The sequence below is a fragment of the Carcharodon carcharias genome, chromosome 2, assembly GCF_017639515.1.
Source record: "Carcharodon carcharias isolate sCarCar2 chromosome 2, sCarCar2.pri, whole genome shotgun sequence".
In the NCBI taxonomy this organism is placed as follows: Eukaryota; Metazoa; Chordata; class Chondrichthyes; order Lamniformes; family Lamnidae; genus Carcharodon; species Carcharodon carcharias.
Genome location: NC_054468.1, coordinates 136890773 through 137034951, shown reverse-complemented (window position 1 = coordinate 137034951; position 144179 = coordinate 136890773). Strand labels below are relative to the sequence as shown.

Sequence of the window (144179 nt, the reverse complement as noted above, 5' to 3'; positions counted from 1 at the left end):
AATAAAATTCTCACACATTTTCTGTCAAAGTTTTCCATTCTGAATTCCAATAGAAAGAACTAGTATTATAATGAAATTGACATTGTTGCAATTACAGCCACCTCCCACAATCCTCCACCACCACCCAATGGGGGCACTTACTACCACAAATGGCAGGAGGGTATGTTAGACCATGGCAAGTTTACATAGAATTTTCCATTATAAAATGAGGAGATTGGAATGTTAATGGGAAATAAGAGTAAGGATGGAATGTATGAGTTTATAATGGCAATTGAATTATGCTTTTTGCATTCTCCACTCACTAACCTTGCTTTAACTGAAGACTACACCTGCTTTGACTCCACGCTTGCAAAACCAGAGGATATCAACCAGTTTTTTTTTATTGCTTCATCATCTCTTTTTTTAACCTCTCTGTACCAGTGTTTGATATTCTGTTAGGCTGTGGCATTCAGCAGATAACCTTTGCAATGTATCTAAAGGAGCCACGGGTGCCATCCTAGTAATTTTCTATCTATTCTCCATTTTTTGGAAGCACCTGTCCCTCACTTTTCATCCACAACCTGCCCTAAAAGGCCCAAACAAAACCATATTATTGCCTCCCAAATCCATATATCCAACTTCCCCAGAACTCCATGTTTGAATCCCTCCGATCAAGTTGCCATCCCTGCCACAGCACTGACACAGCTCTTAACAAAGTTGCAAATCATATCCAATGTGACTGTGACAAAGGTAAACTATCCATAGATAAAAACAAAAAACTGCGGATGCTGGAAATCCAAAATAAAAACAGAATTACCTGGAAAAACTCGGCAGGTCTGGCAGCATCGGTGGAGAAGAAAAGAGTTGACGTTTCAATTCCTCATGACCCTTCAACAGAACTGAGTGAATATTAGGAGAGGGGTGAAATATAAGCTGGTTTAAGGTTGGGGGGGGCGGTGTTGGAGGGAGAGAAGTGGGGAGGCTGGTGTGGTTGTAGGGACAAGCAAGCAGTGATAGGAGCAGATAATCAAAAGATGTCACAGACAAAAGAACAAAGAGGTGTTGAAGGTGGTGATATTATCTAAACGAATATGCTAATTAAGAGTGGATAGCACTCAAGGTACAGCGCTAGTGGGGGTGGGGTGGAAAGACTAGCAGGGCATAAAAGATTTAAAAATAATGGAAATAGGTGGGAAAAGAAAAATCTATATAAATTATTGGAAAAAACAAAAGGAAGGGGGAAGAAACAGAAAGTGGGTGGGGATGGAGGAGGGAGTTCAAGATCTAAAGTTGTTGAATTCAATATTCAGTCCGGTAGGCTGTAAAGTGCCTAGTCGAAAGATGAGGTGCTTTTCCTCCAATTTGCGTTGGGCTTCACTGGAACGATGCAGCAAGCCAAGGACAGACATGTGGGCAAGAGAGCAGGGTGGAGTGTTAAAATGGCAAGCGACAGGGAGGTTTGGGTCTTTCTTGCCGACAGGCTGCAGGTGTTGACCAAACCTAAACTGGGCGACTGCTTTGCAGTACACCTGCGGTCTGTCCACAAGAAAGACCCAAACCTCCCTGTCGCTTGCCATTTTAACACTCCAACCTGCTCTCTTGCCCACATGTCTGTCCTTGGCTTGCTGCATCATTCCAGTGAAGCCCAACGCAAACTGGAGGAACAGCACCTCATCTTCCGACTAGGCACTTTACAGCCTTCTGGACTGAATATTGAATTCAACAACTTTTGATCTTGAACTCCCTCCTCCATCCCCACCCCTTTTCCATTTCTTCCCCCTTCCTTTTGTTTTTTCCAATAATTTATATAGATTTTTCTTTTCCCACATATTTCCATTATTTTTAAATCTTTTATGCCCTGCTAGTCTTTCCACCCCACCCCCACTAGAGCTGTACCTTGAGTGCCCTGCCATCCATTCTTAATTAGCACATTCGTTTAGATAATATCATCATCTTCAACACCTCTTTGTTCTTTTGTCTGTGACATCTTTTGATTATCTGCTCCTATCACTGCTTGCTTGTCCCTACAACCACACCATCGCCGCCCCCCCCCACTTCTCTCCCCCACCACCACCCACCCCCCCCCCACCCCCCCCCCCCCCCCCACCCCCCACCCCACACCTTAAGCCAGCTTATATTTCATCCCTCTCCTAATATTTACTCAGTTCTGTTGAAGGGTCATGAGGACTCGAAACGTCAACTCTTTTCTTCTCCACCGATGCTGCCAGACCGGCTGAGTTTTTCCAGGTAATTCTGTTTTTTTTTTGTAAACTATCCATCCTTGTCCTTCTCAACCTATCTGCATCTTTGATATGTTTGACCACACCATCCTCCTTCAATGTCTTTTCACTGTCATCCAGCTGATTGGGGATACACTCGCCTGGTTCCATTCTTATCTACTTAATCTTATCACTTGTAATGGTTCCTCTTCTTGCTCCCACAATGTTACATCTGGTATCCCTTAAAGATTTATCCTAGGGATCTCCCTGTTTCTTATCTACAAGGCTTCCCCTCAATACCATTGAAAACACAGCATCAGTTTTAACACGTATGTTGACAACACACAGTTCTACCACAACACCACCTCCCTTGACCTCCTCCATTGTAACTAAGTTGCCAGGCTGCTTGACTGGCATCCAGTATTCAATGAACAGAAATTTCCTTCAATTAAATATTGGCCATTGTATTTGGTCCCTGCTGTGAACTCACCCCAACAACCACCCCACCCCAATCACGGACTCCATCCATCTCCCTGGCAACTATCTGAGGCTGAGTCACACTGTTTACAACCTTGGTGAAATATTTGACCCTATGTGGGCTTCTGGCTACATCACAAAGACCACCTATTTCTAACTATGTAACGTTGTCTAACTTCACCCCTGCCTCAGCTCATCTGCTGCTCAAACCATTATTTGTGTCTTTGTTACCTCCAAATTTGACTATTCCAATGCACTCCCGGCTGGTCTCCCACATTCCACCTCCATTAACTTTATGTCATCCAAAATTGCTACCCAATTTTTCATTCATACCAGTACTATTCACTCAGTGCTCACTGACCTACACTAGCTATCAGCTCTCTTGTATCAAATCCCTCCGGCCCTCACCCATTACCCCCAACACATGCTCAATGCCCCATCCATGCCAACTATGCCAACCCATACCACCCAGTCCCCATGGCCCCTCACACCCCCATGCCAACCCATGCCACTCTACCCTCATGGCTCCTCATAGCCTTTATGCCAAATTAGTGCCAACTCATGCCAACCCATGCCCCATATCCACCATCCTTTGTCCTTACCTCCTCTATGCCAACTCACCAAGTATCCTTAGACATTTCCTGGACAGCTTGACAGCTCCTTGTAAGCAGGAAAGTTCCTTGTAAGCAGGAAAGTTCCTTGTGAGCAGGAAAGTTCCTTGACAGCTGGACAGTCCCTCGACAGCAGGACAGTTCCATGACAGCTGGACAGCTCCAATGAGTTTGTGCATAAATATGCAGAATCGTGCTTAATTCTAACTATCCAAAAGGGTGCCTTACCTCTCCCAAAGGGTGCCTTACCTCTCCAAAAGTGTCCTGGGGCCCTATCCAAAGTGGTATCTTACCCCTCCAAAGGGGGTACCCTGGCTATCCCAAGAATCCTTCAAGTTCAGACATCCTTTTACCTGGCTTAACCTGCACACACCAGGATTCGCACAACTAGAGTTCAAAAATTGGACTTTTAAATCACCAGCTGCCTCCAATGCCTTCCAAATTTTGAACTCTAGTTATCTGAATCTGTCACAACCTGTCTGCAGAATGACATGCAGTTTGTGCATGTGTGAACCTCGGCCTGACTCCAGTCTCACCCCCATGAAGATGGGAAATGCTGGGTTCGGGGGTGGGACTTAGAAATTTCGGCCATTTCCAGGATTTTTGCCACAATGGAGAACCTCTCAGTCATGGTGCAAATCTGAGTCTTCATGTCTAACCTGCAGCAAATTTGTTGATTTCTGCCTGGGCAATGGCAGGGGTACTGTAACTGGCCCTGAGGCTCTTCAGCCAGAGAATGGAAGATCAGGCCATTATCGAGCAACTCTTGCCCGAGCCAAGGGAAGGAGAAGGAAAATAAATGAGCAAGGCAATGAAATGCAGCTCTTCTTATGCGCACTGCAATGTCTCATTAGTAATTTCCATCAAAGCTTCTCCTAGTGTGTCAAATTATCAGATCTGATAGATAAAGCAAATACAAAAGATAAAAAAAATCTTGTTATAGTCTGAGGCTGTCCTTCACATAATCAGCAAAGAGAACAACCACTTGTGAACAGGATCTCGACTGAACAACTGGAACAGAATCACTGTTTGCAACCTTCAAAACCAAATGAGCCACAGCAGAAGAAAATAGAACATTGCTGTAAACCATTCCCATTGAGTCCATGTCGCTCCTTCAGTTTAACTCCTTCTGTCCTTGTTAAGGATGTTTATAGATCTATCTAACAGGTTCATTAATATCAATAAATCCTAACCATAGGCACTGAGACATGGATGATGCATCACTCATCTCTCTCCAATGAAGTAGTAATGGAAATTAATGTAACCTTCGGGAGTTTAGAGTCTTTAGAAAAGACAGAGTGGACAAAAAAAGAGATAGTGTAGCCTTATATGTCAAGGACACATGGGAGGTAAAAGAATTTGATCCTGTAGAATGTAGAAAGCTTCAAAGCTAGCCAATCTGTTCAGAGACCTTTAAAGCTAGCAAATCCTAAAACTAAGCAGTATCTTATACACCACCTGGTCGACATAAGAGGCAAAAAATTTGTTCCTCGAGGAAGTAGGAAAGGTAATAATAAATATGTCCATCCAATTCAGAGCAACAGTCAATAAAAATCTGTACAATGCTGGACTACATAGTGTAAACTGCAGATTATAAATTATAAGAACTCATGAGCAAACTGTACAGTGCTCTGGTCAGCCCTGGAGCAATGTGTCTAATTCTACTCCCAACAAAAAAGAAAACATTCAAGCACCAGAGGCACTGCAGTGAAGAGACATGAGGCTGATCCCCCATGGGGGAAGATTGGAGAGACTGGGGCCTTACAGAGCAGAAGGGAGCCATCTGAGAGGCGGCATTATAAAAGTATGTAAGATTGTTAAGGGTACAGAAAGGTTAACTTGTCAATAGAACAAGGGAGCACAAGTTCAAAGCAACTTACCACAACAATGGCTTGCATTTATAAAGCGCATTTAACAGGGAAAAACTTTAAGGGCGAAAAATTGGGTTGCTCCCATTTTTGGACACAGGTAATCACGGTTCGTGATCCACCAATGCTGGGTTCTGTTCATGCAGCCAGCATCAGAATTTTGTGCTACCTCCTTATTTCTGTGATTATAGCATTCAGTCAAGGGCACGCTGCTGACTAACTGAATGCTCAAATGGGGCCCAGCCGTGGGCGAGGCTGGCTCGTTTTCCAGCTAGCCTGCATACCTTAAAGGCTGCCTGCCCCTCTTAAATGTGAGCTGCACTGATTGTAAGGAAGCTGCTGCTGACCCTCTCTGCAAGAAGTGGCATCGCACCCAAATGGAAGCATCCCAGGGATGACAGAGGGCTTCCTGGATCTCGCATGTGTTGTTGGAAGTCTTAGTCCAAGAGCTCAATGGGTGGAGAGAAGCCATATTTCTGTAGGGAGCAAGTAGGCTCCCATTGAACACCCTCAGAAGGAAATATCAGCAGCTGGCCAGAATGGTCAATTCCTGGATTTCCGCCTCGAATACCGGGGAACATAACAGGCTTGTCAGCAAAGTTAAAGCTCAAAGAAATGAAAATGGCAGTGGTAGCATGGATATGAAGTTGGTTGAGATTCTGGAAACAGGGTGCTGGTGAACAGATGTTTTTTGGGCTGGAGGAAGGTATATCATGGGGTTCCCCAGGGGTCAGTCATTATTAGGACAACTGACTTTCTTGATTTATATTAATGACTGAGCCTTGGGATGTTCAGGATGCAATTTCAAAATTTGCAGATGACGCAAAGCTTGGAAGTTTTTTTCATGGGATGTGAATATCACTAGCAAGTCCAGCATTTGTTGCCCATCCCTCATTACCCTTGAGAAAGTGTTGGTGAGCCAGATTCTTGAACTGCTGCAGTCCACCTGGTACAGTGTCACCCACAGTGCTGTTAGGGAGTTTCAGGATTTTGACTCTACAGTTAAGGACCAGTGATATATTTTCAACTCGGGATGGTGAGAGGCTTGGAAAGGAAATTACAGGTGGTGATATTCCCATATGCCTGCTGCCCTTATTCAATAAGGTGATAGAGGTTGTGGGTTTGGAAGGTGCTATTGAAGGAGGCTTGGTGATTTGCTCCAGTGCATCTTGTATATGGTACGCACTGCTGGCACTGTGCATCATTGGTGGGAGGGACTGAATGTTTAAGGTGTTATAAAGGGCAACAATCAAGCGGGATACTTTGTTCTAGATAGTATCGAACTTCTTGAGTTGCTACAGCTGCACTCATCCTGGCAAGTGGAGAGTATTCCATTACACTCCTGACTTGTGCCTTGTAGACGGTGGACAGGCTTTGGGGAGTCAGGAGGGGAATTACTGTCTGCAGAATTCCCAGCCTCTGACCTGCTCTTGTAGCCACAGTATTTATGTGGTTGGTCCAGTTGTTTCTGGTCAATGGTAACCCCCAGGATGTTGACAGAGAGAGATTCACTGGTGGTAATGCCATTGTCAAGGGGAGATAGTTAGATTTTCTCTTGTTGGAGATGGTCATTGAGTGACATTTGTGTGACACAAATGTTACTTACCAATTATCAGCCCAAGCCTGAATGTTGTCCAGAACTTGCTTGCGCTGCTCCTGACATGCTCTCCAACTCTCCTCATTGAACCAAGGTTTGTCCATTGGCTTGATAGTATGGTAAAATGAGAGTTATGCTGAGGCAGGAGGTTACAAATTGTGGTGTAATACAATTCTGCTGCTGCTGATGGTCCATAGAGTCTCATGGATGCCTGGTTTTGAGCTACTAGATGTGATCTGAATCTAACCCATTTAGCACGGTTATAGTATCACACAACATGATTGACAGTGTCCTCAGTGAGAAGATGGGACTTAGTGCCAATACCACAAACAAATGAATCTGCAGCAGGTAGATTGGTGAAGAAGAGGTTAAATAGGTCTTTCCCTTTTGTTGGTTCTTTCATCACCTTTTGCAGGCCCTTCAGGATTTGGCCAGCTCGCTCAGTAGTAGATCTACCAAGCCACTCTTGATAATGGACATGAAGTCTTCCAACCAGAATACGCTCTGTGTCCTTGCCACCTGCCTGCAGTGCCTCTTACAAGTGGTGCTTAACACGGAGGAGTACAGATTCATCAGTTGAGGGAGGGCGGTAGATGGTAATCAGCAGGAGGATTCCTTGCCCATGTTTAACCTGATGCCTTAAGTTTCAAGGAATCTAGACTCAATGTTGAGGGCTCCCAGGGCCACTCCCTCATGATTTTATGCAACAGTGCTGCAATGTCTGATAGGCCTGTCCTGCTATGGGACAGGGCACATTTAGGGTTGATAATGGAGGTGTCTGGGACATTGGCTGTAAGGTATGATTCCATGAGTTTGACTATGTTAGGCTGTTGCTTGACTAGACTATGGGAACACTCTCCCAATTTTGGCACAATTCCCCAGATGTTAGTGAGGAGGGCTTTTCAGGGTCAACTGGGATTTAGCTAGACAGAAAAAGACCAAGGTTGATCTGATTCACCTTAAAGCATCCTGGTGGTCACATGATACAATAATAATGGTGTTGTTGATTAATCATTGCAATCAATCTCTATCAATTAGCCTATACAAGACTTTGGCATGAGGTGACGAAAAACCCAGGGGCAGAGAAATTTGTAAACCATAGATCCAAAGACAGCTGTTCCTCCCAAGTACTTAGCATGTATTTCAGATTACTCATATATTGTTAATCTGTGGAATAAAAATGCAGGAAAAGGTTCTGTTAGGAAAACGTCTCAATGAGGGGATGATTACCTTACACTCTCCATGCTGTGTTCTAGGGCTGGTCCCTTCGGAGCTTCAGTGTTCCCAATGGTAAAATCCTAACTTTGCAGAAGGAAGTTAGTACTTCATACATGTGTTAGCCACATTTCTGGCTAAAGTGCTATGACTGGTAATTGATCCCATGATAAGTTCCCATGTTGTCCTGAAACATAGTTCTAGCTGCTCAGAAACCAGCAAGCTGTTTGATCCAGGATTTCAGGTTAGTTTGCCATTTCTGCAAGAGTTCGAGTATTGTGGCAGTCCTGGCCTCCATATTAGAGAAAGGACATAGAGGCACTGCAAAGGTGCAAGACAGATTTACAAGGATGATAACAGAACTGAGAAGTTATAACTATCAAGAAAGACTAAACAAGCTGAGGTTCTTTTCTATAGAAAATAGAAGGGTCAGGGAGTGACGTAATAGGGTTTTTTCTAAAATTATGAACAGGTTTGATAAGGGTAATCGTAGAGAACATTTTTCCACTTGTGGGGAGTCCAAAAGTAGAGTGACAATTACAAAATCATTACTAATAAAATCCAATAGAAATTCAGGAGAAACTTCTCTACCTACTGTGTGGTTAGAACATGGAACTTGCTACCGCAGGGAGTTGCTGAAGCAAATAGAATAGATGCATTTACTGGGAAGCTGTATAAGTTAATGAGATAGAATGGAATAGAAACATATGCAGAAAGGGTGAGATGAAGTAAGTTAGGAATAGACTCATGTTGAGGATAAAGACACAAGCATAGACTTGTTGGGTTTAATTACCAGTTTTTGTGCTGTAAATTCTATGCAATTGCATTTTGACTACTGTTTAAGGACTTAATGAGCTGAACTTTACACGTTAGAGTTATTACATTGATTTTTGTTTTCCCTCTGTTGATCATGGATTTTCTGCTTGGATTTGTCCCCTGAAGGTCGAGCACAGCCTTCTGCTTTGCAAAGAAAACAAGGTGATTCTTTGAGCATTAGGAGGGACACCTTGGGGCTCTACAATGAGCAACCACCAATCCACATGGAGTGAAAGGATGAGCGAAGAGTTTGCAGGGAGCTCTCAAAGCTGTAGTGAAGACTTGCCAGGGTTATGTGAACAGATAGGCTCTGGCAGTCACCACATTTGAGGTGCAATATCACCAGCAACTTACAACTATATAGCGCCTTTGATGTAGTGAAACATCCCAAGGCATTTCACAGCATCACAACACCAAGCTACATATGACAATAAGAGGACATGTGACCACAGGCTTGAAATGGTGGGTTTTAAAAGGTGCCTTAAAAGAGGACAGCGAGGTAGAGCTGTGGAAAGATTTAGGGAGTTTATTCCAGAGGTTACAACCTAGGCAACCAAAGGCATAGCCACCAGTGGTGCAGGGATGAAACTCTGGGTTCCACAGATGCCTGAATTAGAGAAGCACAGAAATTTGAGAGTTGTAGGGCTGGGAGGAGATTATGGAGATAGGGAGGTGTGAGACCATGGAGGAATTTGAATACAAGGTTAGAGGGAATTAAAAAGTGAGAGATGGAGCTTGTGCTTTGGAGATTTCTTTATAGTTGCGGGCCCCCTTGCCTCAAGCTCCAATGTTTGACACTGACTGCACACCCTCTCGCAGGGCCTGGTTGTGGCAGCCTCATTGGAGGTAAGAGCTTGATGCAGACATAACATACAAACATAGAGATTAACCAGATGGTCTTTCAAGACTGCTCAAGTATCATGTGGAGCACTTTCCTCACAGCCATTCGATCTCCTGGGAGAGGCAGGAAAATCCCGAGGTCAATAAGAGGGAGAAAACCTCTGGAAATTTCCTCTTGAAGTGATGGAAACCAGCTCAGGAGATCCCGTGGGCCATGCGCACAATAATTGTTAATCCACTTGTCTTCTCTACGATGCAATCTGTACTCCAACCAAGAACCAGTCTAGTTCTCTTCTAAAGTCATGAAGAATGCTAGCACCCACCACACCAGCCCAGCGTGCAGTCACTCACAGGCTCACTACTCTCCGGCAAATGAAGAATTGCCTGATATCTAACCTATTCCTACTTTTTGCATAACTAATCGCACGTCCCATGTTACGCCCCAACCTGTCAAAGAGAACTCATCTACCTATAGGCACCCAACTTGGACTTTCATTATTTTTTGGGCATTTTCATTATTTCATGGAATTAATAATCCTAGCTGTTTAACAGTTAGTTCAAAATTATGTCATAAAAGCCCCACAATTCCTGCATTATGGCTCCTCTATCTCTTTTGTTGACTTACAGGATGGGTCCAATGTTCTGACTTTGTGTAGAGATATAAAATCTTTCAATATAGATCTTGCCAAGACCTTATGTTGCTCTTGTGATAGCTCCTAGCAAAATCACTGACTAGCAAGTATTGTGCCCCAATCTATAATATAATCAAACACAAGAGGATTATTTCTCTGCATCATTCCTTTCCCCCTTGCTTCAGATTTTTTTTCTGCATGTTCTCTGCGTATCTCAATTTTATGAATAACTCTACATTCAAGAGATTGGCCTGTGGCTATGACAGGCCACTTGCGGATGAATTAATGCATCAGATAAGCAATAAAAGGGAGAAATGTTGGCAATATGTGATTACAGATTAAAGTGATGCCATTCAAGGGTCAATGTTACATGAAGCACTAGGATAGAGGGCGACAAATGGAGACAAGCACAAAAGGAATCATTGTATTAAAGTTGTTCATTCAATGAACTGCAGACAATACTGTCACCTACTGGTCATCTGTGTGAAAACCTAGTTCCAGGGACGAAGTGGCAAAACATTAGACAGCATTAGATAATGGGTTTTGTGGTAGGTATAACAGTGAATCCATCGGTGGTCACCATTATTAACTAACTGGACTGCAACTTCTGGCATCTGCACATGCATATATGGAAGTCCAATGCCAATAGGTTTGGCATTAGGGCATGAAGTTGCTTATCTATCAGTTATGCAATAAATATCCCAGAGAAAAGTTAGATCATATCTAGTCAAATATAAAAGTGATGTTTTATCAGGTTTGCTAAGGTAATACTACCAAACAATCTTTCTGGTGCTGAAAATTTATTGTTACAAGTATGGGGTCTCATTCCTACATATTTAAATTACGATTGGAATTTAAAATCATTTTTAATCAATTACTATTGGTGTATTTTATCTTTTTTTATTCTTTTCATTTTGTTTCCTGTATATGGTATTACAATGAATTATACTTCCTGGTTCAGATTCTGTGTGGCTCAATAAAAATTCTTCAATCCGATTGGATAAGGAAATGCATAGTTGTTTTCCCTGTACACACAGGTCGCAGATCCCCTGTACAGGAATCACTTTGAAATGGACCTCTAATTACTGTGGATTTTCAGTCACAAAAAGTCTGTAGGCAGCTGTAAGCTGCTGAGCATTATTTGTTCACCACCGACCACAAAATCTGGGCCAATGTACTCACAATATATCCTGATATCCTCTTACTTTCACCACCACTACACTAAGAATGACCAGTAACGTCATGAAAACACTCACTGGAGTTCAGCAGCTAAAACGCAATATGAACAGAAAAATCTGGAAATACTCAGGATGTCAGGCAACGTTAGTTGGTTTCCAATTAAATACTTTTGAGCTCTAAATCTTTCACAGGTACTCACCCTCAACTCTAATGTTCATCTTCATTATAGGTGTGCTGAACATCACATCAGAAAACAATATTGACTTTTGGGAAAGGTGGGAGCCAAGAAATTCTTTCCACTACAGCCTGTGAAATTTGACTCCTTCTAAAACTCAAGCATTGAGCTTGACCTTCCACTAAGCTCAAAGCCCACATAAACCTATGTGCCTACTGGCATTAAAATACCCAGCACACTGCCACCAGATGTTAATGAAAACCCAAACCTTCAAGACAATACATAACGGGGTTTAGAAGGGAAACAAAAATGCCAGAATGCACTAGGTTGTCAAAACAATGCCTTTCTTAAGTCAGACCCCAACACCAATAGAGATTTAATTATAATTGTGCCTCACCCAAAGAGGGTAATGAGAAATTCAAACTTAAACAGAGCTTGGCTGCAGCAGTGTACGATTGATAAGTGAGTGTCTGAGTATGAATGTGTGTTTATGCTTTATTTTAAACAATCTTGTTATGAAATATTAACGTGTAGCATTTCATTCTGTGTGGTGCGGAGGTGTTATGGAGCCATGCTTTATTAAAAAAATGACTTTATGAATTTACTGGCTGGAAACCACTAATTGATTTTTTTAAAAGGCTAAAGCCACATTCCAATGGCTTGAAATCACAGACAAAGATAGCTGTTCATTTGCATTGCTGTACCTTCTACATTCCAAAGCCATTGAAATGAAGACAACCTGTCTGCAAAGCCCCACCAGGAACAATTGCTTTGAAGGAGTATGAATGGGGGGCTATATCCCCAAAGCATCCAGACAATCACCAGGGTGCTCAACTGCATGAAGACAAAGCATTAAACATAATCCCTGGACAACAGGACTCTGGCTATGAAAGGACTTTGTCCAGATGTAATCTAATCATGTAAGCCAGGCAACTGAAATCCACTAGCCATGACCATATTTGGGTCATTGGGCAGTTGGAGAGCAAGGTGTCATGTGACAAGCCAGCTAACCCTTTGTGTGCTTATGCACCTGTTTTTTCTGCACATCAGAGCACAATTAAATGAGACACTGAAGAAGCAAGACCCTGAGTGGGTTCTCTCTTTCTCTCTCTCTCTCTGTCTCTCCATCTAAATTACAAGTTTCAAACTCTGTCTGCTGACTTTGACTGTCCATGTGCTACAGACAGAATTTTTTAAAAAGAACTCAATCCAGCAGCTGCTGTCTCCAGGAGAACAAATAAATCATCCATTGGTATCTTAAAACTGCCTCGACTGCCAAGCCAGCTTTGATCCACCCAAGTTATCAGCCTATGAGAACTGTATCATTTTTAATCTTTAATGGACTTTAAAGTATCGCTTAACCTATCCTCCAACTCTGTAATCTATTGGTGTGTGTGAACTTTGAGTGTGTTTCGGTGTATGTGAAAGTCGGAGAATGTTTCTATTATATTACTTGGAGCATTTTAATTGCAATAAAAACTATCCTCTACTATTTTCAAAAACCTGAAGAAAATCTGTCTGATTGAGGTTTTATGGTCACAGCATGTAAACAGTTAAACACTCGCTGAGTTGGCAAGCATATCCTTTTAAAAACCCTGTTGCAGCTAGACAGAGTGGGAAGAGGGTAGCCATCCAACCCCTCCTCACCTGGTCATAACTATGTGTTGCCATGGCTCAGTGGTAGCACACTATCCTTTGAATCCGAAAGTTGTGGGATCAAATCCCAATGGGGTGAAACATTGGCATGGTGGTAATCCCACTGGACTAGTAATCGAGGGGCCCACACTAATGATCAGGGAGACATAGTTTCAAATCTCACCATGGCAGCTGGTGGAATTTAACTTCAATTAATAAATCTGGAATTAAAAAGCTAGTCTTGGTAATGGTGGCCATGAACCCATCATTGGTTGTCATAAAAAGCCACCTAGTTCACTAATGTCCTTTAGGGAAGGAAATCTGCCATCCTTACCCAGTCTGGCCTACATGTGACTCCAGGCCCACAGAGTAGTTAATGGCAAATAGGGGTGGACAAAAATAGAACCTTGAGCATCAAGTCCAGGCTGACACTTCAGGTTAGCACTGAGAGAGCAGTGCTGCACTATTGGAGGTACTGCCTTTCAGACCAAGCTGCAACTGGTCTCGCAGGTGGAAGTAAATGCATTCTTTGAAGTAGATGGGGTCGTGAGCTCTCTATTCTTTTCTACAAACCATATTCTTAAACTCCTCTTCCCTGCCTCCTCCACCCTCACCTCCAACAACAAGTGTGAACAGCTCATGGACTTCTTTGTCAGTAAAATTGAGAGCATTCATTCAGGTGTCCCTGATGCTTCCCCGCCCACCACCCACCCCCCCACCCCCCCCCCACCCACCAACACCCCATCCCTTAATCTACAGTGCCAATCTTGCTCAAAGGTAATACCTGCCCCAGCTCTATGCTAGAATCTTTCTCTATTTTCTTTCTTAACTCAGCTCATTCCCTCTTCAAGTTCACCCATGTGACCAACCTCCCGCTCCTCGTTGTTATTCTCACCAAACTGCTGACCACGCAGTGTCCCTTCCTGGCTCTCTGTAAGCTGATATTCTTGACATTCTCTTCCCTCTAGTTCTATTCCTCTGTCCTTTAAATCTGCTGTCACCAACCCTCTCCTAAAAAAAATACTCTTGACTTCTCTGTCCTTTCAAACTACAGCTCCATTCCAATCCTTCAGTGTCGCTGGGTCAAAATCCTGGAACTCCCTCCCTAACAGCACTGTGGGTTTCCTACGCAAGGACTGCAGTGTTCAAGAAGGCAGCTCACCACCAGCTTCTCAAGGGTAACTAGTGATGGGCAGTAAAAATGCTGACCCAGCCAGCGATGCCCACATCCCATGAGAAGAATAATTTGAATCTCTTTCTTCTGCAAAGCCCTTGAAGGCGCTTTCCATGTCCCATATCTGTGCCCATTTTTCCAAGAACTCCTATGTTTGAATCCCTCTGGTTTCTGCCCCTGCCGCAGGACAGAAACAGCTCTTATCGAAGTCACAAATGACATCCAATGTAACTGTGACAAACTATCCTTTCTCATCCTTTCTAACCTGCCTGCAGCCTCAGATATGGTTGAGCAAACCATCCTCCTCCAATGCTTCTCCTCCGTCATCCAGCCAGGTGGTACTGAACTCTTCTGTTTCTATTTTTATCTGTCCAGTCAGAGCTGGAGAATCACTTCTTGTTCCTGCGCCATCATGTCTGGAATCCCCAAAGATCTATCCTTGCCCTCTTTTATTTGCTACATGCTGCCTCATGGTGACATCATCCAAAAATAGCAGGCTCTACATGTACACTGACAACACCCAGTTTTACTTCACTGCTATCTCTCCCGACTTTCCCTTGTCTAAATTGTCAGATAGCTTGTCCAATATTCAGTACTGGAGGAGAGATAATCTCTTCCAAACATTGGGAACACTGAGCCACTGACTTCAGACTCACCACACTCACCATTCCTTAGGCAGCAATCCATCCCTATCCCTGGCCATTGCCAGATGCTGAATGAGACATTGATGTTGGATTTGATTGCAAGTTGTGTTTCTGTCCACATATCTGCTCCATCACTAAGACCTTCCACTTCCACCTCTGCAACATCGCATGACTCGCTCCACCCCAGCTCACCTGCTACCAATGCTCTCATCTATGCCTTTGTTACCTGTGGACTTAACTATTCCAAAATTCCTCTGGCTGGCCTCTGATCGTCAATCCTCCGTAAATTCCGGCTCACCCAAAACTCTGCTCTCTGTGATTTAACTTGCACCAAGTCCCATTCACCCATCACCCTGGAGCTCACGGACTTGTATTGACTCCAGGTTCAGAAATGCCTCAATTTTAGAAATCCTCATGCTGGCTTCCAAGTCCCTCCATTGCCTCACCTCTCCCTATTTCCACAACCTCCACCAGCCCTATAACCCTCCAAGCTATTTGTGCTCCTCTACTTCTGGCCTCTTGTGCACCCCAATTTTAATAGTTCCACCATCGCTGTCTGTAGCTTCAGCTGCCAAGGCCCTAAGCACCGGAATACCTTCCCTAAATATCTTCTCACCTCTCTTTCTCCCTTTAAGTGGTCTTTAAAACCTCTCTCTGCCCTCATATCACTTTATGTGGCTTTGTATCAAATTTTGTTTGGTGCTGCTCCTATGAAGCTTCCACGGATGTTTTGCTACATTAAAGGTGCTATATAAATGCAAACTGTTGTTGTTATTTCCATTACTCAGATGAGCGTCCTAGCCTTTTTAAAGAAATTAATTAGCAGAGCTGTAATTTCTGTTGAAAGATTCAGTTGCTAAGACTGAGAATTAATTTGCTTTTGTTCAAAAAGTAAATCTAACCGGAGGCTCACCGTATCTGATAAATAGTCTCCAGTACCTTATACAAATAGTGTTCCATTATGTTATTTATTTTCAGGATCTCTTATCCATTCTGCTGCCATGTACAGGTGAAAGCACACATAAATCTCATTCACCTTGAGATTTCTGTACTCTAATTGATGAACAGTCATTATTGAAATGGATGGAAGCTCAGCGGACTCTGCAGAAATTTAATTAAATTAATTAAACTGATGGTCTCTGCATTTGGCTTCCAGTTTGTTCAACAGAGGGGGAAATTAAAGGGATTTTATTTTGTGTGTACTTTAAGAATGCAGTGACTGTCAAAAAGCACAGAGCACAAGCCACATCATGGATCAGCTGGGCCGCTTTGTCATTACTGAGTTCATAGGTTTGGAGTCCCCACTTGTTGAAGGGTGGCTGAGTTGTACTATTAATGATAAGAGTTGATCAGCAGGCACATCTTAGGTAGAAACTTAAAGTTTACTTACAATATGCTCAGCAGCAATTACACGTGCCCCTTCAACTCTAACTCTACCTTTACACTGACTGCTGAGGTAGCCCGCGCTAAGCTCCTATTGGTTACTACATATCATGTGATCTTGCCTAACAGGTATTATTTTTACAGGTACATTACATTAAATAAAACAATAATTACTACATTCCTCCCCCTTTAACTTGGCTATATATATTATATTTACAAGTACATATTTTTCAAGACAACATAATATTTAGACTGGGTAAGGAATTTACAATTTCAGTCTTTCAGGTGGTTTCCCGGTGTGTGTGTGGAACATTGCAGATCCACAGCTTCAGATTCTTTGTCAGGAAATTCCTTTTCCGGAGATGCCTGAACAGCAGTTGCTTCGGTGGGCACTTGCAGTTCTGTATCCTCAACTCTTACAGGAACATCAGACATGTCAGTCCTGGGCTGAGTATTCTCAACAGGAAACGCAGACCTGGTCATGATCACTGGTGGAACCATATCTTGAGGATTTGTCTCTCTCTTCCTTAAATGGTCCACATGTTTATGGATGATCTGGACTTCCACCTCCATGTGGTGAGATAGAGAGCCAGTCACCATACTTATGTCACCCGGTAACCACTTTGGTCCTTCCCTGAAGTTCTTCACATGTACTGGCTCTCCCATGGTAAATTTCCTCTAGCAACAATGCCAGTCATGTCTAGTTTTCTGGCTTCCCAGACTCCTTTCTACCTTCCCCTCTAAATTTGCCATTATTAAGCTTAATCTCGTCCTGAGACGGCGTTTCAACAATAAGTCTGCAGGTGTGGCACCTGTTGTTGTGTGAAGGGTAGTCCTGTAATGAAAAAGAAAGCATGCTAGCTTGGTTGCCAATGAATCGCCAGTTAGCTCTTTCATGCCTGCCTTGAATGTTTGAAACACCCTTTTGGCCAGACCATTTAAGGAAGGGTGGTACAGTACAGTTTTCACATGAGTGATATCTTTGAGGCTGATAAACTGTTGAAACTCAGCACTCGTAAATGCCATGCCGTTATCGGAAACGACTACTTCTGGTAGTCTGTGAATGGCAAAATTCTGACGTAGTTTCTCAATTGTACTGCCCAACGTTGGTGACTTCACCTCATGTATATCCAATCAATTTGAATGAGCAGAAACATTATTCTTAGGAAAGGTCCAAAGTAGTCAATATGTAACCACACCCAGAGTCTACCTGGCCACTCCATGGGTGTAACGGAGCTGTCACTGGCAACTTTAGCAGTTGCTGATATTGCACACAGAGCTATACTAAACTCTCTATTTCGCCATCCATCCCAGGTGGCCATAGATAGCTGTGTGCTATGGTCTTCATGCGGGAAATTCCTGGATGGGTATTGTGTAGCTCAATTAAAAGTAGTTCCCATCCCTTTGGAGGAACTATCACTCATGCTCCCCACAATAAGTTGCCATCCTGGTTGGTTATTTCATGTCTTCTGCTGAAGTATGGTTTCATTTAATCAGATACAGGCTTCTGTGACCAACCATGTATCACCTGTTCTCGTACCTGAGATAGGACTGGGTCCCGACTTGTCCAGCCTCTGATCTGTCAAGCACATACCAGCGAGGATTCTAAGAAATCTAACTGTAAAACAAGTTCCTGTGGAACTGGGATGTGCTCATCACTTTCTTGTAAAGGCAAATGACTAAGGGCATCAGCGTTTTCAATTTGACTGCCAGGCCTATGTATTAAAGCGTGTTCATAAACTGCCGGAATTAAAGCCCATTGTTGTATTCTTGCTGAGGCTATGGGTGGCCTTGTCCTCACTAAACAATCCTAGCAATTGGTTATGGTCTGAAATTATTGTAAAATGGCAGCTGTGTACGTACTGGTGAAATTTCTTGACACCAAAAGGACAGACCTTTTCCTATCTGAGAATATCCCTTTTCCGCTGTGGTGAGCATTCTTGATGCATATCCATGCCGTCGTCCATTTGATGAGAAAGCACAGCTCCCACTCCGTAGGGAGATGCGTCACATGTGAGCACCAATTCTTTCATCTGGTCATAATGCGCTAATAGACTGGACGAGTGCAACAATTATTTCACCTTTATGAAAGCTTCTTTCTGGGGCACCTCCCAAGACCAATGTTGGTTCTTTTTGAGTAGACAATGCAGGGGAACCAGCACTGTGGACAAATTGGGTAAGAACCGCCCATTATAGTTGATCATTCCTAGGAATGATTTGAGCTCAGAGGTGTTCTTTGACGCAGGTGCCTTTCTTATGGTTCTCACTTTCTCCTCAACCAGGTGGAGGCCCTGTGAATCTACTCGGTGACCCAAATACTCCCTCACTTGGAATGTGCACTTGACTTTTTTCTAGCGCAGACTTTAATCATGGACTTCTTTCTGACTTCACCAATGCAAGCTCAAGCTGTCTGAGCTCAGTGGCTGAGTATCCCAAAATTTCATTATGTGCCTGCTTCTTGGAAAATTCTGCGACTCATTTAGTTGATTCTTCAGCTCTTCTGTCTCTTTTTTGTATTTGTTTGCTGCCTCCTGGAAATTTGAACATTGTTCTGTCTTCTCTGCCAACTCATTCTTCAGTTTGTTCAGAGAAGTGCTGAATTCTTTCGATTTCTCTTCATACTTTTCCAGAGGTACAAACTTTGACCTGAGGGATCTTGTAGTGTATGAAGATCTTTCAACAGGTTTTCTTTTTCCCTTCGAATGTTGCTCATCTTGTCTCGAATTCTGTCATGAAGCAGAGTCTCTTTGAGTTTCTTCTGCTGTCCTTCCAGGTTTTGGCATAAGACAGCCTGCATTTCTTCAGGTTGTTGAATCTTTAAACACTCCTTTTTCAGAACAGGGATGCTTCTAGCTTCCTTTTGAAATTTCAGTGGTCAATCAAGTTGATTTCCCTTAGCCAATTTCAGCCTAGAAGGCTTGGTCGTCTGCCTCTCAAGACCAAAACTGGTAATTTTTTTTTTATTATTCATTCACGGGATGTGGGCTTCGTTGGCTGGGCCAACATTTATTGCCCATCCCTAGTTGCTCTTGAGAAGATGATGTTGAGCTGCCATCTTGAACTGCTGCAGTCCGTGTGGTGTAGATACACCTACAGTGCTGTTAGCAAGGGAGTTCCAGGATTTTGACCCAGCAACAGTGGAGAAACGGCAATATATTTGCAAGTCAGGATGGTGAGTGACATGGAGGGGAAATTCCAGATGGTGGTGTTCCCATCTATCTGCCCTTGTCCTTCTAGATGGTAGTGGTTGTGGGTTTGGAAGGTGCTGTCTAAGGAGCCTTGGTGAATTCCTGCAGCACATCTTGTAGATGGTACACACTGCTGCTGCTGTGTGTCGGTGGTGGAGGGAGTGAATGTTTGTGGACGTGGTGCCAATAAAGCGGGCTGCTCTGTCGGGGATGGGATCAAGCTTCTTGAGTGTTGTGGAAGCTGCACTTATCCAGGCAAGGTGGAGTATTCCATCACACTCCTGACGTGTGCCTTGTAGATAGTGGACAGGCTCTGGGGAGTCAAGAGGTGAGTTACTCGTCGCACGGTTCCTAGCCTCTGATCTGCTCTTGTAGCCACAGTATTTATATGGCTAGTCTGCTTCAGTTTCTGGTCAATGGTAACCCCCAGGTGTTGATAGTGGGGGATTCAGTGATAGTAATGCCATTGAACATCAAGGGGCGATGGTTGGATTCTCTCTTGTTGGAGATGGTCATCGCTTGGCACTTGTGTGGCGTGAATGTTACTTGACACTTGTCAACCCAAGCCTGGATATTGTCCAGGTCTTGCTGCATTTGGACATGGACTGCTTCATTATCTGAAGAGCCGCGAATGGTGCTGAACATTGTGCAATGATCAGCGAACATCCCCACTTCTGACCTTATGATGGAAGGAAGGTCATTGATGGAGATGGTTGGGCCAAGGACACTACCCTGAGGAACTTGTGCAATGATGCCCTGGGGCTGAGATGACTGACCTCCAACAACCACAACCATCTTCCTTTGTGCTAGGTATGACTCTAACCAGCAGAGAATTTTCTCCCTGATTCCCACTGACTCCAGTTTTGCTATGGCTCCTTGATGCCACACTCAGTCAAATGATGCCTTCATGTCAAGGGCAGTCACTGTCACCTCACCTTGGGAGTTCAGCTCTTTTGTCCACGCTTGAACCAAGGCAATAATGAGGTTAGGAGCTGAGTGGCCCTGGCAGGACCCAAACTGGGCATCAGTGAGCAGGTTATTGCTAAGCAAGAGCCACTTGATAGCACTGATGATGACCCCTAATGTGATGTAACCCCCATTACATTACTGATGATAGACAGTGGACTGATGGGGCCGGAATGGGATGAATTGGATCTGTCCTGTTTTTTATGTACAGGACATATCTGGGCGATTTTCCACATAGCCGGGTTGATGCCAGTGTTGTAGCTGTACTGGAACAACTTGGCTAGGGGCGGAGAAAGTTCTGGAGCACAAGTCTTCAGTACTATTGCTGGAATGTAGTCAGGGCCCATAGCCTTTGCAGTATCCAGTGCCTTCAGCTGTTTCTTGATATCACGTGGAGTGAATCGAATTGGCTGAAGACTGGCATCTGTGAGGCTGAAGATCTCCAGAGGAGGCCGAGATGGATCATCCACTCGGCACTTCCAGCTGAAGATTGTGGCAAATGCTTCACTTCAGCCTTATCTTTTGCACTTATGTGCTGAGCTCCTCCATCATTGAGGATGGGGATATTTGTGGAGACTGCTGCCCCATTAATTGTCCACCACCATTCATCACTGGCTGTGGCAGGATTGCAGAGCTTAGGTCTGATCCATTGGTTGTGGGATCACTTGCTGCTTATGCTGTTTAGCCTCACCAGGTTGACAACTCATTTTTTAGGTATGCCTGGTGTTCCTGGCTTAATGGTAACGTTAGAGTGGGGGATATGCCGGGCCATGAGGTTACAGATTGTGTTCAAGTGCAATTCTACTGCTGCTGATGGCCCACAATGCTTCATGGATGCCCAGTCTTGAGTTGCTAGATTTGTTCGAAATCTATCCCATTTAGCATGGCGGTAGTGTCACACAACACGATGGAGGGTATCCTCAATGTGAAGGCGGGACTTTATCTCCACAACAACTGTGCGGTGGTCACTCCTACTAGTACAGTCATGGACACATGCATCTGTGCAGGCAGGTTGGTGAGAATGAGGTCAAGTATGTTTCTCCCTCTTGTTGGTTCTCTCACCATGTGCCGCAGACCCAGTCTAGAAGCTATGTCATTTAAGGCTTGGTCAGCTCGATCAGTAGTGGTGCTACCGAGCCACCCTTCGTGATGGATATTGAAGTCCCCCATCCCCCATCCAGACTACATTCTGAGGCCATGCCACCCTCAGTGCTTCCTCCAAGTGATGTTCAACATGGAGGAGCATTGATTCATCAGCTGAGGGAGGACGGTATGTGGTAATCAGCTGGAGGTTCCTTTGCCCGTGTTTGACCTGATGCCATGAGACCTCATGGGGTCCTGAGTCGATGTTGAGGGCTCCCAGGGCAACTCCCTTCCGACTGTATACCACAGTGCCCGACACCTCTGCTGGATCTGTCCTGGTGATGGGACAGGATATACCCGGGGGTGGTGGTGTGGTGTCTGGGACATGATCTGTAAGGTATGATTCCATGAGGATGACTATCTCAGGCTGTTGCTTGACTAGTCTGTGAGATAGCTCTCCCAATTTTAGCACTAGTCTCCAGATGTTAGTAAGGAGGACTTTGCAGGATCGACAGGGCTGAGTTTGCCATTGTCATTTCTGGTGCCTAGGTCGATGCCAAGTGGTCCAGTTTCATTCCTTTTTTGTGACTTTGTAACGGTTTATTACAACTGAGAGTCTTGCTAGGCCATTTCAGAGGGCATTTAAGAGTCAACCACGTTGCTGTGGGTCTGGAGTCACATGTAGGGCAGACCAGGTAAGGGTGACAGATTTCCTTCCCTAAAGGACATTAGTGAACCAGGTGGGTTTTTACAACAATCGATAATGGTTTCATGGTCATCATTAGACTTTTAAGAACAGATTTTTACCGTGGCGGAATTCGAACCCGGGTCCCCAGAGCATCTCTGGGTTACTAGGCCGATTGGCTTCCAAAATGGACAGTTACTCTGCTTATGCCTTTTACTTGAATATCTTCACCCGTATATGTTTTTACCTTGGCATCTGTTCGTTGCAAACTTAATTGATGTTCACCATTATTCAAAAATCTGAAAGTATGTTCCCCAATTACTGTAGTGGAAGCACCCGTGTCCACTTCCATTTTAACATGTCTGCCATTTACTTTCACTGTGACCAATATTGGTTCTGTCTTTCCAACTTTCAGATTAAACAATAAGTAAGTGTCTGAATTTGTCGTTTCAGCATCTTCTACCTTGTAAATTTCATTGGGCTTCCTCCTTTGTTTACAAGCCTGCTTGAATCTTTCCTTGCACTGTCTCATCATATGTCCATTTCTGTGACAATAATAGCATTCAATTTTTTTAAACTGCCAATTGCTTAAAGACTGATTGTTTACACCTCTTTTAAAATAATTCTTCGATTTCATTGCTAAGTTATTTTTCATTATTCTTCAGCTAGCAGGGGCTGTTTCCTGCTTCTCAGTGGAGTCTCGCTTTTTTGCACCTCTTTCAGCTGAGGTTTCCTACCCAATGTGGAGGATGACACCATCAAACTTCCAATCAGCCTGTAGGTTTTGCTCCCACAAGTACTCAAGAGGATTGCTCATCTCTTCTCTTCCCCCGTAATCTTGTTCACTTGAAAAAAAGAATGTGAGGCATTCTGTGAATTGAGACCAATCATCTGTGGCTGCTTCAAAGGATCAATTCTCCCAAATTGTTGGCATTTTGAGAGGGGATAACTTCTTCAATTCTAATGGAACTTGCTACATACAATCACTGGGTGAGGTACAGTGCTGATTTCTTTTTAACTTGATTTCTTCTGTTCAATCCTGTTTTATCCTTATCGCCAGTTTGTTGTAGGGTGGCTGAGTTGTACTATTAATGATAAAGTTGATCAGCAGACACTTCTTGGGCGGAAACTTAAAATTTACTTACTACAATATACTCAGCAGCAACTACACGTGTGCTTTCAACTCCAACTCTATCTCTACACTGACTGCCAAGGTAGCCCACACTACTCTCCTATTAGTTACTAAAGATCATGTGATCTTATATAACAAGTATTATTCTTAAAGGTACATTACACGCTAAATTTAACCAAAATTACTACACCACTCCAGAGGCTTGAACTCAAACTTCTACTACAGCACTGTGGGAGGTGCTGCCTTTCAGGTCAAATGTTAAACTGAGCCACAGGAGGACATAAAAGATCCTGTCTCATGGTTGTGAAGAAGAGTAGGGTAATCTGGTCAATATCTATTCCTCAACCAACATCACTAAAACAGATGATCTGGCCATTGTCACATTGCAGTTTGTGGGACTGCATTTCTTCCTACATTGCAACAGTGACTATGCTTCAAATGTACTTCAGTGGCTACAAAGCACTTTGGGGTTATGAAGGGTGCTATATAAATACAAGTCTATCTTTATGTAAATAAAGCCCATCAATTTTGTCAGGTCTACACAAACTTCAAGTCGCAACAATGAAAAATAAAAGTCCATCTTCATTGTACTAAACGAATCGCCACAACAATCCTTCAATAGCTTTTAACTAAACATATCCTTTCACTCGTTAATCGTTCCCCCCTTCTGCTGAGGAACACCTTAAAGATATGAAGTGACAGCAGTTGTCACTGAGTGACACAAGTGTCTTGTCCTAGTTGCTGAGCACCAGTGAGCTTGAATTAAATCTGTCAGCTCTTGACGTTTAAAATGTTAATTGTTACAATTAGTCAGAGGCCACAGCTAAAAGTCTGTCAAACCATTGTGGTCTTTTAAATGTTGCACTCACATCTTGCAAAAAGTCATCCATTTTGAACTCTGTTTTAAATATCTCTGAATATCAAGTTCAAGTTCCATATGTAATCATTTGAAAAAGTCAAAAACGCCACAATTTTGTACTTAAAACCTACGCTTTTGTAAATAAGTAACATGCTTTCAGCTTATCAGGCAGCAGCCTGCAATAATGCCATGTTCTCTGGCAGGGAACCAAAGGTGTGAGAGCTCTTTCCAAAATTCTCCTGGGCCTAAATTTTCAGCTCAGCGGATGGGTGCAATCGGCGGGCCCAGGAGCAGCCAAGAAACAGATCACTCACCGCGATCAGCCCCTGATTCCAAATTCACGCTGGCTGGCCAATTAACGTCCAGCCAGCTTGAAGGGCATGCTGAAAAGCTCAGTGCTGCCGGGGAGAGGTGGGAGGAGGGCGAGTGATGACATCAACACGGGCACAGGTGAGCACTGATAGGAAGCTGCCTGAAGGCAGAGAGCTACCTCAGGGAGCTGAAGATCCAAAAACCAGGAAATAAAGGTTTTAAAATCAGGAAAAAAAATATCCAAGCATCACAATCAGGCACCTGAACATATAGGCTATAAAAATGCTGTCCACAGGTTTCTATTTTTATTTTATTTAATAACGAAGCCTTATCCCACACTGAGATAAGGTTTGATGAAAAATGTAAAGGCCATCGGGCTGATTCGCCTGTCCGCCAACCATAAGGTTGGGTGGGCTACGTAAAATGACAATTGCGCTGTTAATGGGCTTAATTGCTCTCTTAATTGTCGGCAGACACGCTTCCAACTTTTGCACGCACCCGCAGGCTAAAATATTGACGCTCACCCGACGTCATCTTGCGCGACTTCACACCCGTTCAGGTCGAGCGCATGCCCACCCAATAGCATAAAACTCAGCCCCTGGTCTTCCAGGATTGGTCCATGAAAAGTGTACTCACCAGTAATATCTGGGGATATTCTCTTGATCTCCTGATTGTAACTCTACAGGAATTTGACCCATTGTTATTAGAATAAAGAATCTAAAGCAAATCTCTGGATTACTCTCCTACAGATGTTACCGAGAGTAACAAACTAGGTACTAGCCCATAATATGGTAGTACGACCTGGTTAGGGACCAGTAACATTTTGTTTAAAATAGACAAAGTTTGAAATCCCAGTTACCCATTAGGAGAATAAAGACACAAGATTCTACTGTTTCAAACAAAATAAACTTTACCATACAAAGTCAGAAAAGTAAAACAATATACAATATCTATCTTATACTTTAACATTCAGAATTAAACAAGGTAAATATGAATTAATAGGAAAACTGTGGTCAAACACACTACTCTGCACATCAAATGACAGATGCAACCAAGACCGATCCAATGGATTTCTCAGCAACCCACCGAGATGTCAGTGACCACTGAGTCACTAAATCCGACCTGAAATGTTAGGCTGAACCTTACGGCTCCCAGGGGATGGGGACTGGTTCCCAGGCAATGGAGGCTGCTAAAGCGAGCCCTGTGCCATGGGCACCTTTCCTGGCGCCTACCTGCCCGTCCCGGACAACACCGCAATTACTAGGTGGGGAGTTGTCAGGAGGCTTGCCCACCAGTGGGCAATTAAAACCCTTAAGTAGTCAATTAATGGCCACATAAGGACCTCCACCTGCCACCACTCAGATTTTACCTTTGGCAGGGGGGAGACCATTACTAAGTCCAGCCCAGTAATTTTGACTGTTTATTGGCCAGGCTGGGGGCTTGGCTCCCTCTGCCTATCAGAATCCCTTCCCCACCAAGATCCCCCCACCTCTGAATTTCCCCTCTCTCCCCATACCCTGTCCACCCTGGCTCCCATCCCCTTGCTGGGGCCTACCACCCTGTCCCAATGAGACCCCGAGCTTACCTTAAAGCCTGGATCCATCACAGCTCAGTTCCCTCCAGTACTGCTGTAGCCCCAACAATTCATAAGCCAAGATTTAATTTTTTGATTTAATTTTTGGATGTTGCTGAGAGTGATGCCTTTGATTTCCCATCCCTAGTTATCTTGCAAATATGGTGGTTCTTGAACCACTGCACTGGGGGTGGTGAAGTCAGGTAGGGAGTTCCAGCGTATTGACACCGGCGATGATGAAGGAATGATGATATAAATCTGCCGCGATGGTGTGTGACTCAGGGGGGAACTGTGAGCTGATGGTTTTCCCTTCCCAATCAAAAGTAAACTTCTCCCCGACCTCACTCTTCTGACTCTGATCTGTAGTATCTCCCCGTTCCATCCACTTCTGTGGTCGAGCCTTTGCCATCTCACTCATATCGTTCCACTTTGCAGATGCTTTTCCCCATCTTCAAGAGCATCCTTAAGGCCTACCACTGCCTTTGGTCACTTCCCCAAACTCACATTTACTCAGGTTTGATCCCGACCCTAAATTTGTGGAGAGAGATGGGATCTCTTCACTACACTAAAAGAGTACTCACTCCAAGCATTGTTATTGATGAACTGGTGCTATTTGTAGAATTGGAATCCTTAACAGAAAGACTTAAAGTTGTGGCACACAAGGAGGCCATTCAGCTCACCGTGTCCATGCCAGATGAGAAAGAGCTCTCCAAAATCCCACCTTGGTCCATAGCCTGTAAGTTGCAGTACCTCAAGGACATATCCACATGTTTTTTTTTAAATGCGGTCAAGGTTACTGCCTCTTATCACCCTTTCAAGCAATGAGCTTCAGGCCCCACCACCCTCTGGGTGAAAGGGATCACTCAGCTCCCCTTTAATCCTTCTACCAAATATTTTAAATCTATGCCATTGGTTATTGATGTCTCTGCTAATAGAAATAGGTCCTTCCCATCCGCTCCATCTAGACCCCTCATAATTGTATACACCTCAGTTAAACACCCCTCAGCCTCTTCTGTTCCAAAGGAAACAACCCTGGCCTATTCTTTCTTTCCTCATAGCTAAAAGTCTCCAGTCCAAGCAACATCCTGGTAAATCTCCTCTATGTCCTCTCTAGTATGATCATATGCTTCCTGTAATGCGGTGGCCAGAACTCTAGTACTCTAGCCGCGGTCTAACTAGTGTTACGGGTTCTACCATAACCTCCCTGCTCTTATTCTCTAGGCCTCAGTCAATAAAGCTAAGTATTCAAGGAAGGTATATGCCATCTTGACCACCTTATCTACCTGTCATGTTACCTTCAGCAAAGTGGACACACACTCCAAAACCACTCTGTTCCTCTACATTGCTCAGAATCCTCCCATTTATTGTGTATTGCCTTGCCTTGTTCGCCCACTTAATCAGTCAATTAGTGTCTTCCTGCAGTTTACAGCTTTCTCCATCACTAACAACCACACAGCCAATTTTTGTATCATCTGCAAACTGTTAAGATCCCCGCAGAGACCGATAGCTTTTTTAAGAAGAAAGGAATTCGCACAATGCAAGCAGAAAGAAAACCAATGGACAAGATTTCACTTTTTAAAACTTTTACTGTAACCAACTAAAATCAGCTACTCATTAATTAAACATTAATTAAAAGGTGAAGGATATTTTAAATAAAAAAGTCAATTTTGCTTTAAATGGCCGGTACAACATAGATATGCCTCGTGTTGCAAGCACTCGCATTGCTTCCCACACAGATGTGGGACCATGTGCAACCTCATAGTCTTTCCAACTCAGCCTCCATTTTGTAGGATTCGTCACTTCTCAGCTAATCACTTGGCTCTTGAGTTGCATTTACTAGTAGCTGTATTCCATGCAGACACAGTGACCACCTCTAAGGCACACGTCTACAAACTCCCTCTTACTTGACTCACGACAGTCTTGATGGCACAGAGTCCCCAGAGACCTCCGTCTGCAACCCCTTTAAATGGACTGGTGGGCTCTGGCATCACCTCAACAGCAGCAATGGAATTGTCCAATCCACAATCCCTCGCTCCTCCTATCTTTAATCTTCTGTCCTTTCCAAATATATAGCACACATAGCAACACAGGCCAGGTTTTTCCGTGCACACTGGCGTGGATGTGCACGGTGGCATGAGCAGACTATATGGTGAGAAGGCCAAAAATCCATTTCATGACGTCGTGAAACCAGTTTGTGATCATCCACTCAGCCTGATGGCGGGCCATGTTCCTCACCATCAGACATTGGGAACCTCATTGTAATACATCTGCATAGCATTATAAGGCCAACCTGCCAGATTCATTCCCCCCTGCTAGATCGTCTGCCCACGTTGGCATGAAAACACTCTGGTGCAGAACAAGGGCAGAGAAAGAAGTAAGTGTAGAGGAAGGGATAATGTTGGGGAAGAAGTTGGGGTGAAGGATTAAGAGTGGTGGAAGAAGTAAGGCTGGCGGAAGAAGTAAGTGGGGGACAATCGGGGGCCTGGGAGGACTAGGTCGGGGGGGAAGGTGTCTGGGATTGGGGGAGGAATGTCCAGGTGAACACGCAAGAGGTGGGTCTAATGAGTCAATGATGGTCTCCTGGGGAGTGAACTGAGGGTGGGTGTGGTAGGAGGGATTGGTGAGAATGACCGAGAAAAGAGTGAGGCAGTAGGGTGGGAGGGTGGCGGTTCAGCGGTAGTGGTAGAAGGGACAGCGAGGGCGATTGGTGGGGACTCGGAGGCAGACACAGACCCTGGGAATGGGAAGGAGGAGGTCAGGGAGGTGAATGTGGATGGGGGGGGGATTTTTGGGAAGGAAGGGAAAGGGTAACGGAAAGGAAGTGGAAGGTGATGCTGGGAGGGGTCAACTGTGATGGGGGAAAGGAAATGGTTGACTGGGGGAGGGGAAAAGACAGGGGAAGCGCATGAAAAACCGAATTCAGACTATGCTGTCCAAATCAAAAGTGAAACGACATTCATGGTGGGCGGGATGAGGTGCTGCATGGGAGTGTGTTCAGTGGGTGGGGGATTTGCAGCTCAGCTCAGATGGACAAGTGAAAACAAACCCCAGCGGGCAGCATTGAAAATGTTCAGGACATTGAGGTGATCTACAGCAGCTGCAGCAGCAGCACCAGCAACATCAGCAACAACAGCAGCAGCAGCATCCTGTTCCACAACAACTGCAAATCTTTGGACATGATCCAGGCCTCAAAATCCCAGAAGGATCCATGTGTGTGGCAGAGTGCTTGCACGAGGCTCTGAAAGGCCGTGCCACACACGCACACACAATTTTTCCTCCAGAATCACTCATTGGCCAGCTGCTCCCTCTGCGATCACAGAGGATGAGGTTGAGGGGGTCACAGGCAAAGGGGACTCAGAGGGAGAGGAAAGACTCTGAGATTCCTGAGTGGATGACCCAGGGGTGTCCAGCTGCTGCTCCTCCTCCTTTCGGGTGCCTGAGGGCCTGGCCTCAATCTTTGAGGGCTAGGAACATCTGGAGGGACGTCGAGGTGCCTCATTTCCCTCTCGCGTTGCCACTGCAGGAACTCACCCATGGCTCCTGTGATGGAGTGCTGATCTGCGTGCATCTCTGCATTCTGCTGGGCCAGGGTTTCCATTGCGTCTGCCATCCTCCTCATGGAGACCTCCATGTGCACACATGTGGGCACCACTTCATCAGAGAGCAGGTGGACGCACTCCTCCGACTCACATGCCACTCTGCTGAGGGCTTCCAACAGCTCTGCGTGATGTTCCCATGCCTTTTGCTGACTCTCCAGGATGAGTTAGAAGTTCAAATGCCATCTTGTCATCTGACTCAGATGTCACAGATGCCTGCTCCCCAGCAGTTCTTCAAGTGCCAGGGAGCTTGCACAAACCTGCCTCCTTCTGCTGCGGACATGTGTCTATGTGGTGATCACAAGGTTGTGAATCCAAACTTGCTCTAGATCTAGGTTCCACCAAGGTCTGTGTCTCTGCACTGGTGCAGGATGTGGGTAAACGCTGTGACGGGTCTTCCAGGCTGCTTATTTCCAGCTCTTCAATGGAGGAGATGTTTTCTTGGCTGGAAGTGAGGACGGGAAAGAGCTGTGGGACTGGCTGGCTGGGGTCTGGCTGGCTGAGGGTGTCGGTCGTTTGGCAGACCTCATTGTGAAACAAAGTAGAGATGAGCAGTGCTTGGCAGCAGAATCCAAAGCAGGAGAGAGAGCACTCACATTTGCGTTGAGAGGGGGATGATGTGGTGCAGGTTCCTCACGTGGGTGTTCACTGCCAACCTCACCATCACCGCAGGTACGGTCCACGTCCTCACCAGTCAGTGAGATGGCACACTCCTCAAAGTGATCGAGGGGCCTAACCTCTGAGCTGGGACCTCCCTGCTGATGTGAGCAGACTCCTCCTGCATGAAAACAGGTGGAGAGATTATGAGCAGGACACAGGGCTCTGCTCACTACACAAACATTCCACGCAGTGCCATGGGCAGGATGAGGACATGAGCTCGAGAGGGTATAAACCAGATGGGAATGAGAGGGTGTGTGTGAGAGTAAGTGGTCTTGGCCCTTGAGTAGTGAAATCCCTGTGGATGTGTGATGGGTTTGAGCGTGTGTGAGGTGAGAGTGATGAGAAGAGTGAATTACCCTGGTGGAACAGATGGGACCATTCATCCTTTCTCAGCACTGGGTGGTTGTCCTCTTTTTCAGAGCATTGGTGCTGACCACTACCTCCCAGGCCAAATTACTGAGGTCACTGCCTATCCTGCTACCAGAGTGGGATAGAGGACATCATGGCGAGCCTCCACTGCATCTAAAAGGCACTGGAGGGATGTATCAATGAACTTGGGGACTGCAGTCTTTTTGCCTTTCGGGGAAATCCTGTCTTCTTTGCAGCAGTCATGGGTTGGAAGCACTGAGTTGTGTGCGCATGCCTGGACTTTAAATATGGCACCCAGTTTGATGAAGCGGTAGGTGATGGCATGGCAAGCAAGTGAGAGCCTGCCAACCATGGAAATGGCATGTTTCCTGGGAATGCATAATTAATGTGGCAGGTTTGGGATGATACGATGTTAAAAGCTGCCATTGTGGCTGGAGGGTAAAACGTAGTTTTGCCCGCCCGCTACTGCACTTAGTGCAAACCTGAGACGATTCCACCCACAGTCTCTGCTCTATTCTCTGCTTCTATATCAGGATCTGTTTGAAGACTGCTAAACAGAAAACTGTTCCATTTGAAGAAAAACTTGCTTGTTTTCTCCTTGCACAAATTCTGTGTACCAAACTGCTAAATGGAGAGAAAAGAAAAACCGGTGGACTCCATCCAGCTGCAATTAGCTTTCTATTTACCCTTTTCTTCTTAGCCGTTCATCTACATGGCAACCCCAAGTCACATGGCCATTTTTTGAAACTTAACGATGTCATAATCAGGAAACCAATTAACCCTCTTTTAAAATACTCCCCAGACTATTTTGTTCTTAAAAGGGACATCAAACAAAAGAAAATACAAGCTTTTCCCAGTTCATGTGTCATCACAAAACCTCTTAGGCATGCCTCCTACATTTAACTCTAAATCATTGATAAATATTGTACCATGAATATCAAGGGAACCAGTAATGAGTTCTATGGAGTCCCACTGGAAACAGCCTTCCAATCACAAGAACATCCGTCGACCATAATTCTTTGCTTCCTGCCACTGAGCCAATTTTGGATTTAATTTGCCACTTTCCCTTGGATCCCATAACTTTTAATTTTCTGACCAATTTGCCTTGCGGGGTTCTCTCAAAAGCCTTACTCAAATCCATGCAGACTGCATCAAATGCTCTACCCACATGAACCCACCTTTGCTACCTCCTCAAAAAAAATCAGTCAATTTAGTCAAACATGACCATCCCTTAACAAATCCATGCTGACTGTCCTCGATTGATCCATACCTTTCTAAATGACAAATTATGCTGTCTTTCAGAATTTTTTTCAATAGTTTGTCCATCATTTATGTTACACTGACTGGTTAGCTGTCCTTCAAAATCTCCAGCATCACGCCTAGCCGGAAAGGATTGGAAAATTATTGGCAGAACTTCTGTTATTTCTTCCCTTGCTTCCCTTGGAAGCTTAGGATATATTTCATGTGGACCTCTTGATTTATCTACTTTCATAGAAGCTAAATACCTTCATATTATTTCCCTCATTATGTTTATCCCATCCAATATTTCACACTTCTCCTCCTTAACAACAATGACCTCATTATTCCCCTCTTTTGTGAAAATAGATGCAAAGTATTCATTAAGAGCCATGCCCATGTCTTCTGCCTCCCCCATACATTACCTTTTTGGTCTCTGATTAGACCTATATTATGACATGGCAGATGATGTGCGCTAGGTAGACCAAATCCACAAGGGAAACTTGGTCACGTTATCACAACAGTTTTTCAATTTGTATTTATTATGAGACGATGTGTGCACTGAATTCAGAAGCAATAAGTCCACAAAGACCTTAAGATACTTTAAAAATTAAATTAAAATATTTATTAACAAAATAAAAGATTTTAAGCACATACATAAGACTACAATTACCTACTACTATAATAACTCCTAATTAACCTGACCCTCAGTTACACCCCCTTTAAGGCAACAGTCCAAAATAGATTTTAGATTTAAAACAGAACCAGCAAGTTAACACAATATCCACTTGACAGTGGAATTCCAAATGGCTTTTCCCCCAACTTCAGTTTAGTTATATGGCAGACATATGCACAAATGGCTGGAGGCTTCATTAAGGCTATTTCATACACTCCTATTAGCACTTACGTGGCCTTCTATCCTTTTTAATATGCAAATTCTATTGTTCTATATGTCTTTGAAACTGTATCTTCCTCATAATATAAAAACTTTCATGTTGCCAATATTGTCAGTAACCTTTAGGGAAAATAAACACACTCCTTAGCCTTGCTTATCTGGCTAGTTGTAAACAGACTAAGATCCCTTTGAAATCTAAATCTCTTCATTTATCTAAAAATGCAAATTCCCTTCACACCTTGCATGCTAAGTCAGCATTCATGTTTACTCATTAGCATGTCAGGCACATAGCTTCTTTTGATGATTTCAAACTAGAAGTCTACTTGACTCCAAATGTAATTACATCACTCAGACAGGCCAAACTATACTTATGCCCATAAACCTACTTCACAATAAACCAAAGATATTATGAAAAGTATTGTACTTTCATCACAACCTATTCTTTCCTTAGTTATCCTCTTGCTCTTTATACATTTATAAATGATTCCCTCATTACAGCCTAACCTTGCACTTGCCTGGATGAGTGCAACTCCAACAACAATCAAGAAGCTTGACAAAGCAGGACAAAGCAGCCAGCTTAATTGGCACCACATTCACAAAATTCACTCCCTCCACCACCGACGCACAGTGGCAGCAGAGTGTAGCATCTACAAGATGCAATGCAGGAACACACCAGGGCTCCGTAGACAGTACCTTCCAAACCCACAACCACTACCATGTAGAAGGACAAGGGCAGCAGACACATGGGAACACCACTGCCTGGAAGTTCCCATCCAAGCCACTCACTATCCTGACTTGGAAATATATCGCCATTCCTTCACTGTCGCTGGATCAAAATCCTGGCCCCCGGAACTCCCTCCCAACAGCACTGTGGGTGTACCTACAGCATATGGACTGCAACGGTTCAAGAAGGCAGCTCACCACCACCATCTCAAGGGCAATGAGGGATAGGCAATAAATACTGGCCTAGCCAGCAACACTCACATCCCAGGAATGAATTTTAAAAATTATTTTGGTGTTTCCCCTGATTTTACTTGCCAATATTTTTTTTCATGCCTTCTCTTTGTTTTCTTAATTTCATATTTAATTTTACTCTTGGGCTTTCTATTCTCCTCCAGGGCTTCTGCAGGATTGAACTTTTGGCATCTCACATAAGTTTTTTATTTTGCCTTACCCTGCTCTCCATGTCATTTGACATCGAAGGGAGTCCAGATTTGGGAGTCCCACCCTTTTTCTTTGTTGGTACATATTTGTTCTGAATTCTTGTTATTTCCTCATTGAATGCCTCCCACAGCTCTGACACTGATACTTCAAGTAACTGTTTTCAGTCCACTTTTTCTAAATCACATCTCAGCTTAGTAAAATTGGCCTTTCTCTGATAAAACTTTTCCTCTTGGTCACTTCTTATCCTTTTCCATAACTCCTCTAAATCTAACTGAACTACGATCACTACCACTAAAATGTTCTCCCATACCCCTTCCATATGCCCAGATTAATTTCTTAAAATTAAATCCATTATTTCTAAAGAAGCAAAAGATACCAGCATATAATGCTGACAATGCTTCTACAATTGAAGGCCCATTAGCGTACAAATCTTGTATTTAACCACCTCAATCTAATTTAGCATGACTCGAGGCATCAGTTCAATGTAAAATCTGTTGCAAGTTATAACTTGGGATACATGAAAAGGTGCCCTGTATAAAATAGAATTTAGATACAAATGTAAAATGACAATATTATAATGAAAGTTCAGTCCTATCATGTGTTCCAAATATCCCAGTTAATAGCAAATTAATTTTATAATTGAGAATGACATTGTTAAGGCAAATAGTTGAATGTGGCAATATTGAGGGGAGATCAGATAAGAAGGAAAAAAATCAATATTTTAATTTTTAAGCATCAATTGTCCTGTGCCAGTTACTATAAACCATAGGCTCCTGTTTTGCTCTAATACTGTTAAAGTATCTACTTAGGAGGTACATTTAAGCCACTTGTCCCAAATGTCCTTGGCAATAATGGCTCTTACACTGATTAAGTGCTGAGGCTGCACGTTGAGGCATTTAATCAAAGTGTCGGAAGTATTTATTGCCAAGGACATGCTGGACTAATGCAGTTATCATTATTAATCCATACACCACAAAGCAAGAAGGGAAACAAAAGCTGAGACAAGTAACATTCATTAACATTCCGCTTCTTTGCAGCATGAAGGAGTAGAACTTTCCAATGTGTTCTTCCTCCCGTCAGTGAATGTGTCATTACGAGTGCTTGAAAATAACATTGCAAATTAAATTCTTGTCAGATATTTTTCTTCATTTTGTTATTAAGCAAGTTTGCATTCAATTTATTGTCAGAGAGGATGTAAAAACAATTTTTATGTTAGCATAACAAACATAAAATGAGAGGAATCTAGTTGGTTGAGACCAATCTTTCTACAGAATATTAATATGAACTCAAACTAATATGACACCTTGGCACCTTAGAAGCTCAAATATCTCACAACCACCAAAGCATTTTGAAATGCAGATACTTACTATAGACTGGCATTTATATAACCCTCAGAATGTCCCAAAGCACTTCACGGAAAATTAAGTAATTTTGAAATGTAGTGACTTAGAAATTAGTAATGTAGTAATGTAGAAAACATGGAAATGAATTTGCACAGAGCAAGGTTCCCATAAACAGCAATCTGATAATGACTAGATTGGCTAAATCTTTCTAGAAGAATAACAAGTTAACAATGCACCTTGTTATAGATGCACAAATTGTCCAGAAATTCACAGGATTAGGAAATATGCCGTAAGTTGTGAGTTTTGAGAATTTAGTGGTCAATTTATGCAACTCTCACCCTTGGCCTCCCTGTTATTTTTAAAAACTTTCTGATTTACACATTAATTGCCCATTAAACTTGCCTGAAATTTAGGACTCATCATTAATAATGTAAATTCCTTTTTAAACAACATGATAATTGTGATTTTATTGCTGATTACCACCTACCGCCCTCCCTCAGCTGACAAATCAGTACTCGTCCATGTTGAATACCTCTTGGAAGATTAAGCACAGAGGATGGCAAGGGCACAGAATGTACTCTGGGTGGGGGACCTCAATCCACATCACCAAGTGTGGCTCAGTACCATATCTACTGACTGAGCTGGCTGAGTCCTGATGCACATGTTTGCCAGACTGAGCCTGCAGCAGGTGGTGAGAGAACCAACAAGTGGGAAAAAAACACACTTGATGTCACCCTCTCCAATCTACCTGTCACAGATAGGTCCTTCCATGAGAGTATTGGTTGGACTGACCACTGTACTGTCCTTGTGGAGATGAAGACCAGTCTTCACATTGAGGATACCCTCCATCATGCTGCGCGTCACCAACACTGTGCTAATTGAAAAAGACTCAGAACAGATCTAGCAGCTCAAAATTGAGCATTTATGTGGTGCTGGGGGCTATCAGCGGCAGCAGAATTATATTCAATCACAATCTATAACCTCATGGCATGACATATACCCACTCTACCATTATCATCAAGCCTGCGGATCAATTTTGGTACAATGAGACAGCCTGGAGTGCATGCCAGGAGCAGCACCAGGCATGCATTAAAATAAGATGCAAAGAAGATACAACATAGGACTACTTGTATGCCAAACAGCAGAAGCATTACGCGATAGACAGAGCTAAGCAATTTTCTTGCCAACCAATCTAGATCTAGGCTGCCACATCTCCTCGAATTCCACAAAATAACCCTATTCTCAATTATGGGAAGCCCGAAATCAGTGCAAAAGACAAAGGTGAAGCATTTTCAACAACCTTCAGCCAAAAGTGCCAAGTGGATGATCCATCTTGGCCCCCTCCTGAAGGCCACAGCATCATAGATGCTAGTCGTCGTCAATTCGATTCACTCCATGTGATATCAAGGAACAGCTGAAGGCACTTGATATAACAAAGTCATTGGGCCCTGACAACATACCAGCTGTAGTACTGATGACCTGTGCTCCAGAACTAGCCGTGCCCTAGCTAAGCTGTTTCAATAAAGCTACAACACTACCTGACAATGTGGAAAATTGCCCAGGTATGTCCTGTCCTCAAAAAGCAGGACAAATCAAACAGCCAATTTCCACCCCATCAGTTTACTGGTGATCATTAGCAAAGTAATGGAAGCGTCGACAGTGCTATCAAGCGGCACTTACACAGCAATAACCTGCTCACTGATGCAGTTCCGCTAGGGCCACTCAGCTCCTGACCTCATGCAACCTTGACCAAATATGGACAAAAGAGCTGAAGTCAAGAGGTGAGGCGAGTGATTGCCCATGCTGTCAAGGCAGCTTTTGATTGAGTGTGGTTTGAAGGAGCCCTAGCAAAATTGCAGCCAATGGGACTCAGGGGGAAAACGTCCACTGGTTGGAGTCATACTTAGCACAAAGAAAGATGGTTGTGGTTCTTAAAGGCTAATCATCTCAGTCCCAGGACATCGCTGCAGGAGTTCCTCAGGGTAGTGTCCTAGGCCCAACCATTTTTAGCTGCTTCATCAATGGCCTTCTCTCCATCATAAGATCAGAAGTGGAGATGTTTGCTGATGGTTGCAGTGTTCACTACCATTTGTGACTCCTCAGATACTGAAGCAGTCTGTGTTCATATGTAGCATATGCCCGACAGACTCCAAGTCAAAGCAGCCCACTTGATAAGCACCCCATCCACCAATCCAAGACTGGATAACATTCAGGCTTGGGCTGATAAGTTGCAATAAGTACAAGCACTACACCAGTGCCAGGCAATGACCATCTCCAACAAGAGAGAATCTAACCTTCTCCCATTGAGATTCGATGGCTTTACCATCGCTGAATCCCCCACCATCAACATCCTGCGGGGTTACCATTGACTATAAACTTAAGTAGACCAGCCATATTAAAACTGTGGCTACAATAGCTAGTCAGAGGCTGGGAATTCTGCAGAGAGTAACTCATCTCCTGACTCCACAAAAACTGTCCACCGTCTACAAGGCACAAGTCAGGAGTGTGATGAAATACTTTCTGCTTGCCTGGATCAGTGTAGCTCCAACAACATCCAAGAAGTTCAACAGATTCCAAGACAAAGCAGCCCACTTGATTGACACCCCATCCACCACCTTAAATATTCATTTCCTCCACGCACAGTGGCAGCAGTGTATACCATATACAAGATAAACTGCAGCAACTCACCAAGGCTCCTTTGACAGCACCTTCCAAGCCTGTGACCTCTACCATTTAGAAGGTCAAGGGCAGCAGATGCCTGCAAATACCACCACCTGCAAGTTCTCCTCTAAGCCACTCAATATCCTGACTTGGAGAGATGGCACCGTTCCTTCACTATTGCTGGGTCAAAATCCTGAAACACCTTCCCTAACAGCATTGTGGGTGTACCTACATCAGATGGTCTTCAGTGATGCTCACAGCCCATGAAAGAACATAAAATAAAGAAAAAGTGTAGGAACAATTTAAACTTTGAGCCTTATTCCTTCATGTAATAAATTTCTGTTAGAGATTTTTAAAAATAATTTAATTTCCTTTCTTACTTTTTCTTTCTATCTCTTTTCTCTCCCTCTCTTAATCCAATGTAACATGTTGTTTAAACACATAGGCTGTACAAAGATGAAAAAACAAGGTTCCTTTATTCCACCAGCATCAAAATTGTATAAACTGTCAAGGGAAAGCATAACTCCAAGAAACAACTATTTACATAGAATATTCATTGCTGATGTGCCAGCTGTGTCCTAGCCAGCGCCTTGGCTCCTAAGTGCAGCACTCACCAGATGTGTCCTTCTGCCCAGCTTCTGGCTGCAGTCCTGATCCCTTCTCTCTGCATGAAGCCTCTCAGACTCAGGGGTGCTGCCAGTCAGGCTGGCTAGCTCTCAATTCTCCTTCCTGCCATTTCAGGTACCCCCAGAGGCTTCTAGCTCCTGCCAAACTTTCATTCACAAGTCCTGGCTTTGTACTGGCTGCTTTCTCCCTCGGTTCACGGCCTCTGGCTCCACCCCTCAGTTTGTCTAAGGCACTGCTCCCTGCAGGAAGGGACTCATAGCGGTCAACCAGTTCCCCTGCTCGGTACTCTTCCCCACCATCGCCACGTGCTGCCAAAGGTCCCACTCCACCAATCTTTCATGTCCTCTTCAGTACTTAATTTGACTACAATTCACCCTCCCTCTCATTGATCTTGCATTTCTTTCTCAATCTTTAATTCTTATTAGTTGAGGAGATACACAGTTAGTCCTGTCGTTCATTGAGGTCCCAGATGTTCTTCGCCTTCGCCGCCCCGTTATCAGCTCACACTTGCAGCAAGTTATGGTGTTGCTGAAATTCAAGCTGAAGATTTCAGGAAAATGTTTAACTAACAGTGCATACCACAAGCTGTCCCACTCCAGTATGATTTTGTCCATTCAGCTTAGATAATAAATATTAGCCAAGACACTGGGAGAACTCCCCAACTTCCCTTTGAAGTAATGTTATGGCATATTTTACCTTTACCTGAGGAATCAAGCAGGACCTCACCCTAAAGACAGCAACTTTGATAGTGCAATACTCCTTTTCTACTACACAGGAGTGTCAGCCTGGACTATGTTTTTAAGGTCCTGGAGTGGAACTTGAACCCATGATCTTGTAATTCAGAGGCAAGGCAGCCCTTGCACGAAATGCACTTCCAGGCTTAAATCTAGCCAAATCTGTATGGATTACAGCAAACAGAACTCATGACTGATATTACACCAAAGGGCAGAACTTTTCGTCAGTTGGCGCAGTGGGCGGGCCCAATCGCAAGTGCGAAACTGACCACCTCCCGCGATCGGGCTCTGACCGCGATTTCACGCTGGCTGGGAGCCCTAGCGCTGCCGGGGTGGGGGACGGGAGGAGCGGGAGTGCTGAGGTGTGCGCATGCGTGGGGGAGGTGCGCAATGACAGTTCCCTGAAGCACAGAGATGCCTCAGGGAGCTGATGAATTTTGAATACAAAAATAAACTTTTAACATGTGATAAACATGTCCCCACATGTGACTCATTCACACCAAAAGGGACACGTAAAAAAGGATGTTAAAATTTTGTTTTAGTAAGCGCTGGAAACCTCATCCCGCCCGTGGTTGAGGTTTTGTTAAAAACACAAAGGTCGCCTGGCCCATTCGCCCTCCTGCCAACCGAACGGTTAAGCAAAATGCAGCTTAATTAATTACTTAAGGGTCGTAATAGGCTCCTTAATCGTCAGCTGGTGCACTGCCGCCTCTCGCACGCGCCTGCTGACCAAAAGATCACACAAGAGTGGACGATGACGTCGGGACACTCGCCAGACGTCATTGCGCACTATTTCACTCCCGTTCAGATGCGCACCTTCCTGCGGGATGAAAAATCCTGCCCAAAGTCTCCCAATAAAAGCAGGATTATTTCTCTGGCAAAATGTAGTAAGTGGAGAATAGTTACATAATAGAAATTGTAAAATCAATCCCAGTCACTTACAGCAGTAAATGACAGGGCAAATACCCATCATCTCCATCCTGGCTGGGACTTGTGGAGTCACTGTATACAGCCCCGGAAAGATTGATAGAGCTGGTTGAACTTGAGCCCAGACAGTATCCAGGAGTAAAAATAGACAGCCGCATGTAGTGAAGGCACAAGCCTGGCCAGAAGATACTGTCTGGAGTCAAAGGGCTTAAATTTCATTTCCGGGGCTCCACAGAAGCCTGTTGGGGGATTGTACTATCAGCCACTTCTGGCGTGACCTGCACAGCCCTCTTTTTTTAATTCATTCACATGGGCTTCGCTGGCTGGGCCAGCATTTATTACCCATCCCCAGTTGCCCTTGAGAAGCTGGTGGTGAGCTGCCTTCTTGAACCGCTGCAGTCCATGCGGTGTAGGTACACCCACAGTGCTGTTAGGGAGGGAGCTCCAGGATTTTGGCCCAGCAACAGTGAAGGGACGGTGATGTATTTCCAAGTCAGAATGGTGAGTGACTTGGAGGGGAACTTCCAGGTGGCGGTGTTCCCATCTATCTACTGCTCTTGACATGAGTTTGGAAGGCCCTAGTTGGGGCATGACTCCAGTTGTACGGCTCCTCCACATGTGTGACTTTGGATGTCTGATCAGTGTCATTAGCCACCGTTTGAGAGGATGGACTATGTCTCCCTATAGCCAGCCAGCCATCCAAGAGTGCAGAGGCTATGAACAGCCTTGGCACCTGGGTGTAACGTAAAATATACAAATCATGGCAGCTTCCATGATACCTGGCACAAACCTGCAGGATCTCGAGCTGGTGATCACATCTTATCTGAACAGAGAGTGGAATCCTTTTCGATTCACAAAGGCCTCCTTCTCTTCTACTAGTGCTTTGATGGGCACATGTGTGCAGTCAATGGCACCCTGAATCCTTGGAAATCCTGCTAAAGCTGCAAACCTCTGGCTCTCTCTGCTTGGCTGTCCTCACCTGTCTTGTAGTGAATAAAAATGTTTACCCTTTGGAACAGTGCACCTGTCACATATGATGCAGCTGTGCATTGCGGATTGTGATACTCGGCAAAGATCTCCCACAGACTCTGGGACAAACCCGAGGCATAAAAACTAAGGGCAACTGTGACCTTCAGTGCCACTAACATTGGGTGGCCACTGACACAGTTTGAGGCTACCTCAGGTCCTACCGTGTCACATATTGAGGTGACTGACTCCTTTAAGAGGCAGAGCTTTCTTCGGCACTGGACCTCAGTCATGTCAAGGTAGCTGAACTCAGCCTGTAGACTCTTCCGGGAGGGTATTGGTGCCTTCTCCTGCCCCTTTTACCTGCACCGCCTGCTGGCCTTCAACCTGTCGCTCTTGGCCTTGAGGGCAGACACTATTACGCTGTATGTGGCCAATTGGCCTCCTCTGCCTTCTTGCCCTCTCCTCCTCATCTGAGGAAGTCCTTGCAGCAGAGTAAACAATGCCCATCTCAAACCTGAATTATGTAGGGGCCTATCTGCAGACAGCCTCTGCAATGATTTAAGACTCCTAAAGTAATGTAAATGAACAAGATGCTTCACTAAATAGTCTGTAATGCACAGACTCACACCTCAATTTGAAACTTCTACCTCTTCACCTCTCTATTCCTCTGGCCCTTATATCCTGCCCTGGATCCAGAAAGTTGTAAAAGTGCCTCTCAAAATTGAACCTTTAATGGCCTTAATAGGCCCCTTCATTGATGCCAGGTGTCCTTCCAACCTTCACACACGCCCACCAAGCATAATCTCAGGTGGCCTGAGTCATGACTGCCAGGCGCCCACACGGGTCACGAAAATTTCTGGTCATCATTACTGAAGCTAGCTCCAGATTTTTATTAATTGAATTTAAATTCCAGCAGCTGCCATGGTGGCATTTGAACCCATGTCCAGTGGCTTTGGCCTCCCAATTGCTCATCCAGTGACATTACCACTATGCCACTGTCTCCCCTAGATTTGCCAGACAGTGTTGTTAAATCCTCAACCCGGTGGGGGGGGGGGGGGGGGTGCTGAGGATTAGGTGATCTGTTCACTCAAAGACTGGGATCTTATGGGGCGGTGGTGGTCCCATCCACCAGTCAGAATGTCGGGAACAATCCCACTTCCATCAGCCATAGAAGCCACAAGTGGGTTTTACGTTGCCTACAGCTAATCGCCTGTAGTGGTGGCCCCTCTGAGTCTGCATGTCCTGCCTCCAAGAGCTACAGGCAGAGGGCCAGGGGCTCTTCAGTTCCAATAATCAAGTGTGGTGACCGCTGCTTGGACTGCAGCAGGCCCCAGAGCAATGACCAGTGTAGGCAAGGAGTGCATGTAACTTGGGTCATGGGTCACTGGGGCCAATTAGGCAGGCCACAGCAAGGATGGGGGCAGAGTGGCAGGGATCAATCATGAGAACAGGGCAGTCTTCCAGCAGGTTGGCACTTGCCGCTGGGACCCGCGGGGAGGCCTCCAGGTTTTATTTGGCAGCCTCCCCACATAACGAGTTGCCCATCCATTGCTGGTACGATACCATTGGTGGTAGGAAGAGGTCCTTAAACGGTCAATAATTGCAGCCAAAGTCCTCCAAGTCCCTTGAGAGTTGACGTGTGGATGAGGCATGTGGGAATCTCACTGTGTATCAGGGTGGTGCCAAGTGATTAGGTGGCCAGCTGATCATTGTGCAAAGAATCACTTTCCTTCTGTCTGCAGGAGAAAAGGGTGCACAATGCAAGAGAGAGGGTGAAGACTGATGTAGATGTGCTGGACAACTGAGCCCTGACACCTACAGAGAAGGCAGTTCTTGACCTGGGCAGAGAGCAGGGCAGCCAGGATATATCAAATGATGGGATCGGAGTGCAGTGCGAAGAGAGTGAGGCGGCCTTCAGCCCAGTATCCACCACTGGGCAGAAAGGAAGTGTACATCAAGCATGGATGGGAGGAGGGAAAGAGAAGACCTTTGCCCTATTTTTTGTGTTCTTTCAAGCAGGTTTCTATACTCCGTAAGGACGGTTGCTGCCTTGACAGAGATTCTGCTGTTCACCTCTGAGAAGGGCGACAATGGTTTCTCAGAGACTTCGGCATCACATCATTCCCATGTTGGTGGGTATGTGCTCCTGACTCAATGCAGGGTCGCAAGCTGGAGAACACCTCACAAATGCTCATGAGCAGCTGATGGATGTTGTGACAGCCAAGGCTGATGGCAGTTGGAGAACTGTTGAGGTTGAGGGTAAGGCCCATGCTGAGCCTCAGGCTGATGCCAGGCACTTGGGGGTGTCGAAGCACATAGGCATCATGAGTTCTTCTGCGGAACCTGGCACGCATCTTCAGTGGTCGCATACCACATGCACATTGATTGAGTAGAACCCTGTCTATTTATGAAGGCCACAGGCTTGTCCAAGGGAGCTTTGATTGCCATGTGAGTGCAATTCATTACACTCTGCACCTGTGGAAAGCATGCAATGACCCTGAGTCCAATAGATCTCTCTGTCTGATTATCAGGATTACACTGGTAATGGAACTATCGAGTCATCTTGAACAAAGAATTGGTGATTTCCTGGAATATCCCAGTGGATCTCTGGAAGGAGCTGTTGGAGATTAATCACACCAAGGCATCATTTCATAAGTGGAAACCCCATTTATTACTTGTGCACATGGGAGACAATACAATGAGAGCTACTGTACTGTTTCGTAGCAGAATACACGCAGACTTGTTAAAAGCATTTTTACAACCAATCAGTAAATTTTTCACGAACTTATCCGCTTATTTGCATAAGTTAACTGACCAATCCATGTTCTAGTAAATTTCCATTCCCCTCACAACAGACGTTGTGCTTACGCACATGCTTTTCTCAACCCTGATTACATTCGGCCTGGGAGAGAACAAAATGGAATGTCTCAGGGCTCATCCTACAACTGTGGTCAGACAAGATGGTATAGTTCTCAAGGCTGCAGTATTTTTCTCTTGGGCCTAGGCATATAATTCAACTTCTCCATTAATCCTTTTAACACTAAATAGGTTCCCTGTAGTTGCCTAGGCCACCACACTTCCCCCCTTTTGTCCTACAAGGACAATCCACCACCCTTAGCCAAGTTCTATGTATCCTAGCCACCGGGCTTCATCCTCAGTGGGGTCCTGATTCCTTAGGAGAGGGAGGGAATAGATAGCTGGCTTGCCACCAGGACTCTGGAGGCTCTGTAGTCGGCAGACAGAGCGGATGCAACAGAGGACGAGCTGGATAACAACATACAAAACAATGACTAGAGCAAGACCAATGACAAGGTATTTGAGGACAGTTTTAAAAAGGTCCCCAAACCACCCACCAATATTAGAGCACCACCCCCATCAGTCAAAGGATTTTTCCTGGGCAACTGCATGGAGGAGGCACACTTGGTCCTGAATGAAATGTACATCAGTCTCAATCCTCTGGTCCTTGTTAACGTAGAAGCAACATGTTTCATTACTAGCTGCACAGACTACCCCCTGCACTGCTAACAAGAAATTCAGGGCCACACTGGAGGACTATCCAGTTCTGGAGGACTACTTTGGAAAGGGATTTCGCTTCCAACTGCAGACTTTGAATGGCATCAACAGTCTTATTATCAATAAGTTCCATTGTAGCGGAAATATTAATAATGGTCTTTTCCAGCTCTGAGACCCCTAGACTTGGGATGAGGGCCCGGACAAATTTGTGGAATCCAGTGTTACGGGTAACAAGCGGGTTCCAGGTTGATCGTTTATGACGCCTCACAGGCCCTAGATGGTTGTGGAGAGAGTAGACGGTAAGGCTCTTGACCCCAAAGGCCTCAGGGACAATATAGCCAACGGTACAGGTGCCCGCCCAATCAACAGAGAGGGTGTTGTACGCCCTGTTTCTACAAAGCCAGAATGAGCCATTGCGGACAAGGGTAGGGTATCAAAAAGAGGAATTTTGGCAAAAGTTAAGCCGCTTGCAGACAAAAGAAGAATTCGTCTGGGCATACCAGTGAATGTGGCAGGTCTGACTGAGCCGCAACGCTCACAGGGGCAGCAAGTGGGGGCAACCGGACTGATTTTTGTAATTGCAAGGCCCAGATTCTTCAGTGTAGTAACCATAAGAGGTCCAAGTGGAGGTGGAATTATTTGAGGTAAGATTGTATGATCATTGACAATCACACCCACCCACATTAAAGTATGTGAGACTATCCTCAGACCTCAGGACCTGCGAAAGACATACCATCTCATTGGCCTTGCACTCCCAAAAGGTGGTGAAGAGTTCTCAAAATTCCCACATTTTCCATATTATCAACAAGGATATGACTTTTGGACTTTTATGGCAGAGGACCCAACTGCTGAGTTAAGTGTAGAACCCTGCAGACAGGAGGTATCCCATGAGGCATGGGACTGGACATGCCCAGGCTTGTTGAGTGCAGTGTGGATTGTTGCCTGTAACCAGACAACGAGAGGAGACGGAATACACATTCTTCCCTTTAAAACAATCAACACAGAGAAAGACTTCATATTACACGAAACTAAAGTCCATCAAAATCTTGCATAAATAATCGCTACTAACTACTAAGGCAGGAAGACAGCAAACAATGCAATTATGTGAACCCATCAATACTCCACATATACAATGGCTTTCAGTTTAAGACTAGCTACGGAGACAGGAAGACAACGATAAACATCATGTGAGCCCATTAAAAACAACGAGACAACAATCACCTGGGGAAGCCCACCAAAATCAGACAAAGAACTAACCTTGATTTGGATTGAGATAAATTCCAAAAAAAAAAACAGTATAACTGGGCCACCAGACACAGAAGGGTGAGCAGTTTTTGGAGGGTGAGCAGTTTTGGGGGCAGTTGAAGCAGAGTTTAAACAGGGAGAGATATCTGAGCCAAGCGGAGGGAGGAGATCTCACGGTGAGGGGCATGGGGTGGCAGGCTCAACCAAAGCCAACAAGGCTGCAACCGCAGCCCTCCACGAAGATCGACCACCCACAACCGCGCCCTACACCCAACTGAAGAACCTTCGCAGATTCCACAGACCAGGACCACGTGGGGACAGCAGGCCCCAGAGGACACAAAAAGCGTACCCCAAAACTGCAACTGGCATACCTGGCTGGATTTCGAACTGTCAAGGAACCCTGGTTGGTGAGCATGATCCCTGACCTCTCCTAGTTCAATCTGGTTAGGTTTTGGGGGGTGGGACAAGGGTAAGGGGATTAGTAGCATGATTTTCCCTCATTATGCCATGTGTTTCCCATTCTTAACTAAGTGTACTTTGTAGGTCTGTATAATCTCAGTGTAATCCTAATGTTAAAAGTTCATTTGTGACTTCAATAAACCCAGTTTTGTTTCTTGCACCAAAACCAGTTGTCTTCTGCACTTTGTCACAACCCCCAAATAAGTCCAAGGTCTAGAACCCAGGAAGCGGGAGCGATTTGGACCGCTCAGAAGTCGGAGGTGAAGCTGACACACCACCACCCCCTACAGTGGTCATAGGACCAGACTGGTTGTGGAACCGAAATCGGCCCTTCTGGTAGTTATAATCAGCAAGGTAGGCACAGGAACCCAATGGCAACTCACCCACCTGAGTACTACCATAGGTATAATTTCTCCTGATGCATAGCCAAGCCGGCCCCTTAACAACCACAAAGGTGGGCTCCCGTCTCCAAATGGGCCTTCGATGAATGAAGGCCCCTGTATTACCTAGAGACCATGTGGAATCTGAGGGGAAAGCCAGAAAATGCATTGCTGAGGAGGAGGGGTTAACAGGAAAATGAGTACAAATCCAACATTTAGTTCGATTAACTTGCGAGGCTACGGCCTACATTTGTTGAACCGCAGAATTGGTAGTCCATGCCCCCGCAGGGACCACACGGGACAGGATCCAAATCAGAGTCAACATTCTGACGGCTCAGTTAAAGTTCCTGTACAAGCATTTCCGTCCGAGGTCAGCGTCCGCTTGACGTGCAAGGCATGGGTCCACAAGGGTCATCCTTCAACCTTCACGGCTGTATGGGTGGTGAGCAGGACTTGGAAAGGCCCCTCCCATCGAGGTTCTAAACAGTTCTTTCTCCTGAAGGCCTTTACCAGGACTAGGTTCCCAGGCTGATATTGATGGCAGTCTAAAATGGTGGGCTTTTACTGAGCTTCTACTACCTGTGTATGCAAGTTTTTGAGAGAATTAGTAAGTGCTATACAGTATATAATCATCCCCTCATCCATAGCATGGATGTCCATTTCCCTAGCAGACAAAGGTGAGGCCACTGGGAAGCACATAGGACGTCCCATTACAACTTCATAAGGAGAGAGGGAGGTTGTACGGTTCGGGTGAGAGCGCATAGTCATAAGCACCAAGAGTAGAGCTTCAGGCCATTTCAAACCAGTTTCTTCACATAATTTAGCTAGTTTGTTTTTCAGAATACCGTTTTGTCTTTCCACTGCCCCAGTAGACTGGGGGTGGAATGGGCAGGAAAGGTGATGTTTGCATTGTAAGACCTTCAGCAGTTCCTTTATCACTTTAGCGATAAAATGAGGCCCATTATCACTTGATAAAATCTCTGGTATCCCAAACCTGGGTATGTATTCACGTAACAACAATTTTGCAACAATAATAGCATCATTCCGTCGGGTGGGATACACCTCCACCCATCGCGAGAACAAACATACTATAACTAAAACATAATTATATCCCATACATTTAGGCATTTGTATAAAGTCCATTTGTAGGTGTACAAACAGGCTCCATGGCTGGGGTCCCGTAGCAGCAGTCACCATGGGCATCTTGCCTGGGTTATGTCATTGACAAAGCTGACGTGAAGCTGTTTTAGCTGCCATGGCAAAAAACCCAGGCGCAAACCACATCTGCTGTGCCATTCTGCTCATCCCCCCCTTTGCCCGCATGGGTAAATGAATGTAACATGCAGGCAATCCAGGGCAGGAGTGAAACAGGGACAACTGCATGGCCATCAAAAGAAATCCAGAGGCCACCAGAGCGTTGTGTGCACGATGCTTGAGTCCAACTGTGTTGTTCATGGGGAGATGCCTGTGACTGCAAGTGAATAAGATCAGTTGGACTAGCTACAGGAGAGGGGGTTGCAGCCTGATAACAAAGGTGAACCACAGACCCAGTGAGATCAGCCGCGGCTGTACGGGTGGCACGATCAGCCCTATCATTACCTTGAGAAACAAAATCATTGCCCTGTGTATGGGCAGAGCATTTAATAACAGCAAGGGAGGAGGGGAGCTGGATAGCCGTTAAAAGATTAGCGATGAGCTGCCCATGGCGGATGAGGGTTCCTGCTGATGTGAGGAATCTCTGGAGTTTCCAAAATTGCCCAAAGTCATGTGTCACGCCGAAAGCGTATTGAGAGTCGGTATAGATATTGACCAATTCTTTGGCAGCAAATATGCAGGCTCTGTAAGGGCGAAAAGTTCAGAGGCCTGGGCAGAGCAGGACGGATGGAGATGAGCTGCTTCAATAACAGAGTAAGAGTCACAAATAGCATAACCGGTAAGTAAATCGCCACTTGGTGATCGAGTAGAGGAGCCATCGACAAAAAGAATGAGGTCGGGATTTAACAGGGAGTGATCCTGCAGATCTGGGTAAGGTAGAGTGGAGTGCTGGACAATAGTGGAGCAATCATGAGGCTCGCCGTCTTCCTCCTTGGGTAACAGGGTAGCGGGGTTGAGAGTGGTGCATCGTACAATAGTCAATGAGGGATCCCCTAAAAGGGCTGTTTCATATCGGGTGACACGGGCAGCGGTAAGGTGTTGGGTAGCCTAATGATTAAGGAGAGCTGCAACTGCATGGGGAACATGTAGAACAACAGGGCACCCTAGGGTAAGGGACTGGGCAGCAATGACAGCAAGGTAGGCTGCCGCAAGGGAGTGAATACAGGAGGGATAACCGCGTGCAACAGGATCTAAGCGAGTACTGTAACAAGCAACTGGTCGTTGGGCAACCCCATGGGACTGGGTAAGCACTCCCTGTGAAAAGCCGCAACTAAGGTTTAGTATAATCTGGAAGGCCCAGGGCGGGGGCAGAAATAAGAGCTGCCTTGAGAGCCGCAAAAGCGGCTTGGGAGTCTGACTCCCAAGCAAGGTCCTCAGGGGCAGAAGGGAGGGCAAGATCCTGCAAGGGCCTAGTGAGCTCCGCATAATTAAGGATCCACTGTCGACAATACCCCGTTATACCAAGAAAATGAGTCAGACCCTTTTTAGCGCAGGGGAGGGGAAGGGAGATAATGCTGTCGACACGGCGTTTGGATAGGAGTCAAGCGGGGCCATCAAGAACATGGCCCAAATACTCAACATGGGATCAACAAAACTGTAACTTTTCATGGGGGCCTTCTGGCCCTTATGGGCTAAGGCTTTCAAAAGAGTGAGGGAGTCGTCGAGACAAGTCTGCTCAGATGGAGATCAAAGGAGCAAATCATTGACGTACTGGAGGAGAGTAGAACCTTGGGGGAAGGAGACATCGGTGAGATCAGCCTGCAGGGCACAGGAGAAAATGGTCGGGCTCTCCGTATACCCTGGGGCAACCGGGTCCATGTATACTGAGTACTGTAAAAGGTGAAAGCGAAGAGAAACTGAGAGTCAGGGTGTACGGGTATGGAGAAAAAGGCTCCACAGAGGTCAACAACCGTATAACAAGTGGAATTAGGGGGAACACAGGTAAGTATGGTAGCCGGGTTAGTCACTACTGGATAGGCCGGGATCACACAAGCATTTACCGCCCGCAAGTCCTGGAAAAACACCAGGTATTCTTGCCTGGCTTCCGCACGGGGAGTATAGGAATGTTGCAGGGGCTAACAGTGGGAACAACAACACTGGAGTTTAAAAGGTCTTGGAGGACAGGCTTTATGCCTTCCATCGCTTCAGGATTAAGAGGGTATTGAGCTTTCCGAGGGAGGGGTTTAGTGGGATCCAAACGCACCCAAAACAGTTCTGCTGATAATACTCGACCAACATCATTAGGACCTTGTGCCCACAAGGTTTCAGGGATAAATATCAAGGCATCAGGGGAACCTGTGGTTACGCTGCCTGGAGCACGGTGCTGAAAATAGGCAGGATATTCAAGGGGCACAGAGGGAAAAAATTGGATGGCCTGATCATAGATATTCAGGTAGCCGTCCATCAATTCCACAGATGATTGGGGATCTGTGCACTGAAGGCGGTACACCATAGGACCAAGGTCCCTGGCCTGATACCCAGCGGAGACGCAGAGGGTAACATGAGGCGCAACATCCCGGGCATGAAAAAGTGATTGGGCAGCTGGAGGAAGGGACACAGAGCTAGCAACTCCTTCAGGTCCGACACAAAGGGAAGATATAGAAAGAACATAACACTCACCCAGATGGCCTGTTATCTCACGGGCATACTGATGATCTGAGCAGGCAGAGTAGTGCGCTGTACAGTGAAGATCCCGAAGCCAGTATTGCAGGGGCAGGTGGATGGTTATCACGGCAGAAACACGGTCAGAAGCTGGAGTAGCACAGTTTTGAGTTTATCGGATAAATCACAATGTCCGAAATTCCACCACCAAATGTGAGGATGACGCGAAATATCTTCCTGTAGAAGGCCGATGACTGTGGAGTAAGTAGACTCGGGAACTTGAAGAGTGACAGAATTATTAGAGCAGTCTAAGGTACAACCGAGTTTGTAGAGGAGATCACGACCCAAAAGATTAACTGGGACGTCGACCCCAAGGAGGAATCGATGGGATCCTTTTCTTCCGTTCAGGTCAATGGTCACTTCTTCAGAAATTGGCAGTGAAAGCAGTTGTCCCGAGACCTCGACGACAGAAATGGAATCCCTAGAGGGGATGACATCAGGAGCCTCGACAGGCTGAAGGGTAGAATAAGTCGTCCAGTAGCGATAAGAAAATTCAAGAGACGGCCATTAACAGACAAAGGGATAGTGGGTTCCTCAACAGTATTGAGAGGTAAAAGGATGTGGCAACTCCATTGTGTCGTACCACCAAATGGATTAGCTACCGAGTAGGGATTCGGTTGAGGGGCAGGGTAGGGGCTCGGTTGAGGGGCAGGGTAGGGGTTCGGTTGAGGGGCAGTGTAGGGGTTCGGTTGAGGGGCAGGGTAGGGGATCAGTTGAGGGGCAAGGTAGGGGTTTGGTTGAGGGTCAGGTGCCAGCGCCTGCTGAGGTGCCGCCAGTGCCGGAGCTGCAGGCGGCCGAAGGCAGGTACGAGCCCAATGACCCTCCTGGCCGCAGTTGAAACAATTTAAGTGGCCACTCCCTTTTGGTCCCACCCAACGGCCTCTTCCCCTCCCTCACCATCGATTCCCCTGGGCACCCTGTTGCCAATTAGGCTGCTACATATTCTGAGGCCACATAACAGGTTGGGGCTGCCAATTATAAAAGTTGGGCAGCTGAGAGGCTAATTGAGGGGTAGTGTAAAATATGGGGGTCGGGGCAAGCACAGGTGCTGCGAGTGGAGCTGCAAGCGGAGGCACGATGGTCGGCGCCGCCACTGGAGGCGTTGCTACTGGTGCTGCTGGATCATCTAGCACTGGTGCCATTATTCCTTTCTTTGGGGGTTTCTGGCATTGGTTCAATTGGCGCTCACAATGTTGGAGGGTGCTAATGACTTCTTGAAGATTTTCCTTACCTTCCCACCCAATACAAGTAAGGGTAAAGGCTATCTTAAGACCAGGCTGCAACCCCTGTACATTAACAAGCATTAACAAGAGCCGGAACGGAATCCTGAGGATTAACACCAGAACATTTTACAAAAATAGTATGAAATCGTTCAACATAATCACAAACATCCTCATCAGGTTTTTGCACTGTGCTGTGGATTTTGTGCCAATCAACTATGTCAGGGAAAGCCTTCCGCATGGCCGCACAAATGCGCTGCCAGAGTTGTGTCTCCTGATCCACAATAAGAGGGTCAGGGCCAGGTGGTGGCCACTCACAGTTTTCCTGAATTGGTCGCCAACACTGGGTACCCAGACAAATTTCAAGAAGCATATCTATATCTTTACAATTGGGGTTATGACATTTGCGGAGAATTTCGAGTTTCTGTATAAACTTCTCAACTCCATCTTTAGGGGCGGGGGTGGATTCAACAATTGCTCGTAATTTGGAAGGCGTCCATGGACGGTAGACTTGCATCTGACCTCCTGCAGGGTTAGGGTATGTTCTCATTGGCATCTGCGTCGTGGCGCCGGAGGATGAAGGGTTGGTTAGGAGGGCTGAATCCGAGTTCCGTCTCCGTTGAGAGCAGGATCGGGTTTGTACACCGGTAGTACTATCAGGTTCTAACATGCCCCTAGAAGGCGGCAGAGCCAGCGGGGCAGCCGCAGCTGAGGGTTGAACCTGTTCATGATCATCATAAGGAGGAAGGGACCGGTAGACAAGCCAGTCCCATTCACTGAGCTCATCATCGGATGACAGAGGCGCTGGGGGCTGCGCGGTTCGCTGTGCGACCAGGATCCTGGATTTCCCTGTGTTATTGACTTGCTTTCGCTTTTTCTCACATTCTTGACTCCTTTTCCTCGACTCATCTGCCCGCTTCTGTGTTTCATCCTTTCACTGGACATACGCAGGCCAACCTACCTTCTTCTTACCCAACTTTTCTACCTCCCTTAAAACATATGCTAAGCGTACAATTCTGTCCCGATTAAAAGTTCCATATGGTGGGAAGCTCTCTCCTTTACCTTGGGTCCACTTAGCCCATTCAGAAACATGTTGGACACTTTCAGGTCCATAATGGATATACATATAAGCATTTGGGGTTCCCTTTGAAGGGGGAACCTGGGGTTTCTTTGATGCCATATTAAGCATTTTCAATCTAATAACTAAAAAAAACCAAAAGGCCAGCCTTTGGCAGGTCCTCGACCCTCAATCTACTACTAAGGTACTTTCACCAATCAGTCCACTCACGCTCAAGGGGTCCCGGACCCCAAGCCGCAATCACGCACACACACACTCAGTACCAACTCCTGGGGCTACCGACCCCAAGTATATTCTAAACCTAAACTCCAGAGGCTACCAACCTCGAGTATATTCTGGCCAGAGCATTCCCGGACCGTGACAACTAATCTCCTAAATACTTAAATAATGACTTACCCTAAGAGTCAGCCACAGGCAGGCGAAGGCAGATCACGGGTCAACGAACCCCAGAAGCCCAAATCGGGCTGCCGCAGACTGAGGAGTCCTTGAACAATGAAGTCCTAACGCTGGTGCTCCGTGACCCAACCCTAGGGCTTAGTCATCTCGGTGGAACCTCCAAGAAACTGTCAGAGATTAATCACACCAAGGCATCATTTTGTATGTAGAAACCCCATTTATTACTTGTGCACAAGGGAGACAATACAATGAGAGCCACTGTACCGTCTCATAGCAGAATACATGCAGACCTGTTAAAAGCATTTTTACAGCCAATCAGTAAATTTTGCACAAACCTATCCGCTTATTTGCATAAGTTAACTGACCAATCCATGTTCCAGTAAATTTCCATTCCCCTCACAACAGATGTTGTGCTTATGCACATGCTTTTCTCAACCCTGATTACATTCGGCCTGGGAGAGAACAAGATGGAATATCTCGGGGCTCATCCTACAACTGTGGTCAGACAAGATGGTATTGTTCTCAAGGCTGCAGTATTTTTCTCTTGGGCCTAGGCATATAATTCAACTTTTCCATTAGCCCTTTTAGCACTAAATGGGTTCCCTGTAGTTGCCTAGGCCGCCACAGAGACAGCTGCATAGAAATTCAATGCAGGCTTGACATTTAGCACTGATGGCATTGGTTACCTACTGTCCCTTGGGCCACAGGTCATCCTGCAGGACAGGTTGGTAACTGCCTCCCTTGGCAGCCTTAGTCCTCATTTGCACTGGTGCTCCGACATCATGCAAGTCTGGAAAATTCTGGGATGCAGTGTGCCTCACCTTGGAATTTGTTCCTGCTGTCGCTCTCCTTGGCGCCTTTCTGGGACCTGTCCAGCCGCTATTGGCCATCTTGCTGCTGCGGCAGCATTGGTGCCTCTGGTGCCTGGTCCACTCTCCCTCTGTGTCACTCCTCCTCCGTTTGTGGGTCCAGGAGGAATGGGTGGATGAGTCCCATGTCAGCTTCAATCCCTCTTCACTGGTTGCAGCCCTTACATAAGATGTCCTCCAGTGGATCTCAGGCCTTCCTGATCCACCTGGCATCTGTGGCATTGTGCTTCTGCTTGCCATGCTGAGAAGTGCCTACCCCTAACAAGTACCTCTCAGCATCTCTGAGCTGCCCCTCAGCTTGGTGATTGCAATGGCCTCCTTCTTCCTTTTGGCAAAAATTTCCACTCCAATGGAAGGCAGTTCCACAGAAGCTGACCTTCCCCTCAGAGCCTATTTTTTATTCATTCACAGGATGTTGCTGGCTAGGCCAGCATTTATTGCCCATCCCTAATTGCCCATGAGAAGGTGGTGGTAAGCCACCCTCTTAAACTGTTGCAGTCCATGTGGTGTAGGTACACCCACAGTGCTGTTTGGAAGGGAGTTCCAGGATTTTGACCCAGTAACAGTGAAGGAACAGCACCATAGTTCCAAGTCAGGTTGGTCAGTGGCTTGGAGGGGAATTTGCAGTTGACAGTGTTCCCATGCATCTGCTGCCCTTGATGCAGGTTTGGAAGGTGTTGTCATAGGAGCGTTAATGAGTTGCTGCAGTGCATCTTGTAGATGGTACACACTGCTGCCACTGTGCGTCGGTGATGGAGGGAGTGAATGTTTGTGGATGTGGTGCCAATCAAGTGGGCTGCTTTGTCCTGAAGCCTCGCCTGGCAGCCCGATTCCCACACACCTGTATGTTTAACTCGCAAGATATCATTAAATTCATTCACTTACATGCAACTAACTCATAACTACTGCTTTGACTAGCTCAATTGGCTTCCCGCCGCTTCCCTGTGAAATCATTGCCTCCATGACACCAGCATAATGTGGCCCAGAATTTCCAGCATCAGATTTCCAAGACAGTGCCTCCCATGTGATTCTACAGCCTCCGCCTCACTTCCCACTCCCCACACTATCAGCCTCAATTAAATCTGCCCAAGGTGTATCTGCTGCCCATCTCCAATGGAACCACCACAGGCAGGTTGTGGATTGCAACTTTCAGGCCCAGGTATCAGAGTAAACCAAATTCTACTTGCTCGATTAATTCCTTTAATATAGATTGTTATGGTTTATATTGTAACAACATTTGTTGTCAAGACCAATATAGGAACAGGGGTAGGTCATGTGGCAACATAGGAACAAGGGTAGGCCATTCAGCCCATTGATCCTTTTACATCATGCAACATAGTAACTAACAATGAATTTTGGTTTGAAAAATTTCACCGTTCAGGGGGACTGACTTGGGAGCTGATCAGTGAGTTTATCTGGGTATAGTCCAAGAATCCTTTGATGTAACAAACTAAACCGTACAGTAAATCTATTCAGTTGCTGTGCACAGATCATTAAATACTGGATTATGTGGGATTTTTGTTTCAAATAAGTATGCAAAATCCAATTTTGAATCCACTAGATGGAGCACTTGCTTTGTTGCTTTATCCAGCTTTAATTCACAAATAGTTGTCTTGTTTAAAAAAAAAGTTACAAGAATTTTGAAGGATTTTGATAGAGTAAATAAGGAGAAACTGTTTCCACTAGTAGGAGGGTTGGCAACCAGAGGACACAGATTTAAGATAATTGACAAAAGAATTAGGGAGAAAATAAGATGATTTTTATTTAAACAGTGAATTGTGCTGTCTGGATGCAGTGTCAGAAGGGTGGACGCAGAATCAATTGCAACATTCGAAGGAATTGGATAAATGGTTGAAAGGGAAAAAATTTGCAGGGCTATCCGAAAAAAGCAGGGAAAGTGGTTTTATATTTTTGAAAGTGTGTTGCATGATTCTATGAATAGCAAATAAAAAGTATATTCACCTTTCACTATACATTATCCCTCTCTCCATCATATTTAAATCTTGTCATGTAAACCTAATATATATTCCGAAATGTTGAAAGTCAGCAGATATTTTCAAAAATACAATTTGCTTATACATTTAGGATAGCTCTGATTTATCATTCAGTGGGCTACATGAGCTATGTAACATAGTGCTATAAAGAAGCATAGGCTAGAATTTTACTCCCCCCACTCACCCCTCCCGGGGGCAAGATGGTCGGCAGAGAGGACCGTAAAATCGGGTGACATGGCCTGCCATCTACCCTCACACCGGTACATTTTTAACCAGCTGGGGAGATGCGGGCAGCCCACTCACCCGTAGGCCAATTGAGCCTTTAAGTGCCTCCTCATGTTGCCACTTGGATTTTACTCATGTTTGGGGAGGCTGATGTGAAGTGTTCAGCCCACCAGGTGAAACCTGGTGTACTGGTGGCCGGGCAAGGAACAGATGCCTCCTTTTCATGTCCCCTGTTCCCACTGAAGGCCATACCTGCCTCCCCACCACCACCACCCCACAACAGTAATTCTCCCCCCACCAAGTTTTCCCCTCCCCTCCTGCCCTGACAGTCCCAGACCCCTACTCTCTTCACTGAGGCCTGCCTGCCAACCAGGCACTGACGAGATCCCAGACTTACCTTTAAGCCCATCTGCATCAATGCACATCTCCTTCTGGGACTGCCTGCAGTCCCAGCAGCGGCCATCACTCTGAAGCACTGCTCTGACAAGAAAGCTGCCAGTCACTTGATTGACCGGCAGCTCTCAGAGGCAGGATTTACTCCCTAACGAGGGGCAGAAGGCCTCACCAATTATGACTGCGAGCTGATCTAGCCGAGCAGGGATTGGCTCAATGGGGACCCCACCCCCAGCATAAAATGCAGCCTATAGGAACAGGAATAGGCTATTCAGTCCCTCGAGCCCATTCAGTTAGAGCATGGCTGACCTGTACTTCAACTCCAATAAACCGCCTTAGCTCCATATCCCTTGAATGCCCTGACCTAACAAAAATCTGCACATTTCAGTCTTGAAAGTTTTAATTGTCCCAGCATGCATGACCATCCAAATATTCACTACTCTTTGTGTGAAAAAAACGTGGTTTTACAAGGAGGCCATTTGGCCCCTTGTATCTGTGCTGGCTCTCTGCAAGAGGAATTCAGCACCCAGTGTTAGGAATAAGTACTGTACACATCAATGTTACTATATTTCAGGATCATTACAGCTCCAGTATATGAGGAAATGCAATCACTCTATCATACCCCAATTTTTAATGCTGTGTTTTAGTTTGTTCAAATGGTATATATACTCCAGAAATCACATTGTAGACATTTTGGTACTCAGTTATGCTGAGCATAGCATGACCCACTCAAGGTGAATTTATTTAGAAGGGTCGTACGGACTCGAAATGTTAACTTTGCTTTTCTCTCTCCACAGATGCTGTCAGACCTGCTGAGTTTTTCCAGCATTTTCTGTTTTTGCTTCAGATTTCCAGCATCCACTGTATTTTGCCTTTATCAAGGTGAATTTATTTCAACTCCAATGCAACATCCAAAGTCAACAATGCCCAGAGCCTTTGCATCCCATGACACTGCAATTTGTGTTTACCTAGGGTTTCCAACCCCCCCCCCAGTATTGTCCCAGAGTCTCCAGGAAATAAAGGTTAATCTCCTGGACATTGCTTGAGCAACTTGGGAGGAAAGTTGTAGGAGCATTAAAATAATTGTTTTTCTCACTTCCTTTGTTTATTAGCTACAAAAAATATTGGAGATGGGAGTACGATGGGAGATGGGATGAAACTTTAAAGATTATGTCCAACTAAAACTGGCAATCATATGCTTATCTAAATGTTGAAATCCAAACACAAAATGCACCATGGGAATATACAATAGAGTGAAATTTCCACTGTGGGTTCTCCTGGTCATTCATTATTGTATTGCTGGGAGATACATAAAAAAGTCATAGAAATAATGTAAATGGCTCTCTGTGGATCCTCTGGCATGGGGAGATATGCTGTGGTGAATCAGAGAACTGCCAACAAAGTTAATAGCAAACTCTATCCTCTGCAGCATTGGTCCAGACCTCTGGATTGTTTGTCTAGCAACGTAACCAATGCATTTCCACACCCTCTGAGCATCTTTGTGCCATGTGTCAATGTGTTTTTAGAAACGCTCATTTCCACACAGCTGTTAACCGATGTGTGCGTGAATAAGCTAGCAACTAAGACTGGTACACAGTACAAAATATCTTTCGAAGTTGATGTCAACACCAAAGAATGATTACAAAATAGGAGGAGGCCATTTGGCCCCTTGTATTTGTGCTGGCTCTCTGCAAGAGGAACTCAGCTGGTCTCACTTCCCCTGCCCCTCCCAGTAGCCTTGCAAATTTTTCCTTTCTGATGTTTATCCAATTTCCTTTTGAAAGCCATGATTGAATCTGCCACCACCCACATTCTTATGCAGTGCAATCCAGCTCCTAAACACTCGCTATTTAAAAAAATCCTCCTGCTGTGATGACCCTTTGACCTGAAGCAGTACTGTAAGAAATATTTGTAATTTCTTTAAAATGTCTATGGAATCTGCAATTGTTTTTAAGAATGTTTGAAAAGGACTTTCAAGAGTTTGCAATTGCAAATTGTAGTTTTCTTTGATAAGGAGAAATACTGGTCCATGTGACCTGGTGATCCTTGACCAGAAAGCAGTACCAACAGGGCAGCAGTTAAGAAAGAGGTCATTTGGCTGGCAGACAGAAAGGAGAACTACAAGCAAAAAAAGCTGGAGGGTGAAGGTGACCAGCAACAGAGGTAGACATGAAGAGAAAATAGAGACAGAGGAACACAAAGAATTCTTGTGAGAAGCAGAAGCAAATCACTCTCAGGAAGAGTGTTTTTCTGTTTGGCAGAAAATGAGTCAGGAGTTCTTAGAGACACTAGAGGCAGGCTAAAAATGACTAACACCCAGGAAGCTGTGTGAATAGCTCAGAGATGCTAAAGAGTTGGGTGTTTCCCAGGAGTGGCTAAACCATGAATCAAGGTGTTATTGATTGGTTGGTTGAAAAGGATTTCTGGAAAGCTTCACCATCAGGACTGTCGTTCCCCGAGGGAGAAAGGGTTCATAGAAGTGTGTCTTGCTGATAATTGTACCCATGAAACTCAAAGGTGAAAGCTATTGTTGAACAAGACTCCTGACCTAGAATAAGAACAGCATATTGTAGAATTGTGCAGCTACGTAGTGCCACATTTGTGCAGGGAGTGATGTAAATGCTTGTGATTGTGTAAGGCTATCTTTGTTTTATTGACTTTTCAAAGTGAAATTTACCTTTTTTATTTGAAGTGTTACTTGCCTGTTAATTCATGTGTAATTTGCATTGGTTCTGACTTATGTTAAAGTAAAAGCTACAATAAGTAGAATCTTGTTACTAATTTCTTCATTTGAGAGATACTCAGTAAATTTGGTTATTTTGGTTTATGGTTTCCCCACAGGCCAATAACTCAATGGTTCATTCGCCAATCAGTGACCTTTGGCCCTCAATCTTTCTGCCAATGGGAACAGTTTCTTTCTATCTACTACTCTGTCTCAATTTTGAACACTTATCAAACCTCCTCTCAATCCTCTCTACTTTTAAAGAGAACAATCCCAACTTCTCCAATCTATTCACGTAACTGAAGTTATCCTCATCCCTGGAATCATTCTCATAAATCTATTCACCGCTGTCTCTAAAGCCTTCATAGCATTGTACATAAAGTACATAATGCTCCAGTTGAGGCAGTACCAGTGTTTTACAATGGGTCATCAAAATATCCTCACATTTGTTATCTATGCCTCTATTTATAAAACCCAGGAACCTCTATGCCTTTAAATCATTTTTTCAATGTCCTCTGACATCTTCAACAATTTGTATACAAATAACCCCAGGTCTCTCTGTTCCAGTACCTCCTTTAGAAGTGTACTCTTTATATTGCTTCTCCTCGCTCTTCCTACCAAAATGTATCATTTCACACTCCTCTGCATTAAATTTAATTTGCCAGTGCCTGCCTAATCCATCAGCCTGTCAATGTCCTTTCGAAATCCATCGCTATCCTCCTTACTGTTCACAATACTTCTAAGTTTTGTGTCATCTGCAAATTTTTAAATTGCGTCCTGCACACCCAAGTCTGCATGATTAATATAGATCTTGAAAAGCAGTGGTCCCAGTACCAAATCCTGGGGGACACCATTGTATGCTTCCTCCAGTCTGGAAAACAATTGTTTACCATTAGTCTCACACAGCCAGCTTTGTATCTGTCCCTGTCCTTTTTATTCCATGATCTTCAACTTTGCTGGCTTGCCTATTATGTGGCACTTTATCCAATGCTTTTTGTAAGTCTATGTACACCACATTAACTGTTTTAGCCTCATCAAACCTCTCTGTTACCTCATCACAAAACTCAAAGTTGGTTAAACACAATTGGCCTTTAACAAATTGGTACTGGCTTTCCTTAATTAATCCACATTTGTTCGAATGACTATTCATTTAATCCTGGATTATTGTTTCTGAAGACTTTCTCACCACCATGGTTAAACTGACTGGCCTATAGTTTCTGGGTTTACCATTATACCCTTTTTGAACAGGAGTGTAACATTTGCAATGCTCCAGTCCACTGGCATCACCCCTGTATGTAAGGTTAGGAAGATTATGGCCAGTATCTCCATACTTGCCTCAGCATCCTTGGATGCATCCATCCAGTCTTGGTGACTTATCAGCTTTAAGTACAGCCAGCTTTTCTCACACTTTCTCAATCAGTTTTTAGCCCATCCAGTATCTCAACCACCTCTTTCAATATGACTTTGCAGTACCTATGGTTGTGAAAGGTGCTAAAGAAATGCAAGTGCTTCTTCCTAGCATCTTGCACATTCCAGATTTCCATCATTGCATCATTAGTAGTTCTGCCTTCAGTTATCTAGGCTCTAAGCTCTGGAACTTCCAAGTTAAACCTCTCCGTCTCTCTATCACCTCTGTCTCCTCCTTTAAGACACTCCTTAAAATCTACCTCTTTGACTAAGCTTTTGATCACCTGTCCTAATATGTCATTATGTGGTTTGATATCAAATTTTATTTGAAGATGCTTCTGTGAAGTGCCGCAGGGCATTTGACTACATTAAAAGGTGCTATATAAATGGAGGTAATAGTTGTTATAATTAGGAAAGAACTCAGAATTATACAGTACAGGAGGTCTCATTTTGAAATTCACTGAGTAATAATAAGTACAGATGATAACTACATTCTCACTCAAATTTTAACAAATTTCTGCCAAAATACATTTTCTTTAATGTTAGGGCTTTCATTGCACACACATTTAAATCAATAGAGTTCTGTGAAAATTCCATTATGGAATGAACTTTACTTGGGGGTCCATTCACAGACCCATTCCACAGAGCTCGGGGCATTTTCATTCTCCTCAGCTGTATCCACAATGTGTTTAATCATATGCCAAAAGTTCCTGAAAGAGAGTGTGATACTTCCATCAGAAAAATATTTAGAACGAATATAAACTCCTACTCTATCAAATTTTCAGCTTATTTTTATTAACACGAATATAGTTTTAGTGTTCTCTACGTATCTGAGGCCTCCTAGGTTATGAGAAGTTATTTACTTATTAGGCAACAGTTCTGTATTATTTTATACCTGTGATATGGGTTTCACCAACTGAAGAAGCATAGATTTCAGAGGGTGATGGACACTTTCCTCATCCTACTTCTTTACGGAAGAACTGATTAGTTGGACTAAAATGGAAATATTTTTAAAATAGTCGCCCAGAAATTCAAGCATGTTCATTTTTATGCATGCAGGCAGCTGGAGGGAGAGATCCTGCGCCTGAATGGAGAAGCCCGATGCGCTCCTCATACTGGGCCTCGGGCCTCAACATCAGCCTGTCAGTGAAGAGGAATGAAACAGATTTGTTAAGGTTAATAGTTTCCTTTCTGGTTGAAAACTGACCATTTTGAATTGGCTGGTTGCTTTGTAGTGGGCAGTTTAGAATTGGAGTAGAAATTCCATTTACAGTGATCAAGCACCTTAGTTCACATTCATAACTATTAGCATAACAGGATATAATTATGGGATCACACTAATGTACTTATTGCACAAGGCCTACTGAAACAGAAAAGTTTTATCATATACAGTTAAAGCTAGTTCAATGACCTGACTACCAAATTCACTGATGGCAAAAATACTGAGTTTATTCCACTGTACAAGCATAAGGAAAATATATAATGAGAGATAGATACTCACTTTCTACCATCTTTGTTCACTTTAAGTTTAATAAGGGTTCTTTCTGTATAATTTTTCAGTGCCTAAAATCAGAAAGTTGGAAAATGCTTTTTATTTTTTACTCATGAATAAAACACTTTAAATAAAAGTGAATTATAAACCATATTATAGAAAAGAACTTGCATTTGGAAAGAGCCTTTCATGAATTCTGGATATCCCAAAGTGCTTTACAGCCAATGAACAGTCACTGTTATAATGTAGAAAGTGTGGCAACCAATTTGCACACAGCAAGCTCCCACAACAGCAATGTGGTAGTGACCAGATCATTTGTTTTGGGCATGTTAGTTGGGGGATAAAAATTGGCCAAGGGACAGGGAAAAACTCCCCTGCTCTTCTTCCACAATCACTGCTATGAAATCTTTTATGTCCACCTGAGAGAGCAAATGTGTCTCAGTTTAATATTTTATCCAAAAGATGACAGTACAGGGCTCCCTCAGTACTGCATTGAAATATCAGCCTGGTTTTAGATTTTTGTAATGGCACAGTTTTTGCTGGTTTAAAATTTCCGTGTGATTTTTTTAGTGCTCAACAAAAGGAGGCAATGGGGAATTGCCCATTCCAGTCACCCAGCATGAGCATCAAGCAAGTCAAATAAGCACAGGTCTTAAAGCTCCCTCTGCTCTGGTCAGGAAGCATGTTGCAACACCAATCTCAGAACAATCTCTGGTTGCACCAATATGAGGTTTTCCCATTCCTATGTCATCCAATTCTAAGGTGTGAATACAATGTGCAAGTACAGAATCACAGAATCATATGGTGTAGAAGAGGGCCATTCAACCCATCATGTCTGCACCGGCTCTACGGAACATTTTAACTTAGTGCCAATCTCCTGCCTTTTCCCTGTAACCCTGCACATTGTTTCTATTTAAATAATCATCCAATGCCCTTTTGAATGCCTCAATTGAACCTACCTCCCCCACACTTCCAGGCAGTGCATCCAAACCCTAACTACTCGCTGTGTGAAAAAGTTTTTAACTCACCTTGTATTTGCTTCTTTTGCACAACACTTTAAAACTGTGCCCTCTGGTTCTCGATCCGTTTATAAGCGGGAACAGTTTCTCCCTATCTATTCTGTCCAGGCCTCTCATGATTTTGAAAACTTGTATCAAGTCTCCTCTTAGCCTTCTCCTCTCCAAGGAAAACAGTCCCAACTTCTCCAATCTTTCCTCATAACTGAAGTGTCTCATCCCTGGAACTATTCTTGTAAACCTCTTCTGCAATCTCTCCAATGTGTTCACATCCTTTCTGTAGTGTGGTGCCCGGAACTGTACACAATACTCCAGCTGAGGTCTAACCAGTGTCTTACATAAAAGTTCATTATACCTACCTGCTCTTGTACTCTATGCCCCTATTAATGAAGCCTAGAATACTGTATGCTTTAGAAACAACTCTCTACCTGTCCTGCCACCTTTAATGACTTATGTACGTATACACCCAGGTCTCCCTGCTCCTGCACATCTTTAGAATAGTAACATGTTATACTGTCTCCCCATGTTCTTTGTACCAAAGTCTACCACCTCACACTTCTCCACATCGAACTACATCTGCCACCTATCTGCCCACTCCACCAATGTCCTTTTGAAGTTCTACACTGTCCTCCTCACAGTTTACAATTCTCCCAAGTTTTGTGTCATCCGCAAACTTTGAAACTGCACACCAAGATCTAGATCATATATATATCAGGAAAAGCAAGGGTACCAATACTGACGCCTGGGGAACTTCACTACAAACCTTCTTCCAGCCTGAAAAATACCCATTAACCATTACTCTTTGTTCCCTATCCCTCAGCCAATTTTGTATCCATTATGCTACTGCCCCTTTTGTTCCATGACCTGTAACTTTCCTCAAAAGTCTGTTGTGTGGCACTGTGTCGAAAGCCTTTTGGAAGTCCATATTCACTACATCAACAGCCTTGCCTCATCAACCATCTCTTTTACCATTTCAAAAAACTCCAAGTTAGTTAGACATGTTATTCCTTTAACAAATACATGATGACTCTTCCAATTCAATCCACATTTTTCCATGTGACTATTAATTCTATCCCAAATAATTGTTTCTAGAACTTTCCTCACCACTGAAGTTAAACTGACTGGTCTGTAATTGCAGGGCAGACCTTTACAAACGTTTTTGAACAAGGGCGTAATGTTTGCAATTCTCCAGTCCTCCGACACCTCCCCGGTGCCTCTCCTGTAATGATTTTTGGTCCACCTACAAGTCTCTGTCATCAGCCCCCTTCTTTTCTTTGGTGGCATAAATTCATAGGCATGATGTTACTTTCTATATGTATGTTGATGAGACATGGTTTTCCCATTCTGCACCACTCCTGGCTTGTCACCCACTAATGTGTTGTCTAATGGCTTAGTTGATATCAAGTGAATGAGAGCGTTGGGGCATTTTTCTAATTGATAATATGAACATATGAGGTAGGAGCATGAGTAGATGACTCGGCCCCTCGAGCCTGTTTTGCCATTCAATAAGATCATGGCTGATCTGATTGTAAGCTCAACTCCACATTCCCGCTTACCCCCGATAACCCTTCACCCCCTTGTTTATCAAGAATCTATTTACCTCTGCCTTAAAAATACTCAGAGTCTGCTTCCACCGCCTTTTGAGGATGAGAGTTCTAAAGACTCATGACCCTCAGAAAAAAATTCTCTCCTAACCTGTCTTAAATGGATGACCCCTTATTTTTAAACAGTGGCTCCTATTTCTAGATTCTCTCACAAGAGGAAATATCCTTTCCACATCCACCCTGTCAACACCCCTCAGGATCTTATATGTTTCAATCAAGTCACCTCTTACTCTTCTAAACTCCAGTGGATACAAATCTAGCCTGTCCAACCTTTTCTCATAAGACAACCGTCCCATTCCAGGTCTCGTAAACTTTCTCTGAACTGCTTCCACTATCCTTCCTTAAATAAGGAGACCAATACTGTACGCAGTACTCCAGATGAGGTCTCACCAATGCCCTGTATAATTGAAGCATAACCTCTCTATTTTTGTAAAACAAAAATAAAAATACCTGGAAAAACTCAGCAGGTCCGGCAGTATCTGCGGAGAGGAACACAATTGATGTTTTGAGTCCGTATGCCTGTCCGTTCTGTTGAAAAGTCATATGGACTCTTCAACAGAACGGACAGTCATACGGACTCGAAACATTAACTGTGTTCCTCTCTGCAGATGCTGCCAGATCTGCTGAGTTTTTCCAGGTATTTTTAGTTTAGATTTCCAACATCCACAGTTTTTTGCTTTTATCTCTCTATTTTTGTGTTCAATTCGCCTTGTAATAAATTATAACATTCTATTTGTTTTCCTAATTACTTGCTGTTCCTGTATACTAACCTTTTGCAATTCATACACTAGGACACCCACATCCCTCTGCATCTCAGAGCTCTGAAATCTCTCACCATTTAAATAATATGCTTATTTTTTATTCTTCCTGCCAAAATGGACAATTTCACATTTTCCCACATTATACACCATTTGCCAGATCGTTGTCCACTCACCTAACCTATCTATATCCCTTTGTAGCCTCATGTCCTCTTCACAACTTAACTTCCTACCTATCTTTGTACCATCAGTAAATTTAGCAACCATATCTTTAGTCCCTTCATCCAGGTCATTTATATAAATTGTAAAAGGTTGAGGCCCTAGCACTGATCCCTGTGGCACACCACTTATTACATCTTGCCAACCAGAAAATGACCCATTTATGCCAATTCTGTTTCCTGTTAGCTAACCAATCTTCTAGCCATGCCATTGTATTATCCCCTACACCGTGAGCTTTAATTTTCCTCAATAACTTTTAATGTGGCACCTTTTGAAATGCCTTCTGGAAACCCATGAACAGTACATCCACTAGTTCCCCTTTATCGCAGCATTTTACTTGCTCAAAGAACTCCAATAAATTGGCCAGATATGATTTTCCTCTCACAAAACCACGTTGACTCTGCCTGATTACCTTGAATTCATCTAAGTGCTCTGCTATAACATCTTTAGTAATAGCTTCTAACATCTTCCCTATGACAGATGCTAAGCTAACTGACCTGAAGTTTCCTACTTTTTGTCTGTCTCTCTTTTTGAATAAAGCAGTTACATTCACTATTTTCCAATCTAATGGAACCTCCCCCGAATCTAGGGAATTTTGGAAAATTAAAACCAATGCATCAACTATCTCACTGGCCACTTCTTTTAAGATTCTAGGATGAAGTCCATCAGGACCCAGGGATTGTCAGCCCGCAGCTCCAATGATCTTGCTCAGTACCACTTCCCTGGTGATTGTGATTTTCTTGAGTTTCTCCCTCCCTTCCATTTCCTTATTTATAGCTATTTCTGGGGAATTACTTGTATCTTCTGTAATGAAGAACAATGCAAAATACCTATTCAATTAATCTGCTATCTCTGTATTTTACATTATTAATTCCACAGAATCACTTTCTATAGGACCAACGCTCACTTTGCTAACTCTTTTCTTTTAAAGATATCTATAGGAACTCTTACTATCTGTTTTTATGTTTCTAACAAGTTTTCTCTCATACTCTAATTTTCCCTTCCTTATTAATCTTTTAGTCATTCTTTGCTGTTTTGTTTACACTCTGTCCAATTTTCTGACCTGCCACCCATCCTTGTGCAATTAAATGTGTTTTCGTTAAGTTTGATACTATCCTTAACTTTTTTGGTTAACCAAGGACGGTGGGTCATCCCCTTGGAGATTTTTCTCTTTCGTTGGAATGTGTATCTATTCTGTGTTTTCTGAGATATCCCTTTAAATATCTGCCACTGCATCTTTATTGACTATCCTTAACCTCTTTGCCAGTTCACTTTAGCTAGCTCTGCTTTATTTAAGTTTTTAAAATGCTACTCTTGGACCCACTCTTCTCTCCCTCAAACTGAATGTAAAATTCAATCATATTATGACCGCTGCTACCTAGGGGCACCTTCACTTACAGGTCATTAATTAATCCTATTAATTAATTAAATGCAAGCTGTTGTTGCTGGAAGGTCAAAAATTGCCTTCAATTCAACATTGACAAGATTAAATTATCAGCTTGCACCAAAAATTCTGCACTTTACTACTTCTCCCTGTCCCTGCATCTGACAACTTCCTCATGTGGAGCGTCACGGTGTGCAGTCTTGGTAGCCTTTTGACTGAGTAAAGCCTCTAACCTGACCACCACCAAAACTACCTAGTTGCACTTCTGCAACATCACCCACCTCACTACACAGATAATTATCAATTTCCTAGGGACCACACCTTAATATAGTGGGAAAGTTTGAGAATTCCTATAACCATGAGAGCTATGCAGCTGGGAGTAAAAACTCCTGGTAGGGCTATCTAATGCAGACAGGCCGAATGATAGAAGCCAGATTAAAGGCAGTATACTGACCCCATTGGTAGAGGGCTGCGAGCCAGTCTAAAAACCTATGTGCATAAACATGCCTTTCATTACAGAAGCAATCCAGAGACAAGGCCAGTCTGTTAGAAACTTGTAAATATGATCAACAACAACTTATATTTATATAGCGCCTTAACATAATGAAAATTCCAAGGTGCTTCACAGAGGCATTATAAAACAAATCATGACACCAAACCGCAACAAGAGATATTAGGTCAAATGACCAAAAGCTTGATCAAAGAGGTAAGTTTTAATAACTGGCTTAAAGGAAAAAGCAAGGTAGAGAGGCAGAGAGATGTAGGGATGCCTAGGCAACTGAAGACATGGCCACCAATGGTGGAGCAATTATGAATGGAATGCATAACAGGCTAGAATTAGAACACAGATATCTTGAGGGTTGTGGGGCTGGGGAGAGGGGCAAGGCCATGAAGGGATTTTAAAACAAGGATGAGAATTTTAAAATCAGTTGTGGAAAACTGCAATATGCTGGCTATGAGGTGACATTATACCCCAATCTGAGCCATATATCTTGCTCTGGACAGACAGCTAAGGAATGGGTTGTCTCATAAGAGGCTCCAACTAACTAACAAGATGCTTTTTCTCACCTTCAGCATTTCTAAACTCAATTAATCCAATGCTGTCCTTGCAAGTCACCCCTGTTCTTCACAAATTACAACTCGTCCATAACTCCTTTGCCTGAATCCTCTCCTGCCACAAGTCCTGTTCCCCATCACTTTGGTCGCCAACCTTCACTGGTTTCTTTTTTACCTTGTAATCAATTTTAAAATCCTTGTCTTCACCTATAAAAGTCTTGATGGGCCTGAACCCTCTCTACCTCAACAACCTCATTTAGTCCTGTACCCCATTACACGCCCTCCACTTTTCTGATTCAACCTCTTCTCATTCCAATTCTTTCAGCTACAGGGCTGAGTGTTCTTCCAGATGCACAGTCTGGAACATTCCACATAGGCTGTTCCTCCTCACTACTGCCCTCTCCTCTCACTGAAGTTCCTCAAAGGCTACTTCCGCAATCTTGTCTTCAGTGACCTCTCTTCATCCTTCTTCCTCCACTGATTTGTCTCCAATAATTTTCTAACCTTTTGTTAAGTGAAGTACTTTGGGACTTTTTAAATTACACTTAGAGGTATCTTGAAAGTGTGGATGCTTAGTGTTGTTGGAGTGCGATTAATAATTTCATGGCAATTAGTTCTGGCCTAGGACTACGTCAACAATGTTCCCACTAGGAACTGGGCTGAGATCATCCAAAATCTTTACAAGGGAGCCTTGCGGCCAACAGCATGAACAGACACTTGGCTGAAATCAAGCACAAGACCTATAAGTAGAACAATGCCTAATTCACTGCATCTACTTGTCCTCAGGGAGTTTTTGACAAGAAAGTTAAACTGAGCTCAGAGAACATTCAGGGAATCAGGAAATCACACTGAGAAATACGGCAGAGACTTAACCAAAACTGATAATAAAAATACTCACTTTTATTTTGCTGCGAAGAAACTCATTGGACTTCTTCAGATGTGAAATTTCACCCTGTTAGTAGATTAGAACATTAGCTATAACTCTTCTCAACAAACTCCCCAAGCTAGTTATTTAATTCTTAATACATACTGCTAGTTTGGTATACAGACTGTTGTAAATTAACAAGAGGCATCAGAATTGGACTTCGATGAATCTGAAACAGAGATTCCTCCTATAACTTGTTATTTTTATAAACCCATACTTCATATTCTAGTAATTGAAATGCAGTTCATATGGCTAGTTGTATTTCCTCAGAAGTACACAATTAGATGTGAGGCAGGAAAGCTGGGAGAAGAGTGCTAAGTCTAATCACCCATCATGCAAACACATAAAACTGCAACAGAAGCAAAGATGAAAATTTGTCCTACGCTCACACACCATATTTCCAGTATGCGTGTTTGGGTGGGGTGGGGTGCACAGGGATGGTGGTGTCATTAGATATGTATAACATATGCCTTCAAAGTAAATCAAAGTCTGGAATTTACCAAAGCCTGTGCTGGATTGATTCATCACTTCTAGTTAGATGGTTGAGGCACAAATATTAGCTTCAGTGCCCATGAGTTAATAAAAATCCATTCAGGTTTCTGCACTTAATCTTTACTTGATGGCTCTTTTGGAAGGGGAGACTTAGTGGACCACCAGACAGGGCTCGGCTGCGATGCCTCAGTGACCAAACGAGAGTCACTGCTCGAGCACACACAGGAATAATAGAGGGTACACCACAGATCTAATCTTACACAAAGGCTGGAATTTTTCATAGAGGCAATGGCCCTGACCCCCAGCAGTAAAGTCTGGATCGAGCCCGCCCTTGCAGGGCTGGGAAGCCATGACCTGATTAAACAACCAGCTGGCTGTTAAATGGCTCAGATAGTGGGGTGTCCCATCTCCTAGAGGTGCCTAACAATCAGAAGGCTGGCAGCTCTCCAGTTTCTGCAGTACCATTGGGTGCGGTGGCCACTGCTGGGACTGTAAAAGTCCAACATGAGGAGCAGCCATGCAGGCTGGATTCAATGGCGAGTGGGGGCAACTTCACTAGGGTCTGTTAGGCAGGCCCTGGTGAGAGGGGTGGGAGGGTGGTCACAGGATACCCAAATAGAAGAGAACTCCTTCACCATGAACCTGTAGACAGTCTGATGGCTTCGTCATGTGGTGTGGGCACCCTGCATCCTTGGTAAAATATCAGAGGCAGGAGGAGACCCTTAAATGGACATTAATTGCACAAGTTGAGGCCCTTAAGTGGCCAGGCGGGCAGGCTGTGTGACACCTACTCCAAGTTCCAGTAGAGGTGAGTTGGCAGCAGGCATGGCACCCTCTACTGTGCCTCTTGATTCCTCACCCAGCCCACACGCCTCACCTGCCAGCTTACTCCTGGTGGGGAGCAGGGGAGCAGGGGGGGTTGAATTAGTAAAACTCTAGCCCATGAGTCACAGCTCAGTAGGGAAGACATGGTAATGGGGCGACGGTGAGGGAAAAGATACAAGAATTGCATTTATATAGTGTGTTTCAGGATCACCAGACATCCTAAAGCCAATTAAGTTCTTTGAGATGTTGTGCCATAGGAAATGCAGTTGCTAAAATTGAGCATGGAACGTTCCCAAAAACTGCAATATGATAATAGCCAGATAATGATAGCGATTTTGATTGAGGGATAAATATTAGCCAGGACACTGGGGATAACTTCCCTGCTCTTCTTCAAAATAATGCCATGGGATTTTTACATCCACCTGAGGGGGCAGATGGGGCCTTAGTTTAACATCTCATTCACAAGGCAGCACCTTCAACATTACAGTGCTCCCTGAGTACTGCACTGAAGCAGAACTTGAACCCACAACCTTTTGACTCAGAGACACAAGTACTACCAACTGAGCAATGTCTGACACACAGAAAGAAAATTGGGGGAAAGATATTGTGAAGCTTAAATTCTAAAAAGAGATTTTGTGAAAATTAATTGTATTTTTCAATTGCTACATTGAAAGAATATGGTTAAAATCATTCAGAATTGCTGCAAGTAATAAAATGACACTTAGTTCATCCATTGAAAAAACCTATGATGGTATATTTTCTTCCTTGGACATTTATGAGTTATAAAAGTATTGGAGATAGAAAAAAAGGCTTTTTTGACCGGAAGTTGGAGTCTGGTAGTTGTGCGATTACATAGAACTACTTTGGTTTTTTTCTTTACACCATGGAAACAGGCCATTTGCCCCAACAGGTCTATACTCCACATGAGCTTCCTCCCACCTTACTTAACTCAACACAACCCTTTCTCCCTCATGTATTTATCTATTTTCCTCAAATGAAAATCACATTAGCCTCTCCATGTGGTGGAGCCTTCTATGTTCCCATCACTCTCAGAGTAAAGAAGGTTTTCCTAAATTCCTAATTGGATTCATTAGTGAATGTCTTATATTTCTGGCTCCTGGCTTTGGACCTTCCTAAAAGTGGAAGTTCCCTATCAAACCCATTCATAATTTTAAAGATATTCCATCAGCTTATCCCTCAGTCTTCTCTTTGCCAGAGAAAAGAATCATAAGCTGTTCAGTCTTTCCTGATAGTTATACCATCTCAGTTCTGGTGATGAATCCTCGAGAAATACAGCCAACCACAATCCTATGACATGTAGAAAGGTTACAAGCAACCATAAGTACCCAAGTGTCTCTAATAGAGCTCTGCATAGCATCAGTGATTATAGAGGGCACCATGGAGTACTTCAGCTCACTCTCCAGTTCTTGAATTTTCACCGTCATTTTATAAATACAGTCTCTCAGTGATAACACCTGTTCCACACCAGACAACGGTTGCTTTATGGTTTTCAAGTGCTTCAAATTAGACTGTGCTTCTGCAATTTAAAAGAAATAAAGAGAGACTTACATTTGTATAGCACCTTTCACAACCCTCGCACTTTACAGGCGAATAAGTGTAGTCGATTTTTTAATACAGGAAACATGGCAGCCAATTAGCACCCAGCAAAGTCCTGCAAACAGCAATGGGATAATGACCAGATATCATTACTTGCTGGTTGATGGGTAAATATTGGCCAGGACGCCAGGGAGAAATCTGCTTTTCTTCACGGAATCAGCAATTGCCACCCAGTATGCCTTCCTTTCTCATTCGATAGAGAGCATAACATTATTACACTGGTCACAATTCTCCTTAGGATAGCTTTTCAGATAAACTACCAGGAAATAAGTAAAAACCAAGCAATTACCTTGTGTTAAATTAATATCTATTATTTTAAATAGACAGTGATGTATATACAGAGGAGCTACTTCCTCTTAGAAGGGAATCCAGAACAAAAGTGCACAATTTTAAAATTAGAGCCAGATCAATTCTCGAAATCAAGAAGCATTTTTTCTACACAAAGGTTAATAGATATCTGGAACAAACACCTGCAAAAAGCTGTGGAAGCTGGGTCAATTTATATTTTCAAGAATGAGTTTGATTGATAGGCATTTGTTAGAGAAGGGAAGTGAAGCAAAGGTGGGTAAATGGAATTTAGGCACAGATGAGTTCTGCTCTAATAGAACAAGCTCAAGAGTCTGAATTATCGCCTCCTATTTCTATGAGCTGCAGCTGAGCAGTGATTATGCAAGTATTTCCTATTGTATTAGCTAAAATCTACACAGAATTATATACCAAGCCATAATATTGCTTCTACTTGATTTTCTTTCAGTAAGTAAACCATTTTATTGTGAGTCACCAGATACGAGTGGGCTGCAGCTAGGCCAGTATCCAGTTGCTGCTGCTCTCAGTTTCCACTGTAGCACAGGAGGGGGCTACCAAACCTCTGGGTACTGCAATAGAAGCTTTGATGTAGGATGAGGTCTATGCTTGCTGTCATACAAGCTGACTGCTATCAGCCTGGCTGCAGATCTCAGTACTCAAAGGGGCATGCAGGCTCTCACAACAATCCAGCAATCTGTCCTTTAATAAGTTACTAGCTTTGGCTCCATGGAGCATACGACTGCTGTCCTCTCTCAGGGTGACATCAGTTATGCTCTCACCATTGCCACTCTGCCAGTGCCCATGATATTGCCTCTCATCGAGCCAACCCAGACTGCTTCCAGCATGCCGAATTGTGTTAAAGTTGCAGTGGTGGGTATGAGTATGGGTAATACTCACTAGACCGCTATTTGTCATCCATCCTGAATTGAGCAACTCTTTTGAGTACAAACCTGTTTCCATCTGTTTCAGATGAAGTTACATTGTTTCATAGTTTGCCATTGTGAGATTTGAACTCTTGATAATCTTTTAAATGAAAACCAAATCAACAAAATTGGGATAAATCAGGCACAGCCCCTAATTCAGGTCAGCTGTAAAACCAAGAGCAAAGTTTAAAGGAAACTTACAAACTTTAAATCAAAATGTGATTAAAGGGGTCAACAAAACACCCCAGTCCCCGCGGTGCCCACCGAGCACGGAAGGCCTCGAGAGTGCCAGCAGACACCGCGTGCTCCTTCTCCAGGGACATCTGGCAGCGAACGTAGCCACGGAAGAGGGACAAACAATCGGGCGGGACTCCCCCGTCGATCGCCCGCTGCCTGGACCTGTTAATTGCCAACTTGGCCAGGCCCAGGAGCAGGTTCACGAGGAGGTCCTCCTCCTTCCCGACCCCCTTCCGCACCGGGTGCCCATAGATCAGGAGCGTGGGGCTGAAGTGCAAACAAAACACCAATAAAAGGTTTTTCAAATAACTAAAAAGGGAGTGCAGCCTACAACACCCTATGTATACATGGTCCACGGACTCCACAAGACTGCAAAAAGGGCATGTGTCCTGAGAGTCCGTGAACCTATGCATCCTCTTATTATAAGGGACTGCTGCATGCAACACCCTCCAACCCAGGTCCCCGATAGAAAGGGGGAGGACACCTCCGTAGAGGGCCTCCCATCGGGGGCCTCCGCCGCCAGACGGCAACAAGGCACGCCAGGGCGTGTCCGGGCGACGGACAAGGGCGAGAAAATGGAAGGTGTGCAGCAGCAGTCCATACAAAAAGCCCCTCTTTGCCGTGCCAAAAGGCACAGAGGGCATGTCCCCGAGGCGGCTCATATTGTGGGGCACCAGCACCCGAGGGAGGGTTCGGGGCTTGGGGCCAATGTGGAATTCCGTCCGAACAGGGGAACGTTCAGACGGAAGACCACCGCGTACCTGGGCCACCTCAAGACCCAAAATAACGTCGGGTCCGAGCACGACCGTTCTCAGGTCTTGGATGGCATCGGCTGCGACCTGGACACTCACAGACGCGCGTCGCGCCAACTCCTGCGGGAGCATCCAGCCCAGTCCTCCGCCACCCAGCACGTCCCCGATCCTGGTCACCCCTGCGGCCACAGCCCTCCTCTCCGCCAACCACTGAAAAGGACGGAGGGGCGGATTCCTGAGCAGCGGCTCTCTGACGATAGCCGCTACTCCTGACGGGGGAGAGCTGCGTCGCGAGGCGACCACTTTCCAGACTTTGATCAGGTCCTGGTAAAAGACAGGCAACGCCTGCAAGGAGCCACCGAGGCCCAGAAATGTGTCATTGAGGAACCAGGATGTAAAGCAGCATGTGACCAGCAGTCTGTAACTCTTTTGAGTACAAACCTGTTTTCATCTGTTTCAGATGTTGTTTCATAGTTTGCCATTGTGAGATTTGAACTCTTGATCTTGGGGTTACAAACCCAGTACCATAAACACTTGGCCATTTAGGCCAAGCCTGAATTGAGCAAGGAAGAATTAACCATGTTGCTGTTCAACAGGAGTCACATGCCACTTGGATTAGGACTATGCTCATCAGAATATTGTTCAGCTGTCAGGTTTCTAGTGAGTGAAAGCTGAAGGGCCACTTGCTCAATGAAACAAAAAAAAAAGTCCACTATTTATTACCTTCTCTGTTCCTGTTCTCTCTGGATGACTCTAAATGATGTATTTAAATTGTGGGACTGCTTTGCATTGTCTATTATGTTGTCCAACAGGATTTTGATGCTCATCAAACTTGTGGCAGTCAGGTCATCATGATACAAAATATATGCGTTAAAACATCAGCAATCAAGACCAATATAATCAATGCCATAGCCAAGAGGACAGTTTCAAATGGGTTCTGCAGTCCAACTGGATTCCACAAAGCAAGCCAACTGTATACACTCTCAAAGGGTGGTGACAATTTGCTAACTGAAGAATACTGTTTATGACAGTGTGCTTCAGTTTATTTAAACTAAAACAAATTCTTCAGGAGTAAACCATCTCTATCTTATCAAGATTGATATATTATGAGACTCGGGGAGGGAAGAGAATCGACAAATCTCTACGTATTGGCTTCTGCGCTCTAACTCTTGCCTTGCTCACTCTGACACCCACCATTTCCAAACACAGCATCCAGACACTTAATAGACCTTTGGCCCATGGCCAATCTTCTGTAATCTTTCCTTTTGCACAAAAGTGCCCTATTCCTTTCAATCAGTTGTTTCAACAGATCTATTAAGAAGACTGAACACATTTGGATGTTGTTACACCACCCCAGCTTAACAAAATTGCATATTTCAACCCTCATTGGCAGCCATGCAGCACTATCCATCACTCACTTACCTCAACTATTTGTGAACACCACCAGCTATCAGCTCCACAAAACTAATTCTCCAGCTAGCATCTTGTGTCATTAGATTCCCTAAGAAAGCTGTGAAAACAATCGTACCACCTTTCTTCTAAGGCAAGCCCTACTTTCACAGTGCTTCAGAGTAGTCCCACAGATCTAAAGGCATCGAGAGAAAAAGAGAACAGGAACATAGAAGATAACAAATGGTGAACTATTTTTCCTGTTTCATTCAGCAAGTGGCCCTAAAGCTTCCACTCACAAGAAACCTGACAAATGAACTAGATTCTGATAAACATAGTCCCAATCTGACCGATATGTGAGCCCTGTTGACCAGCAACATGGCTAATTTTTCCTTGCTCAATTGGTCTAGTGAGTGACACCCATACCCATACCCGCCACTCCAACTTTAACATAACTCAGTATTGTGTGGCTATAAAAATGAACAGCATCAATTTGACACATGTCTGTAACTGATTCACCACGTGTGGGAAATGTATTTGACAACGCTGGTCTAGGACATGCATTCACTGGGCATGTGTGGTTCTAACTGACAGAACATGCTTCAAATCTTCCCGAGAGGTTGCTTGGTGTCACGATCTTCAAAGCTACCAGCAACACAAATGGCATGTCTGTGCAAGTGCTCTTTATAGGATGACGTGTCACGTGGGCCATGCCAGATGCAGTGCATTTGCAATTCTTGGCGACTCCAGTTTCGTAACATAGGTTCCAGTGGTGCTATGAAGCCAAATTATTTGACTTGTATCTTAACTTTAACTTTAAAGAGCATTTCACCACCCCCACAGCCCTAAGTATGAAAACTGCACCTCCCACCACCCATCCTTTGCTTTTCCAGAGTGAGGTTGCCAAGTTTACACAAGTGTCTTCCAAGCTGTTTTGTGCTGTTGTAGTTTTGACTATTAACAGTGTTGTTATATTTATAATAATAAAGAAATGATCATGGTTGAAATGGTGAGTGAAAACTTGCATATGAGTAGTTCCTTTCCGCACCAAAAGATTTCCAAAGAACTTCACACAATGGAAGTCATTTTGACTTTGGCCAATAACGTACAAAGGGTGATATCGGATCTCTCAAGTTTCGTTCTGACTTCAAAAGAGATTAAAATCAGTAGAGTGCATAACAGGCGGCTAAGCATGTATCAACTGTTTTACACTATTAGCCAAAGTCAAAATTATCCCCATTGAGTTAGTATAGCGGCAATCAAAATTGCTGAGTATCTATTAAGTTAATGAAAAATACAGAATAATGTTCTTTTTTTTAATAATTCAACGAAAGCCATTCCCAAAATTATTGAATATAATTTTGGAATTTCAAATACAGGTCCATAAAGTGAAAAAAAATTATTTATATATGTAACTGGATCCTTTTATATTTCCAGGATATTGGCTCCAGGTCAATCGGGAAGAGTTGGCAATCCTACTTAAACTGCTAACACTGAAGCAAAGCTTGACTTACCTTGCTGCTTAGATGGGGGCTCAGCATTTGAAAGTTCTGTCTCAAGTTCATTCCTTAGCCTAAACAAGAAACATGTTTACCAGATATGTTAAAAACAGGCATCAGGACTACATCGAGCTAGAGAAACAACACGAGATGTGGTTTTACCTTTCACAAACCCACAATGCTCCCACCATTTTCTGTCCCATCCATCTCCACATCAAGGGACCCCTGAACTATCCATTGATCTGAATGACTTAGCTGTTAAGTGATGGCTAAGTGCTAACTAGTTATTAACCAATAGCAGATATACCATTAGCTGCTGTGAATCAGAGTGATGCCATTTGGCACCAAGCTTTCAATCCAATAGATAGCAGCTCATGAAACTCAACATATCTATAATAATAGAGTTTTTGTTTGCCTGAACTGCTTTGACCGGACAGTTTAAGGGGCGCATCTGTTGGTGGGCAGTGCCTGACTCACACTGAGGTGTGTGGAGGAATCGAGCATGTGACGCACAACGTGACTGACAATGTTTGGTGGGGGCAGTGGCAGCCAGGCAGCAGTGTTAGTGGAGAACAATAGCAGTGAAAGGTAAGGGGAGCCCACAAAGTTACCCTGGCTGGAGAGATTGTTCCTGTGAGGGATTTGTTGGGATTGATGGGAGGGACAAAGATGGTGTTGGAGAGGTGGATGAGATGACAATTATTTAATACAACTAATTTTTTGAAAACTGTTCTTTGTGCTGAAAATAAAGATTCACTAGATTTGAATAAAAAAGTTTTAGAAATGCTGTCAGATAAATTAATATAATATATTGGTATTGATTCTGTAGATGCAGAAGATGATAACAGTCCAAACCTCCAGGGTTTCTACACAGTCCAACTCCACTGGGCACACCACTGCACAAGCTTAGACATAGGAAGCAGCAATTATAATGTAGCAATAAAGCTTGAAGCCTAAACTAGGACTTGGCCATGGAATAAGATTGGTGTTTAGGAATTTGTTTTCTTCAATATTACATGCTGAAATTATAACACAGATTTCAACGAAATGGAGGCCCAAATCTTCCTCTGGGTTCGAGAAAACACAAACTATGCACTTGCACAGCTCGCAATCTGAACACTGACCCATGTGCGATTTCACATGCTATTTTTATCTTTTCACATAGGAATCGGGTTCACAGTGCAGTCTGTGATCAGCACCGAGTGCATGAGAAGTATGGGTGTAGAGGCGGGTCAGTTAAAAGGTCAGTCTCAATTCTCCAGCACAATGTCTTAGTTAAGTCCCAGTTGTATTAAAGACCATTAGGCACACTAGCTCTCACTCCTCAGACAGCCCTAACCACTCCCCATGTGACCCCCATGTCAACTCATGCTCCTCCCATTCAGTTCTACTGAAAGAGTTCTTACACCTGTCCTTATTATGTATGCTTGGCTAGGAGCCCAGATTCTTAAAAAGATTTTCTCAGCAGCTGGGCAGAACTGTTGACATTACTTGATTAACATTTTTAAGTGGTTATAATAAATTGTTCTTTTTGGGATCTCATTTGTCAATTTCTCAATGTTCATTTGTCTAAGTTTAAGAAGTGTGAAGTGTTTGAAGCCTCTGCTCTTGATACATTAATGGTTTGTCTGATTGATACTTTTATATATCTGTAGGACCAACAGGTTTTTTCAAAAGAAGATTTGTGAATGGGTGTTTTTTCTTTCTGCGCAATTCCATCTATATGCCATTGTTACTATATGGTTCATTGTTTCTGAACATAGGGTAAATTGGGTGAATAGGCATGAAAGGGCCCTGAGTTGGCAAGGAGGATGTGAGGCGCTATGGGGACAGGGTAATGGGCATGAGTTGACATGGAGATATGAGGGGCTATGGGGATGCATGGAAGTCATGAGTTGGCATGGAGGGGCCATGGGTAAGACCTTTTGAACTTACCTTTCATAAAGTTTCTGAATATAAACTGTGGTTTATAACTCCAAGGTGCTGTGAACTAGGAGTCATGAAAAAGCTGGCCTGATTTCACAAAAATTGCGGGTGGTCGAAGATGCCTACCCCCACAATAGAGCCAGCAAGGTTGGGAGCTGGGTCCCATTCATGAAAATTGGGGCACCAGGAATCGGGGGTGCGAATCTCAGAATTGGGTCTCACCTGCCATTTTAAATGGCTCCAGAGTTGTTCTGACTCCGCAAAAATCTGGGCTTAATTGTGGCCATTTGAGCAAAGAAACATGCCTCTGCACCCAGATGAAAATAATATTGAATCCCATCAGATATAAACTTACCTTTTCAACTCAGGAGTAAAACATTACCAATTAAACTTTCATTTCTATGACTACAAACAAATCGCAAGGTCAAACTCTTGACAAAATTTGTATTCACATTCCTAGGCCTATTTTTACAAACGGACAGCTTTATATACTGTAGCTTTTCCTAGAGTGAGAAGTTTTGATTCTGTTAGTTTTTAGTAAAATAATAAGAGATCCTGCATTTAAAGAAGTACTGCTGCAGTAAAGATATTAATTTGGCTGCAAATGTTTTTAGGTCTCTCCTAGTTTTAACATATTGCATACTTACCTACCGATCTAGACTCAGCCTCAAATGATTATGGGACTGAGATTAATGGGTTAAATAATCTCAATTAATTTTAACTGCAGGTAACATGTGCAAACTGTAAAATACAAGGGGATTAGGGACTGCAAATTAATTAGAAGGTTAGTGTCTCTTTACAGAATCAGGACACCAGGTATTGGCTCCAATGGGAAAATTGTGTGGAGGAAGGAAATTCCGTTAGCCACACTATGTCCTAGGGCAATTTATGCAGTTGTGGAAACATGATCTAAATTTGGGGCAAAGTTTATTCCAATCTAACAGGAGAGACACACCCCTTACTGCATCAGTATGGTCACCATTTTCTACAACTATTATCCATACAATGAGCAAGACTGCAAATTGGTACTGGGTTTAGACCACAAACTAATTCCTCATATAACCCTTCCAAAAGGTGACAGAAGCCTTCAGTAGTTAAATTCAATTTTAATTCAGGTATGAAAAGATCAAGGTTGTTTAATCGACTGCACATCTCTTTTGATAATTCTATTTAAATCCTCTCGAGAGATATGGGCAAATAAAATTAAGAAACAATATATTATGTTCTAGGAAAGCAGTAACCTTTGTTATCAGATTATACAGGATATTCTTCAAAATGCATTAAATAAAACACCATACATGCAAATTTTATATGGTCACTTTAGTTTTCTTCAACAGTACATTAATTAAAGTTCTCCCAATGGCTTACTAGATAAGTTCACTACCCATAGTGGTCATTAAGTGACACATACGAGGACAGTCCCACATTTGATCTCTGCCCTGTGCCAAGTTAGCTGATCTCAACCAGGATGGCATTAAAATTAATTACCCTGAGCATACCAGACTTCTAGAAAGGGGCATTAGCAAGAAAATCTAGCTCTGATCTTTATGCAACAGATAAATGAGTGTCAATATTGGGTTAGTACAGGATCAGGACCAGGACTTAAACCTCCAGGATCCAATTACCTGCAGGCATTCAATGTTAAGACTCACATATCACTCCACAGTTATAATATTGGACAAGGACAAACAAGAGGAGTCCTTAATGCTCAACTAAAGCAGGCACTAGTCCATCTGAAACAAAAGCAAAATACTGTGGATGCTGGAGTTCTAAAATAAAAACAAAGTGCTCGAAAAACTTAGTAAGTCTGGCAGCATCTGTGGATGCTACTACCTCATGGGTTCAGGCGTTTACAGCACAGGAGGCCGCCATTTGGCCCATCATCTCCACGTCGGTCAACAAAGATCCGACTACACTAATCCCATTTTCCAGCTCTTGGCCCATAGTCCTGGAGGCTATAGCAACACAAGTGAATGTCTAAATACTTCTTAAATGTTATGAGAGTTTCTGACTCAACCACCCTTTCAGGCAGTGAGTTCCATACTCCCACCACCCTCTGGATGAAAAAATTTCCCTTAAACTCCCCTCTTAGCCTTCTACCTCTTACCTTAAATCTATGCCCCCTAGTTATTGATCCCTCTACTAATGGAAGAAGAATGCCTTCCTTTCCACCCTATCTATCCCCCTCATAATCTTATACACCTCTATCAAGTCCCCTCTCAACCTTCGCTGCTCCAAGGAAAACAACTCCAGCCTATCCAATCTTTCCTCATAGCTCAGACCCTCCAGCCCAGTCAGCATCCTGGTAAATCTCCTCTGCACCCTCTCCAGTGCAATCAAATCCTTCCTATAATGTGGTGGCCTAACCAGCGTTTTACACAGTTCCAGCATAACCCCCCTGCTTTTGTATTCTATGCCTCGGCTAATAAAGACAAGTATCCCATATGCCTTAACTACATTGTCTACTTGCCCTGCTACCCTCAGTGATCTGCAGATATGCACACCAAGGTCCCTCTGATCTTCAGTACTTCCAGGGTCCTACCATTCATAGTGTAATCCCTTGCCTTGTTAGCCCTCCCCAAGTGCATTAGCTCACACTTTTCCAGGTTGAATTCCATTTGCTGCTGCTCTTCCAACCTGACCAATCCATTGATATCCACCTGCAGTTTATGGCTATCCTCCTCACTATTTACCACCCTACCAATTTTCATGTCATCCACGAACTTATTGATCATACCCCCTACATTTAAGTCCAAATCATTATGTACACCACAAACAGCAAGGGCCCCAGCACCGAGCCCTGAGGAACCCCACTCGAAACAGATTTCCAGTCACAGAAACATCCCTCTACCATTACCCTCTGCTTCCTGCCTCTCAGCCAATTTTGGATGTAACTTTGCCTTGGATCCTATGGGCTCTTACTTTCTTGACCAATCTGCCATAAGGGATCTTATCAAAAGCCTTGCTAAAGACCATGCAGGCCACATCAAATGCAATTCTATCAACACTCCTGGTTACCTCCTCAAAAAATTCGATCAAATTTGTCAAATACCACCTTCCTTAACAAGTCCATGCTGACTATCCCTGATTAATCCGTGCCTCTCCAAGTGCAGATATAGTCTGTCCCTCAGAATTCTTTCTAGTAACTTCCCCACCACCGAGGCTGACTGGCCTGTAATTTCCTGGTCTTATCATTACCTCCCTTTTTAAATAATGGGACAACGTTAGCAGTCCTCCAGTCCTCTGGCACCTCACCTGTGGCCAGAGAGGATTCAAAAATTACTGCCAGGCCCTGATATCTCTTGACGTTTTGAGTCCGTGTGACTCTTCATCAGAACAGGTGAAGAGTCATATGGACTCGAAACGTCAACTGTATTCCTCTTCGCAGATGCTGTCAGACCTGAGTTTTGCCAGGTATTTTTGTTTTTGTTTCAGATTTCCAGCATCCGCAGTATTTTGCTTTTACCCTGATATCTCTTCCCTTGCCTCTCTCAACAGCCTGGTATACATCTCATTCATCTAGACCTGCGGACTTATCCACTCTTAAGGCCACTAAAACCTCCTCTCTCTATGTTAATTTCCTCCAATATTTCACAGTCCCCCACTCTGATGTCTATACCTGCGTTGTCCTTTTCCATTGTGAAGACCGCGCAAAGTATTCATTGAGTACTGTACCCACATCTTCCGAGTCCACACACAGGTCTGTTTATCAGTCCTGAAGAGTTGTCGTTATGGACTCAAAACATTAACTTTGTTTCTCTCTCCACAGATGCTGCCCGACCTGCTGAGTTTTTCTAGTACTTTGTTTTTATACTAGTCCATCTACATATACCAGTAAGGGGCCTAATGCCTGCTTCAGGTTCTTGCTGCAACACTGGTTTGCCCCACAGCAGCCAGCACAGAAAGTGGGAACTCCTAATTTAACTCCCTTGTTCTATAGATTTAAATGTTTGGTTTGGGAGTTCTTTGGGTTTATGATGACTAGATGAATCAATAATACTGCAATTTTACTGTTAACCCAAACCATAGTAATAATGGCTCACTGCCTGGCTTCTGGAATGAAGCAAAACAATGGACTAATAAATTTATCACTCTCCAAATTCTCAATATTTACTGCAACATTTACTGCATAGGTTGAAATACATGGTCATCTCTAGTGGGATTCATGGCCTTACTGTATGCCTCATGCATTGTGGGCTACCCAAGGGGGCATTACATAACAAAATTAAAATTAAACTATTCATTCCAAATCAATCACTAAAATTTTCCAAGCTCCTTGGAGTGGGGTTTGGAGGCAATTTTGGGGGGGGGGATGAGCAGTGGTTGTTGGACAATAGCAGAAAAATGTGTTGGGCTGGCTTCCTGTTGTCTTTGCGCCTCTGTGCACTTATACCAGAGGCAGCATCGAAGCGCTGACAGCTAACCGACCAGCAGCAGCGAGAAGCCAATTAAGGTAGTTGAGTAAGGAAGTCCTAAACAAATGTACCTAGGAAAGTATAGAATGATTAGAACAAGTCAATATGGCTTTATTAAGGGGAATTCCTGTTTGAAAAATTTATTAGAGTTTGAGGAGGTAACTAGTAGGGTAGATAAAGGGGAACCAGTAGATGTAGTATACCTGGGTTTTTAAAAAGCATTTGATAAGGTGCCACACAAAAGGTTAATAGGCAAGATTAGAGCTCATGGAGTTAGGGCTAATATAGTAACATGGTTACAGGATTGGTTACAGAACAGTAAGCAAAGGGTAGGCATAAACAGGGCATTTTCAAGATGGTTGGCCATTATTGCAGTCTAAGCAAATGCTCTTTTCCTACAAGCATCACTCCACTGTAAGATTAGATTTATAAAAATTTGCCCAACCAAACTTACAAATCTTCAATGTTTCCTCCCAAAATGATTATGAGGACTCGTGGCACACAAGCATTCCCTGTCCCATAATTTACAACTGAGCTATTTTATCATGACATTAACTATCAGTACTGAGTGTGCTACAAAGACTGCCTGTGTAAAGGAGTTGGTTCCAAAATCAAGGAAAATCTGAAATCCAGCAGAGTCTCGGCCCCAAGGGTGCCGGATTTGGGAGACTGTATCTGTACTTGCGAAGGAGACCACACAGCATAGGTTGACTAGATTGGTTCCTGGGATGAGAGGGTTGCCCTATGATGAGAGGCTGAGTAAATAGGGTCTGTATTCTCTGGAGATTAGGAGAATGAAAGGTGATCTCCTTGAAACATACAGGATAAAAAAAAAGAATTAAAAGTCTAATGATGACCATGAAAGCATTGTTGATTGTCATAAAAATCCACCTGGTTCACTCGTGTTCTTTAGGGAAGGAAATCTGCTGTCCTTACCTCGTCTGGCCTACATGTGACTCCAGACCCACAACAATGTAGTTGATTCTCAAATGCCCTCTGAAATGGCCCAGCAAGCCACTCAGTTGTATTAAACAACTAAAAAGTCTAAAAGGAATGCAACTGGTCAGAACACCTGGGATCAACCTAGGTACCTAGGAAATGAAAATGGCAAACAAAGCCCTGCAAAGTCATCCTTAGTAACATCTGGGGGCTAGTGCTAAAATTGGGAGAGCTGTCTCACAGACTAATCAAGCAACAGCTTGACAGTTATATTTTACAGATAATGTCCCAGACACCACCATCACCATCCCTGAGTATGTCCTGACCCACCGGCAGGACAGACCCAGCAGAGGTGGCAACACAGTGGTATACAGTCGGGAGGGTATTGCCCTGAGAGTCCTCAACATTGACTCTGGCCCCCATGAAGCCTCATGGCATTAGGTCTATGATGGGCAAGGAAACTTCCTGCTGATTACCATGTACCAAACCCGCCCCCCCCGCCACCACCCACCCCATTCCCCCAGCCCCCCAAAGCTGGTGAATCAGTGCTCCTCCATGCTGAACACCACTTGAAGGAGGCACTGAGGCTGGCAAGGGCACAGAATATACTCTGGGTGGGGGACCTCAATGTCCATCACCAAGAGTGGCTCGGTAGCACCATTACAGACCGAGCTGACCAAGACCTGAAGGACACAGCTACTAGACTGGGTCTGCTGCAGGTGGTGAGGGAACCAACAAAAGGAAAAAACATACTGGACCTCATCCTCACCAACTAGCCTGCTGCAGATGCATCTACCTATGAAAGCATTGGCAGGAGTGACCATTGCATTGTTCTTGTGGAGACAAAGTCCTGTCTTCACATTGAGGATAACCTCCGTCGTGTCGTGTGGCACTAGCACCATGCTAAGTGGGATAGATTTCGAACAGATCCAGCAACTCAAGATTTGCAACCATGAAGCACTTTGGGCCATCATCAGCAAAACTGTACTCAAACAGAATCTGTAACCTCATGCCCTGTCATATCCCCCATTCTACCATTACCACCAAGACAGGGGATCAATGAAGCCTGGTTCAATGAAGAGTACAAGAGGACATGCCAGAAGCAGTACCAGGCATGCCTAAAAATAAGGTGTCAACCTGGTGAAGCAACACACAGGACTACTTCCATGCCAAACAGCATAAGCAGCAAGTGATAGATGGAGCTAAACGATCCTACAACTAATGGATTAGATCTAAGCTTTGCCATTATGCCACATCCAGTTCTAAATGATGGTAGACAATTAAACAATCTTCAGCCAAAAGTACCTAGTGCAGGATCCATCTCGGCCTCCTCCGGAGGTCCCCATCATCATAGATGCTAATCTTCAGCTAATTCTATTCACTCCATGTGATATAAAAAAACAGCTGAGGGCACTGGATACTGCAAAGGCTTTGGGCCCTGACAATATTCCAGCAATAGTACTGAAGACTTGTGCTTCAGAACTTGCCGCGCCCTTCGCCAGTCTGTTCCAGTCCAACTACAACATTGGCATCTACCCGATAATGTGAAAAATTGTCAAGAGACGTCTTGTACACAAAAAAAAGGACAAATCCAACCCTGCCAATTACCGCCCAATCAGTCTACTCTCCATCATCAGTAAAGTGATGGAAGAGGTCATCAACAGTGCTATCAAGCTTAGCAATAACCGGCTCATTGACACTTAGTTTGGCTTCTGCCAGGGCCACTCAGTTCCTGATCTAATTACAGCCTTGATTCAAACATGGACAAAACAGCTTAACTCCTAAGATGAGGTGAGGTGAGAGTGACAGCCCTTGACATGAAGGCAGCATTTGACTAAGTGTAACAACAAGGAGCCCTAGCAAAACTGGAGTCAATGGGATTCAGGGGGAAAACTCTCCGCTGTTTGGAGTCATGCCCAGCACAAAGGAAGATGGTTTTGGTTGTTGGAGGTCAATAATCTCAGTTCCAGGACATCACTGTAGGAGTTCCTCAGGATAGTGTCCTCGGCCCAACCATCTTCAGCTGCTTCATCAATGGCCTTCTTTCCATTTAAGGTCAGGAGTGGGAATATTCGCTGATGATTGCACAATGTTCAGCACCATTCGTGACTCCTCAGATTTTGAAGCAGTCCATGCCCAAATGCAGGAAGATTTGGACAATACCCAGACTTGAGCTGACAAGTGGCAAGTAAAATCGCACTACACAGTTTCCAGACAATGACCATCTTCAACAAGAGAGAATCTAAATATTGCCCCTTGACATTCAATGGCATTAACATTACGATCGCTGAATCCCCCACTATCAACATCCTGGGGGGTTACCAATGACCAGAAACTGAACCGGATTAGCCATATAAATACAAGAGGTCAGAGGCTAGGAATCCTGCAGTGGGTAACTCACCTCCTGATTCCCCAAAGCTTGTCCACCAGCTACAAGGCACAAGTCAGGAATGTGATGGAATACTCCCCACTTGCTTAGGTGAGTGCAGCTCCCACAACACTCAAGAAGCTTGACACTATCCAAGACAAAGTAGCCTGTTTGATTGGCACCCCTTCCACAAACATTCACTCCCTCCACCACTGACGCACAGTGGCAGCAGTGTGTACCAACTACAAGATACACTGCAAGAACTCACTAAGCTTCCTTAGACAGCACCTTCCAAACCCACCACCACTACCATCTAGAAGGACAAGGGCAGCAGATACATGGGAACACCACCACCTGGAAGTTCCCCTCCAAGTCACACACCATCCTAACCGTTCCTTCACTGTTGCTGGGTCAAAATCCTGGAACTCCCTCCCTAACAGCACTGTGGATGTACCTACACCAAATGGACTGCAGCAATTCAAGAAGGCAGCTCACCACCACCACCTGCTCAAGGGCAATTAGGGATGGGCAATAATTGCTGGTCTAGCCAGCGACTTCACATGAATGAATTAAATTCTGCAGGGGCTTGATAGCGTAGATGTTGAGAGATTGTTTTCGCTTGTTGGGGAATCTAAAACATAGGGGTACAGTCTTAGGATAACACGCTGATCATTTAGGATAAATTACTTCAATCAAAGAGTTGTGAATCTTTGGAAGTCTCTATCCCAGAGGATTGTGGATGCTCCATTGCTAAATGCATTTGAGGCTGTGATTGACAGATTTTTGGCCTCTCTCAACAGGTATGGGGATTGGGTGGAAAGTGGAGTTGAAGCCTGAGATCAGCCACAAATGTATTGAATGGCAAGGCAGGCTTATTGGGCCATATGGTCTACTCCTGCTCCTATTTCTTATGTTCTTATGTTCTTCAGTAGGTAGGTAATCTGGATTTTCCTGTGACATTCCAATTTTCCCAGAGACAACTGGGACCCAAGTAGTGTGCATGACTCGCTAGCTCACAGGAGGCAAGTGCACAGCAGGAGGTCCCACCTATTTGGTCTTTATATGAGATCTGCAATTAATCTCACTAAAAGGGAAGCCTGCGATCAAGGGCCCACCATTGCAGCAGACTCTCATGCAGCCTGCTGTGAATAACTGCTGAAGAACACAAGCTTAACAGAATCATTCCAGCCCCTTCTTCCTCACCTCTCTCTGATGCCCCAGTCACTGTCGCTGCACTCTACTGAAGCCACAGTGAAGGCTGCTGCCCTTCCTCACTTGCCGCTCTGTTTGGGCCTCCCGCCTCATCAGCCAGCCTCACCTCCCTAAGGGACAACAGAAATGGTGGTGGCCTTTACAGGTCTCTTCCAGTAAGATTTCACTGGAAGGTGGAAGGGTTGGGGCCCAAAAATTATACCATGTATGAATTTTTTTTTTAAGTGGGGAAAACTCTGGCCAATGACTTTACAGAATAAAGCACCAAGTTAAAGCAATATTCTCATAGGCACGCTATAAACATACTCATCATTCCTCTGCAAAGCAAGTCTGGCTTCCTGCTCCAGATTTAAAACTTTCTGTTGAGCCTCCTCTACATGGTGAGTTTTCAGAGTCCTGCGGTTCATACCTCGTAGCTGTGACTGCAAGGTCTGTTGGAGTTAGAAGAAGAAAATACATTTTGAAACCATTAAGCTTCTTGGAAACTCCTACATGTAAATATTTATCAGCAACAGTAATTGACAAAGTAGGGTAGCTGCCCTGTCATATCAGAGGTCATTGCATCTTTGTCCCATTATGATAGGGCACAAAAGTTCTTCATTGTCTTTAAAGGAAGGAAAAAGACAAGTGAAAAATAAATATGATATGCAGTTTACATAAAACTAGACAATTCAACTACTGTAAGCAAGCACCAGTTTTTAAAAATTCATTCATGGTATGTGGGTGCTGCTGGCTGGGGCATCATTTATTACCCATCCCTAATTGCCCTTGAGAAGGTGGTGGTGAGCTGCCTTCTTGCACAGCTGCAGTCCATGTGCTGTAGGTACATCCACAGTGCTGTTAGGGAGGGAGCTCCAGGATCTTGACCCAGTGACGGTGAAGAAACGGCGATATATTTCCAAGTCAGAATGGTGAGTAACTTGGAGAAGAACTTCCAGGTGGTGGTGTTCCCATGTGACCGCTACCTTTGTCCTTCTAGATGGTTATGATCATGAGTTTGGAAGGTTCTGTCCAAGAAGACTTGATGAGTTCCTGTAGTGCATCTTGTAGATGGTACACACTGTGAGTCAGTGGTGGAGGGAGTGAATGTTTGAAGGTGGGGTGCTGATCAAGCGGGCTGCTTTGTCCTGCATGGTGTCAAGCTTCTTGAGTATAGTTGGAGCTTCACTCATCCAGGCAAGTGGAGAGTATTCCATCACACTCCTGATTTGTGCCTTGTAGATGGTGGCAAAGCTTTGGGGAGTCAGGAGGTGAGTTACTTGCCACAGGATTCCTAGCCTCTGACCTGCTGTTGTAGCCATATGGCTAATCCAGTTCAGTTTCTGGATGTTGATAGTGGGGGATTCAGCGATGGTAATGCCATTTAATGTCATGGGGCGATGGTTGGATTCTCTCTTGTTGGGCCTTGGGATCTTTTAATTCCAGCTGAGGGGACAGACTGGAGCTTCTGAAACACAGCACCTCTGAAAGTAAAGCATTCCCTTAGTATTGCACCCCAGATCTTGTGCTCATGTGCCTTGAGCCCACAACAATCCGACTCAGAGGTGAGAATGCTACCAACCGAGCCAAGACTGACAACACAAGAGGAACACTTCACTTCTTCAAATGCAGTAGGGAAATTCTGAGCACAGTTCTGATCAACAGGTTTTCAAAACTAAAGCACTCTGTTGACATTTAACCAAAATACATAGGATCAGGATTCTTTTGATATTGCCCAAATTCAGTAGCATTGAAACTCTGCCGAACCATATTCAGAATAATTTTTCTCATGATGGCCCACAAATTATAAGATTTGTTAAATTCAATGATCAGAGAGCATGAATGTGAGGATAAAGATCTTGAAGTTGACTTGCTGGAGCAGAGGGAGCCAAAAGAACCTGGCATCTGACAAGAACATAAGGAGCAACGTTTTGAAAAGCTCAGCAAATTTAATTCCTTTTGCCCACAGAGGCTAACATTTGTTAACAGTATGGTATGTCATTTACATGAGTGTTTAAATACTGAATCACACACAGACATGTGTAATACTTTTAAATATGATGTTTTGTTAAGTAGAAATGGGTAGTAAATCAAACAAAGAAGTGAAAAAAAACATGCTTGGAAAGAGAAGTGAATTTGTAAAGGAGAGATTGGATACTCTGGACGGGAAAACAAGGGTAGAAACAACTTTAATAAATAAATGCATTGATGTAACCTTTCACTTCATTTTTCTGTTGGTGATTATTTAGTAGAATAGATTTTGTGCCCTTTGATTGCTTAGTTATCATTTATTGCAATTTCATAGTTATAGGTTTTGGTCTTTTAGATGAGGTATTAAACCGAGGCCCCACTATCCTCTCAGGTTGCATAAAGACAACATGGCACTATTCAAAGAGGAGCAACTGGAATTTTTCCAGTGTCCTGACCAATAATTATCCATCAACCAACATCACTAAAACTGATTAACTGGTCAATACCACATTGATGTCTGAGGGTCCCCTTTTATGTGCAAATTGACTGCCACGTTCCCTGCATTTACAACACTATTATAAACTACTTCATTTGACGTAAAGCACTTTGGGACATCCTGAGGTCACAAAAGGTGCTATATGAATACAAGTTTGTTTTCTCTTTTTTATGGTGATGTACAATATACAGAACTTTTGGGTGATATTATGTTGCATCTGTAACATCAAAGGAGCCTGTGAAAAAGCAGTACCGCATAAGTTTATCACACTGCTCTACTGAATACAACCATTTCCTAAAATATTGTGACATACAGTTTCAACTTTGATTCCCTGACAGAAGTTTCCCAACATGTAGATTCATTCGAAGAGTTGCAATTTTTAAACACATTACCTTGTGTTGATCCTTTGGCTGGGATTCCAGGAGTGACGTAAGATACAGATCATATTCAGACTGAGGGAAGAGGGGCAAACAAGAAAAAGTGAAAGAAACAACGTTCAACATTTTATGGGGGTTAAACTATAGTAACAGTACAGTCTCTAAACCAACAATTTGGGAAGGGACAGATGGGAGGGGGGGAATGTGCGAGGGTTGGAATAGTGCAAGAGAAAAGGTGGAGAGTGTGCTGAAAAGAGAAGGGAGAAGAATAAACAGAGGGAAGAGAAGAAAGAATTAATTCACTCTCTGAGAGGGCCTCTCACCCTCAATCTGTTTCCCTCGTCTCCTTTCATCCTGTCTGTCTCCCTCAAAGGTACTTTGATTGCATTCAAAATTCTACTTCTTGTTAAAAAAAAGAATGAGAATTAGACTGTAGAAAGAAATTTAATCTGTTTCTCGCTATCTTTACCTGTATCTATCTGTCTGCCACTTTCTCTCAGTTTTTTGTGTATCCACATTACATTGATCCTTTCAAACTGTCAAAATTACATGTGACAATTCATCAGCTTCCAAAGAGAGCTAGTTTTTTTTTAACTATTGAAACAACTTTAAATAAAGAATCACAAACACACTTTCTTTTTCTACCCCTCCCCAGTGATGGTCTTTTTTTTGGAAATTGAAGCAACATTAAATGAAGCTAGGCATTTTTTTTCAGCTGAATACATTTTCTAAAATTGCTACACCATGAAAGCCACAGCATAAATGAATTAAGAAAGCTATCATTTTTCGTTCAAACACACACTGCCTCAGTTTTAACAGAAATCACTATATTGATTTTACATTAAAAAAGCTTTTGAAATTGCCTTGTATTTTTTTTCAACATTATTAGAAGGAAAGCTGCTGGACAGAAAGATAGAGGAAAAATATTCTATCAGTATAGCTGAGTGAATGGTGCTGATAAATCCTGGGAAGTTAGTTCGGCTGCATAATACAAATTCAGTTCACAGAATTGTAACTTCAGGCAAAAGGGTCAATTCCAAGACATTTTAAGTTTTAGTTACTAAGGAATGAAATGGCAATTAAAAAAGTCAGAAAATATTTTTAGGTGTTAAGTGAACCAGATACCAAAATTGCACAATCAATGTTAGGATTTTTACATAGAAAATAAACATTATAAATGTGGACACAGGAAATGATAAATAGGGAAAAGTGAATGGAAAAAGATGGATAAATGTAACAACAGAAAGTGGTTACACAGACAGAAAATTTTGAATCAGATTTATATATTCTCTTTAAAGTAAGTTATGGAGATCGATAATTAGTTATGGAGGATGGGGTCCTCTCTTCCTGGTGTTGCAGGTCCACCAGGTCCACTTCACATGGACAGGGGAAAGCACTTCTGTCACATGTCTAGAGATTTGGAAACATGAAGGAGAACTGTTTGGACATGTCTAAAAACCCACAAGCTGTAAACAACTAAGTCTTAATCTGGAATAATCAATCATTTCAAGCAGTTTCCAATATTAACAGAGAACAAAGAGCATGGAATGATAACACGGATGAGAAGCATTTTGGTGCATACAGTTTCTTGCGTTCTTAATAGGTGTCACTCAGCTTTGGGACAAAGCATACACTCTTACAAAAAAAAACTTTCCACAGTAAGCACAGCATTAAAAGCAACATATTGTCACTTAATATCGATCATTTTAAAACTTTAAAGAATGTGCACTATATGTCCTTGCAGTTAGCTGCTTTTTTAAAATTCATGCATGGGATGTGGCCATTGCTGGCTAGGCCAGCGTTAATTGCCCATTGCTAAATGCCCTTGAGAAGGTGGTGGTGAGCTGCAATCCATGTGGTGTCGGTACACCCACAGTGCTGTTGAGGTGGGAGAGGTGGGGGGGGGTGAAATTCCAGGACTTTGACCCAGCGATGGTGATATATTTCCAAGTCAGGATGGTGAATGGCTTGAAGGGGAACTTCCAGGTGGTGGTGTTCCCATGTACCTGCTGCCCTTGTCCTTCTAGATGGCAGCAGTCATGGGTTTGAGAGGTGCTGTCTAAGGAAGCTTGGTCAGTTCCTGCAGTGCATCTTGTAGATGGTACACACTGCTACCACTGTGTGTCAGTGGTGGAGGGAGTGAATATTTGTGGAAGGGGTGCCAATCAAGAGGGCTGCTTTGTGCTGGATGGTGTCATGCTTCTTGGCTGTTGTTGGAGCTACACTCATCCAGGCAAGTGAAAAGCATTCCATCACACTCCTGACTTGTGCCTTGTAGATGGTGGACAGACTTTGGGGAGTCAGGAGGTGAGTTACTCACCGCAGGATTCCTAGCCTTGGTCCTGCTCTTGTAGCCACAGTATTTATGTGGCTAGTCCAGTTTCTGGTCAATGGTAACCCTCAGGATGTTGATGGTGTGGAACTCAGCGATTGAATATCAAGGGGTGATAGTTAGATTCTCTTTTTTTGGATACTGTCATTTGCCTGTCACTTGCATGGCACGAATCTAACTTGTCACTTCTTAGCCCAAGCCTGGATATTGTCCAGGTCTTGCTGCACTTAGACATAGACTGCCTCAGTATCTGAGGAGTATTGCTGAAAAAGAGATTTTTTTTGTCAAAGGGTTTCATCTTGCACTCATCAGGAAAATTTTCAAGAAAATACCAATGTCAGTGAAATAAAACATATTTATATTGTTTGAGAAGACAGTGATGATTGGTTGACAAGTGGACTCTGATTGGTAGAGGAGTTGCCATGCAGAATGCACTAGTTGGTTGGTGACTGACAATTAACTGCCAAGCATTGTTTGCAATTTAAACTAGACAGCTTGACTAATTAGTCAAGACATTGCTCTGGGGAATAAATCAGTGAATGGCTCAGTTATTTTGTTTAACTGAAACAGGTGAAATGTGTGTATATGGTCTTTCTGTCTGCAAAGAAAAAGGTCCTGTGCATTAATATACGTAGCTTCCAGTACATGCAAATGCGCCACATTGCGAGCCCAACTGACATTCTTAAATTGGTTGTCAGCGTAATTCTTAGCACGCTGTGGATTATTTAGCAAATGGTGCCCAATTGTGAAATCACATCTAATGTTCGACACTGTGTTTTGAGTTTTGCAAGCATGGGTTGGTTGGGTACAGTCAGTACCTTACCTATTGCAAACAGCGGAAGGGACATGCTGTTTGATATGATCCACCAGTCTTTGGGATGCATGACCTACATACCTAGAATCACACTGGCACTGAAATTCATACACCATTTCTATGATAGGCAGAACATCTTTTTGGCTTGATGGCAGCATCTTGTTAGTGGCGAATGCCACTTGTGTTGCTACTGCATAGCAGCAGCATGAACCAGCTAGCTTCACCTGTTGGTCAAATTTTGAGATACCTTGACCTTCCATGGTAATCTGAGGTAGACTGGGCACTTTTCACGGCTGAAAGTGATGGCCTTAGGCCTGTTCATGATGTTGTGGGTATACAGCATGAAATCTGATCAGGGTAGGCATTATCCCACATAATGTCTTTGATGCACCTATGTAGGCCATACATCCCAAAGACTGGTAGGCCTAGGACACTACCCTGAGGGGCTCTTGCAGTGAAGTACTGGAATTAAGATGACTGACCTCCAACAACCACAACCATCCTCCTTGCACTAGGTATGACTCCTATCAGCTGAGAGCCTTCCCCTGATTCCCATTGACTCCAGTTTTGCTCAGGCTCCTTGATGCCACACTCGGTCAAATGCTGCCTTGATATCAAGGCCAGTCAGTTTCACCTCACCTCTGGAGTTCAGCTCTTTTGTTCATGTTCGAACCAAGTCTTTATGAGGTCAGGAGCTGAGTGGCCCTGGTGGAACCCAATCTGAGCATTAGTAGCAGGTTATTACTAAGCAAGTGCCGCTTGATAGCACTGTTGATAACCCATTCCATCACTTTTCTGATGATCTATAGTAGACTGATGGGGCAGTAATTGGGGCCGGGTTGGATTTCTCCTGCTTTTTGTGGACAGGAAATACCTGAGCAATTTTCCACATTGCTGGGTAGATGCCAGTGTTGTAACTGTACCGGAACAGCTTGGCTAGGGGTGCAGCTACTTCTGGAGCACAAGTTTTCAGTACTATTGCCGGAATATTGTCAGGGCCCACAGCCTTTGCAGTATCGAGTGCCCTCAGCCATTTCTTGCTATCATGTAGAGTGAATAGAATTGGCTGAAGACTGGCATCTGTTATGCTGGGGGCCTCCGGAGGAGGGCGAGATGAATCATCCAATTGGCACTTCTGGTTGAAGACCAAAAGTCACACGTGCTTCAGCCTTCTCTTTTGTACTGATGTGCTGAGCTCCCTCATCATTGAGGGTGGGGATGTTTGTGGAGCCTGCTCCTCAAGTGAGTTGTTTAATTGTCCACCACCATTCACAGCTGGAAATGGCAGGACTGCAGAGCTTGGATCTGATCCATTGGTTGCAGAATCGCTTAGCTGTCTATTGCTTGCTGCTTATTCCGCTTGGCACGCAAGTAGTCCTATGCTGTAGCTTCACCAGGTTGACACCTCATGCCCTCCTGCACTCTTCATTGAGCCAGGCTTGATCCCATGGCTTGGTGGTAATGGTACAGTGGAGGATATGGCGGGCCATGAGGTTACAGATTGTGGTTGAATACAATTCTGCTTCTGCTGATGGCCCATGGCACCTCATGGTTGGTCAGTCTTGAATTGCTAGATCTGTTTGAAATCTGTCCCAATTGGCATGATGGCAGTACCACACAACATGATGGAGGGTATTCTCAATGTGAAGGCTCCTACCAATACTGTCATGGACAGATGCATCTGTAGTAGGTAGGTTGGTGAGGATGAGGGCAAGTACGTTTTCCCCTCTTGTTGGTTCCCTTACCACCTGCCAGACTCAGTCTAGCAGCAATGTCCTTTAGGACTCAGCCAGCTCGGTCTGTAGTGGTGCTACCAAGCCACACTTGGTGATGGACATTGAAGTCCCTCACCCAGAGTATATTCTGCACCTTTGCCACCCTCAATGCTTCCTCAAAGTGGGTTCAATATGGAGGAGCACTGATTCATCAGCTGATGGGGGTGCAGGATGTGGTAATCAGCAGGAGGTTTCCTTGCCCATGTTTGACCTGATGCAATGAGACTTCATGGAAAGGTATTCCTTCATACAACTATTAAAATTGCAGTGTGAGGGAATCTATATTTTTAAATTCAATTTGTATGTTTTTGAGGCAGGCCTTACTTTTAAACAGAAGCTGAACTGAAAGGAAAGCAGAAAAAAACCTGTCTCTAGTCTCTAAGGAATCAGGAGCAAGCTGAGGGTGGGAAATTAAAACTAAACATTGTTGAAAAATATAAAAGGACAGATCTGTGCAAGCTATGCAGCAGTTGTTGAGTCCACTGATGCAGAACAGACAAGAAGGCTCAAGAAGAGACTAGATCCACAAGCTGAGAATAACAGAGACTAAGTTGCTGCAGCTGTTTCTGTTACTTGAAAGTAACATGGATGAATCTAACTGCCCAGACGAAGACCCAGGCTTTCGTTCCTGGATTGGGTTTGCCAAGGCAGGAGATTTCCCAGCTTGTTGAACCCGACCTTTAAAAATGTCCATTTACAGGTGGGATTATCAGTCAGGAGTGCAAGGAGCTGGGGGTGGGGGGGGGGGGGGGGGGGGGGGGAAAGAGAGTTACGGGCAGCAAACAAGTCAGGGATGGCGACCCCAGAGTGAATGCGTGGGCTGCCGGGTGTGGAGGCCGGTTGGGCGCAAGTACTGTCTCTGTGCTCCGCACTGTGTTTAAATAAAAGAAAAATAACAATAAACCAAAAAACATCCCACCAGCCCTCATCCCCACCGCTCTCACACACTCTATGCCACATCCATGCCAACCCATGCCCCCTACCAACCACATGACCCCATAACCTTTATGCCAATCCATGTCCCCTATCCACCCCTCCTCGGTCCCAATAACCCCTATGCCAACTTCCTCGACAGCCAGGCTGTTCCAATTAGTTTGCATGTAAAAAAATGCATACCAAGTTTTTAGGAAATATAAATAAAGTAAGTTATATTTGTATTTATGGGTGTTAGGAATGAGTTTTAGCTTTAAAGTTTAAGTTTGATTTGTATTTCCATGTGTGTGTTAAAAAAGGTCAAGTTGAGTTTTGGTTTCACTTTAAAAGGGGGAACCTGGGGTTTAGTTTTATCTGAGGGAGACAGTAGGTCTAAAACTGTTTGTATATCTGTGTTTCTAATGAGTTTTATGACTCTTGGGGAGAAATTAAAGGAAACACAAGGGTAGAAAAAACCTGTGCTGTTGCCTAGCAACAAGGGTCCAGAGAGGAAGACCCACCCACACAGAGAGAGAGAAAAAAAACAGCAGCTTGAATGCAGTTGGAAGAAGGTGCCAGGACAGGCAGGACATGAAAAGGGACAGATAGCAGGTTCCAAGCCAAAAAAGAAATGTCCACAAAATCCAGGGGAGTGGAACAGGAGAAAGTCCCTAGAAGACCTTCTAGTCAAGGAAAGGACAGGAACCTGGAAAAGGGCTTGTTAAGTGAAGTTAAGAGTGAGGAGCAGATGAAGGCTCCAAGCTTCAGCCTAAAGGAAGAAATGCTTCAGGAAGCAGGTTTAAAGCAAAAACAGCTTGCAAGAAGTTGGAAGGTCCAAAGAGACAGCTGAAGGTCTGTAACTCTTTACTATGGGCATATGAAGCAGTGGTGTACTGTTGGCACGACTGAGCATTTAAGAGAGTGCATGGAAGGAAGTTTGAATGCACATGGCGATCCAAGGGAGTGGAACATCGGAAGGAGTGTTCAAAACTCTGGAGGTGAACCCTTGTGGAAGGTGCCTGAGAGAAAGCATCGGTTTGGGAGAAGATTCCAAAGCAAGTGCTTGGAGAGCGGAAATTGGAAACTCTCCTGTGAAAGACAGAATTCAAAGAGACTGGTTGGCTGACGGTGTTACAAGTGTCTGGGTGGAGCTGAGGAGAGATCCATAGCATTTGTGTGGGGTGGCATCTGTCACTTAGTTTCAGAGTGTGGTGTGTCTGACTACAGGTCACCTATTAGTCTACATGGACTGTGTACTTACTGTGAACTTTAGAGTATAAGATAACTTTTGTAACTTGGGCTATCCTTACAAATCTGTATATATTTGTAAAGGTGTGGTTGTGGGTGAAGGAGTATTGTAATACTCGAACACCAGCCTGACTCCAGACCCCCCCCCCCCCCCCCCGCACGAAGATGGCAACTGCCAGGTTCGGGAGCAGGGCTTGGCATTTTCGGCATTTCCAGGATTTTCACCATGACGGAGAGCCTCTCTGTCATGGCGAAAATCCAGCCCCGATTTGTATAGGTTCTTGCAGACGTGTGCCATTTGCAGTGAAGACCGTGCCTATGGAACTCGGGTTGGTTATGCATTGCTGTTGGCTGGGAATCAGACTAGCTCTAGGAGGATCGGAGCTGAAAGTCCTTGTGAGGAAGACAGAGTTTGAAGACTCACTGTAATCATGAAAATCTGAGTGGACTGCTGAGCCAATTAGTAAGATCTCTCATAGTTGTATCTTTTCTTAAATGTTTTATTCTTTTGTTAAAAGTTCATCAGCTGACTCATGTGACTCTGTTCAGTAGCTACTCTCCATGTATCTAAACAAAAAGAAAAGTTAGAATCTATCGGGCCAGGTTCCATCCTGGGATCAAGCTTGTCCAGTAGTAACATCAGCGGGAATCATAACAATGTTCACTTTTAACAAACCCAAAGGGTGCCTTACCTCTCCAAAAGGTATCCTCGCACTCTATCCAAAGATGTACCTTACCTCTCCAAAGGGGTACCCCCTGGCTATCCATAAGAATCCACCAAGTTCAAACCTCCTCTCACCTATTCTAATCTGCACAGCCTGGATTCCACGCTCCTGTTCTTCCAAAATCCCAATCCAGTGGAGGCAGTTGGTGATTTAAACGGCCAGCTCCCTCTGTGAATCGTGCATACACGAACACCAGCCTGACTCCAGACCCGACCCCCCTCCCCCACGAAGATGGCACTGCCAGGTGCATTTTCGGCATTTCCAGGATTTTCACCATGACGGAGAGCCTCTCTGTCATGGCAAAAATCCAGCCCCGATTTGTATAGGTTCTTGCAGACGTGTGCCATTTGCGGTGAAGACCGTGCCTATGGAACTCGGGTTGGTTATGCGTTGCTGTTGGCTGGGAATCAGACTAGCTCTAGGAGGATCGGAGCCGAAAGTCCTTGTGAGGAAGACAGAGTTTGAAGGCTCACTGTAATCATGAAAATTTGAGTGGACTGCTGAGCCAATTAGTAAGATCTCTCATAGTTGTATCGGCCCTTTAACGTGCAATTTATAGTTTATATTCAACCACAATTTGCCTAATAATCCATGTTTATTCTGGATGTTAGCGTATAGGATAGATAGTATTTAGTATTGATAGGACAGGTAGTATTTAACGTTTACTTTGCTGACTCTGGTAAAGTAAAAATTCTTCTGTTTTCAACTATGGAACTTTGTGGCTTCATTCCCTTAGTAAGTCACTGAGATTTCAAATTCTGTCTACTTTAAAAAAGTGTTACTTGTCTCTACCGAGATTGTAACAACAGGCACTTTGTAGTTAGCAGTGTCCTGATTAGGATAAATTAGACCCTTTCAGAACAGACTAGATTCCGGGACTGCATGCAGGTTTAATTTTCATGAATGGGGCTATTATGAGCTGCTTTCAGTAAAATCGCTAAAGTTCATTTATTTGCATGATTGTATGCATTCTTTGAAAAGCAAGTGAATCCATGTCAATAAAAAAGGGATTACCATCTCTCAAATGGCAGCTTCACATTTTATACGTTCATCTTTTTCACAAACCCTTTAAGGATGATGCAACAACTGAAAAGTTATTGATGGAGACATTATAAAGGAATTTCAACAAAGTTTCAAAGATTGATAACTAATAGCTTTTGTACTTATGATCAAGAATGTATGGAAGAAAGAACAGTCATTCAGCTCATCTAACTCACTCCTTCCAACAGACAGTGTGCACTTTACCATAATGGACTTGCACAACTTATTTAATCACCTAACAGAGGTAAACATATATAGATCAAGTAAATGTAATGGTGCAGGCATTTGAAACAGAGGCAACCTATATAATGGGAAATACTTGGTCCAGCAGTGCGACTTAAAAGTTAAAAAAGAACTATAAAATGGCCTTGAGAAAACATTTTTGTGATATTTACTCATGGATACATTTTACTGCCATGATATATTCACACACATGGTATATTTATCAGCAGGGTGATGAATGTCAATAGTATTTCGCATGGTATTGAAAACAAAGGGAGGAAAGGTTAATAATAGAAAAGAACTTTACATCCAATCATGTAAGATTGGCTTTCAAATGGAATTTGTGAAGAAGTACAAAATGAGACATTTATGAGAAACAAAATATATGCACTGTGGTAACATTTTAAAAAGAGCAGCACAGCTGAGAGTGTTAGGGGTTCAGATAAGGAATTTTTTTTTTAAAAAGGTGGAGGTTTTCCCTCCCAAGTCTATGCTCATCTTTCCTGCAACTCCATATTTCAATCCCTCCAATCAAATTCCTGCCCTGCCACCTCATCAAAGTGCCTTTTATCAAAGTCACAAATGACATCTCATGTCACAATGAGATAGGTCACATATCCATCCTCATCATCCTTGACCTATATGCAGCTTTTGACACATGATCCTCCTCTGATGCCTTTTCACCGTCATCCAACTGGAAGGGACCATGCTCACTTGGTTCCATTCTATATGTCCAGAATTGCTAGAAAATCAAATCCAATGGGTTTCTCTCCCCGCTCCTGCACCATTAACCCTGGTATACCCAAAGGATCTATACTTGGCTCCCTCCTTTTTCTCATCTACATTCTGTCCACTAGCAACATATCCAAAAACACAGTGCAAGTTTCCACAAGTATGCTGCTGAAATCCAGCTCCACCTCACCACTACCTCTCTCAAAAGCTTCTTTGTCTCTAGGTCGTCAGACTGCTTGTCTGACATCCAGTACTGGATAAACAGAAATTTCCTCCAGCTAAATATTGTGAAGACTGAAGTCATTGCCTTCAATCTTTGCCACTAACTCCAATCCCCAGCAACCGAGTCCAACCTTCCCCCTTTTACAGGTAACTGTCTGAAGCTGAACCAGACAGTTTGCAACTTTGGTGTCATATTTGACCCAGAGGTAAGATTCAGGCCACGCATCCACACCATTACTAAGACCGTTTATTTCAAAACCTTAACACCTTCAGACTCTGCCCCTGCCTCAACTCATCTGCTGCCGAAACATTCATCCTTTGTATTCTCAAGACTGCACTCCTGGCTGGCCTCCCATATTCTACCCTCCATAAACTTATGTTCATCCTTTGCTGCCCATACCCTGACTTGAACCAAGTTCTGATGACCTATCACACCTCATCTACATTGGTTCCCACATAAGAAATGCTTCAATTTACAAAATTCTCATCCTTATTTTCAAAGGCCCTTCCCTAATCCTGGCCTTTTGAGCACCTTGAATTTTTATCACACCACATTGGTGGCTGTGGGGGGTAGGTGGCTGTGGGGGGTAGCCAAGGACCTAAGATCTGAAATTCTCCCCCTAAACCTCTCTACTTCTCCTTCCTCCTTTGAAACACCCATTGAAAGCTATCTCTTCGATCAAGCTTTTAGTCATTCCCCCTCGTCACTCTCCCCAATATTTCCTTATGTGGCTCAGAGTCAAATTTTGTTTGATAGTGCTCCTGTAAAGCACCTTGGGATGTTTCACTATATTAACGGTGCTACATAAATATAAGCTGTTGTTGTTTGATCATGGAGAGTTTAGAGAAGCTGATTGTCTGTTCACTTTAAGCTAAGAAGGTTACATGAAGATCTGATAGAGAGATTCAAAATTATAAAAGATTGTGTTGAAATAAATAGAAAAAACTACTTCCACTGGTTAGTAACTACTTCTTAGTTCCCTTCCCACACCTAGTGACATATGAGGCTAACAAAGCACATGCTTACATCTGTTTCCAAAGTTAATAGTTCCTGGAACAGGTCACTAGCCTGTTGCTTGAGGGGCACCACTCTACATCAAACATGGCTGATCAGGAGACCCCCACTTTCATGTCCCTGTCATAGGTGTATTGGAAGGATTTACAGATTAGTAATCAACCCATCTGGCGACATTATAAATGCATGGTTAGTAACTACAGGGCATCATTTTAGGATCATTGCCAGAGGGGCAAGGTCAAGTTTGGAGAACATTAATATTCAAATGTAGAGGTTGTTACAACTTGATATGGCCTACCAGAAACAGTGGTGGAAGAAAAAATCATCTTAATATTTAAAAGGGAGCAAGCAAATTTTTAAAAAGAGCATTTATAACAATACAGGCAAAGGGAACTAAGACGACAGCTCCTTCAGATAGAGAAAATAGGGCATTTGGCCCCATCATTGCAGTAAAATTATAAGATTCTCTGTAATCATTTCTAACTTTCACATAGTACTAACAACAAATACTGCCCAATGTGTTTTTTTTTTGCGCATTACTTAAAATTACCTTGATTTCTCTCAAGATTTCACAAAATATTGTTGAGTCTTGACAGACGTCCTCAAACACATCACTGAAAACCTGAAGACGTCTCAAGTTTGGTCCAGGGAGATGATCTATCTTCAGCAGCTCCTAATTTTGTAATTTAAGAAAGAAATCACTGATAAAAGCTGAGCTCAGTTGTAAGAGAAACAAGGTCATTTGTTTCACAAGGACACAATGACAAAAATAGGTTGATGTAGGTATAGGGGTTTGAACACTTAAGTTGCTGAAATAAACTTTGAGCAACTGGAAGGGACAGCATAGACAAAACTAAATCAAAGCTTATTTTCCAATGAAAGCAAAGTTGCTAAGAGGCAGAAATGTAGAAATTTACATTATCATTTATTCTACCTGCTTATATACCTATATGGGATATCAAACTCTTTGCTTTGACCTTAGAAATGTATTTCGTGTGGCCAGATCCTTTCCATTATGTCCGCTACCCGCTTTGTTCTTAATCTACCCCCATCATTAACTGGTCTTGGTCATCTCCCACACCAGAAGCTGAAATAGACATTTACTGGTTCATTGATAAAAACAAAAAAACTGCGGATGCTGGAAATCCACAACAAAAACAGAATTACCTGGAAAAACTCAGCAGGTCTGGCAGCATCGGCAGAGAAGAAAAGAGTTGACGTTTCGAGTCCTCATGACCCTTCGACAGAACTGTCGAAGGGTCATGAGGACTCGAAACGTCAACTCTTTTCTTCTCCACCGATGCTGCCAGACCTGCTGAGTTTTTCCAGGTAATTCTGTTTTGTTGTTATTTACTGGTTCATTGTTTTGCATTCAAAACAGTTCAAGTCCTCCATTCTCCTAACACACATCAAAAGGAGCTTCGAGATTTTCAAAAATGTTTATTTATAATTTAATTGTCAAAGTTTTTCATCAATTCCCCGTAATCTAACTTGAATTAGAGGCTCTTCCAGCTCAATCAAGTTGCACCAACTGCAAGAATGCTAAAAATACTCAGTAGATCAAATCCATGCAGAAAGAAACAGAGTTAATGTTTCAGGCTAATGACCTTTCATCAAAACCTAGAGCAGCACAAAGGAAAATCATGATATTACGTTGCACAGTTACGATATTACAAATTTTTAGAAAAACTGTTAAGGTCGCATTTAAAAAAAACCTTGGACAGAGTTTAAAGACTGTTTCAAAATGGCTCCAAGCTGCAAACAGAATTGTGGATTTCAGACTGCATTTCCTCTTCTGAGAGGCTTAACAACATTCCTTAATTTAATTATGATTCATTATGGTCTCATCCAGGAGATAGCAAAGTTATGTTGATGCCTCATTGCAAGAATGTAAATTGTGACTTGTCCAGGAGAAAAATTAAAAGCTACAAGAACCAGACGTGGGAGAAGTGTTGATGCCTTATTTGGGAGATGACTTGGCATTTTGTACAGATCACATGATAACAGCAGCCATCTTAGCTCCTGCAAAAAGCCTTGAAAAGGGCAGGAAGCTGAGAGAACCATCTTGCAATGTCTTCAGAGAAGCAAACAAGAGCGTGAACATGGAGAGAAGGACCAACAAGCACGGCCATTGAACGGCTGTAATCATTAGTCTAAAAAAGGGCCATACCACAGGTCCTTGAAAGAGAACTAAACACAGTGCTCACTGGCAACTTTGGGGATTTTTTAAAGTGTCTGTGACAATTGGGGGTTCAGGTCTGGCATTGAATCCATTTGCAAGCCAGCCAAAAAATTGCCACTTAAAAGAAATTGGAAGTAGGAGGTGAAAATAACAGAGTAAAAATTGTTTGAAATCATATGAGAATCTACAGCAGCGAGCTTTTTGAAAACTAACAGCAGAAGTTAAGATGGCTAATTTTGATGCACAGATGTTTATAGAACAGGAGGTCTTAACGTGCAAAAAGTTAGCGTCCTTAAACATAGATCAGCTAAATGCCATAGCTAAACAGATAGGGCTTAAAATACCCAATAAGGCACAGAGTTTCTCAAGGTGTTGCCCAAATATTTGGGACTCAGTTCAGAGTCGGAACAGGTAGAAGTGAAAGATCTGGAACCAGACCAGGTTACTATAGCAAAAATACAGCTGGATAAGCTGAGAATACAGCTGGAGTTTCAGAAAAGAGAAAAAGAGAGGGAAGCCCAAGAGGAAGAAAGGATTTCCCATTCCAACAATTGGAGATGGGGTTGCAGGCACAGAAAAAGAGACAGCTCAGACAGCTCGAGTCTGCTCAGGAAAAATCTCACTCTGTCTAGTAACAATCTAAAGCACTGTAACCCAGAAACAGGTTTTGAGGCTTTAAAATTTTCCAAATTTGTTCCCAAGTTTGAAGAAGGAAATGCAAAATCCTTTTTTATCACTTTCAAGCAAGTAGTTCATAAGCTACATTAGACACAAGAATTGGGAACACTCATGAAACAGGGTCAGCTATCAGGCAAGACCCAGGAAATCTATTCCAAACTGTCCCCTGAAGTAACAATTAATTACAAAGATACCCAAAGCCGCAATTCTTAGTGCTTACGAGTTGGCCTCAGAGGCCTAACATCAGCAATTCCAAAATTCCCCAAGAAACCTACACAGACTTATTTGAAATTCGAAATGATTAAACATATCATGTTCAACTGGAGGTTCCACACTTTTAAAATAGAATGTACCTACAATAAGGGAATGGGTACTATTAGAGGAGTTTAAAACTTGCCTCCCCTAAAATATAAAAATGCACCTCAAGGAACAAAGGGTTACTTTAGCAAGGGCAGCCATAGTTCTGGCTGATAACTACGCACTGACTCTCAAGCCATTGAAGCACAACAGAGCTGGATCAAGTAGTTCATATCAGCAATGAAAGGATAAAAGGGAGATGGAAAGGACAGAGGTAGATCCCAAGGAAAAAGACAGCGGGGGAAACTGGGCAAACTATCCCCCAACTTTTAACAGTTTAAATGAATATTGAATGTATGTGTATCTTTTATCTTTTGTTTCTTAAGAAGACATGTAAAGAATGAAGATGGAATTTCATTTTTTTTCCCAAAGGGAGGACAAATGTTACAGTGCATAGTTATGACATTACAAATTTTAGAAAATCTGTTCTGAAAGAAACTTTGGACTGAGTTTTAAGACTGTTTCAAAATGATCCAAGCTACCAGACAGAATTGCGAATTCCAGACCGCATCACCTCCTTCGAAAGGATAAAAGACAATCCTTAATTTAATCATGGTTCACTTTGGTCTCATCCAGAAGATAACAAAATTTCGCTGACGTGTCATTGGAGGAAGGTAAATTGTGCCTTGGCTGGGACAAAAGCTAAGAACCACAGGTGGGGGAAGGGCTGTTTGAAGTGTCAATGCCTTATTCGGGAGATGACTTGGCATCTTGTACAGATCACATGATAACAGTGCCCATCTTAGCTCTTGCAAAAAACCTTGAAAAGGGCAGGAAGGTGAGAGAACCATCTTCTAATATCTTCAGAGAAGCAAACAAGAATTCAACAGAGAGAGAGAGGGACCAACAAGCACAGCCATCGAACCGCTGTATTCAAACAGCCTAAAAAAAGGGCCACACCGCAGTTCCTTGAAAGAGAACTAAGGAAACTCCGCTCTCCCCACTACCTGACTCTATTTACTAAGCAGCTGTTAACGCAACCTCTGGCAATTTGACAGTGGAAGCCATTGCAGCTTCAAGATCTTCATTTCAGACGACGCAACATCTCGACTTTAAATATATCAGGCCTGCACTAAAAAGGAGAGAGACTGAACCAATCCAATTTTTATAAATATTGTTTTTATTTTCTTCTGTAACTAATTGTGTGTGTGCATGTGTTAGTGTTCTTCTTAGGTAACTTCCAGAGCAATACTGTGAAATAAAGTAACCCTTTCCTTTTTTTTTTAGTAAAAAGGCTTTGCTGCTGGGTTATTTTTAAACTGAATTACTCACTCCAAGGGTAAAATACACACACAGTCACAGGTGACTTTGGAGAAACATCTTTTAAAGCATCCGTGACAATAAGAACACTTGAAATGCAAAATATTGAAGGGGAAAGTATGCCCAAATTTTTTTACTCCTTTGGATGATGGCAATATCCTCAGTCTATGTGATTGCTAAATCTTTTTCAAAGTCAGAACAATTCCTATCAGAGGTAGATAATGTAACATTTTAAAAGGTGCATCTAAAAAATTGAGCTGTATCCTCAAGGAGAGAATAGGAAAGTAACATGCATTAATAAAATAGAATCTGTCTGCATTTCCACCAAAGTACAAAGAAAACACCCTACACTGGTGTAAATTCACTTTCAACAAAACAAACATAATGTTTAATTACAAATAAGTACCTTCGTTGAGAGGTATGGTATTGCCACAGCCCTCAACACAAATTTTTTCTTGCCTGCAACCACCACCCCCACACACCCCAGCCCCAATTTTGACCTTCAGTTATGATTGTAGACATCACAGTACACCTCACAAAATGTTACCGTCCCTTACATGGCTTAGCTTCCACTCATATTTTGCTACTGCTTTGTAACCAGACATTGCCTCCCTCTCAAGAAGGTCTTCCGTCATCAGGAATTTTTTCTCGAATTCAAGTAGCTTAGTGAATTGGTCCTGCCTCGTCAGCCCAGCCAAGTAAGACTCAACGAACTGGCTCTGGTCATGGGCAGTGTGAGATCTTGCACACTTCCGTGGCTTAGGCTTCATGAGCATGAGGTAAAATAGCTCCAATTCCTCTTTGACAAAGTGATCTGGTAGCATTTGTGCCTCAGTGTGTGGGGATCCTGAGCATGCCTTGGTTTGTGGTATTGTTGAGTCATCTGAGATATCCTGAGAAGCTTTGGCACTACTTTGGTCAAGATCATTGAGGCCAGGGCTATAAATTGTAGGTAGTGTTGGAACCATGCTAGTCATCAGGCTGAAGTCTACAAGTGCATCGGTCATTTTCTTTACTTTGGCATCACTTGACCTCTGAACAGACCTGCAATGTTTTTCTTTCTTAAAGGGAGAGGGCTTCTTTGCACTCTTCCAAGTCACTGAGGCATCCTGATGTGTTGATATTTTATTCAAGTTCCTATGATTTAAATGTCCAAAGCTGTAGGAAAAAATGTCAGCCTTCTGAGATTTTTCTAACTCATGGAGGAGCTGTCGGAGTGTTTTTTTCTGTGGATCAGAATATTCACTAGATTTATTCTTCATGGATTTCATTGTTTCAGTGAAGCAAAGCCTGAAAAATTTAGAAAAAATAAATTAACAACCTGATGTGGAAACTGTATATTTTTCAAGTGTCCAGCCTGCAGATTATCTAATAAGAGGTTTCTCATCAATTCACAGCAATTTTCCTAGCGCATTTTTCATTATGAGAGAATTTGACTTTTGTTCCTCTATCCATGCTTACACTTATTTATAACAGTGTCAGTCAATAGCAAGTAGTTCCAAAAAACACATTCCCTCTAATTCATTTGTTTCTAACAGGCTATTTTAAGCAGTCACAACCAATAAAAAGTTAACAATTTCTGGTAGCTAAATAAATCAGAGTTTAATATCTAACTACACTCCTTGAAGGTTATATTTTCTCATTTCTGAGTTAGATCCCAGAACCAATGAATAATCAGCCTCAATTACTGCTTCTGAATTATTGGTCTATTTCTGATGCAGTCGTTCAGAGAATTAAACACAGACTTGATCCATTTGGTAAAAAAGATTGGTAGTTGCAGGCATAGATTGCCACATGGAAATATGATATTGTGCCTCAAAGACAGGCAGGACTAGGTATCAAATATTTATGGATACAAGACATTCAGGGAAGATAGGAAAGGAAGAAAAGGGGAAGGGGTGGCAGTATTAAGGAGAGCATTGCAGTGTTGGAGAAACAGGATGTCCTAGAGGGATAAAAGACAGAATCTATTTGGATAGAGCTCAGAAACAAAAAAGGTGTAATTACATTGCTCGGTTTGGTCTACAGGCCACCAACTAGTGGGAACAATGTAGAGAAACAAAGTTGCAAGAAATTATAGAGAGGTGAAAAAATTATAGAGTACTTATAATGGGGGACTTTGATTATCCAAATACTGGAATAGCAGTAGTAAGAAGGGCAGAGAGGGGCAAGATTTCCTAGAGTGTGTTCAGGAAATTTTCTTCAGCAGTATGTTTCCAGTCCAGTGAGGAAGGGGGCACTGCCAGACTTGGCCTTGGAAATGAGGTAGGCCAAGTAGATCAAGTGTCAGTAGGAGAACATTTAGGGGACAGTAATCATCGTACCATATGTTTTAGGCCAACTATGGAAAAAGACAAAGCACAGTCCAGAGTAAAATTAACTGTAGAAAAGCCAACTTCAATGGGGTAAGAACAGGTCTGGGCAGAATAAATTGAAGTCCAAGGTTGGACTTCAGGAAAAATGGCGGCTGATCAATGGGCTACCTTTGAAGAAGAGATGATTCAGGCACAGCCAAAGCACATTCCCTTGAAAGGGTAAAGTAAGGCAAACAAATCCAGAGTTCCCTGGATGACAAAGGAGATAGAAATTAAAAGATAAGAACAAGTATGCTTACAACAGATGCCAGGTAGAAAATACAATTGAAAACCAAGCTGAGTATAAAAGATTCAGAGAAGAGGTGAAGAAACAAATAAGAGAAGCAAAGAGGGTGTATGAAAAGAGACTGACAGCTAGCATAAAAAGGAATCTCAAAATATTCTATAGGCATATAAATAGTAAAAGGGTGGTAAAAAAGGAGTAGGGCCGATTAGGGGCCTAAAAGGAGATTTGCACATGGGTGCAGAGGGCATAATTGAGGTACTAAATGAATACTTTGCATCTGTCTTTACGAAGGAAGAAGATGCAACCCAGACCATGGTAATTCAGACCCTAGATGGGTTAAAAATTGAAAAGTAGGTGGTATTGGATAGGTTATCTGTACTTAAAGTTGATGAGGCACCAGGACCAGATACTGAGGGAAGAGACAGTGGAAATTGCAGAGGCACTGACCGTAATTTTTCAGTGTTCCTTAGACTCAGGGCTAGTCCTGGAGGACCGGAGAATTGCAAACATTAGACAACCCCAGCAACTACAGGCCAGTCAGTTTAACTTATGTGATGGGGAAACGTCTAGAAATAATAATTTGGGACTAAATTGACAGTCACACAGACAAATGTGGGTTAATTAAGGAACACCAGCATGAATTTCTTAAGGGAAAATCATGTTTAACTAACTTGCTGCAGCGTTTTGAAGAGGTAACAGAGAGGGTTGATGAGGTGTACATGGACTCCCAAAAGACATTTGATGCAGTGTTGCAAAATAGACTTGTGTGCAAAGTTAAAGTTCACGGAATAAAAGGGGTGTAGCAACATGGATACAGAATCGACTAAGTGATAGCAAACAGAGGGTAATAGTTAATAGATGTTTTTCAGACTGGAGGAAGGTTTGCAGTAGAGTTCCCCAGGGGGTCAGTATTGGGACCCTTGTTTTTCCAGATGTATATTAATGACCAAGACCTTGGGGTATAGGGCACAATGTCAAAGTTTGAGGATGATACAAAACTTGGACGCATTATGTGGAGGATAGTGCAGAACTTCAAAGGGACATAGAAAAGTTGGTGCATTGGACAGACATGTGGCAGATAAAGTTCAATGCAGTGAAGTGATTCATTTTGGCAGGAAGAACATAGAGAGACAATATAAAATAAAGGGTAAAACTCTCAAGTGGGTGCAGGAGCAGAAGAGCCTGGGTGTATGTGTGCATAATCATTGAATGTGGCAGGACAAGTTGAGAGAGCAGTTAAAAAAGCTTATAGTATCCTGGGCTTTATTAAAGGGGCATAGAGTACCAGAGCAAGGAAGTTATGTTGAACTTGTATAAGTCACTATAGGTTAAGTATCCTTTATTCAAAGCCCTTGGGACTGATTGCGCTTCGGCATTCAGATATTTTCAGTTTTTGGATGTGATATAGCCACCATATATACAGTAGGCCTAGGCCTACTTATATTACAAAAGCCTAAGCTTAGGATAACTATAGTCTACAAATACTAGCTTCTTTCTCCATTTTCCAACTCTCTCACGCCTTACTTACTTGTTAACACTTAATACACCTGTAATATAATATTACATTGCTTTATTAACATACAAATTAATTGCATAGCTGTTCAAAAATACGTTCAGTTTTTGGATGTGTTCAGTTTTCAAATGTATGGATAAAGGATATTCGACTGTAGTTTGGCCTCAGCTAGAGTATTGCATCCAGTTCTGAGCATCGCATTTTAGGAAGGATGTGAAGGCATTAGAGAGGGTGCAGATAAGATTCACGAGAATGGTTCCAGGGATGAGGAATTTCAGTTAAGATGATAGATTGGACAAGCTAGGACTGTTTCCCTTGGAGAAAAGAAGGTTGAGAGGAGATTTGATAGAGGTATTCAAAATGACGAGGGTCAAAGTAGATAGGGAGAAACTTCCCACTTGTGAAAGTATTGAGAACGAAAGGGCACAGATTTAAAGTAATTAGTATAAGGAGCAAAAGTGATATCAGGAGAAACTTCTTGCGCGAGTGGTAAGGTTCAGAATTTTTAAATCTATTTGTTCATGGGATGCATGAATCACTGGCTAGGCCAACATTTATTGCCCAATTCACTGCTTGAGAGTGTGGTGGAGGCAGGTTCAATTGAAGTATTCAAAAGGAAATTTGACTATTATCTGAAAAGGAAGAATGTGCAGGGGAGAAGGTGGGAGAATGGTACTAAGTAAATTGATCATCTGGAGAGCCGGTGCAGGCACAATGGGCCAAACGCCCTCCTTCTGTGCTGTAACAATTCTGTGAATCTGTGAATTCTGTTCATTTGAAGGAAAAAATGCTACTTGTTGAACAGTCTTTACGTAACTTTAGGGTTACATAACCTATATCCAACAGCCAAATCCAAACCATCTGAATTCCAAGATATTGGTAGGTAACAGAAGCTTTTACCAATGATTTCACAACTTGGAAGTCTTCCTGTGCTCTATTGTTCAAATAACAAGGGGCAGAGCAAGACCCAGAATTTAAAGCAGGGTGGGCAGAAAGGAAGGGAGGAGTATTAAAGGGAAGTTGTTTTCAAGGGCGATTTCCATTTCAACTAAAACAAAAGCAGCAAGTGCTTGGAGCACTTAGCAGGTTGCCAACTCTGATTGGAACTCAATCTCTGTTTTCCTGGAAATCTTAGCCCATGACCTCCTGCCTCCAACTGCCCAGCCCCCACACTGCCACCATTGCGTCAGTGGAACAGAGGCTCTGGCCATAGATTAGCTCTGCATTGTGACAGTCTCTACTCCACTGGATGCAAAATTTTAACTTTTTGTGCCTTGGCACCCAATCTGAAACAGTTGCTACAAAACTTAAGTCTTTCACCTCATCAAAAACAGTTTCATATTTCCACTGTCTCAGTTCATATGTATTCAGAACACAAAGAACAGGACAAGCAATTCAACCCCTCAAGTCTGTTCTCCCATTCAGTTAGAATTGATCCGTACCCCAACTCCATTCACCTACCTTTGTTCCACATCACTTGATATCCCAACCTAACAAAAATCTATGCCTGTTAGTCTTGAAAGCTCCAATTGTCCCAGCACCCACAGCCTTTTGGGTGAGAGTTCCAGATTTAACTAACCTTTGCATGAAAAGAAGCTGCTTTTATTTCACTTCTCAAGGGTCTAGCTTTAATTTTAAGGTTGATATCCCCATCAGAGAAAACAGTCTCGCTGACTTAACCCTATCAAATCCTTTTAACATTTTAAATGCCATGACCAAATCACCCCTCATTCTCCTATATCAAGGAAATCCAAGCCACGTTTATACAGTCTCTTTAATCCTCTAAGCCTCTATCATTCTGGTAAATCTGTGTTTCACCACCTCCAAGGCTGATTCAGCCTTCTTGAGGAATGTTGCCCAAAATTGAATACTGCATAGCAAAAATAGATTAATGGCTAATTAAGGGAGGAAGTAAATTCACTACCCAAGACAGAGCCAACCATATTTACAATCTAGCAAATTGAGACATGCATCCAGCCAAAGAAAATCTTAGCTTCCTTGTTGCAGTTTTAACTGCTCAGTTGTACTACTATAACTCTTTACATAGCTTACAAACTATTTTATAACCAATGTTTTCCAATAAGGTTGAACAGCTTTATCCCTAAGAATTCATCTGAAAAAGATAGCGTTGTTTGACACTGGAAAAAAATTGCCATAAAAAAATATTCTTCTTATCTAGGACATCATCTCAACATTTTTCTGGATGGCAAGCTGTTACTAGTGGGATGCCACGGTCCTTGGGCCCCAACTATTTACAATCTATATTAATGACTTGGATTCAGGGATAGAGTACTATAGCTAAATTTGCAGATGACACCAAAATAGGTGGGAAAGTAAGTTGCATTGAAGAAATAAGAAATTTACAAATTGATATGGACAGGTTAGGTGAATGGGTCAAAATTTGGCAGATGGAGTTCAATGTGGATAAGTGTAAGGTTATCCATTTTGGTCAGAAGAATAAAAAGGCAACTTATTATTTAAATAGAGAGAAACTTCAGAATGCTTCAGTGCAGAGGGATTTGGGTGTCCTCGTGCATGAACCACTAAAAGCTAATATGCAGGTACAGCAGCTAATAAGGAAGGCAAATGGAATTTTGGCATTTTATGCTAAAGGAATAGAATATAAAAATAGGGAAGTGTTGTTTCAACTGTACAAAGCATTGGTGAGACCGCACCCGGAGTACTGTGCACAGTTTTGGCCCCCTTACATGAGGAAGGATGTAGTTGCATTGGAGGCAGTTCAGAGGAGGTTCACTAGATTGGTTCTAGAGATGCGGGGCTTGTGGGTTTAGGCCTATACTCGCTATTGTTTAGAAGGATGAGAGGTGATCTATTTGAGGTATATAAGATGGTAAAGGAGATAGACAAAGTAGACATGGAGCGGATGTTTCCCCTTATAGGGCATTCTAGAACGAGAGGCCATAGTTTTAGGCTAAGGGGTAGTAGATTTAAATCAGAGATGAGGAGGAATTACTTTTCTCAAAGGGTCATGAATCTGTGGAATTCACTACCTCAGAGTGCAGTGGATGCCAGGATGCTGAATAAATTTGAGGAGATAGACAGGTTGAAAGATTATGGGGAGAGGGCGGGAAATTGGAGTTGAGACTGAAATGAGCTCAGCCATGATCGTATTGAATGGCGGGGCAGGCTCGAGGGGCTGAACTGGCTACTCCTGCTCCTAGTTCTTATGTTCTTCAAAATGCTAGGTGCGGAAATGTGATATTTCACTAGATAACCTTGGTCTAGTCACTTCCTCGTGCACCTTTCAATAGCAGGACAAAGAAAGGACTTGCATTGAAATAGTACCTTTCGCTACCATCATCCCAAGGCAGTTTACAGCATCCAATTAAGTACTACTGTTGTAACGTAAGAAATGCGACAGCCAATTTGTGCAGGGCAAGCACCCACAAACAACAATCTGATAACCATAGGATCATAAAATGATGCTGCACATAAAGAAGCATCATTTGGCCCATTGCTGGCTGTGCTGGCTATTTGAAAGCACTACCCAATTAGTTACATTTCCTATCCTTTTACCAAAGTCCTACAAATTATGCCCTCACAAGTTTTATTCAATTACCTCTTGAAAGTTTTTATTGAATCTTGCCGCTCTTTCAGGCAGTGCATTCCAGATCATAAATACTCAGTGTGTGAAAACATTTCTCCTCATTTTGCCTCTTCCTCTTTTACCTTAAATTTGTGTCCTCTGGTTACTGGCCCTTCTACCACTAGAAACAGTTTTTCCTTACTTACTCCCTCAAAACCCTTCACGGTTTTGAATACTTCGATTAAATTACCCCAAGTGGCTTCCTTCTGTGCTGTAGGATTATGCTTCAGGTAAACGGTGGCGTAGTGGTAATGTCGTTAGACTAGTAATCCAGTGGCCTAGACTAATGCTCTGGGGAAATGAGTTCAAATCCCACTAAGGCAGGTGGTGGAATTTAAGTTCAATAAATAAATTCTGGAATTGAAAGCTAGTCCATTATCAATTGTCCTAAAATCCCATCTGGTTCACTGATATCTTTGAGGGAAGGAAATCTGCTGTCCTTACCTGGTCTGGCTTACATGTGACTCTAGATCCACAGCAAGGTAACCATCCTCTGAAATGGCCTAGCAAGCTATTCCGTTCAAGAGCAAGTAGGGATAGGCAACAAATGCTGGCCTTGCCAGTGACACCCACACCCCATCAAAGAATAAAGAGGAAAAAAAACAATATTTAAATATATTTTTGGATGAGGCAAAGTAATTTGACATTTAGAGTTTGGCTGAGGGTGTTAATGATAGGATTAGAAACGTTTTATTTATTAATTTGTTTTATTAATTGATAAAAACTAGAAAAACTCTGAAATTGGTCTTCCTCAATTAGGTTAAAAACACATTCATAAAACACCAGGCCATCTTTGCTACTTTTAAGGGCCATTTAAGTGTTGCTTTTTTCTTCACAAGCTGGTGCAAAAGCACGAGTGGGTAGGAGGGCAGGGGGTAGGGGGAGGAGGAGAGGAGAGGGGAGGGGAGGGGAGGAGGGGGTGTGAGGAGAGGGGTGAGGAGAGGAGAGGGGAGGGGAGGAGAGGGGAGGGGAGCCGTCTTTGGGGTACTGCCCCGGAGCTGGGAAGTTAGGGCCCATCATTCCTGTACAGAAGCGGTAAGTTTGTGTCCCCTCCCCAGCCCCTTCGGCAAATTAGGACTGGAATCACTGCCAATCTGTGCATCAAACCAGACAGCGGCAACTCACTCAATACCACATTGTTAAACTTTATTTGTATAAACGTTACTTTTAAAGAAAATGCTTACTATACTGTATGTTTTTAAAGTAAATTAAAACCCAGCCCTCCCCGAGGGCCGTGGTCAACGAAGAATGTGTAAATAAATAAATCACATCCTCAGCCTAACCCTCATCGCGAACTCTAACCCCTGCCCTCTGACCTGTCCCTTCGGTAGGCCCCCTCCGGGTTTCGGCTGCCACTTCGCTCAAGCGGATTCACCGTGACTGATAAGTGAACCTTAGACCCCTAAACGAACCGTGCAGCCCATCCTTTCGCTCACTCTCCTGGGACATTCCCGGCCCCTCTTAAGGCCACACTTCTCGGTTACCAAGCAACCTCTACATCCGATGCTGCACTTCCGCTGACATCACGTGATGTGGACACTGCTTCAGAAGCTTACGATCAATGTTTTTGATCTGATAATAAGTTAATTGTCAGACACACTATAGTCTCCAGCTTCTCGGATTCGTTTTAGAAAGGATAACGATTGATTTCAGCAAGTAAAATCATTGCTACTCACAGCTAGCAATCACAACCTAATCCTGAAGATATAAAAATAAAAAACTGCGGATGCTGGAAATTCAAAACAAAAACAGAATTACCTGGAAAAACTCAGCAGGTCTGGCAGCATCGGCGGAGAAGAAAAGAGTTGGCGTTTCGAGTCCTCATGACCCTTCAGTAGAACTGAATCCTGAAGTCTCAGTTCCCTAACAAGTAAACGCCGAGCATTCTTCACATCAAAAGTTCTAGGTACTTATATAACTATTTACAAAAGACATAATTTGGTTCGGCCACCGTGCATACCCCTTACCTCTGGTAAAGGCATCCAGAGCAAAGGGGCATAGTCTTAAAGTTAGAACTAGCTATGGAGGAGTGAAATCAGGAAGCACTTCTTCATTTGAAGGGTAGTGGAAATTTGGACTTCAGTAGCGATAATAACTTGCGCTATTAATGTGCCAAGGACACTTTACAGGAGCTTTACCAAAAGCTTGATGAAATGCAGGTTTTTAAGGGACATCTTATAAGAAGGAAAAAGGAGAGAGGTTTAAGGAACAACTTCCAGCGCTTAGGGCTTTGATAGATGAAGATACAGACACCAGTGGTGGTGGATTAAAATTGGGGGTGCACAAGAGGTCAGAATAGAGTGCAGATATCTCAGAGGTTTGTAGGGCTGGCAGAGGTTACAGAGATGGAGAGGGGCAAGGGTATGTTGAAGGGATTTTAATACATGAATGACAATTTTAAAATCAAAATGTTGCATAACAGGAGCAAATTTAGGTCAGTGGATGGGTGATGAATGAACAAGACTTGGGTTGGTATGATTCCTGAATTGAGTTGCATCTCAAATATGATACTTAAAATTATAGGTTATGACAATTGTTTAAAGTTTTCCTCTGGGCTTTTTAAAAATAACTCAGCTTTACCAACTGCTCTGTCATAACACTGCAGCACTCCATTAGTTTTAGTTTGGCAACCTGAAAATGACCCATTTATCCTTATTCTCAGTTTTCTGTCAGCCAGTCCTCTAACCATGCTAATATATCATTCCCAACATCATTAGCTCTTATTATGTGCAGTAACCTTTTATGTGACACCTTATCAAATGCCTTTTGGAAATCCAAATACACTACCTCTATTAGTTCCTTTTAATCCACCTGCTTGTTACATCTTCAAAGACTCTTATAAACTTGTCAAACATGATTTCCTTTCACAAAATCATGTTGATTCTACCTGATTGCATTATGATTTTCTAAATGTCCTGCTACTACCTCCTTAATAATGAATTCTAACATTTTCCAAATGACAAATGTTGGCCTATAGTTTGCAGCTTGCTATCTCCCTCCTTTCTTGAATAGTGGTGTTACATTTATGGTTTTCTAATCTACTGGGGCTTTTCCAGAATCTAGGGAATTTTGGAAGATTACAACCAATACATCCATTATCTCTGCAGCCACTTCCTTAAATGCTTCAGGATGAAGGCTATCAGGTCCAGGGCACTTGTCAGCCTTTAATCCCATTAGTTTTCCTCATACATTTTCTCTATTGATCATGATTGTTTTAAGTTCTTCCATTCCTTTTGCCTTTTGATTTTCTACATTTCTTGGGAAGCTTTCTGTCTTCTACTGTGAAGACAGATACAAAATATTTGTTTAACATCTCTGCCATCACCTTGTTTTCCAAATTTAATTCCCCAGTCCCACCCTCTAAGAGACCAAAACTTACTTTAGCTACTTTCTTCCTTTTTATATACTTGTAGAAGCTTTTACACAATGTATGTCTTTTAAACATCCATGTCTTTTATGCATCCCTGTTGTTCAGTGCCTTATTTCATGTCTCTTTTAGTATTATAATTCTTCATCATATTCATTTCTAAGGTAGAGTAAGTCAGAGTAAATTTAGGAGACACTTCATTTATTTATTTATTCTGATGAAAGTTCATATGCTGTGTGTTTCCAGCATTTTGTTCTTATAGTTTGGATTTCTAGCATCCACAGTATTTTGCTTTTGTTATGTTGCTTATAACGTTTAATAAATTAATAAAGCACTGAAGAAAAAATAGGATGTCTCAGTTTTGTGTCTTTCCTAAAAAGTTGACACAGCAAATTAATATTTTGAATAGCACATCTTCATCACCTATATCAGCAGGTTTCACATGTTAAACTTAAAAAAAAATGATATTTCACCGAAACAAAGACACAACTTTAAATGGCTGCAAGTTTGCCCATGAAGCCAACATGCCACTTCATGGAGACAGCGGATCCATGAAGATCTCAAACAGACAATGGTATCTGTGCAGATGTGAACACTCCTTCCTATCTCACCAAGATGGAGGATGGATCATTCAGAGGTTAATGGCTGGATCATTTATAAATAATTGCTTTGGCTAAAAGAGACAATGGCTAGAGATGAGCCCCAGTCATGGGAAAACAGTTTATTTCTGGAATTCACAATTGGTTTCTATTCCAGAAGGGAATCTACAATCCACTACTGCAGAGCAACTGCTTCAATGAAGAACTAAGTCTGGCCAATCAGTGAATTTTTATTAACTTTGCTTCTTTTACTTGGCCAAGTTTAAACATCTGATACTCTGTAAAGTTTTATTTTGGTTTTGCATGCTTGGGAGTTTGTTTTATTTGCATTATTGGGAAGTGGGACATATTTATAAATTTTTAACATTCTTAATATTTTTATCTGAGTGGGCTTTAGTAATGAAACAAATCCTTACCTGTTTTACTCAAGAATACCTGTCTGGCTTATTTCTAACAAAACTGCCTATAGTCAAGTACACACTGAGTTGGCAATATTACATCCTTTTAAAATTCCAACTCTATCACAACAACCCGCGAATGGGAAAAGAGAGGAGTCAGTTCACCCCTCCTCACCTGCTGCTAACAAGATAATCAGAATAGCTGAGTGTGACCATCTCTGCAAAGAGCGTAGAGTGCACAAGAGATTGACTATTCCATTGAACACTTTAATCTTGCAGGTAAAAAAACGTAGAATGTACAATGAGTAATTTAGTCCAAATTCTACACTTTGACTGAAGGTGCATATTGGCGGTGTGGAGGCTAAACACCAGTTCAAATGTGGTTAGACTGAATAGCCTGTTCCTGTGTTGCCACTCTGATGTAGATCTCTGCATTCCTCCAATTCTGGCCTCTTCTGCATCCCTGATTTTCTTCACCCTTCCAGTGGTGGCTGCGTTTTCAGCTGCCTAGACCCTTAAGCCCCACAATTCCTTTCCTAAGCCTTTCCCCTCCTCTCCTCCAAGGCATTCCTTAAAACATGCATCATAGTCTAAGCTTTTGGTCTCCTAATGTCTCTTCATTGAACTCAATGTCAAATTTTGTCCGATAACGTTCATATGAAGTACCTCGAGACTTTTTACTATGGTAAAGGCATTATAAAAATGGAAGTTGTTATATCTGTGAAAGAAAGAAAAGAGCTGAATACTTGGCATAATCAGCCTCAAAAGCCTAGGGGCAGAATTTTTCATATGGCAGGTGGGCTGGGTGTGGAGCCGATCACTGCACTTGATCGGCTCCACGCCGCCATTTTAGGCCTGCCCAGTGTAATACGCGACCGGTGGCATTCAGTGCTACCTGTGCAGAGGGTGGGGGGGGTCAGGGGTGGAGGAGGGAGAGTCAGGGCCAGTGCTGTTTTGCGCATGCGCATGAAAGAGCGCTTCAATCTCCCTGAGGCACAGAGCTGCCTCAGGGAGATTGAATGGATATTAAAATAATTAAATAAACGATTAAAAATTTTATTTAAACATATCCCCTCATGACATTTTTATTTTTATAAGGTTTCCTAAAAAATGTGAATGCCACTTGGGCTTTTCACCTGCCGCCAACCTTAAGGTTGGACAGGCAGCATTTCTAATTACATGAATTATGTTCTTAATGGCCTTAGTAGGCCATTTACATATTGGCGGGTGCGCAGCCGACTCCGGCGTGTGCCTGCCGAACGAAATATTGTGGGACTGCACGATGACGTTGAGATGCCCACATGATGTCATCGGCGTCATTTTACGCATCGGCGTGTTGGGTCCGCCCCCGTACGCCGACTGAAAAATTCTGCCCTGGATAATTATTTTTGAACAGTAAACGTTTTATTAGGTTTTCACAATGATTTTCTACATATAAAATCTGAATCAAGAAATGTTCAAATACAAAATAAATTAAATGTTATTTAGAAAAAAAAAAAAATCAGCTTTTGTTTTCATGGTCCTACATTCAAAACCCTTCCATTTCAATTCTTGGGTATCTTCATGTTTTTCAGTTCTGTTAAATATCTGTTTGAGAAGAAGCTAGGTCAGCAAGAGGGAGAAAGTAATCGAGGGGTTCACTGAAGAGGGTTGGAATGAGTCCCATGTGGATCACAAACACCAGCATAGACCACTTGGGCCGAATGACCTGTTTCTGTGCTGTAGTGTGATGAAATCCTCCCAGGCACACTGCCTGTAGTTTTAAATGGTGAACCACTCAAATCCTAAAGTCCTTCTTTGTTAACTTTGTTAAAATTCTAGCCACTCTGTCATGTAGAAGCAAGTCGCTGGAGAGATTTCCCCACCTTCATGGCAATCGTCAAATACCTGCAAAACACCACAATAAAAGGAATTGAACTCCCATTTCAGAACAGTATGGAACACATCAATATACAGTGGCAGCAAAAACCTACAAATCAGCTGAGTGGGGGACAGCATCAAGCATGAACCTGATACTGAAGGCAAAGTCCTTCTGCTTAATAGGCTATATGCTGTGTTTAGAATCTTTAAGTGTAATTAACTCTTGTGGCACTGAACAATAGGGAATATTTTAAAAAATACACTTGCATTTATATTGGGGAAATTTGCAGGGCCATGAGACTAATTGGATAGCTCTTTCTATATAAAAAGAGGAGACACAAATAAAAACTTGAACTCACAAACCAATCCTAACAGAGATACAGCAAAGGGGAAAATGTTAATTCCCTGAAATGAATGAACCACAGAAAGCCTTACAGTAAACGCACTTACAAAACTCAGGCCTGTAGAACTGCTGTGGCTTCCTGATCTGACTCAATGGCTAAATGTAAAGGTACTAGGATATTTGGAATAATCTACATTGATGAAGTAATAGACGTTCTCTTCAACTCCAATAATTTCTCTCTCCCCACTGCCTACCAGGTGGGGTGGAGTATCTGGGATGTTTAAAGAATTAAATTTAATAGGTCACACTCAACTAACCCAGAAGACATCACACTTACTGGGCACATTCCACAAGGTGTCCTCATCAGGCCAGTGGGCTGGATGATGGGATTAACTGCTCGATACAGCTTCATTTGCCCATCCACGCTCCCGACAGTACCTTCCTTTGCAGCTATGATAGTCATCTCCACCTTCCCATCATATATCAATGTGTTCAGAATAGTTTCTATGTCTTCCATAGAGAGTTCCACCTGAGATTGCAGAAGCATCTCAGTTATTCAGTCACCATGCAATAGGAAAGATATTCGGACACAACAGAAATCTCAACTGGTCAAAAATATCAAGATGTTTGCTGGAGTAATTTTGGTCTAACCCATCAGCCATTTCAATAACCAGCAATGACGTCTTTAGTACTGATCCAACCTATTAACCATTAGTAATAGTTCCTTTAAAGCAGGGTCAATACTACAGTTCTCTCCATTATAGCAACAGCACCAGCAAGCTATGAAATTAGAGGATATTGCAGCTTAATGCCAAATTACACAAGGTCATAATTTCAAGCCCCATTGATAAGAACAGGATTAGGCCATTTAGTCCCTGGAACCTGTTTTGCTATTCAATGAAATCATAGCTGATCTGTGCCTGAACTCCATATACGTGCCTTTGCCTATACCCTTTGCATGTAGAAGTATTTCCTAGTTTCACTCCTGAGCGTCAGGGTCTAGTTTTTAAAGACCATGACCCCCAGTCCTGTACTTCAGCTAAAATAATTTCTATCTACCCTTTGCTCCTCTTAATATCTTAAGATTTTAACTTACTGAGAATACAACCCTAGTTTGTGTAATCTCTCCTTGTAATTGGGCCATTGGAGTCAAGGTATCATTGTAATATATCTACGCTGCAGTCCTTCCAAGGTCAATATATCCTTCCTGAAGTGTGATGCACAGAACTGCTTTTCACAGTACTTCAGGTTTGTATAGTTGAAGCATGACTTCTATCCCCTAGTATTCTTGTCCTCTAGATATAAAGGCCAGCATTCCATTAGCTTTTTTAAATCAAATGTCATATCGCTACAGAAAATAATGAATTGTGTACTTGTACCCAAAAGTCTCTTTGGACCTTCACTGCTTCTAGCTTTTTCTGCCCCATTTCAAAAGTACCCTGTTCTATCCATTTTAAATTCAATTAGCCACAGTTTTGTCATTAATCTATAATATCTCTTCGTAATTTTACACTTCCATATATGCTGCTTACAATGCCATCTATCTTGGTGTCATTGGCAAACTTGGATATGTGGCTTGTTGTGAATTATATGATGGATAGTTAAGGCCCTTACCCAGATCCGTGCAGGACACCACTAGTTACATCCTGCCAATTACAATACCTACTCATTATTTCTACTCCCCTTCTCCTTCCACTCAGCCAATTTCCTAATCAGGTCAATAATTTGCTTTCAATTCCATGAGCTTCAACTTTAGTTAACAGTCTCTCGAGGGACTTGTATCAAATGCTTTCTGGAAGTACATATAAATAACACCCATAGACATTCCCCTGTGCACTATTTTAGCACCTCTTCAAAAAAATTTAATCAGATTTGGTAGATATGCTAGCTCTCTCTGATAAGCTGAAATTTAAGGTGTTCCAATGCAAATTTTCCATTTTAAAAGGATTCCAGAACCTTGCACACACAATCTAGACTGACACTCTAGTGCAGTACTAAGGGAATGATGAAGGTGTCTTCTTTTAGATGACATATTAACCCAAGGTCATGTCTGTCCTCACAAGTATTCGTAAAATGGTACTTTTGTGAAGATGAGCAGGGGAGTTTTCTCCTGTTCCTGGCCAATATTTATTCCTTAACAATCATCGATAAGGCACGTAGGCTGTGATTTTGCGGTCAGTGGCAAAGCAATGGTGCTCTTCAATGACCTTAAAGCTGCACACAAAGATCTAGCAAAATGTGTGGCATGGTTGTCCTTTTTCACAATGGCCATTTAAATTTAAGGAATAGTCAAGGGGATGATTTGGTGTGCAACAGCAGCAATGTCAGTTAAGCAGCCAATCATATTGAAATATTCAGACACTGCAACCCAGGTAGTTATACACAACAATCTCACTTTTAATTTCAATTTTCAGATAGTAAAATAGAGATGATTTGATAAAGGTAGAAGCTGGAGCAACGATAGACAAACTTAAATTTTTTTTAAAAAAAGATGTGGAACTTATTTAACATTTCACAAATATAAAATTAGCTTTTTCAGGGCTAGGGAGAGAATTTAGCAGTAATTATGAAGTTATCACATCATTTAAAGCTCTCATTTGACAAGGTGTAACTTTACCAAAGCTTTTGACATTAAGACCAACAGCGCAAGAGTGGAACATAGGAAATAGGAGCTGGAATAGGCTTTGAGCCTGCTCCACCATTCAATTAGATCATGGCTGATCATCTACCTCAACACCATTTTCCTGCACTATCCCCATATCCCTTGATGTCTTTACTATGTAGAAAATCGACTGATCTCTGTCTTGAATATACTCAATGACTGAGCCCCCATAGCCCTCTGTGGTAGAGAATTTCAAAGATTTACTTCGAGTGAAGAAATTTCTCCTCATCTCAGTTCTAAATGGCCTACCTCTTATTCTGAGACTGTCCCCTCTGGTTCCAGACCCCAAGGAAGTTCTCGTCAATTCAACTGATTTCCCATCAATTGCAATCTAGGGGGTGCTACAATAGTGCACTCTCTGGGGAAGAACAGAATCATTCTCAGGAACTACAGGATTTCTGCTGTCAGTTCCAGTGAAGTAATGGTGAATGCTGACAGTTTCATTGTCATTACCACCACAAAATCTGGTGATTACCTCAAGGTTGTTTGTGGGAGTTTGCCGAGACTAGCATAAGCAGTCAAGAAATCATCCTTGTGACCTCCTGAAGGATTCCTTGCAATATACAATTGGTACCTATCACTCATACACTGCTAGTAAAGAGTTGTATTTCATCTCATTGACTTGATTTAACAAAGAACATTAACCTGTTTTCAATGCTTCCTAGTCCTCAAACATATATTAGAGATAAAAGCTGACAATATCCTATAATACCTCAACATAAGAGCAATATAGTTATGATAATATCCTATCTAAACTCAACATGGAGATCAGACATTTCCCCCACAGAAAACCAACATCAACACCACATGATTAGCCAGGATCGTAGGAGCCGGAAACCTCGATGCCCAGTTATTTTCTAACTGAGCAGGGTGCAAAGATATTTACCGTGACCCTCAAAGACACAACTCGAATATGCAACTATACAGAGTATTCTTGTACCTTGCTGATACCCAATTCACAGATGTATTTCCAGACTTCATGAGATGAAGCAAACGAACTGTTCCTTTGAACCATAGGACTTTGTTTACTCTCACGTGCCACTTCTGCCTGTAGAGAACATATGGTTGCCTTCTTTAATCAGTGATCACGTCTGTTGAATAATCTTCAAAGCAATTATTCAAATTTCCCACTTACTACAGAATAGCACAGAGCATTTCCTACAGAAATTCATCGCTACCAAAGTATAAATAAGTTTATAATAAAGACTGAACACTTGTGACATTGTGCAGCACGCCATGAAGTTATTAGTGTATATAATATTGTTGGAAATTATTTTTTTTTAAATAGAGGTTTAGTCTGTGTGTGTGTCTTAATTGGATTAAAGCCAGCTAGTCTGGGTGCTTTGATGTATAGTAGTTTGAGATGTGAACAGTAGAGTGCATTTGCATTTTGTTGAATAGAGCATTCGAGAAGGGGAGTATTCAAGAAGGGGAGTGAAATCTGGAACCTAGTTAGCAGAAACCAAGCAATGTTTATATTATTAATAAAATTGGTACTATGAAAGGAGTTTTATTGTTAGAAGAGGTGGAGTTCAAATGGGCTGGTGATACAGTGAGAATTTATATTCAAAGATATGTGCCGGGTATAATAAACAGCAGTATGTGCTTGCAGAGCAGAGGCATGTAACATCAAAGCCTGTAAACCTAACACTGTGTCCGCAAAGGAACCAAAGCGAAAAGAACCTCATTTTGAATCTGTAAGGCGAAAATGTTTTGCCGGGTGTCTGTTTAAAGTCTATGGGTTGCTGTTGCCTTAGTGGAGATTAGTTTGGGAATTTGTTAAAAGTTATGATAGTAGTAATTTGTAGCCATGTGTATATGTTTAAGTTGTGTAGATTAATAAATGTCTCATGTAATCTAATATAAAAATCTTGCAAGAACTGGTGGTTTTATGCCTGAATTCAGAGTTGCATCTCAAACATACCAAATTAAAATATAAGTTATGACAGTTGTTTAAAGTTTCCCTCAAGGATTTTTAAATAACTCAGCTTTACCAACTGCATGGGTCATAACACAGGACAACATCAGGGGAGCTAGGCTGGAAAACTCAGCTATGAGCAGTTAGATGTCAGGCGGCGGTTCTTTTCTCAAAGAACAGTGGAACCTCTAGAAAAGCCGCCGACTCGTGCAATGGACGCCAGTTCACTTCACTGAATTCCTCGAAGTGAGAGCTGGGCCTGTATTTGGTGGTGAGGAGATTACCTCAAAAAAACAGGTAAGCTCTGCATAGAGTTACCAGAGTGAAGTGATCTCGTGTACTAGTTGTGATCACATTAGAATTTCCCATATTCCTCCACCTCTCCCCCTTTAATTTGGCCTGGGTCTATAAAGTGTTTTATTGTTTCTCTCAGATCACATGACTTTCAGGTAGGGTGAGCAGAGTATGGATTATGACGCACCAGACATCAGAATTGTGTGGGACAGGCTGGATGGACCAGGAGGTACTGAGCGACAAATACCTGTCATTGCTCTGATGACAAATTTACTCATTCAGGATTCAGATTGCACTATGAACTGACCATGATTTGTGGATATCAGAGTTTGAAAAAAAAATTGGGAGGAATTTGCATGTACATAAAGAAATGGAGTTGAGAAGCAATAAGAAAATGCAGCTACAGTGGAGATGAAATGAGGTTCTGTACTTCCTGATAACATGCACTGATAAAGCTTTTGTATTTAGAGATACTTCGTTGCTGACGAAAGCCTCAAGGAAGGCAAGGGGAAATTATTCATGTTTGTGTCCTTGGTGTGTAACACAACAGACACTCCTGTACAATTTACAATATCATTAGAATAGCAATTCCCCACGCCTTACCTTATTTTGTAAGAATTTGAAACACTGCTGATTCAGCACTTCTACAAACTCAGACTCAAAATCTTGGTCACTATACCAAGCTCCACCAGTCACAGATCGATCCGGCTGCAGGTTATATAACATATATACCTTTTTCTTTGAAGCCTGGAAGAGAGGAGGAAAAATGACAGTCATACTTGTTTCTGGGATTGTGGACAATACTGCAGAGGCAACCCTTGTTGTCCAGAGGGCATTAAGAGCCAACCATGCAGAGTGAGACTGGAGTCACATGAAAGCCAGACCACAGACCAGGTGGGCGCATAGGGCAGGTCCACGTTCCTGAAGGACATTATATATCAGGTGGGATTTTAAATAATCTGACTGGTTTCATGGTAATTTATCTAGTGCCAGCCCACAACTTACGTCTTTCCCAACCTCTCCCCCTCCCAAGCTCAATCTCACAACTTCCCAACATGGGGTTTCAACTCATGACCTCACTATTGCTAGACCAACACCAAAACAGTAGTTCTGGCAGCATCGGCGGAGAAGAAAAGAGTTGACGTTTCGAGTCCTCATGACCCTTAACAGAACTGAGTGAATCTAAGGAGAGGGGTGAAATATAAGCTGGTTTAAGATGGGGGGGGTTGGGTGTGGTTGTAGGGACAAGCAAGCAGTGATAGGAGCAGATAGTCAAAAGATGTCACAGACAAAAGAACACAGAGGCGTTGAAGGTGGTGATATTATCTAAATGAATGTGCTAATTAAGAATGGATGGTAGGGCACTCAAGGTACAGCGCTAGTGGGGGTGGGGTGGAAAGGCTAGCAGGGCATAAAAGATTTAAAAGTAATGGAAAAAGGTGGGAAAAGAGAAATCTATATAAATTATTGGAAAAAACAAAAGGAAGGGGGAAGAAACAGAAAGGGGTGGGGATGGGGGAGGGAGTTCAAGATCTAAAGTTGTTGAATTCAATATTCAGTCCGGAAGGCTGTAAAGTGCCTAGTCGGAAGATGAGGTGCTGTTCCTCTAGTTTGCGTTGGGCTTCAATGGAACAATGCAGCAAGCCAAGGACAGACATGTGGGCAAGAGAGCAGGGTGGAGTGTTAAAATGGCAAGCGACAGGGAGGTTTGGGTCATTCTTGCGGACAGACCGCAGGTGTTCTGCAAAGCGGTCGTCCAGTTTACGTTTGGTCTCTCCAGTGTAGAGGAGACCGTATTGGGAGCAACGAATGCAGTAGCAGAACACCTGCGGTCAGTCCGCAAGAATGACCCAAACCTCCCTGTCGCTTGCCATTTTAACACTCCCCCTGCTCTCTTGCCCACGTCTGTCCTTGGCTTGCTGCATTGTTCCAGTGAAGCCCAACGCAAACTGGAGGAACAGCACCTCATCTTCCGACTAGGCACTTTCCAGCCTTCCGGACTGAATATTGAATTCAACAACTTTAGATCTTGAACTCCCTCCTCCATCCCCACTCCCTTTCTGTTCCTTCACCCTTCCTTTTGGTTTTTCCAATAATTTATATAGATTTCTTTTCCCACCTATTTCCATTATTTTTAAATCTTTTATGCCCTGCTAGCCTTTCCACCCCACCCCCACTAGAGCTGTACCTTGAGCGCCCTACCATCCATTCTTAATTAGCACATTCGTTTAGATAATATCACCACCTTCAACGCCTCTGTGTTCTTTTGTCTGTGACATCTTTTGATTATCTGCTCCTATCACTGCTTGCTTGTCCCTACAACCACACCACCCCCCTCCACTTCTCTCCCACCCCCCCACCTTAAACCAGCTCATATTTCACCCCTCTCCTTATTTCTCACAGTTCTGCTGAATGGTCATGAGGACTCGAAATGTCAACTCTTTTCTTCTCCGCCGATGCTGCCAGACCTGCTGAGTTTTTCCAGGTAATTCTGTTTTTGTTTTGGACTTCCAACATCCGCAGTTTTTTGTTTTTACCAAAACAGTAGTGTTTACCTTTTCTGTTCTCACTAATTGAGAGGTATTTTGGTGCAAAATTCAATATCAGCCTAGTACACAGATTGTAACGAACTTAGTTTTTGATGTTCCCTTGTTGAGATTGGGACACCTCAGGCTGCGTATCTCACTGTTTAAGCATCCAGCTTACACCGCCTTCCCAGTGGGTAAGAGACCCATATTGTAACGTCTCTGTGCAGCAAAAGACACAAGACAAGGCTTGTCCTGGAAATTTTATCATCAATGCTGGAAATCTGAAATTTAAAAAACAGAAAAGTACCAGGGAAAGGCAAATCAGCCAGAAATTAAAATGTAAGGAAATGACAGGCAGGAAAAGTCCAGCTAATCCATCAAGCCTCCCTAGACTCATGACAATTGACCAAATGCTCATGTAATGTTCCGGGAGAGACAATTAAAAAAAGATCCAGTGTTAATAATGGGGGAAATAAATCTCTGTAAAGTTTTTCTTCAAGACCCCCACCCCCATCCCTCAAGTGACCAAAAATCAGTCTAGTAGATCTCATAACTAGGTGTTAAGAAGTATTTGGTGTTTCTGGGGTGACTTTTCATGTAACGAGAATAGAAAAACCCTTCTCTCATCTCAATGAATCGACTGCACTTTAAGTTGTCAAAGAATTCACCTCCAGAAGTACTTTTAAAAATGTTGAAATTACTTTCCCCTCAGCTTTTTTCTTTCATCCTCAACAGTCAGAACAACACTTTCAAGCAACTTTCAAAAGGGAAACTGGAAAATACTTGAACAGAACAAAGTTTCAGGTTTATGGGGAATAAACAGGAGAGTGGGTTGTGTAATTAGAAAGCCCTTTCAAAGAAATGGCGCAGGGAGGATGGATCTCCTTCTGTGCTGTAAGAACAGTTTTGATTCTCCTCCAAAATGCTGCTGGAAGCTTCATTGTGTGTCTCAGCTCCTCCATTAATTAAAGCTAAACATTTCATTTTAAATATACAAACAATGAAACCCACCACACATTCTGAACTAGGACAAAACAAACAGAAGCTGAAAAGCTACATCGGCCTTAGTTCAGTGGGTAGCTCCAACCTCTAAGCCAGAAGATTGTAGGTTCAAGTCTCACACTTGAGACTTGAGCCTATAATCTAAACTGATGCTCCAATGCAGTACTGAGAGAGTGTTGCACTGTCGGGAGGTGCTGTCTTTCAGACAAGATATTAAACCAAGGCTCTATATATCCTCTTGGGTGGATATAAAAAATGCCAGGGCATTATCCTGAAGAGCAAGAGATTTCTACCCAGAGTCCAGGCCATCATTTGTTCCTCAAACAACTAAAACAGATGATCTGGTCATGTATCACACTGCTATTCGTGGGAGCTTGCTGAGCACAATTTTTACTGCCACATTTCCTGCATTACAACAGTGACCACATTTCAAAAGTACTTAATTGGTGGTGAAGTACTTTGAGATATTGAGGTTGTGAAAGCTGCTATATCAACATCCCAGGGATTACCATCGAACAGAAACTGAACTGGACTAGCCATATGAATACTGTGGCTACAAGAGCAGGTCAGAGGCTAGGAATCCTGCAGTGAATAAATCACCTCCTGATTCCCCAAAGCCTGTCCACCATCTACAAGGCACGTCAAGAGCGTAATGGAATGCTCTCCACTTGCCTGGATGAGTGCAGCAACAACATTCAAAAAGCTTGACACCATCCAGGACAAAGCAGCCACTTGACTGGCACCCCTTTCACAAACATTCACTCCCTCCACCACCAACGCTCAGTGGCAGCAGTGTGTACCATTTACATGATGCACTGCAGAAACTCACCAAGGCTTCTTAGGCAGCACCTTCCAAACCCACAACCGCTACCATCTAGAAGGACAAGGGCAGCAGACACATGGGAACACCACCTGAAGTTCCCCTCCAAGCCACTCACCATCCTGACTTGGAAATATTTCACCATTCCTTCATTATTGTTGGGTCAAAATCCTGGAACTCCCTCCCTTACAGCACTGTGGGTGCGCCTACACAACATGGACTGCAGCAGGTCAAGAAGGCAGCTCAGCACCACCTTCTCATGGGCAATCAGGGATGGGCAATAAATGCTGGCTTAGACAGTGATGCCCACGTCCCACAAATGAATAAAAAAAAGTCTCAAGGCTTTGCATTTTGGTGCAGCCTGATAAGGTGGAAAAGTTTGGCAGTTTCCTTGGTGTGTGGGTTTGGAAATGTTAATGTACTCACAGCCACAGACTTGACAGCTTTAATTAGTTTTTTGCTCTCCATGTTCTTGAGGATTTTGTTGATCTCTGTTAGTGGGAGGTTGCTCTTGTATCGAATATCTCTGCTCCATATACCTACAAAAAATCAATTCAAATCACTGGAACTCAACGATGAATTTAAGTTGCACTGGTTTAGTCAAAATAAGAACCAAGGTACACATTTTCCAGTTATTACAATTTTAAGAGATGTACAGAGATCAGCTTGTAATTTTATTGGGTAACAAGTTTTACAGAATCTCGGTATCAGTGGGGAAATATTTTGCAGATAGTGATCATAACTCCTTTAGATTCAAGGTTGTTATGGAAAAGGACAAGAATGGGCCAGAAATCAGTGTTCTAAAGTTGGGGGTAGGCCGATTTTAATAAGATCAGATATGATTTAGCCAGAGTGGACTGGGAGCAGCTACTTTTAGGTAAATCTGCGTCAAAGCAGTGGGACTCATTCAAGAAGGAAATAGGGAGAGTACAGGGCCAACATATTCCAGTAAAGATAAAGGGTGGGACCAACAAATCCAGAGAACCTTGGATGATGAGGGATATACAGGATTGGATAAAGAGAAAAGAGGGAGGTTTATGGCAGAAACCGAGGGCTCAAAACAGTAGAAGCCCTAGAGCAGTATAGAATGTGTAGGAGGGAACCTAAAAAGGAAATTAGGAGACCAAAAAGGGGCATGAAAAAACATTGGATTTTCCTTTATTTTAACTGCCAAAGTTATTTTACAAGTACATTAAGAATAAGAGGATAACTAGGGAAATAGTAGGGCCCATTAAGGACCATGGTGGTAATTTGTGTGTGGAGCTGGAAGACGTAGGTAGGGTTCAGAATGAATACTTTGTGTTGGTGTTCACAAGTGAGAGGGACGACGTGGGCAAGGAAATCAGGCAGAAGGACTGTGATATAATTAAAGAAATTAGCATAGAAAGGGGGTAGCTTCTAAGTGGCCTGGCAGGCTCTAAAGTCGATAAATCTCCAGGCCTGGATGAAATGTATCCCAGGCTGTTGAGTGACGCAAGGAAGGAAATAGCAGGGGCACTGGCAATAATTTTCAATACCTCTCTGGCCACAGGAGAGGTGCCAGAGGACTGGAGGACAGCCAATGTGGTACCGTTATTCAAGAAGGGACGAAGGAATAAACCAGGGAATTACAGGCCAGTCAGTCTAACCTCAGTGGTGGGGAAACTATTGGAAGCAATTCTGAGGGACAGAATTAATCTACACTTGGAGAGGCAGGGATTAATCAAGAAGTCAGCATGGTTTTATTAAGGGAAGGTCATCTCTGACCAATTTGATTGAATTTTTCGAAGAGGTGACCAGGTGTGTAGATGAGGGCAATGCATTTGACATAATCTACTTGGACTTCAGCAAGGCTTTTGATAAGGTCCCGCATGGGAGACTGATAACGAAGGTAAGAGCCCATGGGACCCAAGGCAATTTGGCAAATTGGAACAAGAATTGGCTGAAAGGCAGGAAGCAGAGGGTGATGGTCGAGGGGTGTTTTTGTGACTGGATGCCTGTGTCCAGTGAGGTTCAACAGGGATTGGCGTTGGATCCCTTGCCATTTGTGGTATATATAAACGATTAAGACTTGAATGTAGGAGGGTTGATCAGTAAGTTCGCGGATGACACGAAAATTGGTGGGGTGGTAAATAGTGAGGAGGATAGCCTTAGACTACAGGAGGATATAGACAGGCTGGTCAAATGGGCTGATCAGTGGCAAATGGGATTTAATCCGGATAAGTGTGAGGTGATGCACTTGGGCAGGGCAAACAAGGCACGGGAATACAAGATAAATGATAGGACCCTGGGAAGTACCGAGGATCAGAGGGACCTTGGTGAGCATGTCCACCGGTCCCTTAAGGTAGCAGGACAGATAGGTAAGGTGTTTAAGATGGCATATGGGATACTTGCCTTTATTAGCCGAGGCACAGAATATAAGAGCACGGAGGTTATGCTGGAACTGTATAAAACACTGGTTAAGCCAAAGCTGGAGTATTGCGTGCGGTTCTGGAATCCGCATTATAGGAAGGATGTGATTGCACTAGACAGAGTGCAGAGAAGATTTACCAGGATGTTGTCTGGGCTGGAAAGTTTTAGTTATGAGGAGAGATTGGATAGACTGGGGTTATTTTCCCTGGAGCAGAGGAGATTGAGGGGGAACATGATTGAGGTGTATAAAATTATGAAGGGCATAGATAGGGTAGACAGGAAGGAACTTTTCCCCTTGGTGGAGGGATCAATAACCATAGGGGGCAGAGATTTAAGGTAAGGGGCAGGAGGTTTAGAGGGGTTGTGTGGAAGACTTTTTTCACCCAGAGGATGGTGGGAATCTGGAACTCACTGTCTGAAAAGGTGGTAGAGGCAGAAACCCTCAAAACATTTAAGAATTATTTGGATGTGCACTTGTGATGCCAAGGCATACAAGGCTATGGGCCTAGTGCTGGAAATGGGATTAGAATAGTTAGGTACTTATTTGACCAGCGCAGACTTGATGGGCCAAAGGGCCTTTTTCTGTGCTGTAGACCTCTATGACTCATCAGTGTCAGCTGGGACTCAGTGGGTAGCACTCCTGCCTCCAAGTTACAAGATTATGGGCTCAGTGACTTGAGTACAGAATTTAGGCTGATATACCATGTAGTCAAGGAAACGCTGTACTGTCACAGGTGCTGTCTTTCAGATGAGACCTTAAAACCCAGGCCAATCTGCCCCCTTGATTGGACCAAAAAGATCCCACTGCACCATTTTGAAGACGAACAAGGGAGTCTTCCTATATATATCCCTCAGCCAACATCACTGTAAAACAGATTGTGTGGGACCTTGGCTGTGTGCAAACTGGTTGCCTTGCTTACTATGTTAGAACAGTGCTTTCACTTCAAAAAGCACTCAGTTGGCTGCAATGCGGTATCATGAGGTTGTGAGAGGTGCTGTATGAATGCAAACCTTTCTCTTCATATGAAAGACTCAACTAGAATTTTTAAAATTTACATCTGTAGTAGCACAATGTTCTTCTGTATAGAAGAAAGGATAATAAGATAAATGAAGTTTGGGGCTGGGGGAGGGGGGTGATGGATAAGTCCTCAATCCACCCCCGTGCAATACCTCCTTTCAAAACCACTGTACAAAAGGATGGGAGAAAGCAGGTGGCTTAGTGGAAATGAACTATTTTTAAAGTGCCTCTGAAAAACATGACATTCTCTATGATGTGCTTCCATCATTGTAACCAAGCGGCAAATGCTCTTAGGTACATTTGAGATTCAAAGGTAGAACATAAAGAATGGAAATGTACTTTCACATCCAGACATAAACCGCTCAGATCTGTGCTCATCCAGTCTGGATCACAGGGACCTGCTGGCATTCTGCTGGGTCATCCATGAGTTGGGATCAATGTGTGCAACACTCAATGCAAGAGGAAGTCCCAGCTGGAGGGATGGGAGGTGGGTCTGGTGGTGGGGGGAGGGGGGAGCGTTATTGTGGTAGCATATGGAGTAAAAGGAACAATGAAGAAATTAGGAAAACAATTCTATGAGAGGATTTGAACTGTTTGTCAATTAATTTGAAGGATTTTAGTTACTGTACCTTTATTTCCAGCATCTTCTATGATTTGATAAACCAGTTTTTCCTGATTGTCAGATCCCTTCATTTTGCTGTTTTTAAAGAAAAACAAATTCACACATTTAATTAAGAGTGCACTAAAGACAGCAATAACTCTAAACTTGGGGTTAAAAGTTCTCACAAAAGGAGCAGTAATGCGGGGCATTAGGGAATTAACACTCTGGACTGTTGCTTTTTTCGATTTGATATAAAAATAATCGGCAACACAGATCAAACCTTGTGTCTATCCCCACTTCATGGCACAGAATGTAGAACACCAGGATTAAAAAGAGCAAGATAGAAGTTGATATGTGAAGAAGTTGTGGTTACTTGATGTCAAGTCTGGGTGTAAAAGTTCAAGGATGATGATGGCGGAAGGATTGAAAACAGCAAGAGGTTTTGAGATCCTCAGAAAGAAAGAGTCAAAGTGTAAGATTGTGAGACAACTCACAATGCAGTGAATGCAGCGGAGAAGGGAGGAATCAGGGAGAGGGTGACTGATGACATGTAAAAGGAATCAAGAGCAGAATGTTGAGAGAAGCCCTATTGAAAGTGGCAATGGTGAAGCAGAGAGGCAAGAAATGATAGGAGAGAAATTAGAGCCTAGACGTGAGTTAGACAGATTGCCTTAGGCAAACATGTTTTTGTATTCACTCTAAGAGTGCAAGTTAAGTGGTGGAAGAGCTACTCTGCATAAAGGAGCCATATTCAAGTTTTTGAGAGATTTGGACTGGAGTTTTAATAGGGGGAAAAATGTTTGGCACAAAAAAGGAACAAAACTTCGTGGAATGTCAAATAGGGGTAGAGCCTGCAGTGACTCCCAGCAGTTGAAAGGGAACGTTAGAGAACACATAAGAACAGAAGTACGCCATTCAGCCCCTCATTCAATTTGATCATGGTCAAATTGAATCTCAACAGAATTTATCCACCACAGTCCCTTTTAATGTATGAGGCATTTCACATATCCCATGACAGTTTCAAGGGCTAACAACTGGTTCTGTGTCCACCCTTTCTGCTGCCAAATGGCAAGTGAGATGATGGGAGGAAGAGATGGCAAGGCAATTTGTCAAGTAGGCAATACCCTACAGGGGAAAAAAAAATCTTTGCAATGCAGAGATTGCATTTGATTTCACTATTCCTGAATCTCCCCGAACATCTCTCCATTGCAGTTACAAGGTGTTGGATAAATGCCCCCAACTATCGTCCCCGGTAATCCAGTCTAGATGCTTGTCAACCTCAGCGTAAAGAAATGCTTCCTAACATCTGCCCTAAGTTTTCCCTTCACAGCTTTAAACCTGATGTTTGTTAAAGAGAACAAAGAGAAACAATTGGTCTTTTTACACCGCCCCCCCCTCCCCAGCCCTGCACACCCTCCAATTGCCCTAATATACATGTGTACATAACTACAAATGGAGCAAAGGTGGGAAATTGGAGTTGTGGTACAGATAAGCCATGATCTAACTGAAAGGTGGAACAGCCTCCTGTTCCTGTGTACTTTCCACAATCCAAAGATCCAGAGTGATGCAAAGCTGGTGTACTTGTAAGTACATGGAGCATCAAAAGAAGTCACTGAAGCTGCTCACCTTGCAGTTTGGGTATCTTTTATTCGATAAAGGAGACCAGAAGTACCCCTCAGCAGATCCAACTGGCCCTGAAATGATTCAATAACAGAATGACTTTACTTCCAAAACAGGAAGAAGAATAATCAAGTTTTACTGCTACAACAGAACTGTTAAGCTATTCTGCAATATTACTGGAATTAAATACTTTTGATATGCTGTGCTCTTCAAGCTACGAAATGAAGCATTTTTCCCCCACTCACTTGACAAATTGGCTTTTCCTTTTTTAAAACTATGAAACCCAAACAATTTGCACAAAATACTAACATAGAACACAGAACTCAATTGAAAAGTTGTGAACTTTACAATTAACTCGCCAAGCCTGCTTTGACTGCACCTTCCAACTCATAACCTCTACCACCTAGAAGTCCAAAGGAAGCAGATGCATGGGAACTTGCAAGTTCCCCTCCAAGTCACACACCATCCTGACTTGGAACTACATTGCTCTTCCTTCACTGTCACTGGGTCAAAATCCTAGAACTCCCTTTTTACAGGACTATGGGTGTACTTACATAAGTTGGACTGCAATGGTTCAAGAAGATAGCTCATCACCACTTCCTCAAGGACATATAGGAATTGGCAACAAATGCTGGCCTTTCCAGTGATGCTTACATCCCATAAAATAATTCTTAAAATACATTCTGCATCCATTCGTCATGCACTATATATGCAAACTACTGTCTCTAAAAACCTTGGAAGCTACATTCTAAAATTCAAGTAGTTGGAGGAGATATCTAGCAATTCAATGTATAATTGATAAAAGTGCAAGACTAAACACAAAGAAGACACTACCACGAACATGATGGCAGGAACAAATTCTTAATATATGGGTCTAAATCCCACTCCAGAGACTTGAGCACAATCAAAACTGACGCTCCAGTGCAACACAATAAGGAAACCTTGAGGTGCCACTTTCAGACAAGATGCTAAATGTCACCCTGTCTTCCCTCTCAGGTGAATGTTTGAGATTCCAAGGCATTATTCAAAAAAAAAAATAGGAAGTTCATCTCAGGGTTCTGGCCAACATTTATTCTTAAACCAACACTCAAAATATATAAGTTGGTTATTATTATTGCTGTTTGTGGGACTTTTTTGTGTGTAAATTGGGCTGCTGTATTCCTTATACTGCAGCGACTACACCTCAAAAGATATTTCATCGACTCAATAGCACTTATGGATGTCCAGCAGTCAAAAATTGCACTACATAAATACAAGTCTTTTATTATGAATATTAAATGACCTACTATTGAGAGAAGCCTGTTGATGGCCATCGCCCTCTTCTGCGGCTCCACGTGTGGCATGTCATTCTGAATAACCTGGTCTGTAATTCCTTGTGGGAACTGCTGGCAGAGTTCTAAAATCCTAGGAGTAAAAGAGAAAGAATAATTGAGCAGAAGTAACTACCTGTGGTCTCCTTCAAGTGATAAGATTCCATAATATGTAAGTATTAGCTCCAGACACCTCAAGAACACTTCAGCCTTCCCAATATTTAATCGGAAGAAATTTCTGCTCATCCAGTCAGATAAGCAGTCTGATAATTTAGCAAAATTGGAGGAATTGAGAGGGGTGGTGATGAAATAAAGCTGGGTGTCATCAGAGTACAAGAGAAAATTAACACTTACAGATGATGTCTCCAAGGGGCAACCTTGTAGATATGAAATAGGAGGCGACCTAGGGCAGATCATTGGTGTAGAGTACCACTTCTGGTACTACATTTCTCAATGCAAAGCTATCACAAATATATTATACTGTTCTCTGTTCCATCACAAGAGCGTATGGCAATAACACGCAGGGGTCCAAAATTACCTATTAAACCACATGCACAAACCTACAGATAAAAGCAAAATACTGCGGATGCTGGAAATCTGAAACAAAACCAGAAAATCCTGGAAAAGCTCAGCAGGTCGAGCAGCATCTATGGAGAGAAACAGAGTTAACTTTTCAAGGTCAGACGGACTCGAAACGTTAACTCGGTTTCTCTCTCCACAGATGCTGCTAGACCTGCTGAGTTTTTCCAGCATTTTCTGTTTTTGTTGCACAAAACTACAGTTGCTTTGGCTGGTCAACTCTGAATATGTTACATCTGTGTAATTTTTTCAAATTAGACATTTACAAAGTTAGTGTCAAGCTGATTACAACTGACACAAGGCAAATCAGTGTAAATCACCTCCTGGAAGTGCACCTTTTACTAAATACGGAACTTTGGACAGCCAGCACAGACACGACAGGCTGAATGGCCTCCTTCTGTGGTGAAACCATTTGAGATTCTGAAATGTCAGTTCAGCTACTTATGCTGCTTATCCTTTGTCACTGCAACACAGAAACCACATGGACATCGCAGCAAGAAAACGACTTGCAGTACACCTACAACTAGTTAGTTATATCGTACTCTTAAACATCTGTCTGTATCATTAAGCCATACAGTGTTACATTAATAGCTATTACCACTATTAAAGTCACAAATCATATCCTATGTGCCTGTGACAAAGGTAAACTATTCCGCCTCGTCCTTCTTGAAATGTCTGCAGCCTTTGAAGCAGTTGATCACACCATCTTCCCCCAATGGCTCCCCGCTGTCATTCCAGGTGGATGGGACTTCTCTTATGCGGTTCCATTTTTCTCTATGTAATTATAGCTAGAGTATCATTTGTAACGCTTCTCTTGCTGATCCAGCACAGTTACCTCTTGTGTCCCCCTCCCAATGGCTTCTCTTGCTGATCCTGCATGGTTACCTCTTGTGTGTCCCCCAACAATCTATCCAAGATCCCCTCCTATTTCTTATCTACAATGTTGTCCCTCAGCGATATCAGTCATAAGCACAGCATGCATGCTGATGACACCGAGCTCTACCTCACCACAACCTCTCTCAAATCCTCCAATGTTGCTAAATTATCAGACTGCATATCAGACGTCCAATATTGGATAAGCAGAAATTTCCTCCAATTGAAAACTGGAAAGACTGAAGCCTTTGTTCTCGGCCTTGCAACGTACTGATTTCAAAATTATCATCCTTGCTTTCAAATCCCTCCTGATTTGGTCCCTAACTCTGTAGTCTCCTCCAACTCCATAACCCTCTGAGATATCTGTGCTCAAAAGCACAAGAAATAAGAGCAGGAGTAGACCATATGGCCCGTCAAGCCTGCTCCACCATTCAATACAATCATAGTTGATCTCGGGCTTCAACTCCCATTTTCCAGCCCACTCCCCATATCCCTTGATTTACTGAGACCAAAGATCTCTCTATCCCAGCCTTAAATGTATTCAACAATGGTGCATCTACAACGCTTGGGGGTAGAGAATTCCAAAGATTCACAGCCCTCTGAGTTAAGAAATTTCCCCTCATCTCAGTCCTAATTGATCAGTACCTTATCCTGAGACTATGCTTCCATATTTAGATTCCGCCACCAGCAGAAACAATCTCTCAGCATCAACCCTCTCTAGCCCCTTCAGGATCTTATAGATTTCAATGAGATCACCTCTCATTCTTCTAAGTTCTAGGGAATATAACTCCAATCTACTCATCTTATCATATGACAACCTTCTCATCCCAGGGACCAATCTAGTCAACCTTCGCTTTACCGCCTCCAATGCAAGTGCATCCTTTCATAAAATGTGGACGCAAAAATATTCACACAGTATTCCAGATGTAGTTTCACCAAGGCCCTCTGCAATTGTAGCAAGACTTATTTATTCCTATACTCCAATCCCCTTACAATAAACACCAACATGCCACTTGCCTTCCTAATAGCTTGCTCTACATGCGTGCTAAATGTTCTGCGTTCCTTGTACATATCCAAATCTCTCCAAACAGCAACATTTACAAGTTTCACGCCTTTCAAAAAGTATTGTTTTTCTATTCTTATGACCAATGTAAATAACCTCACACTTACCCACATTATACTCCATCTGCCATCTTGTTGCCCACTTCCTTAACCTGTCCATATCTCTTTGCAGCCTCTCTGTGTCCTCCTCCCAACTTACGTTTCCAACTAGGTTTGTATCAGTGAACTAAGGTACATTACCCTGTATCTCTTTGTCTAAGTGTTATGACCACAACCAGTCTCAATCTCAGAGGAAAACTTGACTTATGGGCCATAGCCTTTTTTATGTATTCTGAAAACAAGAAGAGGACATACTGATCTCAGCAGTAAGGAGTTCAGTAACACTTTATGGATTTTAAAATTTAAAAGTAAAAGCTTTATGAACAAGAATAAAAGAAAACTCAAGCACACAAGATTACAGGTATCTAGTTAAACTTAGTCTTACAAAACATTTCCCAAAAAGACTCTCTACTTCGTCAGACCCACAAGTAAACATCTTCCAGGCAATATTTCCTTATAAATGTTTAACTTGTTAAAAATCCAGTAATGTTACCCAAGGCAAACTGCTGTAGCTTCAATAAAGGCATACCACATGACCTGTAACACTCTTCCACTCTGTTGTGAAAATCCAAACTTCAGAATAAAACTGCTTTTTGCGATTCAAGACTTCTCTGGTTTGATTGGATGGTTGATTCAAACTGCATCTTCTCTCAGCCAAAGCTCTAGCTATAGCTCCAGCTGCTACATCTCACACTGCACAGCTCAACAGCCCAACCGCTCAAAGAGCTCCAGCAGCACCACTCGCCCTCCCCCCAAGCTCTCCACAACAAGTCTAAAATACTGTTTTTCCTTTTCATCTTGGGTTCCATTGTTTTCACACCTCTTTGAAACTTAAATCCTTCCAAATATAAGACCTTTCATGTTTTTAACTTGTGTTTGCTTTCGGGTCAATAAAACATAACATCCCACATATATTTATCTATGGCTATTTTACCTATGGAACTCCTGCAAGATGCAAACATGTCTCTTTTCACCTCTGACTCCCCTTTGATATTCAAACTCTCCACTTATCTAAAAATGCAAATGTTAAATCTAGCCTATTCACTTGTACCTCAAACCTAGCACCTCAATCCTTTTCATGTTTTAAACCCCCCAGACAACCTGTCTCTATTAATCTCTGCCCTGCTTAATTAAATCATACACACAACCCTTTTTCACAGAATAACACAATATTCCCCAAAAATATTTTTTTAAATATTTTTCACGCTAAGTCATTAGTGTATATTGTAAATAGTTGAGGCCCCAGCATTGATCCTTGCCCACTCCACAAGTCACAGTCTGCCAACTTGAAAACGCTCCATTAATGCCTACCCTTTGCTTCCCAACCATTAACCAATCCTCTATCAATGGTAATATATTACACCCAACTCCATGAGCACTTATTTTGCCTATTATTTTATGTGGCACCTTAAACAAGTGCTTTTAGGAAATCCAGGCATACTACATCTACTGGTTCCCCTTTGGCTACCCTACTAGTTACATCCTCAAAAAACTTTAATGAATTTGTCAAACAGGATTTCCCCTTAGCAAAACAATGTTGATTTGTTCTAATCAGACTATGCTTTTCTAAGTGCATTGTTAAGACTTCCCTAATAGATTCCAGCATTTTCCTAATGACTGATGTCAGCCTGTAGTTTTCTCTCTTGCTCCTTTCTTGAAAAGCGATATTACATTTGCCAACTTCCAACCTAACAGGATCATTCTCACATCTAAGGGTTTTGGAAAATCGTGGCCAGTGTATCCACTATATCCGTGCTGAAGGTAAGCATGCAGGTACAGCAGGCAGTAAAGAAGGCAAATGGTATGTTGGCCTTCATAGCCAGAGGATTCGAGTACAGGAACAGGGATGTCTTGCTGCAATTGTACAGGGCTTTGGTGAGACCACACCTGGAATATTGTATGCAGTTTTGGTCTCTTTATCTGAGAAAGGATGTACTTGCTTTAGAGGGAGTGCAGCAAAGGTTTACCAGGCTGATTCCTGGGATGACGGGACTGACATATGAGGAGAGATTGAGTTGATTAGGATTATATTTGCTGGAGTTCAGAAGAATGAGGGGGAATCTTTTAGAAACCTATAAAGTTCTAACAGGACTAAACAGGGTAGATGCGGGAAGGATGTTCCCGATGGTGGGGGAATCCAGAACCAGGGGTCACAGTCTGAGGATACGGGGTAGACCATTTAGGACTGAGATGAGGAGAAATTTCTTCACCCAGAGAGTGGTGGGCCTGTGGAATTCGTTACCACAGAAAATAGTTGAGACCAAAACATTGTATGTTTTCAAGGAGTTAGATATAGCTCTTGAGGCGAAAGGGATCAAAGGGTATGGGGAGAAAGCGGGAGCAAGCTATTGAGTTGGATGATCAGCCATGATCATAATGAATGGCAGAACAGGCTCGAAGGGCCTACTCCTGCTCCCAATTTCTATCTCTTTTAGAACCCTAGGCTGTAGACCATCAGGTCCCAAGGATTTTTTGATTTTAGTTTTTTTAGCTCTTTATGTGTCTCCAATACTTGTTTTCTTCTGCTGATATTAATTACCTCAAATTGCTCATTCTTTTTATCCCCTAAGATACCCTCAAATTCTGGCCTCTTATGCAATCCCAATTATAATTACTTCACCATTGCTGGCCATGCCTTCAGTTACCTAAGCTTCAAACTCTGGAATTCCCTGCCATCACCCATCCACCTTGCTTTCCTCCTTTAAGATGCTCCTTAAAACATACTTTGATCAAGCTTTTGGTCATCTCCTCATGTGAGATGAGCTAATGTGGCTCAGTGTCATACTTTTTTTTATATACGCTCCTGACTGTGAAGCACCCTCGGACATTTCATTATGTTAAAGGAACTATAAATTTGTGTCAAAAGCAAAATACTGTAGATGCTGGAAATCTGAAATGAAAATGGAAAATGCTCAGCAAGTTTGGCAGCATCTGTGGAGAGAGAAACAGAGTTAACATTTCAGGTCAAGGACCTTTCTTCAGTCATTGTAAACTGTTGGGAGCAACATGGGGAGGGGGAGGGGCTGCGGAATGTATGCAAACTTTACCTGCTTTCCAGCCCCACAGGATCTACAGCTTCTTGCTTCACTTTCACGTCGGCCATGGTTTCAATTGTTGAGCATGACAATCTATTGGGAATGAATGCGGCTCAAGGGCTTGTTTGCAGAACCCGCCTGCGGTGTGGGCGCGCACCTCAATCAGAGATTGCAATTCTCGCGTTCCACGTTCTAAACTGTATCAAACACCAGCTCGGATGTTCCAAATCCAGCGATCCACGTTCTAAACTGTAACAAACATCAGCTTGGACGTTCCAAATGACAAGCTCGCATTCTAAACCCCTGAGATCAAAATCTGCAACTTCGCTCCTTTACTTCTGCCTCTTTTGCGGGGGCTTTTCACTCTGCCGGCTCAGCCTCTTCTGATCGGGGAGAGACCAGATATTCGCCAGGCGGCATTCTTCACTTCTTGTCGTCAATTACAAGCAGTGAGGGAAGATTGTCTTCTTTCGCGATGCATTACAAGGCAATCCTGAAAATAATGCAAGACTAAAAAGGCAGGGTTTATTACGATGACTGCTCCCCCTCCCCCCCACCCTTTGCCCCAGCTCGATTCCCCTTCCTCTCCGGCAATCTTAGAGAGCAGCTGTTTGGTTTGAGCGGGCCTGATCAGTTTTCGGCGCATGTATTCTTAATATGAATCGGTACTCAGAGCCTTGATGTTAAGAGTGGTTGGCTGCGGATTGTGTGCGTTTGAGATGACATTTTGAGGATCAGCAAATCTTTTATGCCGGATTGTATGACATGAAGCCCACAAACAGCACGGCCTCCCAGTCCTTCCTGTCCTCTATCACGGAGACCTTAGACAACAGTACACGGGAGAGCCTGGACAAACTGCTAACTCCTGACGAACTGAACAAGGCCCTTGAGTCCTTCAAGAAGAATAAAACTCCCGGAAGCGATGGCTTGCCGCCGGAGTTCTATTCGGCTGTGTGGGACTGGATCGGCCCGGACCTGCTAGAAGTGTACGAGAGTATGCTCCTGGCCGGCTGCATGTCAGAATCCATGAGGAAAGGCATCATCTATAAGCACAAGGGGGAAAGGGAGGAAATTAGGAATTGGCAACCCATTTCACTATTGAATGTGGACTATAAGATTCTGTCCAAGGTCATCGCCAATCGGGTTAAGTCCGCTCTGGAATTGGTGATCCATCCTGACCAGATCTGCGCTGTGCTGGGCAGGAAGATCACTGACAGCCTTGCACTGCTCAGGAATACGATTGCCTA

At 43.1% G+C, this 144179-nt stretch overlaps 2 protein-coding genes across 7 annotated transcripts; both read right to left on the bottom strand.

Moving 5' to 3' along the window:
- Positions 1-61527: 61527 nt before the first annotated feature.
- On the bottom strand, positions 61528-116544 carry LOC121289705 (uncharacterized protein C6orf118-like). Of its 5 annotated transcripts, XM_041209341.1 has the most exons (11): positions 115870-116541; positions 114998-115064; positions 107390-108122; positions 102906-103028; positions 91333-91392; positions 88801-88925; positions 77650-77708; positions 72258-72448; positions 69568-69621; positions 62642-62703; positions 61528-61850 (listed from the first exon to the last, which is right to left on the bottom strand). In XM_041209341.1, the coding sequence occupies exons 3-11, from the start codon at positions 108101-108103 to the stop codon at positions 61751-61753; spliced, it is 1488 nt and encodes a 495-aa protein (XP_041065275.1). In that variant the 5' UTR covers positions 108104-108122; positions 114998-115064; positions 115870-116541; the 3' UTR covers positions 61528-61750. The 5 variants fall into 5 exon arrangements, with proteins under 5 accessions (XP_041065275.1, XP_041065301.1, XP_041065266.1 ...); XM_041209367.1 differs by lacking the exon at positions 114998-115064 and having other exon boundaries at positions 88810-88925; positions 115870-116544; XM_041209332.1 differs by lacking the exon at positions 114998-115064.
- A 3758-nt stretch (positions 116545-120302) lies between these two features.
- Positions 120303-143370, bottom strand: polr3f (polymerase (RNA) III (DNA directed) polypeptide F). Of its 2 annotated transcripts, XM_041204286.1 has the most exons (9): positions 142945-143367; positions 137261-137378; positions 135981-136048; positions 134383-134450; positions 130771-130883; positions 126598-126741; positions 124723-124830; positions 121458-121649; positions 120303-120804 (listed from the first exon to the last, which is right to left on the bottom strand). In XM_041204286.1, the coding sequence occupies exons 1-9, from the start codon at positions 142998-143000 to the stop codon at positions 120727-120729; spliced, it is 945 nt and encodes a 314-aa protein (XP_041060220.1). In that variant the 5' UTR covers positions 143001-143367; the 3' UTR covers positions 120303-120726. The 2 variants fall into 2 exon arrangements, with proteins under 2 accessions (XP_041060220.1, XP_041060229.1); XM_041204295.1 differs by lacking the exon at positions 135981-136048 and having other exon boundaries at positions 142945-143370.
- Positions 143371-144179: the final 809 nt, after the last annotated feature.

Coding starts and splice junctions, on each gene's coding strand:
- LOC121289705 (XM_041209341.1), bottom strand. CDS start 108,103: ATGAAATCCATGAAGAATAAATCTAGTGAATATTCTGATCCACAGAAA. Junction 77,709..88,800: donor GCTTTGCAGAGGAATGATGA/GTATGTTTATAG, acceptor TTTCTTGTTTAG/GCTAAGGAATGAACTTGAGA. Junction 69,622..72,257: donor GCTCTATTAGAGACACTTGG/GTACTTATGGTT, acceptor ATCTACTAACAG/GGTGAAATTTCACATCTGAA.
- polr3f (XM_041204286.1), bottom strand. CDS start 143,000: ATGGCCGACGTGAAAGTGAAGCAAGAAGCTGTAGATCCTGTGGGGCTG. Junction 126,742..130,770: donor AAGCTGTCAAGTCTGTGGCT/GTGAGTACATTA, acceptor CCTCTCTTCCAG/GCTTCAAAGAAAAAGGTATA. Junction 121,650..124,722: donor GTGAATTGGGTATCAGCAAG/GTACAAGAATAC, acceptor CTGCAATCTCAG/GTGGAACTCTCTATGGAAGA.